Raw genomic sequence first — 144,179 nt, 5'->3', positions numbered from 1 at the left:
CATACAATGTATAATGATCAAATCAGGGTCACTGAATTATCCACAACCTCAAATAGGTATCATTTCTTTGTTTAGGAACATTCCAATTCCACTCTTTTACTTATTTTGAAATATATTGTAAATTATTGTGAACCATAGTAGCCATGTTGTGCTACTGAACACTAGATCTTATTCTTTCTAACTGTATTTTTGTATCCGTTAACCAACCCCTTTTTATCTCCTCCTCCCCACTATCCTTTCAAGCCTCTGTAATCATCATTCTATTTTCTATCTCAATGAGTTCAATATTTTTTAGCTCCCACATATAAGTGAGAACATGTGATATTTGCCTTTCTGTGCCAGGCTTATTTCACTCAACATAATCCTTTCTATTTCCAACCACACTGTTGCAAATGACAAGATTTTACTCTTTTTATGTGCAGCACATTTTCTTTATCCATTCATTCACCAATGGACACCTAGGTTGATTCCATATCTTGGCTATTGTGAATATTGCTGTGAAAGTGCAGAAATCTTTTCAATAATTTTTTTTTGTTTTGGATGTATACCCAGCAGTGGGATTGCTGGATCATATGGGAATTCTATTTTTAGTTATTTAAGGAACCTCCATACTGTTCTTCATAGTGTCTGCACTAATATACAATCCTACCAACAGTGTACAAGGGCTCCCTTTTCTCTGTATCATCGCCAGCATCCTTTATTTCCTGATTTTTTGATAAAAACCATTTTAAAAGGTGTGAGATGATGTCACAATGTCGTTTCAATTTGCAGTTGCCTGATGGTTAGTGATACTGAACATTTTTTATATGCTTCTTGATCATTTTTATGTTTTTTGAGAAACGTCTATTTAGATATCTTGCTTATTTTTAATTTGCATTATTTTTATGGTTATTGAGTTGTTTGAGCTCTTTATATGATCTGGTTATTAATTCCTTGTCATCACATGGGTAATTTGCAAATATTTTCTCCCATTCTGTGAGTTGTCTCATTATTGTGTTGATTGTTTCCTTTGCTGTGCAGAAGCTTTTTTGCTTGAAATGATCCCATTTGTCCATTTTTACTCTGGTTGCCGTCTTACTCAAGAAATATTTAGCAGTCTTAAAAAATCTTTGCCTAGACCAATGTCCTGGGTTTTTCCTCATTGTTTTCCTGAAGTAGTTTAATATTTTCAAGTCTTAGATTTAAGTATTTAATCCATTTTGACGTTTTTGTATGGTGAAAGATAGGGATATAATTTCATTCTTCTGTATATGGAGCTCCAATTTTCTCAGCACCATTTATTGAAGAGACAGTCCTTTTCCCAATCTATGTTCTTGGCACCTTTGATAAAAATGAGTAGACTGTAAATGTGTGGATTTATTTTTGGGTTTCCTGTTCTGTCTCACTGCTCTATGTGTTTGTTTTTAAGCCAGTACCATGCTGTCTTGGTTACTATTGGTTTGTAGTATAATTTGAAGTCAGTAATGTGATTGCTTCACATTACAGTTTTGTTTTTTCTGCTCAAGACAGCTTTGGTTATTCTGGGTCTTTTGTGGTTCCATGTAAATATTAGCATTCTTGTTTTCTCTTTCTGTGAAAAATATCATTGGTATTTTGATAGAAATTCTACTGAATCTTTAGATTGCTTTGTATAGTATGAGAATTTTGACAATATTGATTCATCTAATCCATGAACATGGAATATCTTTCCATTTTTTATATGTCTGCTTCTTTCTCAATTTCTTTCATCAGTGTTTCACGGTGTTCATTATAGAGATCTTTCATTTTTTCAGTTAAGTTTATTTTTAGGCATTTTATTTTATTTGTAGCTATTGTAAGTGGGATTACATTCTTGGTTTCTTTTTCAGACTGTTGGCTGTTTTAAGATATAAATGCTACTGATTTTCATATGTTTATTTTGTATCCTAAAACTTTACAGAATTTGTCAGTTCTAATAGTTTTTGGTGGAGTCTTTAGGTTTTCCAATATTTAAGATTGTATCTGTGCAAACAAAAAAATATGTGTTTCTTCCTTTTCAATTTTGCTGTCCTGTATTTCTTTCTCTTGCTTTGCTCTGGCTAGAACTTCTAGAACTATGTTGAATAAAGATGGTGAAAGTAAGTAGCATCCTTGTCTTTCTTGTTTCAGAACTTACAGAAAGGCTTTCCATTTTTCTCTGTTCAATGTACTAGGTGTGGGTTTGTCATATATGGTTATATTGATTTTAGGTATAGCCCGTTCCAATCTCTTTATTTTATAGATAAAGGCAACAAATCTTTGAGAGAGTAATTCACTCCCTGAAGCCCTAGAACTAAAATATAATAAAATGAAGTCTAGAAGCCAGATCAATCTGTCATTTTGTGCTATTACTGTCACACTTCTCAACATGGAACATTTGTAATTATCCTTTTTGAGAAATATTAGGCATTTTATCTTCATTGAGAACTAGATAAATCCTTTATTTTGATATGACTAAGTAGAATATTTTTGTTTTCTGACTTCTGATATTGCTTGGAACTAGGTTGATTAGATGTCTTTCATTTTCAAAAGACTGTCAACTTCTTTTGTTCCATTTGATGTTATTTATTTTTGATTTTGCCAGAGTCCAATATCATCTCTGGCATATAGTAAGTGAGCAAGATGTCTGAGGTATATTATGAATTTGTTTGCTTAGTGATTGGTTGAATTTCCTCTTAGCAGGAGAAAAACAAACACTGAATTGTGAAGTGCTAACACTAGATTCTGGTTTCTTAAGTTTACTCTCTCTGAAGCTATTTGCTTCCATGTGGCATTTACTTTTGAAAATTGGAGTAGAGATCTAGGATTAGATAAAGATGTCTAAATTGCTACATCTGTAATTATTTAAATTAACTTATGTATTAGACTCATTTCATTAACCATTCAAGATCTGCTCAACCCATTTGCTTCATCAGCCCTAGAGGCTTCTTCCTTGGAGACCTGGGGCCACTGTCTTTAATGTCTTACCTCCTCTTGCTGTTGACACTCAGTCCTCTCCAAGTCAGATGCGGGCAACTGCAGGAAGTCTAACCACACTTGACTCACTGGCTTATTATTTTTTAACCACTTTTGAGACCTAATGAATGGTCCCAATATGGGGAATAAAAAATGGGATTCTGCAATATGTGTCCAAAGATACCAGATAATATCAACTGCAAATGTATTTGAAGGATAAGACTACTGCCTCTCAGAGTAAAATATGATGATGGGAAGGAACTGACAGATACACTTTCCTTCCTTCTCTGTGATGGACTGTTCCAAAAAACAGCAATTTCATATAAACTGACTGGAAGAAGCCATATATGCTTGAGGAGGCAGCTGCCTTTTCTTAGATACTCTGGCCAGCTTAGGAATTCAGCAACTTGTATTTGCTTTCGATCCTTCTCTACCTCCCTTCTCTTTTCCCCTCACTCTAGTTGTCCTGGGTTTATGCCTCCCTATTAAACCTTAGCATGTATGTTTTTCACAGATTATATTTCCCAGAGAACCTATTCTTAAAAAATTTCAATATGTTTCTTTCTTATCAGTTGAACTTCTTGATTTTTTTTTTTTTTTTTGAGAGGGAGTCTCTCTCTGTCACCCACGCTGGAGTGGAGCTTCATGAAATTCATAAAGAAGCTAGTGAGAAGTCGTAATTCAGACATTCTTTTGTATTTCCTTATAATATATAAAGTGAATTTTTTTTTTTTTTTTTTTTTTTTTGAGAAGGAGTTTCGCTCTTGTTACCCAGGCTGGAGTGCAATGGCGCAATCTCGGCTCACTGTAACCTCCGCCTCCTGGGTTCAAGCAATTCTCCTGCCTCAGCCTCCTGAGTAGCTGGGACTACAGGCATGCGTCACCATGCCCAGCTAATTTTTTGTATTTTTAGTAGAGACGGGGTTTCACCATGTTGACCAGGATGGTCTGGATTTCTTGACCTCGTGATCCACCCGCCTCGGCCTCCCAAAGTGCTGAGATTACAGGCGTGAGCCACCGCACCCGGCCCTAAAGTGAATTTTACATATGAAGCTTGCTTAAAATAAAGGTGAACATATTCTTAACAAGTGTTTTCTGTATTCCATTTGGGCCTCAGTTTCTTTTTATTTAACTGAGTATAAATAGCTAAGCATTTTTAATTCATAACTGAATTATGAAGTTTATCTCAGATATCTCTACCTAAAATGAGTAATCCATGGCATCACTATTTTAATTCTCTTGAAAATTTTAAAACATTGCTTGAAGCTTGAAGCATGAATGACAACACCTATTGAAATAGGTTATCTCTTGTGAATCATACTGTTTTTGTTTTCAACATATAACCCCTCAGTTCATAACTTATTCATATGAGGATCTTGCAAAACAGCTAATAGCTGTTCTAAGGGAGATGGGAATAGGACTATCTTATTACATCTTGTACAATCTCTAACACTTTCCATTTGTTTGATACTTTTCACATTTTATTCCAGCTTCAGTGCTTACCTTCTAACCAGAATACTTCTAGTTCAATCCCCTGCAGAAATTCTTGGGGAATTTCTCCTGCATAATATCCTGAAGAGCATTTTCCAACTTGCTTCATTCTCCCCATCACTTTCAGGTACACTGATCAAACATAGATTTGGTCTTTTAACATCATCCCATATTTCTTGGAGGCTTTGTTCATTTCTTTTCACTCTTTTTTCTCTAATCTTGCCTTCTCCCTTTATTTCATTGAGCTGATCTTCAATCACTGATATCCTTTCTTCTGTTTGATGGATTTGGCTATTGAAACTTGTGTATGTTTCACAAAGTTCTCATGCCGTGTTTTTCAGCTCCAAGTCGTTTATGTTCTTCTTGACATTGGTTATTCTAGTTAGCATTTTGTTTAACCTTTTTTCAAGGTTCTTATTTTCCTTGCGTTGGGTTAGAACATGCTCCTTTAGCTCAGAGAAGTTTGTTATTACCCACCTTCTGAAGCCTGCTTCTGTCAATTCATCAAACTCATTCTCCATCCAGCTTTGTTCCCTTGCTGGTGAGAGATTGTGATCCTTGGAGAAGAGGCCTTTTGGCTTTTGGTGATTTCAGCCTTTTTGCACTGGTTTCTTCCCATCTTCATGGATTTATCTACTTTTGGTCTTTGAAGTTGGTGACTTTTGGATGGGGTTTCTGAGTGCACATCATTTCTGTTGATGTTGAACTATTTCTTTCTCTTTGTTAATTTTTCTTCTAACAGGCCGTTCTGCTGCAGTTTGCTGGAGGTCCACTCCAGAATGTGCTTGCCTGGGAATCACCTGCAGGGGCTGCAGAACCGCAAAGATTGCTGCCTGTTCCTCCCTCTGGTAGCTTCATCCCAAAAGGGTACCTGCCAGATGTCAGCCAGAGCTCTCCTGTATAACATGTCTCCCAGTTAGGCTACATGGGGGGTCAGGAAGCCACTTGAGGAGGCAGCCTGTCCCTTAAGGGACCTCTCAAGCACTGTGCTGGGGGATTCGTAGCTCCCTTCAGGGCTGCCAAGCAGCGACCTTTAAGTATGCTGAAGTGGAACCCACAACTGCCCCTTTTCCCAGGTGCTCTATCCCAGGAAGTTGGGGGCTTTGTAAGTCCCTGACCGGCTGCTGTCTCTTTTTTCCTGAGAAGGCCTGCTGAGCAAGAAGGGAATCTACTTTACAGTCTGCCTGCAGAGGCCTTGCTGAGGTGCCATGCTGGGATATGCCCAGCTGCTATGTAAACTTCCCCTGGTGGCTTTGTTTACATAGGCAATGTTGCCTCAGCAATGGTGGGTGCCCCTACCCCTGTCAAGCTTGAAGGTCCCAAGTCGAACTCAGACTGCTGTGCTGGCTGTGAGAACTTCAAGCTGATAGATCTTAGCTTGCCAGTCATCATGGAAGTGGGACCTGACCAAGCTAGCCCACTGGGCTCCCTGGCTTCAGCCCCCTTTTTCAGGGGGAATGAGCAGCTCTGTCCCGCTGGTGTTCCAGCTGCCACTCAACTAAAATAGCTGCCCAGTTTTGTGCTGAAAACCCAGGGCACAGGAATTTAGGTGCTGGAGGGAATCTCCTGGTCTGTGGGTTACGTAGACCGTGGAAAAAGCATAGTGGCCATAGTGTCTGGCCCCTTGCACCTCTTGGGTGAGACGATGCCCATCCTGCTTTGGCTTGCCTACCTTGGGCTGCTCCCACTGTCTAACCAGTCCCAATGAGATGAACCTGGTACCTCCATGGGAAATGCCGAGATCACCTGTCTTCTGGTGTGCTCTCACTGGGAACTGCAGACCAGAGCTGTTTCTATTCTGCCATCTTGGTGGAAGTCCAAGCACAACTTTTTGATTGTTATTATATTATGTATTAAGGTTAAAAATGGGGCTGGATAGATATATTCCATTATGTTTACATATATGTGTGTGTGTGTGTGTGTGTCTGTGTATATATCTCTAATATATGTTTAAATTGGTTAGAAGTACAGGTATGAATGCAAGTAACCAAAGTTATTAATTGTGCTTTTGTACTGTCCTTTTGCACTCTGAAATGCTAAAGCTGTGAGCCTGCAAGCTACATTTCCCAGACCTTCTTGCACACTTGCTTTCTGTTATGTTCAGACAATGTGAGGTCCTGGAAGGTAATTTGTTTATGATTTTTCTTTTACATTTCCATAATGCTAATTAAAAATAAAATAATTAAAACACCTTTTTGGGAGGCTGAGGTGGGCGGATTACAAGGTCAAGAGATCGAGACCATGTTGAAACCCTGTCTCTACTAAAAAACATAAAAATTATCTGGGCGTGGTGGCATGCGCCTGTAGTCCCAGCTACTCGGGAGGCTGAGGCAGGAGAAACGCTTGAACCCAGGAGGAGGAGGTTGCAGTGAGCCGAGATCACGCCACTGCACTCCAGCCTACAGTGAGACTCTGTCTCAAAAAAGACAAACAAACAAACAACAACAACAAAAAACACCTTTTCTTGTCAGTATTAGAGTAACTTTAATTCTTAAAACGAGATCTAGAAGTATCAGCATGTTCATGGTTGTTTCCTCTAGAGAAAGCAATAATATTTATGACCAAAAAGTGACAAAGAACTTTAGTGTACATAACTTTGTGTTGTTTGCACACTTCAAGACTGAGAATTTATTCACGTATTACTTCAGTAAAAAAGTAAAACTGAAAGCACTACATGAAATGCATTTTAGAAGAAGGTCTGCTAGTCTTCATATAACTGGCTGCAGTTATTACTAGAATAGGAATAAATGGGGAAAGGGAGTGTGAGTATTTCACTTGTGTCTCCATGTTTTTATCAATTGCCAATTATTTGAATAATTAAAAATTTTAATGAAAAATTTATGAGCAGTAATTTGTTTAAGATTTCAGATGGGACCAATATGGGGGAGGGGACCTCATAAGCCCAGAAACAGACATTTCATAAAATTTTATGCCTGATTTTTTTTTTTTTTTTTTTTGAGACAAGATTGTGCTCTCTTGTCCAGGATGGAGTGCGATCATGTATTACTGCAGCTTCACTTCCTGGCCTCAAGCAGTTTTCCTGCCTCAGCCTCCTGAGTAGCTGGGATTATAGGAACAGCACACCCAGCTGATTTTTTAATTTTTTATTTGTAGAGAAGAGGTCTTGATATGCTGCTCAGGCTGCTCTTGAACTCCTGGCCTCAAGCAATCCTCCTGCTTTAGCCTCCCAAAATGTTGGGATTACAAGCATGAGTGACCCTATCAGATCTTATGCATGATTTTTGATGTCTATGAATAATTTCATCCTGTGAATGTGCTATAATTTATTTAACAAATCCCCAAAGGCATACTTAGGCTGCTTCCAGTTTTTCACTATTATAAACAACATATTTATATATTATTAGAAAAGATGATGCACCCATTTATGGGTTTTGATATTCGCCAACAGCAAGTTTGTAAGGAGACACCCTAATTTTGCACATCCGGTTGACAAAGGTGAACGCATTTGAAAACAGCTGGTCTATAAATGTGAAAAACTGGGCATCTTGTACACATCAACAGAGGTCAATTTGGTAATACCAACCAAAAGTGAAACAAATTTTTTTTTTTTGAGATGGAGTTTCGCTCTTGTTACCCAGGCTGGAGTGCAATGGCGCGATCTTGGCTCACTGCAACCTCCGCCTCCTGGGCTCAGGCAATTCTCCTGCCTCAGCCTCCCGAGTAGCTGGGATTAGAGGCACGCGCCACCATGCCCAGCTAATTTTTATATTTTTAGTAGAGACGGGGTTTCACCATGTTGACCAGGATGGTCTCAATCTCTTGACCTCGTGATCCACCTGCTTCAGCCTCCCAAAGTGAAACAAATTTTGATCAGTGTCCTCTGAGCCTTTTTTTCAACTAAGCCTTGACCTTGGCCTGTGATATGGTTTGGATCTCTGTTCCCACCTAAATCTCATGTGGAACTATAATCTCCAGTGTTGGAGGTGTGGCACGGTGGGAGGTGATTGGATTATGGGAGGTGGTTTCTCATGAATAGTTTAGTATCATCCTGTTGGTACTGTCCTTGTGATAGTGAGATCTGCTTGTTTAAAAATATGTGGCTCTTCTCCCCTCTCTCTTGCTCTTGCTTTCTCCAGGCTCCCTCCTTGCCTCCAGAAGGTAATTTGAAGGCTGTTAGAACTGAGAAACTTTTAGTATACACAGCAGTGACAATTGCTGGTAGTTGCTGGAAATCACTGATGTTGCTATAGCTCAGGTGACATTAGGTGACTAACAATTCCAGCAGTTCCATCAGTGGCTAAACTTCCTTAGTGTTTGTTTGGTAAGCAAGCACCAGCATAGCTCTGATATCCATGCTAACATTTTAGCAATTTCAGCACCTGAATAGCTGCCCTACTGCAGACCAGCAGTAGACACAGTAGGTTCCTGGATTCTAGTCCAGCGGCATTTGTAGTTTTCTGGAAAATATACTTATTCTTTTCTGTTCTGCCAACATCTCTCCCTTTTGCTATGTCAGTCCTTCTAACACTTTTTAACCAATTCCCTGTTTGATATCCCCTTTGAAATAGGTAGCATATTTCTATTTTCTAGACTGTACTCTGAAGATACAATTTCTCAACCGTAAAGCCATGCTTACTTCTATGAAAGAAAAGAACAGTTTTATAATCAGTACATTTGTAGCTGACAAAATCAACATATTTTGTAATTTTAAGAATGCAAACAAATACCCACAGAAAGAATGGAATTAATAACCAAATTTTTGAGTCATACGTAAGAAACTTGCATGTCCCCAACTTCCCATAAGTAAGCATTCTTTATTCTTAGGTGAAAAATGAGTAAATTTATATTTATTTCTATAGGCACAGGCAATATTAAGTTTTTTCTCAGGTATATGGGTTTAAAGAGAGAAATAAAATTCTCTATACAGTGCTATAGACCTCAAAATGGAGTCTGTGAACCAGTGCCAGTCTACAGACTGTTACCAGTGTTTTAGGTGATAGATTATTCTAGAATGGAAATAAGCACACTGTATCTTTCATAGAAAATGTCTTTCTACCAAAAAAAATGACACAATTTGTAGGGAGCCAGCCCTACATCACCCGTGGGTACCCCAAGTTCCGTGGCAACAAAGGAATGAGAGAAAGATTAAGAGAAAAAGTGGGACCAGGGGGCCATCACTTTATTACTCTGGAGGTAACAGAACAGTGAAGGCCCCAAGCTTTGTTCATCCACTCTATTTATTGTTTACAATCACTTTGATCTACAGCATAGGGGTGGAATGATGGTGGGGAGAGGGTGATGGTGGAGTGAATCAGTGAGCTGGAACTGAACCAGTGAACAAGAACTGGTGTGTCATTCTAAGGATTGATAACAGTGGCAGTTTGGAGATTTCACAAAACAGGAACATGTGGTTATCTTTAGCTTATTATCTATGTACAGCTGATGGAACTCGGGCCTTACAAGGAGCCTACAAGTCTGGCTACCTCATAGTGCTACGTAAGGGGTTTTACATCCTTGAGCACAATGTTTATGATAACAGAGCCGAGGTCACCTTGCACCGGAACATGAGGCATGGAGAGGCCTTCCTCCTCAGAGGCCTCCTGCGGCCTTCCGCATTTTGTTGTTCCTTGTTTATGTGTTACTCATAACCAATTAATGTAGGCACTCTGTAAATCCTTTATCTTTTGCAGCTTTTCTCAACAATTAATTTACATTTTTTGTGAGCTTCTTACCTCCTATACCAGTTACAATCAGTTCACAAACTAGTGCATAGGTCACTATATATCAGAATTACAGATTATCAGAATTACACTAAAAGTAATTCCTCTGAAATATAAAAATATAGCACATTAGGCAGGTTTTCTTTTAGATGAAATTTCTTTTAGGTCAATATGTATCCTCTTTCTGGAAAATGTATGTTCACAATGATATATGAAATAACAATCACATGGAAGTAAGCTAATACCTAAAGTTATAATGCTGATGTAAAGGGACCCATCAGTACACTAACAACAGTCACATTCACTATCCTATAAGGAAGATAATGACTTGGTAAAGAAGTTAGATTTTAAGGAATGATTGAAAAAATGGCATCTCCTTTTAAGGATAATGAAAAACTGATTCCACAGAAAAGGAAACAAAAAGATACGAGCATTAAAAACAGAGAACAGCATTGTATATTTCCACCTTTCTCTGCTCAACATAGAATGGTGTACATTTAATAAGTAGGAAAAAAGAATAAAACACCCAATTTATGGGAGAGGAAAGCAGAAGAAAAGCAGAAAATTTTAATTATTAGGATCAGAGCAGATCTTTACAGTGGATTGTGAAGGAATTAAAAGAAATCAGAATGACTTAAATAGATGATCATTTTTACATTCTATTTGAGTGGAAGTCTTGTTTTCCAACATCCTATCATTTTTCATGATAGGATGATAAAGATTTATACTAATTTAACATTCGCCAATAATTTCAATATTTATAGTATCCACAATTTCAACCAATTTTCTTGAGCTCATATTGGAATAATTTTTTGGAAAAAATACAAATGTTATACTTCATATAAGCTAAATTGTTAGAAACTTCATATGAAGGTAGTGAATAAGCCAAATTTACTATCATATTTGATGTTTGTGTTGTCCCTTTGTACTCACAAGTTCTTCTGAAAATCTGTACCAGCTGCTGAGTACAGAAGAAGCTGGTGATTCTTATCAATTACAGCACATTCTATAAGCTCAAACAAATAAAGCTTTGATTTAAGATTGTTTAATCTCAAAAAGATCAGTATAGAAAACAGATTAGAAATGTGGATGAAGTAGAATTCAAAAAGAATCTCTATTCAGCTCCAAAGCTAAGCAATGGCATTTCTCAAAAGATGGCTTCATGATGTGAACCGGAATCAAAGAAATTACTATGCTTCTTTGAATTTAAGTGAGCTTTTAAATCAGAGGGTGAGAGTATCAAAAACTGTTCTTTGTGAAAGATTGAATATGATCCAATGCTAATTTTACATCCCTACACTCTCAAGAAACTAACTAATGTTTAGTGTAAAAAGAAAATGAAATTTTCCTTATACTTTTAAATCAAAATTTATTCTGGGAAAAATGTTTCATTGTTAAACCTATGTTTTACCACCAAGCCATCTTTGTTCACAAGAATAACAACTACAATAATCACAGCAACAATTATCAACATTTACTGGGTACATACTATGTGCCAGGTACTCTTTTTAACTATTTTGCATATATTAGTTTAATCCTCAAAACAACACTGAACAATTATCTCCACTTTACACAAAAAGAAATAGAGCAATGGACATTTATTCTAGAAATGTCTGAGCTATACTCCTTTGGTAATTCACTGCCAAAATTCTGTTCTTCAGAATTAGAATGTTATGATATGCAATGGGGCAGTTAAATAAAAAAATGAAAAAAATCTAAATCATAAAAAGGAAATATATATACTTTTGAAATAATACCAGAAAACATTTTCTTCATATAATCTAGCCTTCCACAGATAGATTTGTTATTTGCCTGAAAAAATAAAAAAGGCTTTCAATGACACTGTTAGACTAGAAATAGAAATTTAAAATACGTCATCAATGGTAATTTAACCTATTCCCAGTGCAAAACCATTAACTGGTGAAAATTACTTAAAAAACACAAACATTCGAAGTCCCTGAAAATTGCCACAGGGAATAGAGCAAACCAAGAAACATTTAGTCAGGGAAATTTACTGAATCTCTGTAAGAACAGCTAATCTGTCAGACTTGAGTTACAGCCTGATCCTTCTGCCCCCACCACTCCACCTGAGCATGACAGCATCTCCACTGTAGTCAGGTGTGGACAAAAAGACAGGCATTCTTTTTGTCCCAGCTCCCTGTCAATGGCTACTGTATCTCACCAGAAAAAGCAGATTGCCATCGTTTTTATCTCTTTGAGCTCTGTTTTGCAGAGGCTAAATTCCAGATGACTTCAGCAAAGATGTCTCAGGCTCCAGTCTTCCACCTGGCACCCAATCTTAGAGCAGAGGCTCTAATTCAGGTACCACAGTTCAAGACAACTAATACCCCAATAGCCTTGACCCAACTTTCTCATAATATGGAAGTTCAGTAGAGGGGAGGCAAACTGGGAAGACCAGATAATACCACTAATGCTCAAAACTCTGCTCATAAAGCAGGTATGTAACTACAAGAAAATCTGGCCATTGTCTTGATCATAAAACTCTGAAGCAATAAATCAGAATTTTTCCTTGGGGTAAGAATACAGGAACAGAATGCACTGAAGCTCACCCCAAAGGAACTGACTTTATTTAGGACAGAGCATGAGGAAGTTCAAGCCTAACTGTATGCTCGAACAAAATGGAGATTTGGGTGATTAGCAGTAAGAGAAGGCTGGTAGCTCTATAACAGCAATAAACTAAGGTACAGGCCAGCTAGTTTGTCAGAGAGAACCATTTCCAGTGAATAAGACTGCTAAGAGTTACCCTCTAGGGTCTGAGCATACGTCAAAGAATGGGCTCAAATATTACTCATACAATGGAGTTAAAATAAAATTGGACCAAAGCATGGAGCAATTTATGCTCCAGAGAAATGCTGGAATAAAAAAGAGAAATCAGCTGGAAATTCGGGAAATTCACAAATATGTAGAACTTGAACAGCATACTCTGAAAAATATTCAAAGGTTAAACTCCCAAGGACAAAGAGATGGAGGGAGGAGAAAAAGTAGACAACCTTAGAACCCCAAAAGAGAAAGTGCAGTGATTAACTTAGCAAACTGGATAAAGCTGAAAGTCTTATCCCCAGATCAGCAGCAGTATCTTCACCAGATAACATGTTAAAATGCAACTTTTTGGGCCCCACTCTAAATACACCGAATCATTGTATTTGAGGAGGCCCTGTTATGTTTTAACAAGCTCTTCTGGTGATTCTGATACACATCAAAGTTGGAGAACCATTGTTCTAAACAATTAAAAGCACCAGGTGAAATAAGACATTGTTGAAAACAGAAGGATTAATTGGAAGGTTTAATAAAGTGTCACATTCACCCTACTAATTATGGTGACTGGTCCCTTTTTCCCTTGAAAACAAACTTAGAGGGTGATACTGAGGTCTAATAATATCCTAAGTCAATTAGAGATTGAACTCATGAACATTAAGAAAGGTGAGACAAGGAGAACATTCCACACTGCCTACAGAGGAGCCAGAGAAAACCTAGTGGCCTCCTTCTTATTCATGGCTTCTGGAATTCTACCATTAACTTTATAACATGCAGACACAAAGAAACTGTATCAGCTCCTGCTATGGACTGAGTATTTCTGCTGAACTAAAATTTTTATGTTAAAACCTAATCACCAATGTGATGGTATTAGAAAGTGAGGCCATCGGGAGGTGATTAGGTTATGAGGGCTCTGTCACATGAAAGGGATTAGTGCTCTTACAAAGGAGGCCCAAGATAACTTATTTGCCTTTTTTCACCCCGTGAGGAAACAGCTAGAAGGTGCCATCTTTGAATCAGAAAATGGGCTCTCACCAAACACTGAATCTGCCAGCATTTTGATTTTGGATCAGTCTCCAGAATTATGAGAAATAAACTTCTGTTGCATATAAACCACCAGTCCATGGCATTTTGTTAGAGTAGCCCAAACAGACTAAGATTGCCCCTCAGCTGAAAGTTCTGCAGATACTCTGAAGGTCCTCCCACATGGCGATTCCTCTCTGTCAGCTTAGAGCAAGGTAATATAATATCCGTGGTGATTATTTACTTGGCTAAACATGCTTTATCATATACAGTAAGAATGAGGAGCAACAATTATGAATACATGGAAAGAATTTTGTGTAAGAGAACTTAATGTTCTTTTTTCAGAGTAAGATTTAAATATATAAAATTGAAAACTAAAACCAAGATTTGGCAATAATCCACAGCTGCTAGCATAGAGCACCACTGGTGGACACCACACTGTTTAGGCCAGCCACTGTGAGTGCATTATTGCTGTTATTCTTTCCTCTACTCAGGCCAGATTCAGTATCTCAGCTCCCATGCTTATGCTCCGGGTGTCTTGTGGTGGGAACAAGGCATAGTAGTGGTTCCTCTCAGTGGGTGTACTTGGAGTCATGTCCTAAACCATGACTCACAGATATAGAAAGCAGAGGTGGTCGCTGAGTAGGCAAATATGGTACAAACATCCACGGCAGATTCAAATGGTTAGATGGTAACATGCCTTACCTGGTTGTAATCATGATTGAGAGATAATGCACAGTAGCATCTATTCCTTCAATGTTTAACTAATGGGAGAATTTTCTGTGAGTTTGAATCCAGTCAAAAACTATCTCCAGCCTAGGATCACTTAAAGTCACTAAAAAACAGAATGTTCATATTTGAAGAAGATGTATTTGATTATGAAAGTGAAGTTCTCAAATTAGAGAGAAAGATCAAGAGAGAGGAGCTGAAAGATTATACAGCCGTTCTTGTGCTAACAGTGAAAGCAGACAGTATTTTGAATATTATGCTGGATGGGACAGTCTGCTTAGCAAGACAGTACTAAGGTTCTAATTAAAAGTACAGGCTGGGCATAAAGATATGTTGGCAAATGTGAGCACTGGGCCAAAACCTGTGAGACAAAGGATAGGAATAATAAAAGTGGAAGAAGAGGAATGTAGAGTGAACCATGAACGATACTGGTTTCTAAACATCTTTACTAAACTAAATACTGTCACCTGTCACTTACTGACAAATAATTGAAAATTCATTTACCTCATGTAGTCTTTATATTTTATTATATAACATTTATGATTCGATTAAATTTATAGAGGACAAAAATAAGGGGAACAGTATTTTGTATCTTCAAATGAATTAATTTATTTGACATTCTCATCTACCGTCTACCTGTTGTAGCTACTGCCCTTTCCTGGTTTCAGTCATAACCAGAAAATAAAAAATTGGGCATGGAGGATTCCAAGAACAGTGGGCTAGTGGCCTGTTTCCTCTGGTCTTGCCTGAGGAAGACCAGGATGCTAAGATGAGGCTGCATCCACATGGGTGTCCCATTCATCATTGAGGGCAGAGGATAGCACAACATTAGCAGAAGGAATGTCCCAGTTATATTAACCCAAGAGAGACTCCCATGAGTAGTGAGTTATCCAGAGTGTATCCAAAAATTCGTGTGTGTCTTATGAGTGCTGCAAAGAAGAGGAACTAACAGAAACTGGTCTTCAATGACATTTAGATACTTTTTAACAGAAAGAAAGGACCAAGACTACACTGTTGTGTGCCAGTACAGTGATTCAAAATGCCAATTGAGTCTGTTCACACCCCGGGTATTATCAATTTGATGATTGAACAACATCTGCGACTGCCATAAAAATCACCTATACATCCAGACAAATTTTTGGAAAGGAATGAAGAAGTAAAGGAGAGATGAAGGGTAAGGTTGTAAAAAAGAACATGACTAGGAATTATCTAAAATAAAGAGCCATTTAAATTAGATTTTTACACTCCAGACTCTGATACCACCAATTGGCACATTTAAAATATTTTTCTCTTATTTGTCCTAGTAATTAAAATGGAATACTTGAAGGAAAAGTTTACTTCCATTGTAGAAAATAAAAAGAAAGTATATTTTATTTGTACTTACAAGTATAGACGTAGTAAATATGCCATGTCATTACATTTAAATGTTTTGTATTTTTTAATGCAGATTAAAACATAATAAATCCTACTGTATCTTTAGATGGAGTTAGATAAGCCCTGTGGTTATTTCCAGATACCTGGAGTGGGGATAGCCTATCTGATTATTGAAACCCTTAGCAGTGCTGAGCTAAATTTTCATATTTGCCAAGCCAACTTGTTTCTTTCTCCCATTCTCAAGAATCATTTTTTTTCAACTTCACAATATCTAGCACCTGCAATAGCCTGATAATTCTCAGAGAAAAGATCCATTCATAAGGAACATCAGAATTCCAGATTTACAGAATTTATCGTATTTACATAAATGCTTGTCTTCTTCTCAAATACTAAAATGGCAACAGTATTTATCCTAACATTATACATATAATCATATTGCATCGCATTCACTTGGAATCTCATTATATCAAATTTCTACTATTTCCTCTCAAAAAATGACCTTGCCATTAACTTTCTCATTAATGTTGCAACATGCTCAAATATCTGTCATTTGCAAAGTAAAATCACTTCCAAAAATTTAAATAAACAAAAAATAACATGTATACTATAATGACTGTCTTTTCCCTTCACAGTAAAATTATTTAAGGAAAATTCTCCAGAAACAAAATACAATAAAACTGATTATATTTTCACTCATTCACCTCATGTACTCCTCAACAATGATAATCAACTCTTTGTTCTCACCACAATAAACTGAAATTGCTTTCAACTAAACCACTGACAGTTTACATGTTCGTAAATAAAATAGAAACTTTGACCTCTTTACAGTATCTGACATTATTTATACTGACTCTGGAAAGCTCTTCTCCCCCTTTTTTTCTCCCCCTTTTATGACTTTTCAAGTTTTGAATATCTCCGTTCTTTTGGCTCCTGCCTTGCATTTTATTTTAAGGTTTTCATTGATCATCTCGCTCCACAAAGAAATTGTAACTCTTTAGTATTAATGATGATGCAGAGGGGGAAATGGGCAGTCACAAACATTTCTTGTCAGACTTTAAAATTAGTTTAACTGTTTGGAAGGGCTATTTGGCAGTATTTATCAAGATATAAAATGAGTAAAGGACATTAATGAAGTATTTGGATGTCTAGGGCATGTAGCAGTTTGAAATTTGTGGGCTACAAACATCAAACAGTATTATTTTTCTTTGCTCCTTCTAATCACACTGTGCTAAATTTCTTTTGCCAACTGAGTAGCAGTCCCTTTCATTACAACCAGGACATATCCAGAACTTTCCAGTTAATTACAGTTTAAATTTTATCTCAAATCTACATTTTATATTACTTGATTGAACTATATTTTATGTACAATGAACTATATATGGAAAGTACATAATTAGTTAAGTTTTGGAATATGTGATACACTTGTGAAATAACTGCAATCAAGACAGTGTACACTTCTCTCACTCCCCCAAATTTTCCATGTTCTTCTTTGCAATCTGATCTTCCATCACTCCTGTCCCTAGCCAACTACTGATCTACATAGATTGTGCTAACCAACCCTGTGTTAGCCTGACAGACTCCATCTTGCTGAGAGCCAGACAGACTCCATCTTAACCTCTGCCTCACCCCTCACGCCATTTCTCCCTTAAGTGCATACCTGGGTCATGATACTGTGCTGGGTCATGCTGTGCTTAGAACTATAGAGGCATATAACCATTGCAACCATATCCTGCTTGGCAAGCCCACTTGCTATTGTGAATACCCCCTTGACTGATTGTATGACAAGTACTGAAAACCCCCTGAGTAACCAGCAATCATGGGAACCACTTGTATATACCCGCCTTAGTAATCAACAATCATGGGAACCTCCTGCCTCCTGGTTACCAGCCTCATCTAACTTGCTTGTTCTGCTTCTATAAATTCTGCTTCAGCTAGGCTCCCCCTCCCCTTTCTTAAGCAAGGTATAAAAAGGGAGGGATAACATCGAGAGAAATGCCAGATATAGGTGATGGGGATGGAGGCAGCAAACCACATTGCCATGTGTGTACCTATGCAACAATCCTACATGTTCTTTACATGTACCCCAGAACCTAAAATGCAATTATATATATATATATATATATGTACACACACATATATATATATGTACACACACACACACACATATATATATATATATATATATATGTACACATATATATATATTTAAAGGAATCAAGCCTCTTCCTTGGTCGGAGAGATTTTGAGCATGAGCTGACTCTCAGTCACTGACAATAAAGGACTTTCCATTGGAACTCAGAGTGTGGCGCTTTCCTTCTAACTCGCTCGGGTATAACATTTGGAGGCCCCAGTGAGATACTGTCACCAGGTGCAGATCAGACTCACTCCGAAATCCCCTGGGTTAAGAGGTGGACTACAGGGGAGGCGCTCCCTGAGATGTTCCAGAGCCCTGTAGGCCAGCACTTTCCAGAGGAGAGCGGATTGACTCCTGGTGCGCACAACCAAGTTTTATCCCTCCGAGTCCTCAGTCCTGCTCTGTGAAGAAGGTAAGTCAGGACTGACCAGGTTATTTCTGGAGGCAAACCCTAGCAAGGGTCATTCCTTAAAGAGTCAGTCATTCAGTTGCCCAGGATGCCGGAATTGACTCCTGTATTCTGTTTTCCAAAGTAGCTGGGCTCTTTTACATTCCCACCAGCAGTATACAAGAGTTCCAGTTGCCCTACATCTTTATCAGCACTTGGCATAGTCAGACTTTTTCGGCATTCTATTGAACACATTTTGATTTTATGTTCATATGTTGATATATGTTTGGGTTATTTCCAATTTTTTGGTCTTGCAAATGAAAGGGCAATAACCACTTGTTTCCAAATCTTTGTCATGATCTATACTTTCATTTTGTTTTAATGTTAATGATTTTGGACTATGGCACTATGGATAGTATGTTGTGTTCACTCCAGGATCTTTTATATTCATCTATGTTGATACTTCTGTTTTAGCTAATAATTCATATTTTTAAGTTAGACTGTTAGCTCAGTCTTATCTTCTATGAATGCTTGTTCAAATCTCCATCCTATAATTTGCTGAAGTGATTTGAGTTCATTCTCACTTACATAGTTTATAGATCAATCTGAGATTGTGTGCGTATGCAGAATCATGGATCTCATCCTCCGTTTTTTTTAACTCCTGCAAGAATTCCCCTCATTTTCTGACAGCTGGCCATGGTTGTCCAGGATCCTTTTCCTTTTTCTATATCCAGAAAGTAAGCTATGTTTTTAACAGAATTTAGCTGCCTGTGAGGGGCTGCTCTGTGCCTGTGGTCAGAATGCAGGGAAAAACTGCAAGAAAATGGGAAACTGACTACTTTTATTGTCATTTCTCCAAGTTTGACTCCACTGAATTACTGAATACTTAGGTAGTTGTTTTTGTTTTGTTTTGTCTGGATTTTGTAGCTGTTATCAGTGGGAAGGATGGTCTGAATGAGAGGTTATATTATCACAATGAATGCCAGTATGTCCTTTCCTCTCTCAGAACAGATTAAAGTATGGCTTGAGGTACTCAGATGGTGGAGAGGCATGATCTATTCTTTAGGTCCCTTTACATTCTTCTTTTCTGGTAATGGAGCAGGGTAGCGTATTGAGGAAGACAAAAAATTGATAAAATATTGGTATCTTACTGGCATTTACTCATTCCTCTTTGTTGGTTACTTTCTTTCTTATTCTGGATGGCCATTTTTATCTTTAATCAACCACTGTTGACAAGTATGTTTGTCAGGGCAAACTCTATTTACTGTCCTGGTTTATAAAGGAGTCAGGTACTGGCAAGGAGTGTGCTTGAGGACCTGAATGTTTGCAGATGTACACCTGTAAATGGGATGCTGATTTTCCCTTCCTCAGGCATCTTCAAATTCAGAGAATCATTATGGACTTTTGGACTTTTTTCTCCCTCAATGTGGATTAAATGTTGGATTTTTCTCACTCAACTTGGGACTGAATGTTGACACAGAGATCTAACAGCAAGTGAAACTAATGCTGATTCAAAGAAACCAAGAGATGGGGCAAAATGGAAGCAGTGAAATCACCGAAACCATGGGTAAGCAAAAGCTTATGAACATACTCCCAATTTATGAGGAAAAATTTCTGTATTCTTTGGCAGGCTAACAACTCACAATTACAAGGTTCTTTCTTTCTCCTCCTATTTAGTACTTATTCTAAGGAAGGATTAGGCCACCTCTAAATCATTTTTACTTAGCTCTGTTGTCCTCAGATTTGTACCTAGGCATGAGAAAAGTTTCACTTGATATCATGCTACATTTCCAGGAATGAAAAACTGGAAATAAATAAGCTATCACCTGATACCCTGCTACATTTTCAGAAATGAAAAACTGGAAATAAATAAATCATAAGTAGAGAAATGGTTAAACAAATTTCAGTGTTTCAATTCTATGAAATACTACTCAACAGTTAAGATTGAGGAAGAAATGTGTATACTTATATGGAAGAATAACTATATAACATAATTGGTAAAATAGCAATTTATAGAACAAATTGTGGAGGATTTCTCATTTTTTGCAAAAATCATGTACACTTATATTCATGCATCTGTCCTTTTTCTCTATTTACTTGCCAGAGATATTTGGGCAAGGTATTCGACCTCTCTATCTCTATTATCTCATCTATGAAAGAAATATAAAAACTTTCACAAGACAGAATAATAATAAAACAATTGAAACAACACAAATGTTCTGATTTGTTATAATCAAGAATGTAAGACTATAATTAAAATTCTTTATCATGAAATAAAAAATGACTACTCAAAAGCATTCTAGCCATTTGTGTTAGAATTGTCAGATGAGTTCTGAGTAAAAGAGATATGTGTACATAATTGCAGTTAATAAGACATTGTTTTAAAGCCACCTCCGCATCACCACCAGAGAAGTAAGAAAGAACTATAGAGTCCCAATAGCTGCATGGCTTCATGTGTAATGAAGTTATATAATTCTTTTCAGGTTGTATTCAGTTCTAACCACCTAGTAATCATGTTCTCACCTCACCAGCAAGTATCCAATGCTTAGAGGTCTATAGTTTCCATTACAGTGATTCAATTATTTTGTTTCTGCTTTTATGTCTACTGACATTTTCAGTGATCACCTACTCTCTTTCCCTTATTGCTCCCCTTTGTGGCTTTCGTTTACTCGTGGTTTCTGTGGTTTCACAGCTTCTACTTTTACCCTCTTGGTTTCTTTAAGTCTGTGTCAGTTAACTTCTGGTTAAATCTCTATGTCAACATTCAATCCCTGACCCCCAAAAGAGACAATTTAGTTCAATCAGTGACTAGGTAGTATAGAATCTTTCTTCACCTGTCAGAGCATTCTTGGCTGCCCATACCAATGAGATGTGGCAATGTCACATTGTGAAATATCAGGTAATTTATATACAAGAACTCCTTCAGACAGAAAGTGAAAGTGACAGAGATCATGAGGTTTCTAAGGAGAACCCCCTTACCTGAATTTTTTCTTGCATTACGCGGTAAGAGGTGTCTTGTATGCCAGAAACTCATTCTTGTGACTGATGAGGAAAATTCACCCCAACAGTTCTTTAATTTTTATCACCAAGACAATAAGAATTTTGAAAAATATAAATTGTTAATATTTAACTTTGCTTTAAATTATTGATAAAGTTAAGTTCACTTCTTGTTAAAACTCTGTATGTGATTCAACCCTCAACCAAGAGTTATATTTGTTCAGTCAGTATGTCAGTAGTATAAAATCTCTATTTTAATCCAAGAACTCTCCCATCACTCACAAATGTATTCCTACAATGAACTAAATGACAATCTACTAGGCTAAATTTGGATTCAAATAAAACTTCTTGTAGTTTCCACATAAAAACAAAATAAATCCTTTTTAGGTAAATTTTGTGATGTCTAAAAACTAGTTTACTTGCAAAATCATCATTCAAAGATTGGCTGAAGTTCAAATCTTACTAAAATACCTATTTTTAAGTGTCACATTCAAATTTGTAGCTATTATTCCAAAATTATATTTTATGCCACCCTTGGTTTTTTAACATAGGTAAAACTCTTAAACAAATGTCTTATTTTTTTTACTTTAGTTAAAAAAACCCTACGTTTATTTTCAAATACAAAAAAAAGTCATCATTTAACAAGACAGAGCCAAAAACTGTCATGTAGCCTGGGCATGCACAACAGCAAAAGCTTTGACTTCTAGCAACCTGGAATAAGTGATTCTTCCCCTCAGAGACTGAGACATGACTGGAGCCTGAATGGTAGAACTTTTTCACAAGTGCAGAGTCTGTTGGCCCAGAAGATCCGAGGTAAAATCTGCCTCAACATATCTTACTGTAAGTGGTCAAATTTGAAGCCCTCTAATCAGACCCTGCTAAGCCAACATCCCTAAATCCGTTCTCTTGCCCACTGATCCACTAAAATGTGTCCCATACTTCAAATTGGGTAGATATATATTGAAGCCTAACAATAGCCTTTCAAGTGGCTGTTTTTGCAATACAGCTTTTCTTTTCTCAAAAACTGGAACCATAGGTGTTGACTGCTGCGTACATTGGGCTATGAGCCTATTTTCTCCATAACAGGAGCCTGCTATACAAAGGTTAAAAAAGAAGTTCTACTATCCTCAACACAAAATCATTTAATATGGCCTTAAGCTTGGAACTCTAAAATGAGTGGAGAAAACAAGAGAGTAGAGATCATTCAGGAGGTTTTAATGGGACAGAATGCCTACATTCTTTTACCCACACTTTACTCTCATGGCTGAACCTACCTATAAAAGAGGCTCAAAAATGTAAGTTTGTTCCTGCTCAGAAGAAAAAAGAAATAGCCTACACTTCCATTTCATTCTCTCAATTACACTTAAAAACCACTCATTTCCTTCCCAAGTGAGCCAATGCAGAGAACCAGCAGTCACCGGACCAGCTCAATCAATCCTCAGGAACTTCAGATCAGAGACATATCCTATTTAACAGGTCAAGGCATGGCTCCATATGGCCCAGCAATTATGAACTAGAAAGAAAAGTTATCTGTTCCCCATATACCATAACCCAATAATACTGTTCAATTATTTAAATATTTCCATTTTGGATGAATATTTAGCAATGTGGAGAAATGCTCATGACCTCTCAAGCAACAATGAGTAAGAACAAGTGATATATAACTCTACCTAAAATATAAACTCAATTTTGTTTGTATTAAAGGAGAGAAAAAGAATGAAAAATAAGTAACATTTGTACTTGGATAGTAATTTTTGTGTTATTCTTTATGTGATTGGATACTAAATGTGAAATTTCTTCTTTGTTCAGTGTTTTAAAAGAGACTCTAGAGTCTATAATGAACAACTAATTAATTCTACAAACCTTGCATCTTGATGAGTTGCTGCACCTCTTTTCGAGGATTTGCAAAAGTTGTAGTCCAAATCAAGTTCTGCTAGAACTGGCCTGTCATCAAGATAGGGCTCATGAAAGAGACTGGTATTTAGGAGGCTGGGAAATATTTTGAGACTTCATGTGCTCAGCACATGGAAGTGGCTTCCCCTTGCCTCAGGTGAAGGGAGCCTCAACAAGATCACTCAGAGAGTTTGATAGGTGATCCTAGAATTTGCAGGACATAGGGACTGCCATTTGACTTAACCCTTTAGAAGCCAAGAGGCAAGGTTATGTGGCTGGCACTTCTCATGTCCGGTAAGGAACCACTGTGAAGTGCTGACCTTGATGAATGATGCACTTCCACTGATGAGTAGGCAATAGCCAATGCTTTCCAGGGTCCAAACGTGGACCCTGCAACAGACTGTCTGTAATCACTTTATAAGAGACACTAACAATAACAACTTAACAACTACAGGGACTAAAGGGAGCACAAAAGAAGTAGCTCTGTCAGAAGGGCTGAGGAGAGGGCTGAGAAACCACCCTCAGGGGATGCAGGCCCACATCAAAGACATCACAGCAGTCCCTTTCCCATGAAACAAAGAGCTAGGAATTGTCCATTTGACACACAGACAAACCAGATCCCAGATGGCAATTGATTCAGCTAATGAAAACCTTGATCTTTTCACTTCTTGTTCTAGCCTAACTGTGTAGGTGTCAGAAGCAGTTGCAAGCTAGCAGAGAAGTAGGAGCAAAACAGAAGCCAGTTCTGTCCTTGCTTCAGGACCCGCTGTCGGCTCAGGCAGGCTGGCACAAGGGGATGAGAATATTTCAAGAAAGATGTGAATTTGAAATTTTCATTTATGTGGTAGATGGGGATTTACTTACTGAAAGGAAGACGTTTTTGCAACTAATAGTGATCAAAAGAATTTGTACTTACTAAAAATAATCTTAAAAGCATGGGATCACCATAGCATTTTGTTTCAGAAAACTGAAATTAACAGAAAGCTATAAAATTACTTTCTGCCTGCAACCTAAGAAGCCCAACTCATGCCATAAACCAGTTATATTCATAATTACCTGGATTTTGTAATTTCCTACAATGAATAAAACTTCCAAAGCAGAAAAGTCATCACTGTGTATGTGCATGTGTGTGTGCGTGCACATGCATATGTGTATCTGAGGTGTATCAATGTAACCACCTGATGTCAAGACAAATGATCAATTCTAACAATTCAGTACAAAATGTCAAACTAGATGTTTGGCATGAGGTAGGCATAAACAACTTCAGCATTGACTGAATTTTTAACATTTCAACCAGTTATCTGAATGTCATGGAGATCAAAATATGGAATGTGGTGACCTAAAATCTTTAGCCAAAAGGTTGAGCTTTGCAGAAGCTTGCATTTTATGCATTATAGATTAATTTGCTAACTAAACAGTTTTGCCCTGCTTAGCCTTTTAATAATTCATAGGCAGCTCATCGAGTGCAGATAAAAAGTTCACAACAATTAGTTTCCGACAAATATTTTAGCACACTATAGCACAATGATTATTTTGCAATAATCAGTATCAAGATTAGAGTACATAATTTATCCAGAGAAAGCTACAAATTATCTAACATTTTATTCTCCCCACAAACTATACAGTAATCCTGAATTCCCAGTTGAACTACTTAAAAGGCCTGCAATTTTATCAACAGAGGTGGAGGAAAAAGTAGCAGCACGTATACATACTTTTGCTGTGCAGTAGGAGCTGTTGTTATTCTCTAACTTTTGTCTCATACTGCACAGCAATTATGTGAAAATATTATGATTAACAAGCTTCTTGGATCTTTACTTATTTGCTTTTACTGATTTCTTTTATCTCTCACTTTCAATACACATTTTTTTGAACATCTGCTAAATGTGTGGCATTTTTTAGGTGATAAGGATACACAAAGAAACACAAAGTTATGAAGAATGCTGGACATCACTAATTATTAGAGAATTGCAAATCAAAACTATAATGAGATACTATCTCATAACAGTTAGAATGGCTGCTATTAAAAAGTCAAAAAAATAGCAGATGCTGGCAAGTTTGCAGAGAAAAGAGAACCCTGATACATTGCTGGTGGGACTGTAAATTAGTCCAGCTACTGTGAAAAGCAGTGTGACAATTCCTTAAAGAACCTGTAACAGAATTACCATTTGATCCAGCAATCACATTATTGGATATACATCCAAAAAATTATAAACTGTTTTGCCATAAAGACACAGGCATGCATATGTTCATTGCAGCACTATTCACAATAGCAAAGAGAATCAACCTAAATACCCATCGATGGTAGATTAGATTTTTAAAAAGTGGTACATATACATGATGGAATACTACATCAACAGAAAACAGAATGAGATCATGTTCTTTGCAGTAACATGGATGGGACTGGAGGCCATTATCTCAAGCAAACTAATGTAGAAACAGAAAATCAAATACCGCATGTTCTCACTTATCAGTGGGAGCCAAACAACAAGAAAACATGAACACAAAGAGCAGAACAACAGACAACAATGCCTACCTCAGGGTGGAGGTGGGTAGGAGGGAGAGGGTTAGAAAAATAACTATTGGATACCATGCTTACCACCTGAGAGAGGAAATAATCTGTACATCAAACCCCTATGATATACAGTTTACCTATATGAAAAACCTGCACATATATCTCTGAACCTAAAATAAAAGTTATAATGAAAAACAAAAGAAATGCAAAGTTGGCTCTACTCACAAAATATCCATAGCCTTAGGAGGAAAAAAAAAAGACTTGAAAACAGTTATAATTCAAGCTACTATATGCTAAAATGGGGGTACATGTAAGTTTGTATGTATCAAAATAAAAGCAAGCTCTTCATGTTTTCTAGGAAACTAGGAAGGCTTTATAAGGTAGGTTATGTACTGACCCCATATCTTACCCCTTTTGAATAAGTATAATCAAATTGCTCCCAATTGTGGGAAAAGCCAGACTTTTTTTATTTTTATTTTCTCATTAATGTATTTACATATTCAAATATTTATTTAGTTGTCTACTCCACATGTATTCATTCTGAATAATATTCTGAATATTATTTAGTTGTCTGATAAGGGGTTGCCCAGAGTTTACTTCTAACCCTAGGCTAGATTAAGATAATAATCTGCATTTGTATAGTCAGTGTCAATATTAATAGGTTCTTGACATTTTCCTTGAAAGAATAGTTAACACTGAGCAACTGAATTGGAAGCTATGAACTTGGTTTTGTTTTAAAAGAGCTTAAAATATGACAACCTCCCAAATTAAACTGAATTTTAGACAAAATCATTGATAATAGTTCTTTAGTATAATACTTCACATACATTTAACAATTAGTTTCTTTTCCTTCACAGATGGAGGAATTAAATCCCAAGGACCTTCTAAGTAGGGCTAGCCATTTTGGTAAGTATAGCGTTTTTATTTTTGTTTAATTTGCATTCCATTTATGAGATATACTTCTTGTCAGTACTGTTAATCATTTTTATTAAAAAAATGCAGCAAAATGCACAAATAATTATACCGATACTGTTTTTTGGATAAACATGTTGACAGATTGGAACTAAACTTTTTGCTGGTAGGCAGTGTTGCTATATGTGAAGAAATCAGTTTGCCCCCTCTGGATGGGTGCTATATTTAGACTGGTGTAAAATTATTTCTACTAGCCAGTAGAAAACTTTCATTATCTTACATTTATTAGTTATAGTAAGACATAGAAAGTTGAATTTAGAGTAGAATTTATCCCCAAAAAACAAAGAAAAGAGTATATACATTCAAATGATTTTTACTGCATAAAATCAGGAATAATGAGGTTAACAAAAAGTCCATTTGTTAGAAACTATTTTGATCACTCCATGAATAACATCCTATGATCTTAGAATATTTCTTATTAATATAATAGCAGATAATAAAAAAAGTAAACAGAAAAGTTCTGTAATTTTATAACCCACTTAACGGACATTAATTCAGTGAATGCTACATAGGAATTGGGCTGAACAGCAAGAACATTTCCAAGTCCCGGTTTTCAAAGAAATTTCAGAGTATTGAGAGACACAGGTAAGTGCTAGGATTATGCATTCTTTGCCATAAGCACAAATGGAGAAACTTCTCATGGTGGCTGAGATGAAAAGGGGCAGAGGTTTTCACAGAGGCCTACTTAAATGATATTTATTTAACTAAACTAAATTTACTGCCCACAAGCAGTATATGAGAGTGACAATTTGCCCACATCATTGTATTTTATTGAGAAATAATTTTCTGTTTTGGGAAAACTTCCCAAGACATTAAATATTCATTGAGCTCTTACTGGAGGAAATAAAAATAAATGTATTTATATAAAGGAATATGGGTCCCAGTATTTGCTTTCAATTTCAAATTCTATTAAGAAATTAGAGATAATTACTCCAAAAGTTAAATAATTATATAAAAGGATGCTAATGTGATGTAAGTAATGAGAAAGAGTGTAGAAGCTTTTAGTTGCCAAAACTTTACAGAAAATGAAGATCCTATGAACAAATAGATGACAAAACTTCAGAAAGAAAAGCCATGTCTGCGTATCTGCAAAAGTATAATGGGTGGAGCTTTAATATATGGGACATATATTGATAAGGTCATGGGAACGAAGGAGGAAAGCCAGTAAGACACCATGGTATTTACTGTATATGAAGAATATTAAGATATCTAAAGTACATGTGCCCCTTCAAAATACTGCATTCATTTTGAAATACAATCCATAAATATCGATAGAGCACGTACTATGTGCCAGGCACTTGGGTCAGAAAGAGCACAGAGTAAATGGTTGCAGTCCTTGATATTTAGAACCTAAATATTTTTCAACAAAGAAAAGAGACACAGAAAATATATATGCAACAGAATTATTCAGTGACCTTTCAAATCACAGGTTCAAATAAAAAAAATCTACATATGTGTGTCTACACACAAACATATATAGGTATATATTTACATTATATATGCTTTGTATATTATATATATCTAAATTGTGTGTAGATAAGTAGATGAATGAATACAACGCGACTAATATTAAACAACAGATTTATTGACCAATCATTACGCTGTACCAAGTACTGTACCAGGTGATTTACATATGATACTTTATTTGATGTTTCTATAACTTTAAAAAATAAGATTATTAAAGTGATTGTATTAATAAGGCTATCATTATCCTCCTGCTAGCAAAAATAATGAAAAAAATTACTTGAATAATATTGTCTACATTTTTGTTAACTTTGTTAATTTTTTCACAAAAAATGCTTCTAGAATATACTCAGAAAAATTTAAATTTCATAAAGACGTAGCTGAGTTCTCACAATATTGAAGTTTATCATACTGCCATATTTCATTTGCATCTGAGCTGGAATTTAGAAATTATAACATCAAATTTAATTCTTTAATTAATTAGGATATAAAATTATTTTAGGAATTAAAATACTTAAAAATCAACAAAGTCAAGTAATATAACCTATTTTGATTCTTTTTATTAAAATTTGGTCCGGTTTCAAATAACTTGTGATAAATATTCCTAATGGACATTCTGTGATTTAGTTAAATATTCGCTGAACTTTCATAGTTTACAGTTTGTTGCTAGGCCTGCGTCACGGCCATTGCTATTGCTATTGGGCAGAAATATGGTGAAATTGATTATTTAACAACAGCACCAGCAGAAACAGTTATGAGAAGATTCCTGAAGTCATCTCCCCTTTATTTTCACTCCTATAAATGTATTTTTATGAATTGATATTAAAACCATTGAATTTACATTTTTGCCTTCTTTTTTACTCTTCCCTCTTCTCTCCTTTTCTGAGACAATAATTCTTGTACATTTGATTATGCCCATCATTCTTACTGACCCGTTCTTTTACCTTCATATCAAATTAGGTTGTATTACAATCACTTCCAAACATGTCTACCTCTCAATATTTTCCAACAAACAGAAATAAAACAGCAGCAGTGACTACACATTTTTTTCCTATCTAAACTTTGTCCTATCTGTCATCATAATGACACTTTCAAATCCCTCCTATGCTACCCTTTTGCATTCTCTCCTTGATTCTTTCCTGAAAAGATCCTTTCCTGGAAAGATAATTCTCTTATGTAATGATGTTTTTATTCTAATGCTTTATTCAATAAACAATTCTGAAGGAAGATAAATTGTCTGAAAAAATTGTTTTCAATTATTTAAAATCTAATGCCTTTCTCTTCAGAAGCACTTTAAATATTCTATTCCTGAAGACAGGAGTTATTTTACATGACTGATTTTTCATCAAAACTGTTCAATGCTGTGAAATTTAGTATAAAAATAAAATTAGCTAGCTCTCTGCTATTCATTAGTCAGAATTGAATTTATTCTTTGAGAAAGATAGAAGTTTTTTTCTAAATTTGGGCTGGCTGTATACCTGACTGCTTTAAAAAGATTTTAAATAAATGAAACCTGTAACTTCAATGGGAAGTAATATCCATACAAACCTTGCTCTGTCATAGTTAGCATTTAGCTTTGTTCTGTAATGCTACAAACCTTCATTATCACTCCAGCTCCCATTTTTCCTATCCCTCTCTCTCCTCTCTTCCCCTCCCCTCTTACCACTTTCTTAATTCCCATTAACATTTTTTTCTGACAGCAAAAGCAAAGGATCTCAATTTAGGAGTAAGGTATTTTCTATTCAAGTCAATAAAAAGTTTTGTAAATATCTGTATGGGACACTGGCAACACTTTCAGAATTCATGGTAAGCATTTTATTGAATTTAATAATCTTAGAGTGCTAGGGGTTGCCTTTTAAAGTCTCTGACTAGGAAAGTTGGAGATTCAGCGAGAGAATATTCACAGCAACTTAAGTGCATACATTTTCCATCTGGAAAGAATTTTAGAGAACTGCTATAATGATCACGTTAGAGATGAGATACTGGAGGGGCAGGAGTGAGGAGTGACTCTTTCCTTGATATCCTACTCACCAGTGTCAACATCTACTGGCAAACAACACTTGGTTTGTATCCATACACAGAAAGGAAAGGTTTACACAGCCTCTCTCTATCACAGACACTCCTGTTCTTCAGGTCCTAGTTCTTCCATGCACAGAAGCTGCTCAGTGAAGAATTTACAGAAACACACTCTGAGCACTTTGATCTTCAAACTTGTGCTATATTCTGGGTTAAGTATACATAAAAGAGGGTGCGCACTCACAACTCTTTGCCTTCTATAAAATCTCCAGAATAAGGCAACTAAAGGAAATTAAATTATTCATGGAATCTATGAAGATTTTAAAATAGTGATTTGTCAACTGTTCTTATAATTAACCAGTTGATAGTTTAAATTTTACAAAATCTTTGCTTACAAATAAATGCTAAATTATCTGTATTTGGATAGATGTGCACATACCTTCATTGTAACGAAGTAAGAGATCAGTATATTAAGCATAGTATCTTGAATTTGAATCCCTGCTCTGTCACTTAAGATCTGAGTGAATTTGGGCAAGCAAAACTCTCTATAACTCAATCTGCTTAGCTTTAAAATAATGATACTATATTTATCTTTATCTTTGCGGCATTGTGAGGATAATATAAGTCAATACGTATTGAACTCTTTGAATACATTCTGAAACTTATTAAGGCTTCAAAGATGGAAATCTTAATAATTGTCTGTGATATTAAAAGTATCTTTATTGTATATGACTTGTTCCACATGGTCTCACAGTCATTCCAGTCAATGCTCTGCTTACTCCATTTCTCTTGCAGTCCCAGAATAGAGAACAATATATAAGGAACTAAGCATCTGTGCATTTTGCTATCTTCAAGCAGTCCCGAAACCAATCCTCTCAAGGATCCCAAAGGATGATTTTATGCTAATATATCTAAATTCTTATATAAACATGTACGATATTTCTTCTTTTGGAACATGAAACCCTTAAGGAATGAGGAATCCACATGTTCAAGGAATGCCCACAGAGAGGCCTAACACTTGATATGAGACGGCTTGTATTAACCATGTAAATATTTCATGTGGCATAAAAGTTACTAGTTACTGCTACAGTCATCTAAAGTTAAATCTGCTGCCTTATTTCATGCTCCCATAGGCATGCCCTTCCCAAACACCACAATTATAGTAATTCCAAAAGAGATAATGTCTAAGGAAGAATTATAATACAGTGTGTTAAGACTCTAAACACTTTAATTTCTCTTGCTAAAATCATGTTTGATATTTGGTGTGAGAATGTGCTACCTGCTACAATGAATTGATTAGAACAGAAGAAGGGAGAAACAGGCTAACAGAGCAAGAATAAGACAAGTCATTAAGAAAAGTAATTACTCTCTACAGCACACTCTCAAGAACCTAGACATTAAGACGTGGCCTACAATTGTCCCAAAGAATCCAAATTGCAGTGTTTATGTGTGTGTGTGCGTGCGTGTGCGTGCACCCTCGCACACGGACATGCGCATGTGTGTGTATTCTACTTAGAGAATTAGTTCCTTATTTCTCATTCATCACTATCACCACCAAAGACAGAGAGAGAGAAGGAGAGGGAGAATGGGTGAGATTTGTCTCCAGACTTGTTCTGAAAGTAGCTTGGAGATAACTTCAGAGGTAGCAGTACCACCAAAATGTTAGCAATAAAAATTTGTATGTTTAATATTGCTCTTTATTTTCTGTATCTTTTGGAATGACTGCCTGAGATTGCAACCTTTTTTCCTGCAGGACATAGATTTCACTTTTCTTTTTCTTTTAAAGAATAGATCAACAGACTTAAGCAAATATCAACAAATTGCTTCTTAAAAAGTTTGTTATTTTACTTTCCAAATAGTAGTATAAGAGTATACCTGACTCATTCGATCTGTAAATATTAATATTGTTGTTAACTATTTCTAATGAAATTAAAGATTTCATCACCACCAGGCCTGCTTTACAAGAGCTTCTGAAAGAAGCGCTACACATATAAAGGAACAATCAGTACCAGCCTTTCCAAAAATATATCAAAAAGTAAAGAGCATCAACATAATGAAGAATTTACATCAATTAATGGGCAAAACAGCCAGCTAGCATCAAAGCATCAAAGGGCAGTATTAAACTCACATATATTATTATTAATCCTAAATTTAAATCGACTACATCCCCCAATCAAAAGACACAGACAGGCAAACTGGATAAAAAGCCAAAACCCATCGGTATGCTGCATCCAGACTCATCTCACATGCAACGATATACAAAGACTCAAAACAAAGGGATGGAGGAAGATTTACCAACCAAATGGAGAGCAAAAATAAATAAATAAATAAAAAGCAGGAGTTGCAATTCTCGCCTCCGATAAAATAGACTTTAAAGCAACAAAGATCAAAAGAGGCAAAGAAGGACATTACATAATGGTAAAAGGATTAATGCAACAAGAAGAGCTAACGATCCTAAATATATACACACTCAATACAGGAGCACCCAGATACATAAGACAAGTTCTTAATGACTTATAAAGACACTTAGACTCCCACACAATAATAGTGGGAGACTGTAATATCACATTGTCAATATTAGACAGAACAATGAGATAGAAAATTAACAAGGACATCCAGGATTTGAACTCAGACCCGGAACAAGCAAACTTAATAAACATTTATAGAACTCTCCACTTCAAATACACAAAACACACATTCTTATCAGTACCACATCACACCTATTCCAAAAGTGACTACATAATTGGAAGTAAATCACTCCTCAGTAATTGCATAGCATTTCATAGGTTTAAATGAAATATTGGTTGGCTGCTTGTTTGTTATTTTCTTCCCTTATTCCTTCCTGTCTCCATTGTTAAGCACAATTATTGGCATAAAAGAGGTTTTCAATACCTATTTTTAGACTGCATCCTAGCCTGGGCAATAAAGCAATACACCTGTTCTCTCAAAAAAAAAATTATTACTAATTTTACAGTTAAGATGTAGATTTCATTTCTGTGTTGTGTTTATTTTACTACTACATTGGGCACATTTTCATAATTTTATTAATCCTATATATTTCCTCCTTTGTGAATTGTCTCTTTATAGTCTTTGTCTATTAACAATGGGTTTTGACTTTTTATTTTTTTGGAGACAGGATCTTGCTCTGTTGCCCAGGCTGGAGTGCTGTGGCACAGTCTTGGCTCACTGCAATCTCTCTCAGGTTTAAACAATTCTCATGCCTCTGCCTCCTAATTAGCTGGCATTACAGGGCACCCACCACCACACCTGGCTAATTTTTGTATTTTTATTAGAGACGGGGCTTCACTATGTTTACCAGGCTGATCTTGAACACCCCCCGACCTCAAGTGATCCTCCCGAGTCGGCCTCCCAAAGTGCTGGGATTATAGCCTAAGCCACAGTGCCCACCCTGACATTTTTTTTTAATGTTTCTTTGCTATAGATACTATCTTATTATTTTTCAATAATGTTTGTTTCTCAACTGTAGTTTTAACTTTTTAATATTTAGATACAATTGTAATGTGTTGAGGTAAATCCATTAATTTTTAAAAAATATTTTTATTATTATTTTTGAGACAGGGTCTCACTTTTGTCACCCAGACTGGAGTGCAGTGGCATGACGTCAGCATACTGCAACCTCTGCCTCCCCAGGCTCAGGTGATTCTTCCACCTCAGCCTCCTGAGTAGCTGGGACTACAGCCATGCACCACCATGCCTGGCTAATTTCTTGTATTTTTAGTAGAGACACAGTTTTGCTGTGTTGCCCAGGCTGTCTCAAACTCCTGGGCTCAAGCGATCTGCCTGCCTTGCCCTCCTTAAAGTGCTGGAATTACAGGGGTGAGCCACCGCGCCCAACCCTATTTTAATACTTTTATGACCAGAAAGTGATTTTTATCCAGAGATGAATTTTCATCCAGAGATGATTTTCATCCAGAGGCAAATTTTCACCTTCATTTTCATCTGGCTTATTTATTTTCACATTTAAGCACTACAGAGCAATTAAATTTTTTTGAATGTGGGAGAAATAGACATATTAATTTATTGCTGAATACTATAATTTCTCAATATATTTTATTGTACAAAGTAAAATGTCACCATTTTGTCATAATATTTATTAAATATCAAATGTGAAATCACAGAAAAAGTCACGTGCACCCAGTGAAGTCAGATATCACCAGGAGAAAGCTATCACGTTACCTCCCAAGACTTTTCCTAGAAAGGCGATTCCATGAATTTACTATAATACAGGGACTGGCTTTCTGACTGCCATAGTCTGAATCATGATTTGTCAATAAATCAAAAATAGACTTCTCTAGTTTACACTCTCACTAACAGTGTTGTTTCTTCACAACCTTACCAGAATCTTTCATTTTTTTGACTTTTTAATAATAGGCATTCTGACTGGAGTTAGATGGTATCTCATTGTGTGATTGATTTATATTTCTCTAATGATCAGTGATATTGCTCTTTTTTTTCATATGATTTTTGGCCACATAAATGTCTTCTTCAGTCATTGTGGAAGACAGTGTGGTTATTCTTCAGTGACCTAAAGACAAGAATACCATTTGATCCAGTAATCCCATTAGGGGTATATACCCAAAGGAATATAAATCATTCTATTATAAAGACACATGCATGCACATGTTTATTGCAGCACTATTCACAATAGCAAAGACATGGAATCAACCTAAATGCCCATCAATGGTAGGCTGAAAAAGAAACCATGGTACACATATACCATGGAATACTATGCAGTCATAAACAAAGAATGAGACCATGTCCTTTCAGGAATATGGATAGAGCTGGAGGCCATTATCCTTAGCAAACTAATGTGGGAACACAAAGCCAAATACCACATGTTCTCACTTATTAGTGGGAACTATTACTTTTAATGCAGAAACTGCAATTGATTTTGCACCAACCTAATAAATGATGAGAACTCATGGACATATAGAGGGAAACAACAAACTCCTAGAAGGTATCAGGAGGGAAATGATCAGAAAAATAACTAATGGGCACTAGGTTTAATACTTCAGTGATGAAATAATCTGTACAACAAACCCCCATGATACTTATGTAACAAATCTACATTTGTATGCTTGAACTTAAAATAAAAGTTTTTTTAAAAAGAAAGATTCCAGAAATAAAAAACTCACAAGTTTCTAAAACAAAAGAGAAAATAATATATGTATATTGTATAGATATGCAAACACTAAATATTGTACACAATAAAAAGAAATTTCCAATATACCCTTCTCTCTTACCAATCTCTGTATATTCTAGAGCTAGCTAGGTTTTGGTTATTTCTCTCTCTCTTATTTATTTTTTCTGTTACATACACAGAGACCGACAAATATATGTGTATGCACATACAGACATGCATAGGCACAGAGACACAAAAGCATATCTACTTTGGAAATTAAAAATCAATATTATAATTTTTAAAATACATAAATTAGTTTAAAAGAAAACAGTAAGTACAAATATACAAAATATATAAAAATACATTTACTACAATTTTTCAGCCGATAATATACCTCATCTATACCTAACTTGCCAAGTTTTTTGTTTTGCTTGTCTTTTATTTTTTAATTAAGAAGAGATGTTGCATTTGGTAAAATAATTTTTATGTTCATGAGGTGAGTTACATTGGTAAATTTATGTAATGGTGAATGACATTATATTCAAGGCGTTTGTATTACTTTTTCCTGATACATACATTCTAGTACTCTGCTTCATTTTGTCTGAAAATATTTTGCATTCAAATTTATAACTGAAAAAATGTTTGCAAATTTCTTGTATTCTTTCCAATTTTGGCATAAAAACAAGTTGGATACCTTTCCCACTTTATGTGAAATATTTTGTGTAAAATAGGAACTAACTGCCCCTTGGATTGGTAAACACGCCAATAAAAAGTATCCTTTATGAAATTTTTTACTACAAATTCAATTTCTTTAATGGTTATATTTTATTAAGTTTGCCACAAATTCATGAGTTAAAATTGTCAACGAATACATTCCTCTAAAAGTATCAGTTACATTTAAGTCTTTGAATGTATTGGCAGGCAATTTGTCCTGGTTATTGTTTTACATATATTTCAGTTTCTACTATACTATAATTTTGCTTTTTTATTCCTAATTTTATTTATCTATGATTACTTTTTTAAAAACTCCCTGTGCTTATTATTACTAGACATTTGTGTAATGTTTTATTTTTTTTTTTTTGGAAAGAACAAGCACCAAAATTAACTTCTGTTTTTGGATCAATTTTTATCAATATTAATTGCTTTTTAAAATTTTCTTTTAATTCCTTTTACTGTTCATTAATATTTTTAAGTTAACTGCTATTAATTTTCAAAATTTATTTTTTGATAGTGTTTGTTGCTGTACATTTCCCTATAATTTCTATCAGTTTGATTTCTCCTAAATAGGAATTAAATTGGTATTACTGTTGCTGAACTTAATAAATTTTGATATATATTTTTCTGAAATTGCTTATTTTCAGTTCTTCTGGGCCCTTTTTACTTACAGGACTGTCTCTTTAAGTGAAGGGTAAATAATAACAACTTTATTAGTAATAAAGTTTAGTCAAAACAAGAAGGCAGAAGACAAGTAAAAATTGAGTGACAAATGAATAGGTGAATAATGGTGATACCTTAGTAAGGCAAACTGATATATTTTTTAGATACTTTAAAAAGTTAGTGAATATAAAATCACATTTAGAGTTCAACTTTAACTTTAAAAATATAAATACTTCAACAACAAAAAGAACACAGAGTCTTAGATGCTCCTGAAGTACCTATGATGTGCCAACCATTTTCAATTATTCTTGAAATTCTCCACAAGGAATATGGAATTATCATAAATTATCAGGCCACCACCTTACCATTCTCCTAATTTCTATCCAAATTCTTAAATCAAAGCAGATCACTGAAAAGAAAATTCAATAAGAAAACAAATCTAGTAAGGGAAGTATCATAATTACACAAGAACACTATAGGTAGAAAATGCAAAATTCAACTGAAAGAAAAAATAGCTTTAAACAAGAATCTCAGAAATTGCCCATTCATTTACAGACATTGTAAATATAGGACTAATGTGGTTCTTAATAACATCCACCAAACAAAAGAATGTAAGCCTATATTATAAAGAATAATGAACAGATATTCCACATTCAGAAAGAAAATAGACTAGTTTCATGTGAAGCAAAAAACATTTATTATGTTGCATAATAACGATCTTCACTTAGGACATTTTAAGGTGTTAGAATAAGTTACAAGAGAATTCATAATGAAAAATTGGAAGAAAATAAAAATTATAGTTTAATATGAGACATTGCTGTTTGCAAATATCTATTCAGGATAGCATTCAAAATGCAATGTTTATAGAAACATTCTTTATAATCTAGTATAAGAATTCTAAATACTCAATATAATCCCTTTTGTAAGTATGAATAAAACATAAATGCTATATGACTTAAAGCTCATGGAATCCTTTCTCTTTATGTTATTAAAAGTCAAGAATCTCCCTGTAGAACAGTTTTTAGGTGGCAGAAATGGTTTTCCTATGGTTGTATTCCTATTATGTGTGCATGTGTTTCACAGTATTTTTATGAAGATATACACTGTGATGACCACAGAGAACCAGCCTAGTTGATTGACAAGCATTATGGGTATCTGTGGCTAAGCTAGTAGGCAAAATAAATATAGACTTCAATAAACTTATTTATTCTTCATTAAATGAAATACCTTAAAAGTGAAATATTTAACATTATAATTCACATGCTGCTCAGATGTCTTTCTAATTTGTGTTTTTGCCCTAGGACTGGGATTTATAGTAACACTGCAATTGAATCTGTTTCCATTACATGTGGGGTTAACCTAGTTAGCCAAGTGGAGTCCGTCTTTCAGACATTGTCATTGAATCAATCCTACAATCAACAAAAACCTATCACCCACTGTTCCAAGCACCATGCTAGATGTCTTATTAGTCTTAACATTCTATTTCTGTTTCAAAAATGCATTTGCTCTCCAATTGTGCTAGTCTCCTGTACCTTGTCTCGATTTGTTGTCAGTTGCTTTGCTAGATAATTAAGGAGTTGCATAAAGTATTTGGATGTCAAATCCAGAAGATCATGGAAGTCATTGTTTTGTTAAAATGTAAACATGATTAGATTTTTAGCAAATGTGTTTGGAACTTCTAATTAGTTACTTTAATGTTTTAATATTAAATAAAATGAGGTTGGAGCTTTGACTAGAGAAGATTCTATTTGCCTGATCTAAATCAAGTATTTTCTTTGGTTTTCATTTAATAATTCCATCAAAACTAACCTCAAATATCTTGTAATTACTTTTCTGTAATCATTCTGTATGTGGTCTTAATTTTTTATATCAATAATACTATATTTGATGGTAAGCTAGTGTGATAATTTTCCTAAATACACATCAGATAATACAGAGACTGTTAGGAAAAGGACTATTTCTTTGAAGTATGAGATAATCTTGTTGGCTGATTCATAATTAAATTGCCAGTCAAAAAATCATCAATCATGGCCAAGTCTTGTTAAGTAGTAACAGAAAGAATAATATACACAATACTTCAAATACTTTCAACATTAAAAAATGAAGTATAAATTATTGTTGTTGATATGGGTCTCCTCATTCAGCTCCCAGCTTATTGCCTAATCTTTAGCTTTTCAAATAATTTGGGATTGCACTGTATAATCACATATAGAAAGGTCATTGCAAGGTCTTTATTTCTTTACAATATTTACTTGAATTCTGCCCTATGAAAGAGTTATCATCAACTTGGATTTTAAAAAAATGGAAAACACTTTGGAAAGAGTAAGCACAGGATAGGTACTTACTGGGCTAAAGAGGATCGTTTAGATATGCTAATGTAAGGGGATGCAGACTGAACAGCATTTACAGCTTGCAGCACTTTTCCTTTTATACATGTCATCACCAGCTTGAAATTTTACATAAAAACAAGATTGTTCCGGACAAGATCAATTGTTTCTGCATTAAGAAAATAGAAACATTTAAAAAGGAGAATAGAGCAACTTAAAATACTATAATAAAAATTAAAAAATAGAAGGAAAAGTAAGACTTGAAATCAGCTTGTCTTACAAAGCAATAACAATGCATACTTATAAAGCTAGAATGACAGTAATTATTTTGAGGGAAAGAATAAGCTCATTTCTAGAGGTGAAAATCATTATGGATTTACTTATTAGTTTAGTTCGACCTCTAAGAATCTGTTTTTATATAGCTGACTTTGTAAATTTACTCAGGTTCATGTATTCTTCATTTACCGTATGTTCACAATTATACTTAAAGTTTAAGTATAATTAGAGCTCCAGGGTCAATTCAGGGTCAGATGAAAACCGAGCTAACAAAAATGATTACTTCAGCAGGGTTTGGTTTGTATACTGTTTATTCTTTTCTAAATCAGGAGGTACTGTGGCAGAGTTCTAGTCAGCAAAATTTGGACTCTGCAATGGTAAAACTTTCTCTTACATCTTACCACACATTCCAAAGTTTGATTCAAATGGGACTGAGCTAATTTTCTGAGAAGGCAATTTCTACAAGTAAAAAAACCCTATGAATTCAAACATCAGTCTTTGGTTACATTCACCTTACCATGAGAAAAATCTCTTTAGAGTCTATGTTTCCACTATTATGATTAATTCATAAATTAATCATAATTCATGAGATTACATAAACATAGAAAATAAAATGAAAGTAGAAGAGCAAAAATAATTCCTTTCAACAATCTTAAAATTCTATTTGAACTCAGATCCTTATATAAGTCCAAGGACGATTTTCATCATGGTAAATGTAACAATCACCATTTCACTTCTATAATTCTTGTTCTACAATATCCAATAGTCATTAAACATGGCTATGTGACAATATCAAAATATTTTTGTACTGATTATTTAGTCCAATCATTTTGTTTGGTAAAGGAAGAACTTGAAAACCAGAAGAACTGACTTTCCTAGTGTCACACATGTAATTCTAATGTTAAAATGTGATAAGAACCTGTGCCTCTTGATTTCTACATGAAAATTCATTTCCCTATTGTCTCTCAACAGTGTTTTGAGTTCTTAGTTTGCTTGTAGATTTGACATATGAATTCCTCCCGGGGTAACACAAAGAAGTAATTCTTTGAAAACAATAAAGTGAATTCTTGGTCTGGGAGCTAGTCAAGTCTATGCCAGATAGCCAGATAGTTGGTCACAAAAAAACCTCTGTAAGGCTAACATTGCTCCAAAATATGATGCTTGGTTGAAGGCCCATTAGGTTTTGTGCCTATGATTTCAGTTCCCAGTTAAAAATGTTATTTGATAATTGATAAACTCCAAAAATGTATCTGTGTGTAATTTACCAAAATTTTATATTTTCTCATATAATTCATATACAAACACATTCCTAGAATTTTTAAAACAGAATAGTAAATAAGTGTATAGGATGTTCCTCTTTGCCAGAAAATTTAAAAATATGTATTAGCCATATATCCAAAAGCTGCTCCCATGACATCATTCCCTTTGCTTTTCAAATTAGAAGCATAACAACTCCAATAACATAGTGAAGAAGTACAACCCCAGCAAGTCAGAGGCTGTAATTTTACTACTGGTTCTGTGATACCCCAGAAATACTTCCCCATGTCTTTCTGGAATTTTTCCTGTATTTTCATGCAATCGTGATTTGTTGCTAAAATAAGGGAGCAAAAGGACAAACAATACTGCTCTGTTACCGCATCAGATACGTATTGCCATACTGCTTACCCCAGACTAGAAAGAAATATGAAACAGAAAGCTGAATATACATTATTTAGAGATTCTAACTTATAGTAAGTGTGTGTGTATATATATATATATCTCCTTTTATATGTTCATGTTCATGCACAGGTTCTTATCACATTTTAACATTAGGATTACAAGTGACTCTAGGTAAGTCAGTTCTTCTGGTTTTCAAGTTCTTCCTTCACCAAACAAAATGATTGGACTAAATAATCAGTACAAAAATATTTTGATATTGTCACATAGCCATGTTTAATGGTTATTAGATATTGTAGAACAAGAATTATAGAAGTGAAATGGTGATTGCTACATTTACCATGATGAATAATCATATCCTTGGACTTACATAAGGATTTGAGTTTAAATAAAATTTTAAGATTGTTGAAAGAAATTATTTTTGCTCTTCTACTTTTATATGTTCATGCATATATATATATTTATATGTTCATGCATATATATGTTCATGCATATATATGCTATATATGTGTTCATGCATATATATATATGTATATGCATATATATATATATGCATGAACATATAAAAGGAGATATTGCAGACAAGAAGTGCAATGAAGCCTGAAAATTTCCTGGGCTTGGGATTAAAAAAAGTGAATATCAATTAAATCAAAAGATTCTGGCATTATTTTATTTGGAAGAGATCACTCTCTCTGTCTTCAAAACAGGTACATTCTGTATTGAAATAGCATTAACTCTGTTTAGATAAATACCAGTATTTTTAGCCCCTGGATATAAAAAAATTATTTTTACTATCCATCAAAATTTTGGAGTTCACAGCTCATGGTTTCCCAGGGCATGTATTACTTTCTTATATTATACATTTTCAACACCCTTACTCCAAAATAATCAATCATCACTTGGAATTTTCTGAAAGTAGAAAGGATATTATACTACCATATTTCAAATTAGTATCTAGGATTCTTATAGGATCTATCTGTATTTACAGATTGATTCTTTGACCCAAAATGAAAAAAATCTTTGAATAGTGATGCCTAGAGACAAGTCTTTTTGGCATGATAATTTTTAAGAATAATATAGTATCTGTTGAAAAGTAGTAATGCAAGACTTTATTATATATACTGGCTGGAAAGGGTAAGGGGACAGGGAGAGGTTGGTTAATATATACAAAATTACAGCTAGATTGGAGGAATATGTTCTAGCATTCAATACCATTGTAGAGTGACCATGGTTAACAATAATTTAGTGTGTATTTTCAAATAGCTAGAAAAGGATTTTGAATTTTTTCAACACAAAGAAATAATAAATGTGTAAGTTACCATTACCTTACCTTATACTAATTACCCTGATTTGATCATTACACATTGTATATATATATTGAAATATCACACTGTAACCCATTAATATGCATAATGTAGCAATTAAACATCTTTAGGAAGTTCAAGACTTTATGAATCAAATGAGATAGAGCAGTTTCACATATTAGCAAGGAAGCACACAGTGAAGAACAAATCTGTAATTTAAGAAAAGCAAAGTGGTTTGACGCAAGTCTATAAAGCATTGCATGGTAATGTGCTGACTCTCTAGGCTGGATATCTGTCCTTTTTTTTCAATGCCACCTTTCTCATCACCTTTTTTTTTTTTCATCCTTTCCCATTCACTAGAACAAGTTGCCTTCATGCACTGATTATAAAAGTTCTTTATCTCTCTGTCTTCACAGGTTCACACACTGTCTGCTATGTGATCATAAATCTTCCCTCAATGAATGAAAGCATTGGACGAAACTGGATCTGGTGGGTAGAAATGGGTAAGAATAATGAGATAGTTCAACAAATGGCCTGGATACAAGACCAATTCAAATGAAGATAAAGAACTTAGAAAAAAAAAAAGAACTTTTCCAATATTCCAGTTCTCCAATAAAAAATTTTCTGAATACCAGCAATAAAACATTATAATAAAAAAATCTTGTCCATAATTCTACATCAATATAAAATAGAAGAACATTATGTAAGGCCTGAATGAAGAAAATAAAATAAAATAAAATTCTGTTAATATAAAAATCTTGAGTCAGTGAAGAAGCAAGTAGTGTTTGTGAATAATATGACTTGAAGATGTAAAAATTTCTGTTATTCTAATATTTATGTAATTCATTTAACTACAATAATAATCTCAAAATGTTCCTTTTAGAAAACTAAAAACAGGTACTTCTAAAATTTTTGTTGAATAAGAAAGAGGTAAAAATAACTAAATAGTTTTGAATAGAAGAGTAAAAATTAAAATTTTCTCTAGATATTAAAATATATTCAACCGCTGCCATAGTTAAAGGAGAGTGGAACTTACATAAGAATTGACAGGCAGATTAAAACAAATAAAAAGAGTAAAGAGAAACACTGTTATCTTTATCTCAATGGTAAAGTGAGATATAGTCCTAAGAATTTAGGAATATGAATGTTGCTCTCAGAGACTGAATTGTGATATCAACACATTAACGCATTATGCATTAAAAACCACCATAAAGAAATCATACAATTTTGTACATTTTAAAGCAGCAATAGCCTAATTTAAAAAAAATCATTTTTTAAACTAACTCAGCAAGTCATACGGTCCCCACCAATCTTCATTTGTTATTCTGAACTATGTGCCAGTCTGTCTTACAGAAACAGTATGCATTGCCCCTAGACACTGAGTGTGTGGTCATCATGGCAGTATTGATTCTCATTGTAAATGAATCCACTGGCTTAGATACATCAATGCTAAGAGAAAACTCTATTTTTTTAACTTTTATTTTAAGTTCAAAGTACAAGTGCAGGTTAGTTACACAGGTAAACATGTGTCATTGGGGTTTACTGTACCTGTACAGATTATTTCATTACCCAGGTATTAAGCCTAGTATCCATTAGTTATTTTTTCTGATCCTCTTCCACTTCCCAGTTTCCAGCTACCACTTTTCCAATAGACCCCAGTGTGTGTTGTTCCCCTCTATGTGTCTATGTGTTCTCATCATTTAGCTCCCACTTATGACTGAGAACATGTGGGTTTTAGCTTTATGTTCCTGCATTAGTTTGCTAAGGATTATGGCCTCCACCTCCATTTATGTGCCTATATGGACATAATGTCATTCTTTTTTATGGATGTATAGTATTCCATGGTATATATATACCACATTTTATTTATTCAGTCTATAATTGATAAGTATTTAGGTTGATTCTACGTCTTTACTACTGTGACTAGTGTTGCAATGAACATACACATGCATGTGTCTCTATAACAGAATGATTTATATTCCTTATAACATACATACATTATTTTTATTTAAAAAATAAGGTCTTAATGTTTAAATATGTCAAGAATACACTGAATTCAATTTTTACTTATTTATCATATCTAATTGATTGTAAGACTTTTAATATCTTTATGCATTTGTAAAATTAAAATTTCTAAGGTCAAATTATTAAAATGCAGGGGAGACATTTAAACATTATTTAAGTATTTAAGGAACATTCATCCATTGTATCTTCTAGAGAGTCTGGTAAGTAGTTTTTATTCTATGAGTTGTGTGAGTTTTTTTTGGCAACTACATGAACCATTATAACTTAAGAGAATAAGAAAATTGATATCATGAGAGTGTGAAATTAATGTTTTAAGTAACTATGAATAATATCTTTACATAGAGCTTTGATAATCTAAAAATGGTGGAAAAATGTTGAAGTAAAAAAAAAAAAAGCAAAAAATATGTTAAGCCCTTAGTATTTAAGATTGATAGAATGTATTTATAATTATCAATTTATTGTTAAAAATAATTTTGCTAAAATATATAAAATTAAATATATTTCTATATAATATATGGAACATATAAACAAAGTTTAGTAAAAATTCAGAATCAAAAAATTTAAAATAGCTGATTATTAAATCAATTTTTAGATTACCTTATATCATGACAGTAAATGTTTAATAAATGTTTATTTAAAAATAAAAATAATGACTAGTATTTACTAAGTGCCCATTCTATGCCTACAACTATGATAATTATAATACATGTATTATCTTATTGTCCCATCACAAACCTAGGAATTAACAATATGGACCAATAATCCCTGACTAGGCCACCATCTAGTAATGATCAATTTAAATTTTAATCGGAATTGTCATCCTATCACTCCGAGAAAGTTTTGGGAATTCTGTTACAAAGACAAAAGTTATATTGATCAACGCTTGTTTAGAAAAGGGCATTAAATCCTAAATTTTAATGGTATTTTAACCTACTTCTGCACATTTAATATTTTGCCTTGTAAGTAGTTGTGTTAATGAAATTGACCACTATGAAAATATATCAAATTTTGTGAAGAACAAGAGAAGTACTTTGCAAATGTTGCTTGCTATTTTTGAAAGGTAACATTATTTTTATTAAATTATTATATAATTCTCACCTAGAATTAAACATGGTTCAATGCTCATTATTTTATAGAAGATTGAAATAATTTTCTTTTATAGATAGGTGAGAGTAAGTAGAAGAGAAAAATCTGAAATATCTATTTGGATGAACAAGCAAAGAAAGAAGTTAAAACCGCCTGTTTAAACAGAAAACTCTCAGTGTTCTCAAACCATCATTCCTGAGTGCAAATCTGTTGGCATTTGGAATTTTGGGCAATACACTATGCAACTTGTTTATAAATGGTTTCTATGGCACAACCTACATACCATCCAAAACCTCCATACACTTGGAATTGAGCAAGAGATCTCATGAGACTTCACACTCAATTACAGAATACTCTGAAGGGTGCATTGATGCTGGTTTTCTCAATTAATTATAGCAAGTGTCAACATGGACAGCTTACAGCAGTTAATTAAATTTGACAGGTTAACTTGAGAGCCCTTTTCACTGAATGCAACAGGGAGCTGGACAAGCAAAAGGGCTATCCAAAACAGAAATAGAAGACTCTAAAACAACAACAACTACAACAACAACAAAATAGCAATGAAATCAGCATTAGGTAGTTTGGAAATCTTTATTTCCAAAAAAGAGAACGATTGGACAATTAGTGAGATACCATTTCATTATTTTTATATTCTATTAGACTGTCCAATTTGCTTCTATTTTATAAATTTCTGTACAAAGACTTGTAATTTTGAGACTATCAAGTTATTTTAATAACTGCACAAAATTAAAATATATTGCTCTTCCATCCTTCCTACTGGACACATGCAAAAGCCATAGGCACACAATTTTAAGTTCAAAGTTAATTTCATTTTTTTATTCACCCCACTTTAAAATTGTCTCCTTCTGTATTCCTGATGCTCATAAAACATTAACAAAAGAATAGTCAATCTAATTCCAAATTTCATCTTTGACATTTTTTTTCTTTCACAAGCCTTTCACTAACACCATTCAGTAATTCCCATTGCTTCTATTGCTCAAGTATCTCTAGAATCCATTCTAAACTCATTGCCATTTCTCTAATTCAGACCCTCATTATATTACCTTATTTAATAATAATTCATTTTTCTAAAATCCTCTTGTTCTATATTCCTGTTTTCGTTTTCTGATCCTCTGTGTGTACCTGCCTTGAATCCATCCTCTCTAACAGTCTTAATGTGAATTACTTTCTGAAATGCAAATTTGACTGTTATTTCCACTGCTAGGAGAGTGACAGTCCAATTACTACATTGTTTAATTAATTAAATTTGAAATTTAAAGAGATACATATGGGTACATATAGACTACTGTATCGAATAGTACAGTTCAAGGAGGATCCCCTAAAAATGCAAAATAAAATATAAAAATTAAACTCGAATTTTAAAGAAACATACCACTTACTATGGTAAAGCAGAAAAAAAAGAGAGAAACACAAAATATACGGAGATAAATACTAAACAAATAACAAAATGGTAGATGCAAATTCAACCAGATCAACAACTATATATCTACAATGTTAGACATTTTGAGATCAGATTTTTTTAAAAGAGCTCAACAGTTATATGGTGTCTATAATATATGTACACTTCAGCGAGGAGGAGGCGGGTGGAGCCCGGCTCAAGGATCCAAGATGTCCAAATAGGAACAGCTCTGGAGTGCAGTTCCCAGTGAAAACAATGCATTTCCAAACAAGTTTTTACTGACCACAGACCAGGAGATTCCCAGGCTGAAAAGTGCCACAAAAAGTTTTAAGTTGAAAGCAAAATTATGAATAAAAGATATACAGTGTAAATAATAAGCATATGAAAGCTGGACTTCTTCAACAAAAACAAGTGAATTTTCAAGACTGGAAGATCATTAGGGATAAAGAAAACAATTTTACAAAGATAAAGAGAAATTTTTACAAATGAAGACATAACCATAAATGTGCATACTTTCAATAGCAAAGCTTCAAAATACATCAAGAGAACACCAACAGAACAAATAAGAGAAAGAGACGATCTGTAATCATACTTAGATATTTTAATACCTATGTTTTAGTAATAGGATAGAAAATAAAATTAATAAGGATATAGGAGTTTTGACCAATACCCTCACCCACCTTGACATAATAAATATTTTTTAAAATTTTTATATGCATATTTTCAAAGTGACACATAATTGTACATATTGATGGGGGTATAATGTGATATTTTGATACATGTATACAATGAGTAATGATCAAATTAGTGTAATTAGCATATCTATCACCTCAAAACTTTATCATTTTTTGTGGTAAGAACATTCAAAATCCTCTCTTCTAGCTATTTGAAAGAAATAAAATAATTATTGTATACTATATTCACTCTACAGTTCTATAGAACACTCGAACTATTCCTCCAACTAAGCTATAATTTTGTATCCATAACCAACTTTCCTACACACTCTTCTCAGCCATTGGTAACCACTATTCCACTATCTACTTCTATGAGATCAACTTTAAGTTTCTACATAGGACTGAGAACATATGGTATTGATCTTTCCATGCCTGACTTATTGCACTTAACATAATGGCCTCCAGGTCCATCCATTTTGCTACAAATGACAAGACTTCATTATTTTTATGGCTGAATAGTGTATATATACCACATTTTCTTTATCCATTCATGTTTTGATGGACATTAGGCTGACTGCATATCTTGGCTATTGTTAATAGTTCTGTAATAATCATGGGCGTGCAGGTATCTCTTTGACAAATTTCTTTTCCTTTGCATGCATACCCAATAATAGAATTGAAGGATCATGCGGCAATTCTATTTTTTTTTTTTTTGAGAGGGAGTCTCGCTCTGTTGACCGGCTGGAGTGCAGTGATGATTTGGCTCACTGCAACCACCACCTCCCAGGTTCAAGCGATTACTCCTGCCTTAGCCTCCCAAATAGCTGGGACTACAGGCTTACACCACCATGACCTGCTAATTTTTGTATTTTTGGTAGAGGCAGGGATTTACCATATTGGCCAGGTGATCTCTTGACCTCATGATCCCCCTGCCTTGGCTTCCCAAAGTACCAGGATTACAGGCCTAAGCCACTGCTCCCGGCCTATTTTTATCTTCTTAATGAATATCCACAGGAATTTATGTTCCCAAAAATCACGTATAAGAGTTCCTTTTTCTCTGCATCCTCACCACCATTTTTTAAAAATAACAGTCATTCTAACCAGGGTGAGATGATATCTCATTGATTTGCTTTTTCTCCCATTGATTATTGATGTTGAACATGTTTTCATGTAGTTGACATTTGTATGTTTTCCTCTGAGAAGTGTCTATTCATATCATTTGAGCATTTTGATCAATTTTTATTCTTATTTTTTTGCTGTCGAGTTGTTTAACTTTCATGCTTGGACATAATAATTAATAGATGCATAAGCTCACTTTTAAGTACCTACGTTACTTTTAAGAACAACGTCTGATTGAATCCACACCACAAACCCTCCTATCCCATCTCTGACTTTTTTCTATCAACCCAGATAAACGTACTCTCACCAAACCCCAAAAACAAGAGACTAAATGCAACCTAGTCAGAACCCAGAGATCATATTTTAACCGTGAGTATACCAACAGCCACCCCTTGATTGATGCTATTTTCCTAAAAATCATTAATCCCTCCTACTAAATTAGAACTCCATTTTGAATAAACACAACAACTAAAATTTCACCCTAATACTATAATAATACCTTGAATATGTCCCTCTAAAAGTACTACCCCATGCCTCACATTCTAAATCAATCATATCCTAGTTTTAAATAACCCTCTCAACCAAACCTCTGTCAGTTCAACATTTATGGCCCTGAGTTCCCAGATCCATAGATAGTTCTTTATATTTATTTCTCTTCTTCTCATATTTTAACTTTATACTTGCATAGTTACATAGTTGATGTAGCTTAACTGTTCAAAGCAAGACACTGAAAATGTCTAGATGGGAATGCACAACCCCATAAACAAATAGGTTTGGTCCTGGCCTTTCTATTACATTTTAGTGGAATTATCCAGGCAAGCATCCCCACCCTAGTGAAAATGTCCTCTAGATCACCCAGATCAAAAGGAGCAGGTATCAAGCATACACAAATGCAAGTCAAACACTGTGCTCAGCCACACCCACAGGAAACAGCAGTGATAAACCTTTAACAATAAAGGAAAGTTTAAGCTATACTAATTCATAGAGTTGGTCAATTTCCTGCTAGCCACTGCAGCCATACAATTAACCCAAGTAATAGAACTCGGCATAAAGAGTGTTTAAGGTCTGCCCTCAATAAAGCTAGCCTCCATATAAGTTGTAAAAAACTCCAGCTGAAATAAAGTACACCACAAAAGTGGCTTTAATATACTGAAGACACAATAGCTAAGACCCAAACTGGGATTAGATATCCCACTATGCTTAGCCCTAAACTCTAATTGTTATATTAACAAAATCATTCATCAGGATACTATAAGCAACAGCTTAAAACTCAAAGGATTTGGTGGTGCTTTATATCCCTCTAGAGGAGCCCGTTCTATAATCAATAAACCCCGATACACCTCACCACCTCTTGCCCCAGCCTATATACCGCCATCTTCAGCAAACCCTAAAAAGGTCATAAGTAAACATAAGTACATACATAAAAATGTTAGGTCAAGGTGCAGTTCATGAGCTGGCAAGAAATGGGCTACATTTTCTATCCCTAGAAAATCTCAAAACAGGCTTTATGAAATTTAAAGGCCCAAGGAGGATTTAGCAGTAAACCCAGAGCAGTGTGCTTGGTTGAATAAGGCCGTGAAGCACGCACACACCGCCTTTCACTCTCCTCAAATATTCTTCTAGAAATTATTATTCTGAAAACTCTCTACGTACATATAGAGGAGATAAGTCATAACATGGTAAGCGTACTGGAAAGTGTGCTTGGACAAACCAAAGCGTAGCTTAACCTAAACCATCGGCTTACACCTGGAAGATTTCATCACAACTTGATCACTTTGAGCTAACTCTAGCCCTAAATTTCACTAAAAAATGATATTAAATTATCTTAAACCATATACCTTAAACAAAAGTATAGATGATAGAATTTTCACCCTGACACAATAGACATAGTACCGTAAGGGAAAGATGAAAGAACTAAATCAAGCATTAAGAAGCAAAGACAAACCCTTTTACCTTCTGCATAATGTATTAACTAGAAATACTTTACATAGAGAACCATAGCCAAATCCGCCAAAACCAGACAAGCTATTCAAGGATAGCTGAAAGAGCATACCCATCTATGTGGCAAAATACTGGGAAGATTCACGAGTAGCAGTGACAAACCTACTGAGCCTGGTGACAGCTGGTTGTCCAAGACAGAATCTTAGTTCAATTGTAAACTTACCTACAGAATTACTTAATCTCCCTGTAAGTTTAACTGTAAGTCTAAACAGGGACAGCTCTTTAGACCCTAGGAAACAACCTTTCTACAGTGATTAAAAAATATTATTATCATAGTTGGCCCCAAAGCAGCCACCAATTAAGAAAGCATTCAAGCTCAACATATAACTATTTTTAATCCTACTCACTTTACTGAACTCCTAACATCACATCGGACTAATCTCTCACTTGATAGAAGCAATAATGTTAATATGAGTAACATGAAAATATTCTCCATTGCATAAGCTTACATCAGACTGGAATATACACTGACAGTTAAAAGACTAATATTAATATACTATATAGTAAGCACCCTATTATTTATACTGTTAATCCAACACAGGCATGTTCTAAAAAAAGATTACAAAAAGTAAAGGGAATTCGGCAAATCTTACCCCACCTGTTTACCAAAAACATCACCTCTAGCATTACTAGTATTAAAGGCACTGCCTGCCCAGTGATGTATGCTCAACAGCCACAGTATCCTGGCAGTGCAAAGGTAGCATAATCACTTGTTCCATAAATAGGGACTTGTATGAATGGCCACACGAGTGTTCAGCTGTCTCTTACTTTTAATCAGTAAAATTAACCTATCTGTGAAGAGGCAGATATAAACAAGTAAGACGAGAAGACCCTATGGAACTTCAATTCATTAATGCAAATAAAAACTCAAAAAGCCTCCAGGCTCTAGCCCACTATCTCTGCATTAAAAATTTTGGTTGGGTTAACCTCGGAGCATAATTCAACCTCCAAACAACCTAAACTAAGACTGCACTAGTCTAAGTGAATTAACATACATTGACTCAATAATTTAATCAAGGGAACAAGTTACCCTAGGGATAACAGTGCAATCCTATTCTAGAGTCCATATTGACAATAGAGTTTATGACCTTGATGTTGGATTAGGACATCATAATGGTGTAACCACTATTAAGGGTTCATTTGTTCAACAATTAAAGTCCTACGTGATCTGAGTTCAGACTGAAGTCATCCACTTCAGTTTCTATTTAATATTTCTCCCAGTTAGAAAGGATAAGAGGAATAGGGCCCACTTCATAAAGGACGCTTGCCTCATAGATGACATCATCTCAATCTAACAAACCATTATTTACCTTATCCAAGAACAGGGTTTGTTAAGATGGCAGAGCCCAGCAATTGCATAAAACTTTATAATCAGAGGTTCAACTCGTCTTCTAAACATGCCTATAATTAACCACCTCCTACTTATAATTCCCGCTCTAATTGCTATAGCATTTCTTATACTCACTGAACAAAAACTCTTAGGTTATATACAGCCACGCAAAGGACCTAACATTGTAGGCCCCTACGGAATGCTTCAATCATTTGCTGACGCAATAAAATGTTTCACCAAAGAACGCTTATGACCCTTAACATCTACTATAACCCTTTGTGTTATCACTCCAACCCTGGCCCTTTCTATTGCTCTCCTCTTGTGAATCCCCCACCCTATACCAGATCCCCTAATTAATTTTAATACAGGCCTCCTGTTTATACTAGTTACATCAAGCCTAGCCAGCAAATACTTAGAGGATGATGGATATTATGGATGCTAGAGTGAAATGTATGTTTAAAGTCATAAGAGTAACTATAATAAATATTGATAGTATTATGCCTTCTAGGCATAATGGGGATGATATTAGGTGAGATAGATGGCCTAATACTCCCAGTAGTGACATGGTGTATGGTAATTAATAGTAATCTAAATAGAGGGCATTTGGTAAATATGGTCTATCATAATCTAATGAGTCAAAATCATTTGAGTTAAACTATTTACCAATTCAACTCAGTCTAATCCTTTTTGGGTTCATTCATAAGCCAAGCCTAGGATCAAAATGATACTTAGCATATTACTTGTAGTGATTATTAGTGTCAGGTTATTTGTTTGAATGGTCCATGGCAGAAGTAGTAGCAAAGCAATTTTTAAGTCAAAAAAGAAGAATGTGATGGCAACTAGAAAAATTTTTATGGAAAAGGGAAGGTGAGCAGAAGTTACTGGGTCAGATCCACATTCATAGGGGTTATATTTTTCTGTGTAAATATTAAGTTGTGGAAGTCAAAATGTAATATTGATTAATAATAGGGCCAATAAAGCATCAGTTATTAGGGCTAATGTCAGGTTAATTACTCTCTTTTGGATGTATGGAAACTAATTGAATGGAAGTCAATGGTACTATCTATACTAAAAGTAGAATCCTCATCAGTAGTTAGAGATGTATAAGAATAGTCATCCTACATCTATGAAGTGTCAATATCTACCAATTCTGGATATTAACCAATTATCAGATGAATAGTTTGTAAATATTTTCTCCCATTCTTCAGGTTGTCTCTTAGCTGAATTGACTGCTTTTTTTGTTGTGTAGAACATTTTTAGTTTAATATAATCCCACTATTTTTGCCTTTGTCACCCATGGTTTTCAGGTCTTAACCATAAAATCCTTGCTATGATCAGTATTTTAAAGCATTTCACTTATGTTTTATTCCAGTAGTTCCATAGTTTCCAAGTATTTCATTTAGGTATTTAATGTATTTTGATTGGTTTTGTGTATGGTAAGAGATGGAGGGCTAGATTCGTTCTTCTGCATATGGATATCCAAGTTTCCCAGCACCATTTATTCAAGAGATTGTCCTTTACCCAATTTGTTTTTGACACCTTTATTGAAAAGCAGTTGGCTATAATATGTGGAAGTATTTCTGGGTTCTCTATTCTGTTCCATTGTTCTATATGTCTGTTTTTATGCCAATGTCATGCTGTTTTGACTACCATAGATGTGTAGCATAATTTGAAGTCAGGTAATGTGATGCCTCTAACAATGTTCTTTTTGCTCAAGATTGCTTTGGCTACTTAAGGCATTTTCCGGTTCCATATAAATTTTAGGATTTTTTTTCTATTTCTGTGAAGAATGTCTTTGGTATTTTTACAGGAATTGCATTGAATCTGTAGGTCATCTTGGTAGTATGGTCATTTTAACAAAATTTATGCTTCCAATCCATAAACATAGGATGTCTTTCTATTTGTGTGTGTGTGTGCTCTTCAACTTTTAAAACCAATATTTATAGTTTTCATTGTAAAGATCTCTCACCTCTTTGGAAAATTTCTTCCTGCATTATTTTATTTATTTTGTTTATAAATGGCAATGCTTTCCTGATATTTTTATCTACTAGTTCATTGTTGGTATATAGAAATGCTATAGTTTTTTGTATATTGATATCACATCCTGCAAATTTACTGAACTCATTTGTCAGATATAAGATATTTTTGATGGATCCTTTAGGTTTTTCTATTATACGATCATGTCAACTGCAAACAGAGACAATTTACTTCCTTTTTTCCAATTTCAATGTGTTGGAGTTCTTTCTCTTTCCTAGCTGCTCTGGTTGGTACTTTCAGTATTATGTTGACTAAGAGTGATAAATTTCTAGTTCTTAGAGTGAAAGCTTTCAACTTTTCTTCATTTATTCTGATGCTGGCTGTGAGCTTGTCATATATGGCCTTTATTGCATTTAGGTATGTTTCTTCTAAAGCTAATTTGTTGAGAGTTTTTATCATGAAGAAAGGTTGGATTTTATCAAATGCTTTTCCTGCATCTATTGAAATGATTAAATAATTTTTATTCTTTATTCTGTTGATATGATGTATCAATTTATTGATTTGTATATGCTGGGCCATTCCTGTATCCCTAGGATAAGTCCAACTTGATCATGGTGTATAATCTTTTTTTTATGTGCTATGGATTTGGTTTGCTGTTATTTTCTTTAGGATATTTGCACCTATCTATATTCACCAGAAATACTGACCTCTAGGTTTTATGCTGTTGTTGCTATTGGAGTGTCCTTTTCTGGTTTTGGTATCAGGGTAATGCTTGCCACATAGAATGAGTTAGGAAGAATTCTCTACCCTTCAATATTTTGAAATAATTTCCAAAAAATGTTGTTGGTTTTTTTCTAAATGTTAGGTAGAATTTGCCAGTAATGCCATCTTGTCCCAGGCTTTCCTTTGTTAGAATGCTTTTTCTTTTCCTTTTTACTGGTTCAATCTTATTAGTAATTATTGGTCTGTTCAAGTTGTCTATTTCTTCCAGGTTCAATCTTGGTAGGATGTATGTGTTCAGAAATTTATAAAATCCATCTAGGGTTTCCATTTTTATTTGGCATATAGTTGCTCATAATAGTCTATAACAATCCCTTGCAGTTCTGTGGTATCTGCTGTAATGTCTCACTTTTCATTTTAGATTTATTTGGTTCTTCTCTCTTTTTTCTTCCTTAGGTAGTCTAACTAACAGCTTGTTGATTTTATTTATCTTTTCAAAAAACAAATTTATTTTATTGATTGTATTATTTTTGTCTTTATCTTACTTTATCTTACTTCTGCTCTGACTTTTTCTTTCTTTCTTTTACTAATTTGGAGTCGGGTTTGTTTTCACTTTCCTAGTGTCTTGAGGTGCATCATTAAATTGTTTAAAACCTCTCTACATTATTGATGTAGGTCTTTATTAGTATAAACTTCCCTCTTAGTATGGCTTTTGTTGTATTTCATAGGTTTTAGTATGATGTGTTTCTGTTTTTATTAGTTTCAATAAATTTATTTACTTCCTTCTTAATTTCTTCCTTAACACACTGGTCGTTCAGGGGATTTTTTTAATTTTTATATATTTGTGCAGCATTCAAAAGTTTTGTTATTGATTTCCAGGTTTATTTTATTGTGGCCACAAAAATACTTGATAAAATTTTAATTTTTCTTAAATTTATTAATACTCTATTTTTTGGCCTAGTATGTGGTTTATCCTAAGAGATGTTCCATGTAGCAATGAGAAGAATGTGTCTTCTGTTGTTGCTGAATGGAATGTTCTGTAAATGTTTGTTAGGTCCCTTTTTTGTACTGCAGATTAAATCTTATGTTTCTTTGTTGCTTTTCTGCATAGATGATCTGTCAAATCCTGAGAGCAATCTTCTGTGAAAAGATTCTTCTAATGGGCATACCCTTGTATGCAACTTGATCCTTTTCTACTATTGTTAGAATTTCCTGTCCTTGACTTTTCACAGTTTAACTATAATGTGCCTCAGCAAGGATCATCTTAGGTTGAAACTATTTGGAATCTTTGAGCTTCCTGAATTTAGATGTCCTTGTATCTTCCAAGACTTGTGAAGTCTTCAGCTATTATTTCATTAGATAGGTTTTCCAAGCTTTTTCCCATCTCTTGTCTTGAAACTCTCCTAAAGGAAAAATTTGTTCACTTAATGGTGTCCCATAGTCCAATAGGCTTTCTTTATTCTATTGTATTCTTTTGCTTTTGATACGACTGGATTATTTTATAGAATTTTATTCATTGAATTCTTCAGCTTCAAAAATTTTACTTTGTTTTTTTGTATCTATCTCATTGTTGAATTGCTTATTTAGATGGTAAGTTGTTTTCCAGAATATGTTAAATTTTCCATCTGCATACTCTTATATTTTTCTGAGTTTTCGTAATATTTATTTTGAATTCCTTTTCAGGTAACTCATAAATTTCTATTTTTTCTCAAAGAATAACTGGGATAATTCTCAGTTAATAGAGAATTATTGTGCTTCTTTAGTGGTGTCACGCTTTCTTGCATTTTTATGTTTCTTGTATTCATATATTTGCCAGAATAGTTATATCTTCCAATTTTGTAGAGTAGTTTTTTTTGGGAAAAGACTTTTACCTGCAGATGTGTCCTAAGTTGTTGATTGGGTAGAGTAAAACCAATGGTTGACTTCATTTTGGGTGGGTGTCAGAGTGCAGTTTTGTGCAGTTTCTTCAGCTATAGTTACTGTCTGTGATACATGTGTATACTTCAGTGGCTTAGGCTGCTGAGGTTTGTGTGGTTGGTCTATCTATTTAGGTTATACTCTTCTGGGGGTGGAATGGCAGGCCAGTCCATGCTTTAGAGAAGCATGAGGCTTGTCAGCATGTTGCTTGGCTAAGGTACTCCCAATGTGGTAGGTGGGCACCAGGCTTTTATGTGCTCAGTGGAATCATGAGTTGGTTGGTTGGTAGCTTGTCTTAGGTGCTCTAATAGACATATAGAATACTTTATCAAACATGAAGAATACACATATTTTTCATGTGCATACGAAAAATGTTAATCCAGATAGAGCCATAAAATTTTTCTGAACAATTTCAAAACATTGAAATATTATAGTATATATTTTCTAGCCAGAGTAAAATTAAATTAAAAATAAATTACTACATCTATGGATACAAAATTCACTAAATATAAAAATTAATAACAGAATTTATAAAAAATAAAATGAACTCATTAAAAGATACAGTCAAAAAATGAAGTCACAAATTCATAGAAATTTATTTGTGAGACACATCTGATAAAAGATGAACCAAGAATAAACTGTTATTATGAATGTATTTAAAATTAAAAACAGGCAAAAAGTTTGAACAAATATTTTGTAAAGAAGATATATAAATTTTCATAAATAAATATACTTAATCATTGTTAGATATGAAAATCTGCTCCATATCATTACATCATTACTGAATAGGAATATATAATTTAAAGTTGGAAAGCATCATTCTCAGCAAACTAACACAAGAACAGAAAACCGAACGCTTCATGTTCTCACTTATAAGTGTAAGTTGAACAATGAGAACACATAGACACAGGGAGAGGAACCTCATACATGGGGGCCTGTTGGGAGGTGGGAGGCCAGAGGAGGGATAGCATTAGGAGAAATACGTACTGTAGCTGAAAAGATGATGGTTGCAGCCAACCACGATGGTACATGTATACCTATGTAACAAACCTGCATGTTCTACACATGTACCCCAAACTTAAAAGTACAAAAAAAAAGGCAAAAAAAAAAAAAAAAATCACAGTGAGACACCAGAACATCTAAAATGATTAACATAAAAACAATAGCATTAAATGTTGGCAAGAATGTGTAAGAACATCTCTTACATTGCTAATAGCATTGTACAGCATACAATCAATTTGAAAAAGAGTTTTCAATTTCTAATCAACTAAGACCCAGCAATATGAATGCTCAGTGTTTATCCAATGAAAGCAAAATGTATATATTCACAAAGGTGTATAAAAATGTTTGTATACTTTTTTCAAAACAGAATAAAACCAGAATCAGCACAATTATTACCAACAAGAGATAAACTAACACTTTAGTCATACAATTAAATATTAATAACAGAAATTAATAAATAAAAATGAATCACTGATACATGCAGCATTTACATCATAAAAAGACTCAAAAATATTTTGTTGGATAAAGAAAGCCAGACACTAAAAATAGATATAAACCCATTTATATAAAGTTTGAGGGGAGGCTAAACAAATCTGTTATGATATAAATTAAAAGAGTTGTTTCTGTGGTTGTTGGAAAGGAGACACAAGAGAACTTTCTGAGGTAATGGAAACACTTTATGCCTTGATTTTGATGATGTTTATTTGAATACACATGTATCAAATTCAGTATTTTATGCATTTCATTCTATGTAGATTTTGCCTCAATTCCAAAAAAATGAATTCTTAACACTATAATATTAAAGAAAATATTGGAATTAGCCCATAAAAACTTTCACATTTACTTGGAATAAAAGAAATGTATGCAATATCTGAAGAAATATATCATTTTAACCTACTTAATAGACAAATTTACATTAAATTAATGGTATAGTACATGTACATACTCTTTCTGAAAAACATGTACTCTGATTCAGTAATTCAACCTTTAAAAATAATAAATTATTCAGGAAAATTTTGATATTCATGTATATCAGTGTGGCATTTTTTTGTAATACTAAATTGTAAGCAACTGATATTTTCCAAAATAGAATTACTGCATCAATTAAATGGGTGGCAAATCATTTGTCTAGTCTTTAAAGACTAGGTTTTTAAAAGCTACATTTTATTATTATAATAAAATGCTCCTAGTACAATGTAAAACAGAAAAAAGTTCATAGTTTAAAAATATATTCAGTAATGTTACTACTTTTAAAAAATACACATTTAGATATGTTAAAAATTAAAAGCAACTGTAGTAAAACATTCGTCATGTGTCTTGGGTAATGGAATTACAGATTTTATATAATTTTCTATATGCTTTTGTGTTTTATGATTTTTTCAATAAATATTATCTTAATAAATGCTTATATGTATAGGCTATCTTAAATTATTACATTTTAAAAATGCTTTAGTTTATTATCTCTTGCTGAGATTCTCTTTAGAGCAAATACACTTTAGGAATTCATCACTGACAATTTTTTAGACAACCTGCTGTGATAATACATTGAATTAGAGCTTCCTGGGAGTCAGAAAGATATACGTAAATACACAAACAAATATTTTTTTATATATATATATATATGTATGTGGGTATGTGTATATATATGTGTGTGGGTGATGATATATATATACAGATGAATAGATATGATTCAGAAAGAGATACTAAGGTTTAAGAAAAAAAGTACCAAATTAAAAAGAATTAAATTAAAAGTAAAATGCCTATGAGTAAGTAATATATTTTGGATACTAACCCTTTATCAAATATATGTTTTGAAAATATTTTACCCCATTCCTTGGCTTGCCTGTTGTTGATTGCTTCCTTTGCTGTGCAGATGCTTTTCATTTTCAAACCCCTTCTGTTATTTTTGCTTTTAATATTCAAAATATATACAGAACTCATACAACTCAATAACAAAAAAGCCCACAAAAAACAAAAAACTCAAACAACCTGATTTTAGAATGGCAAATGACCTGAATACACATCTTTTCAACGAAGTAATTAAAATGGTCAACAAGTATGTGAAAAATTGCTAATACACTAAAGGGAAATGCAAATCTAACCACAATGAGATGTTGTCTCACACCTGCTAGGATAGCTATTATCAAAAAGACAAGAAAACAAATGTTGGTAAAGACATGGAAAAAAGGGACTCCTCACACACCACCGGTGGAATTGTAGATTGGTAAAGTCATTGTGTAAAACATTATTGAGGTACCTCAAAAAATTAAAAATAGAACTATTATATCTAGCAATTTCAATTCTGAATATATGTTTAAAGGTCATGAAATCAATATCTCAAAGACATATTTGCACCCCTATTTTGTTGTAGCATTATTCACAATAGCCAAGACTGGGAATAACCTAAGTGTCTGCTAACAAATAAATGGAAAAAGAAAATGTGGTATGTATATACAGTGGAATATTGTTAAACCATAAAAGGAAGGAAATTCTGTCATTTGCAACAACCTGGATCATTATACTAAGTAAAATAAGCCAGATACAAAAAGATAAATACCATATGATGTCACTTACATGTGAAAAGTAAAAAAATTAAACATAGAAACAGATTAGAATGGTGGCTGTCAGAGGTTGGGGGTTAGGGAAAAATGGAAAGATATTGGTCAAAGGGGTACAAAAATTCAGTTATAAGATGAATAAAATATAAGATTCTACTGTATAGTATGGTGACTTTAGCTAATAATAACATATTCTTTAATTGAAATTTCTGAGATAGTAAATTTTCAGGAAAGTTTCTTGCTATACACAGACACACACATATACATACACAAGGGTAACTGGGTGGTAATATAATGTGTTAACTAATTTTATTGTGATAATCACTTCAAAATGTATACATATATCAAATCATGTTGTATAACATGAATATATACAATTTTTATTTGTCAGTTATACCCCAATAAAACTGGAAAATAGTCAAATGTCTACGTTGACATATAAAGCAATAAGCACTCAATGAAAAATTTTCCTAACGATTACTTATAATTTAAATTTTCCTATTATGAAGTTGGCCTCCTTTTGTCATCTGAATATTCTGTGTATGGATATAAAATATTTTATTTTTAATGCAGAATTTAGTTTTGTATTCAAGAGGAATTATTTATAACAAATAACCTCCAGTTATTATTTAGAATTTTTTTTCTACTCACAGTAACATTTCTAGGTAGAACACAGAAAATAGTTTACCTTGAGCTGGTTTTTCCATTAGTGAATTAGTTACTTAGCATTCATTCTACTTGAACTGACAGCAAGAACCTTTTTTCTGGAATTATAAGAAAACTATTTTTTAAAAAACTTTCTATAACATACATAGGATCCATAAAACTTATTCACTGCCATGAACAACAAATATTTATATGATGTTCTAAGAAAGGAATGTGAAAAGGCAGATATTACTTATTTGTTATGAACTACAGATGGAGAGAGTTGTAAATTAGAATAATTAGGTGTAGAAATTGTATAAACAAATAATAGTTTACATTTAATGATCTTTGTGAAGACATTGTATAATCATAGTAACCTACGGTATTTAATAGAATTATTTGCATTAATTTGGAATGTGCTTTCAAAAATAAAACCTCAGTATTGATTGATTTACAAAATATTTAAGTGAACTTATAAATGAGAAATCCTAAGATGCATTTTCAACATAAAATTATCTGTTAGTAAAAACAGATAAAGACAACAGATCACTAGCGCTAAAATACAACAACTAATTTAATAGTGGAAAAAGCAATCAACAGGAATTGATTTTACTTAATATAAACTGGAAAATGTTATTTGTATTCGTTTATGCCAAATTTTTATGGCAGATTGGACAAACTGAAATTCTTCTCACTAAAAATTCTGATAAAATACATCATTTATTGTATTAGCACATGACTGAGCTCGTAAAGAAATAAATGGACGTTTCCAAGATCAGAAGTAAAAAAATTTCTAAGTCTGAGGCTACCATGGACCTTCGGTCAATCTGCAATTCTTCTGTATTAATGACTTCATACAGCACAGAAGGTAAATACTAGGCCTTGAAAAGCACTGGGAATTTGAACAAAAACTCGCATACAAGCTCTGGTAGATTGCATGTTGAACCTAAATTTTATACATTAGGCCATAAATATTTAAACAAATCACTCATGGGGATGAATGTGCTTCAAATGAAGCAGGACATTTAAAAATCTTAAGACCCTTTTTACATCTAAGTGCAACACAAATTAAACAAAATGGAAAAAAATGGCGAGAAATACAATCTACCAAAATTGACCCATAGCGATGAAAAGTTTAGAGAGGTAAACTTTCAGAGAAGTAAATTATTAATAAATGGACTTTCTCTCTCTCTCTCTCTCTCAAACACACACACACACACACACACACACACACACACACACAAACACATACACTTCACCAATTCACCAGGTCCAGATGTTTTTATAATCCTAAACTTCAAACGCCAGTCAATCCCGATGTTATATACATTCTTCCAGAAAATAAAAATGGTGAAAATCCTCAGATTTACATATTGAAGCAAATGTAGCGCTGATACCCATACTTGATAAATTTATAAAAAATGATATGAGAAAGTGGATAGGAAGCTAACCCATTTCACTTATAAATATCTCTATAAAAACCATAAATAAAATATTAGCATATATATTAGAGCAGTACATTGAGAATTTCTTACAGCAAAACCATGCATGTAGGATTTTACCCTAAGAATGCAAGAGTGAAAGGACAATTCTATATTAGGATATAAATTAATATAATTAATCATATTCATTGAAATAAAGATAATCATAAAATGCAACTCTCATCCTTGATTGAAAAAAAACAATAAAAGGAATTTACAGATACTTTATATGTGTATATTCAATTTATCCAATTTAATTAGAAAAGACATAAGAATTTGATACAGAAATTAGGGGAAAAAAGTAAAACTGCCCCTATTTCCATAAGAACTAATAATATATCTGAAGAATATTTGATAATCATAGAACTAACTCAAGGCAAATAATTCCCAAAGGAACCAGATATGCAATTAGCATAGTAGTGTTCATATACTCAAACAAAAACTAGTTAGGAGATAAAACAGAAGGGAAAACTCTTCTAACACTAGCAATATTCCAAAAATAAAAGAAAGAATAAACACTCAGGAATGAAATTAGCAAAAAAAAAAAAAAAAAAATGCAAAATCTATATAAGAAAAATCATAAAAAACCTCAAATGATATAAAAATAGTCTTAAGCAACTGAAAACACATTCTTTAGATGAAATGCATCGTCATATTGTGAGGTTAGAAAACAGCCCACAAGATCACTCTAACTCAGACACCGACTGAAGAGTTAGGGGTCCTCAAGACCACCTTTACTTTGCACATCAATTGCAAGTTTTGGGGTACTCAAGACCACCTTCAGCTTTGATAATTGACTAGAAGGACTCACAAAACTCACTGAAAGCTTTCAATACTCATAGTTATCATTTATTACAGAGAAAGGGCATGCATTAAATCAGCTAAGGGAAAAGACCCATGAAGCAGGGTCCAGAAAAGCTCCAAATACAGAGTTTTTAGTTGTCCCTTTACAGTAAAGTCATGTACAATATTACCACTGTGTTAATATTGCCAGGCATTAAATACTGCCAGCCAATGAAGTTCACCTGAGTCTTGGTGTCTATAATTTTTGTTGGAGGCTGACCTCGCACTTCAATCTTATATTGCATGACCCAATGTCCCCACCCTAAGTCACATCCTAAATCTGAAGGCAAAGGTCAGACCTGTTTTCAGACAAGGATGAATTGTTTACTATGCAAACGTATATGCCAATTTTTTCTAAATTAATTTATATATTTTGATATAATTCCAATAAAATATCAACATTCTTTATCTGGGATTAGGGAACAGTCAATTCTAAATTCTATGTGGAAAAATGGACATTCAAAAAATTCTAGAAAAATAAAAATGAAAGCAATGAGCACAGTTGACCTCTGACAAACATATAACACCCTTGATAGTACACTCTATGGTACAGTAGCCACCAGCCACAATTGTCTATGTAAGTTAAAATTTAAATTAACTAAAAGGAAATAAAATAAAATTTCAGTTTATCAACCATATTGGCCATATTTCAAGTGGCTGTCATTTTGCACAATACAGCTATTTAACATTTCCGTTATCTCAGCAAGTCTACTGGAGTATATCGCCCAAAGCTTCTATATTAAGCAATATTGCTTCAACACTAGAGAGAGGCAGGCACAAAATAGAAAGTCAAAGTAGACTGACCCACCCAGTAATATAGATATTTAATTTGTGTTAAAGATGAAATATCAATCCAACGCTGTAATAATATGTAATGAATGGTATAAATCAGTTGAGTAGCCATTTAGGACATTATAAAATTTGATCTGTACCTCAAATCATAGAGAATCAAAAGAATATATATACATACTATATACACACAGCATGGATAAATTCACCTGGGACCTGGATATGGGTTTTGACTTTCTTGCTGTGATGAAAAATCAAGATGTACTAAAAAATGATGGAATCAGACACCACTTAAACCAAATGATGAAAGTTAGCATAATCAATTTTGTACCAATTTCAGCACAAACTGAAATCATGTGCTTTTTAATGTAATGCACTGGGAAGTAGATGGCATCCTATAGGTCTTATCTATCAAAAATGCTTTATGTACATCCAAATATAACTAAATAATTTGAAAAATTTATATTGAGAAATATTCTACAAAATATTGGCAAAGATTCTAAAAAATGTAAACACCATAAAAATAAGGCTATACTTTTAGATTAAAGGAGATTAAAGAGACATGACTACTAAATATATTTTTGATCTTTGATTATACCAAATAAAAAGTGAAAATGATATAATAAACACTACTGAACTAAGAAAACTTCAGTGCATATACTAAATAATATTAATGAGTTAACTTACTTGAGTACTATAATTACACTGAAATTATATATTCTTAGGAGTTATATGCTGAAGTACTTAACAGTGAAAAATTTTTAGGTCTGTTCACTGAGTAATGGCTAAAGTAGTCATTTATCCATTGTATCGTTTAGACGTTTCTGTTCCAAATGGCCCCAAACTTAATGGCTTAGTGTAACAATCAATTAACTCACAAATTTCTAGTTGCCAATCAGGAAAAGGCTCAGATGAATGACTCTGCTTATCTTCCTGGGCTCAATCGTGATGGAGTCAGTCACCTGACAGTTCTTCTGGGAGTGGATGATCTGGGATCACTCACTGTATTCACATGCCTAGTGGTTTGTAGGCTATTGGTTTAAGGACCTTAATTATGCCCTACTTGGACTTTGTGAAGGTTAGCTAGAGCATATTCCTATCATAGCAGATTTCCAATAGGAAGAGAGACGTAGCTTCTAGGAGTTCACGATCTAGATTGAGGACCCACATGATGTCGCTTCTGCTGCATTCCATAGATCAAACAAGACCAAATACCATCCTAGATTCAAGCGGTTGGGAAACCAACCTTGCCATTGATATAAAGAGCTAGAAAGTATTTTGAATACACTTTATCTATATCTATCTATCTATCTATCTATCTATCTATCTATCTATCTATCTGTCTATCTATCTATCTATCAACCTATCTATCCATCTACATATTCATCCATTTATCTATTTATAGATACCTATATTGCACACTCTTAGCAATTTGCCAATCTGAGTAAAAAGTGTATGGTGGTTTACTATAAAGTTCTGTAGAATTAAAATAAAAAAATATTATTGGGAAAAATTAAAGATAAAAATATTTTGCCATCTTTTTTTTTCTGCTTACCTTCTTTTACTCCCTGTTCCTACATAAGACAAAACTATCCTGAAGTTTTGATTTTGAGGTTCCAGTGAATTCCTGTATAGAAGGGCCTACCCATGTACAAGATGTGATTTGCATGGATGAAATCTTCATATTACTTTCATTATTTTCCATGAAGAATGACCTCACTAATCTATTTATGTAAGATGTTTTTGGAGAGATTTCTATAATAATTTTGCTAATAATTTAAAATATTTCTATTTTCTATTGTAATATTTTTCCATATCAAAAAGATTCAGACAATCAATGAACTTGTTCTTTTTATCCTCAAAGTAAAATTAAATGTCTTCATGTTTACCTACAATTATCTGAGTTTTTTTCGGATGCTACTAAATTTAGTCCAAAAGTTTCTGAAATTTTAATTTATTACCATTATATACATTTCTATCTTCTATAAACTTGCATTTTCTATAATGGCAAAAGCAGAATTGATGTGGTTGTTACTAGATTAGTTACTATGCACTTGTCTCAGTTATTTATCTTAGCCATTACTTGGAAGTGTTTATATAATTTATATTCAACTATGTAGCAGTAGGTACTCTGTCTACTTAGTTATGTTAAAACTGTTGCCTGAATTTCATATCCTATATGCTCCAGCCTAGTGATGCAGGATTTTTCTCAGCCACTATGCCAACCAGGGACTTCCACAGCCAAAACTGCCCCCCTGCCACCCAGGCCTAACTCGGCCCCAGGCCTGTCACTGAAGGCACCCTGCCCACTTGGCCCACTTGTGGTATGGCCTGTACCTGCACTGGGTTGTTCCCAGCTCTTGCCTGCATTCAAGCAGAATGAGGATACAATTTCAAAAGTGAGGAGCCCAAGGAACAATTTTATTTAGTGACAGAACTGCTCTCAGTGGAGAGGGGACACGGAGGTGGTTCCTCACCCCCATAGTCAGGTGGGTTTCTCCTCCAGTGTGGCTGTATCCAAAATTTTTATGGACTCAGAACAGGGAATGCATGTTGATTGGTTTTGAGTATGCAAAAAAGGTTAAAACAATAATATCATACAAAGGTGGGCACAACTGTAGAAAACCAATTAGGAAAGGGTAGGTATATGTAAAATAGGTGAAGGGTGAGGATCAATCAGAGGAAAGCTTGCCAAATGGGAAGACAGGTTCTTAATTCATCTGTGGATTTGACTTGTAGCTTGGCTTTCAAGCTTTAACCTGTCTTGGTCTTGGAGCTGGGGTTTCATCAGAGACTGTCCCTATCTTCCTAGGCATTTGGCTGCTTCCAGTCACTGTCACTAGAGTTAGCCAAAATAAGAAATTGTTTCACATTTAGAAGACAGAAGTTAAGCAGCTACCATAACTCTTTGAAGGTGATTAAATTAAATGCTGTGACAGAAAGAGTGGGCTCTGTCTTGTGTTACTCTGTGTTCAGCTCTTCTCACTGCCAGCCCTGCGACTGAAAAGAAACTGAAGTCCACAATCAGATGTGTTTTGCTGAAGACTTTTAAAAGCAGGATTTATGCAATGTGGACAATTTGCCTAATCTTTTCCCTTCACTTCTGGGATGTTTCCATTTTATTTAGCAGCTGTATATTACCAGCTTCCCAGAATCCCCTGCAACTCCGGACTTTTTGCATAAATCATTATTTTAGTAGGACTGATTTGTGACTTTTCCCTGATCTCTCGAATCTCCCTTAGATTTTTTTTCTCCCTAGTTTCTCCCACAATTACATAAGATTTTATTCTTATAATAAATCTCTAATTTGTAATTCTCATGGCAGATCTAGCTTCTTATTTAAACTCTATTATTGCAATTCTTTTATAAACAATAATTAATGTCTCAGAGTCTTACACATTGGTTTGCAAGATTCTGTGCAATATAAAATTAAGGCAGTTCTAATTTTACATTTACCAGATTCCTTTAAAGTATGCTTATTCACACTGTATGCTATTTATATATGGCAAGAGTTGTAAAATTTTCCTTTCCATAAATCTAAGATGCAGTTTCAGCATAAAATTATGTAATTTAATGAATCTTATTCCAAGTACAATATGGGTTTGGAAACTTGCCTTTGTAAAACAAACAATTAATTAGAGAAATTTTCACTTGATAGTTAGAAAAGGAGTCAAAGTTCATTTTACAAAGGCTTAATAATTCTTTTTACTTTAGATAATTTAAACAAAAAAAGTCTTTTAGTGTTAAACCTAATTAATTTTTCCTCTTCTGCAGTATACATTCCTTGTAATTTTTCAAGGTCATAGTTAAAACACATTGAATAATACCGTTATCTCAACAGAGAACATAATAAATGGTAGATTTACACTTAAAAGCAAAAGCTCTGTTTTCAGTAAGGTAAGATTCAGCTCCCTTCTTTGTTTTTCAATTCCCAGTTCTTTGCAGTTTCCTCTCCTATAGGAGTATTCATTATCACAGGGAGGAAGTCTTGTCACATGCAGTGACAAATTGTTTCATTTATTTAAGATAGAATCTTTGTATTTCACTCCATATGCTAATACAAACACATCTTTACTGATTAGGAAAAGATAAAATCCTTACCCACTGGGAGCAGAAATTTCTGTGTTCACAGGCTTATAAGCAAACCACATACTGAGTTGCCAGTCCTGCTGCCTGAACAACAGTCTCTTTTTAATCAGTAAATCATTATGCCAATAACAGCATCAACAACAAAAACTTGTATGCTATTTTGAGGTTAGTTTCAAATCTTGCTCTGCACATTCACAAAGATTATCCCAGAGAAAAGCCCAACACCCAACTGACTCAAAAAAGAAGACTTTAAGAAGTCAAAGAAAAAGTATCATTTTTTCTCTAAACCAAGACTCAAGCCACTTGGCTTATGAATTTGCCAAACTAAGACTGTCAACTATTCTCCCACCAGTTGGTTACTAGTGGAAGGTATTTGAGTTACTGGTGGTGAATCCATCTGGGTTTACAGCAATCTCAATTCTTATCTGCTTCAGAAGAAAGAATTCGACTGAGGGGAGTAAGACAGAAAAAGAGGCTGAGGCAAGTTTCAGAGCAGAAGTGAAAGTTTATTAAAAAGTTTTAGTGCAGGAAAGAAAAGAAAGTGCACTTGGGAGAGAGCCAAATGGTCCACTTGAAGAGCAAGTGCTCTGTTTAACCTGGATCCTACAACTTTATAGGCTGGACCAACTCAGGTGTCTTGCCTGCCTTTCCCATGATTCTTACCTTAGGATGGGCTCCCTGTAAGTGCAGTGCCCTCCTTATCCTTGGGAAGTGAGCATGAGCAGTGTGTTTAGGAAGTAGTATGCATGCCCAGGCTTTCTTCCCTGTTCTGGTGCAGTGCCCCTGGAAGCTTGTACTCCACCATTCTCTCTCTTACTGCACATGCTTGAGCTTACTCACCCAATACCTGATATTTCACTGGAGGCCCTTCTTGCTTCTCCCTGGCATCTACATTCAGTTAACACCTTAATGTTAACAGCTGTGGATCAGCAGGAGATTGTCCTTCCATGGTGCCGGCTGCCAAATTACAATTTTTAGAGAGGCAATGTGAATCATATCATCACCTGATTGCCTGATATTTCTGATGGGTGGGTGGGGAGAGCCCTCTCCCGCCTTGATCATGTCTATCTAACTACCTATAACAAGCTTAATCTTGTCAAAATGTTGTTTCTCAAATATCACAAATGCAACCTATTAATATGACAAAGCTAAGTTTATTGCTTACCCTGGTAAGGCAGAAAACCACCTGACGAAGTTGGGGCAGTGTCTTGAAGAGTGATGTATAAGGCAAGATGTGGAACAGAATGGAAAAGAAGCAAAAATGATCATAATCAGTTTTGATATATCTGAGTTTATAAGTTACCTACTTCAGTCTAAGTTACACTCACATAAACATCACTTGAGATTTTTTTAAAAAATGAAACTATGGGAATAATGGCCTTCACATACCAAGATATGTGATAAAAGATGTAAAACCTTGCTGAGGTGTCTTTTTACTTACCCTTAACTATCTTCTTTATATGTCCTGGCAACTCCTTTATTAGCTTCTGGAGCTACCCATGCTGTTCTATGTCTATTCCAAAGTCCATAGCAGATCTTACTAGAAAGAGCTGCATGCCAATGTTATCTCTTTTTTATCAAACATAATAACCATTCCTTTAGAGTGATAGTGGCTAAGGAGAATTCAGCAGTGAATGGATTCCTAATTTCTCTTCCACACCTACCTCAAGTAGTCACCTGCCCTAGGAAATATTGGATCTTTCATTTGAATTAGATATCTCTCCTATGTTCTCTTATGACATTTATAATTATCCAGCATCAAATTTTACTATAACTATGTGTGTGTGTGTGTGTGTGTGTGTGTGTGTGTATGTCCATTATCAGTCTGTTACTTCTTAAGAGTAAATATGCCTAAGGAGGCTCTGTATCTATAATGTCGAGAAATGCTGGCTAAATGAATGAATGAATGAATGAATGAATGAATTCCTACTGAAATGTGAAATACAAACCTTTTCCTGAAAAACCTATTAATGAAAAATATCTCCAATATTTGAAAGGGAATGCAAAGTTCTCTGAACACATATACCTTCAGATGGCCTCCCGGAGCCAGAAAGTCTGAGGTAACAGAAAAACCATAAAAGGAGAAGAATAGCTCATGCAGTGCCCGATTAACCATCTTGCAACATTCTACTGAGGGACGGTGTTAAAGGAACTTCTCTGCCTGGATCCACTAGGCGAGGGGTTTTGTAGCTAGGGGGAGGCAGTGGGGGCAGGGGAGGCCTTAAGAAAGTATACTCCCCTGTCAGCAGACTCCGTCAAGGGTCAGCTAATACTAAAAGACAAATTTATTATGCAATCAGCAGCGGACATTAGAAGGAAGCTCCAGAAGCTGGCCCTGGGGCCAGAACAGAGTCTAGAATCATAACTAAATCTAGCAACCTTGGTGTTCAATAATAGAGACCAGGAGGAACAGGCTGAAAGGAACAGGAGGGACAAGAAAAAGGCCGCAACCCTACTCGTGGCCTTCAGGCAAGCAGATCCAAGGGGCTCAGAAAAGGGAAAGGCTTGGGTTAGCTGTCAGTCTGGCAGAGCTTGCTACCATTGCAGCCTACTGGGACACTTTAAGAAAGATTGTCCCCAGAAGAACAGACCACCTCCTCATCCCTACCCACTGTGCCAAGGGGATCACTGGAAGGCACACTGTCCCAGGGGACAAAGGTTCCCAGGGCCTGAGGTGACTAACCAGATGATCCAACAGTAGGACTGAGAATGCCCGGGGCAAGCACCAACAGAAGCCATCACCCTCACTGAGCCCTGGGTAAAGCTAACCACAGAGGGCCAGGAGGTCAATCTTCTCCTGGACACTGGTGCGGCCTTCTCAGTTTGGCTTTCCTGTCCTGGGTGGTTATCCTCCAAGTCAGTAACTATCCGAGGAATCCTAGGACAAGCAGTCTCCCGATACTTATTCCAGCCCCTAAGCTGTAACTGGGGAGATGTGCTCTTCCCCCATGCCTTCCTCATCATCCCAGAAAGTCCCACTCTCTTACTAGGGCAAGACCTGTTAGCCAGAGCAGGAACCATTATGTATATGAATGTCAGAGAGAAAATCCCTCTCTGCTGCCCATTATTTGAAGAAGAGATTAATCCTGAGGTTTGAGCAATGGGGGGACAATTTGGGTGGGCAAAGAATGCTTGCCCAATTCAAATAAGGCTAAAGGATCTTACCTCTTTTCCTTACCAAAGACAGTACCCCCTAAGACTGGAAGTCAAAAAAGGGCTACAGGATATTGTAAGAAACTTAAAAGCTCAGGGTCTAGTGAGGTCCTGTAACAGCCCTTGTAATATTCCAATTTTAGTAGTACAAAAACCGAATGGACAATGGAGGCTGGTGCAAGATCTCAGGGTTATTAGTGAAGCTGTGATCCCTTTATACTCAGCTGTACCCAACCCATACACCTTGTTCTCTCAAATACCAAGAGAGGCACAATGGTCTCGGACCTTAGGGATGCCTTTTACTGTGTTCCATTACATCCTGACTCCCAGTTTCTGTTCTCCTTTGAAGACCCTTTAGACCAGAATTCTCAGCTCACCTGGACAATGTTACCCCAGGACTTTCAAGATAGCCCCCACCTGTTTAGCCAGGCTCTAGCTCAGGACGTTAGTCATTTTTCACATCCAGGTACCCTGATTCCTTGATATTTGTATGACTTGCTTTTAACTGCTAACTCAGAAACCCAGTGTTAGCAGGCCATACAGGACCTCCTAAACTTTCTAGCCACCTGTGGATATAAGGTTTCCAAATCAAAAGCCCAACTTGGTAGGCCACAGATAAAATACCTAGGACTTGTCTTGTCTAAGGGTACTCAGGCCCTTGATGGAGAACGTCTCCAACCCATACTTGCCTTCCCCCATCCAAAACCTTTAAAACAGTTGCAGGGATTCTTAGGAATAACTGGTTTCTGCTGACTGTGGATTCCCAGATATGGTGAACTAGCCAAACCCCTATACACTCTGATTAAGGAAACCCAAAAAGCTAACACCCATCTAATACAATGGGACCACATAGCTGAGGCAGCCTTTCAGACCCTGAAGCAGGCACTACTGCAGGCTCCAGCTCTAAGCCTTCCTACAGGGAAGGATTTACACTGAATCTCAGATGCAGAGAGTTTCTTCTCCCTATATGTTATGGAAAAATCAGGAGTGGCACTGGGGGTTCTCACCCAGACTCAGGGTGAGACCATGCCACAAACAGTGGCATACCTAAGTAAGGAAACTGATGCAGTAACAAAAGGCTGGCCACACTGCTTGCGGGTGGTAGCCACGGTGGCTATATTGGTCTCAGAAGCTGTTAAAATAGTGCAAGGGAAATATCTGACTGTTGCAAGGGAAAGATCTAACTGTATGGGCTTCCCATGATGTAGCTGGAATTCTGGCCTCTAAAAGAGGCTTATGGTTGTCCGACAACCGCTTACTCAAATATCACGACTTAATGCTCGAAGGGTCTGTACTTCAGCTGTGCACATGTGGAGCCCTCAATCCAGCTACTTTTCTTCCTGAGGAAGAGGCAGACAGAGAACATAACTCTCAGCAGGTTCCCTTGGTATCTGGGTACAAGACCTCAGCGCCCCCAAAACACTTTCTCACCTTTTCAGTTTACACTTCCAGTTCTGCCTCAGCCAAGGAATTTTTTCCTCTGTGGCTCTTCCACCTAAATCTGTCTGCTTACCAACTGGACAGGCATCTGTACCTTAATTTTTCTTACTCCCAAAATTTAGTTTGCCAATGGAAATGAACACCTCCCTGTCCCCCTTGTAACTCCTACAGGACAAAAAAGAGTCATTCCATTAATCCCCTTGCTTCTAGGATTAAAAATTTCCACTGCTGCAATCAGGAGAGGTATAGCAGGCCTTACTCCTTCCATCACCACATTCCACAGTCTCTCTAATGATTTTTCCACCAGCATTTCAGACATAACTGAAATGCTGTCTGTTCTCCAAGCCCATGTTAATTCCGTAGCTGCAGTTGTCCTCCCAAATCGCTGAGGCCTTGATCTATTAACTGCTGAAAAAGGAGGACTCTGCCTATTCCTAAATGAAGATTGCTGCTTTTATCTAAACCAATCCGGCCTTGTATATGATGTCATCAAAAGACTTGAAGACAGGGCCCAAAAGCTCAATCATCAGGCAACTGATTATTCTGGACCTAGCTGGCCACTCTCTGTGTATCATGGCTCCTTCCATTAGCAGGCCCCTTAATATCTATCCTTCTCCTTCTCTTATTTGGACCTTGTCTTTTCCAACTAATCTCTCAATTCCTACAAAAACATATTCAAGCTACAAACAATCAGTCGACATGGCAAATGCTCCTTCTAACAACCCCACAATACACTCCTTGCCCCCAAATCTCTTGGCAATCTAAAATCTCTCCCATTTTCAGGTTTCCATGCCACCCCCATTCCTGCTCCAAGAATCCCTGAGAAAGGCCCCCTACCCCTCTGTACTGGCCCCAAAATTTCACTGTCCCCCGACTTTTTCTAGTTTTTACTTTTTTCCTTTATATTATTAATATAAAAAGGCAGGAATGCAAGGTTCTTTGAACTGGCTGCACCCTGGACTATACCATAGTCAAGCCATGGTGACTGCTGTGACCCACACGTACACCTCCAAATGGCCTCTCAGAGCCAGAAAGTAACAGAAAAACTGCAAAAGGAGAAGAATAGCTAGCTCCTGCAGTAACTGATTAACTGACCTTATGACACTCCATCATTATTCTGCCTCAATTGATGTCAACCTTGTAACACTGGACCCTGTGGCCTGATTAACTGACCTTACAACATTCTACCACTGTTCCTGCCTCAATTGATAGGTCAACCTTGTGACACTGTGACACCCCCCACAGGGCTTGCAAAAACCACCCTAAATTGTAACTTTCCATTGCCTACCCTCAACCTATAAAACCAGCTCGTATCCCACCAGGCTTTGCTGACTCTCTTTTTCGACTCAGCCCACTTGCACCAGAGTGAATAAACAGCCTTGTTACTCACACAAAGCCTGTTTAGGTGGTCTCTTCATTCAGAGAGTGCTTAACAAGGGGGAGCTTATAGCCAATGTTGCCAGATAATCTTAGATAATTTTATTTATATTAAAAGGAACATAAAAGGCATGATTTTCAAATTGTTAAAAGTAATTGTAATAAAAATAATAATCACATGTTAAAATTTTAATTATTATTTGAGAACAGAAAGACAAGATGGGAGTTGAAGATTTAAGATGACAAATTCAAAGGGGAAAGGAACCCTGAATTTAAAATTTCAAGTTAGGTATAACTGATCAACATTTAAAAAATGTTAATTACCGTAAAATGGTAAAACCAAAGCCTTTAGTGTATACATGTTCCCAACAAGTAAAAAAAAAAAATCACAATTTATAATTTTTCTACAAATTAACCTCAAAAGTCAAATGACTATAAAAGATGTGGACTTTTAAACACCTTTACTCAAAATCAAGTTGCAATCTCTCAGAGAACAGGAAAACTAGAAAGAAGTCTAATTTGAAAACTCTCTAGAACAAAGATATACAAACTTCTGCTCTATTATTACTAGCCTGCTAAAAGGTAGTAAACTCATTACAGAATGTAAATTACTTAATCTCTAAACATTCTATGTTGTTTGGCTGACATTTTCTTCCCAGAAAGACTTTGCCAATAAAGGTTTACTTCCTGCTGCGAGTTTCTTGTCTCATTTGAAACTAAATTCATCATGTACCAGGAGACCAGAGGACAGAGGTAGTAGTGTTTCTCAAGCATCTTTTGCCTACTCCATGTACGAGCATGCTATCATAAGTAGAATCAAACCAAAACCAAACTGTATCATAATCTTTCTTGTCCCTAAGAGCCACCTCAGATCTTTCAGGAGAAATCCAGGATAATTCTGTAGTGAGTTGACTGGTACCTCTAATAAAGATATGATCTAATCCCCTAATGTAACCTGCAAATATTACCTTACTTGAAAAAAAAGAGTCTTGGCAGATGCAGCAAAGTAAGAATTTGAGACAAAGGTATCATTCTGGATTGTCTTGGTAGGCCCTAAATCTAATGACAATTGTCCTTACAATTAGCCACAAAGTGTGTGCTAATTTGATATGGTAGCCTCAGGGAACTAATCCATCTATTCTTATATATTTTGTGGAATCTGAAAATCTGTGAAAATCATCAAAACAACTCTTAAGACTAGCCATGATAGACAACTATCACCAGTAGTATAAAAGACATGCTGATTTTGTGATGAATGTTCTGTTATGATTGATTAAATAAACCTTGACTTTACAGATTTGTTTTGTTTATTTCTTTGTGACATTGATCTCTGACTGCTACCCAAAGAACATTTCCATTATTACTGAATTCTCATACTGAATTCAAACACTAAGAACTATTATCAGAATTGGCCACACTGAAATCTGATGAATTAGGCTGAAACATATACTTACATTTTTTTTAAAAAATTATACTTTTAAGTTCTGGGATACATATGCAGAACATGTAGGTTTGTTACATAGGTAAACATATGCCATGGTGGTTTGCAGCACCCATTGACCCATCATCTACATTATATATTTCTCCTAATGCTATCTCTCCCCTAAACTCCCACCCCCTGACATGTCCCAGTTTGGGTGATATTCCCCTACCAGTGTCCATGTGCTCTCATTGTTCAACTCCACTTATGAGTGAGAACATGTGGTGTTTGGTTTTCTGTTCCTGTAATAGTTTGCTGAGAATGATGGTTTCAAGCTTCATCCATGTCCCTGTAAAGGACATGAACTCATTCTTTTTTATGGCTGCATAGTATTCCACAGTGTATATGTGCCACGTTTTCTTTATCTAATCTATCATTGCTGGGCATTTGGGTTGGTTCCAAGTCTCTGTTATTATGAACAGTGCTGCAATATATATACATGTGCATGTATATTTATAGTAGAATGATTTATAAACCTTTGGGTATATAACAGGTAATAGGATTGTTGGGTCAAATGATATTTCTGGTTCTAGATCCCTGAGGAATTGATACACTGTCTTCTACAATGGTTGAACTAATTTACAGTCCCACCAACAGTGTAATAGTGTTTCTATTTCTCCAATTCCTCTCCAGCATCTGTTGTTTCCTGGCTTTTTAATGATTGTCATTCTAACTGGCATGAGATGGTATCTCAATGTGGTTTTTGTTTGCATTTCTCTAATGAGCAGTGATGATGAGCTTCTTAAAATATATTTGTTGGCCACATAAATGTCTTCTTTTGAGAAGTGTCTGTTCACATCCTTTACCCACTTTTTGATGGGGTTGTTTTTTTCTTGTAAACTTGCTTAAGTTTCTTGTAGATTCTGGATGTTAGCTCCTTGCCAGATGGATAGATTGCAAAAATTTTCTTCCCTTCTGTAGGTTGCCTGTTCACTCTGATGATAGCTTCTTTCACTGTGCAGAAATTCTTTAGTTTAATTAGATCCCATTTGTCAATTTTGGTATTTGCTGCCATTGCTTTTCGTGTTTTAGTCACAGAGTCTCTGCCCATGTCTATGTCCTGAATGGTATTTTCTAGGTTTTCTTCTAGGGTTTTATAGGTTTATGTCTTAAGTTTAAATCTTTAATCTATCTTGAGTTAATTTTTGTATAAGGTGTAAGGAAGAGGTCCAGTTTCAGTTTTCTGCATATGGCTAGCCAGTTTTCCCAACAGTATTTGTTAAATAGGGAATCTATTCCCCATTGTTTTTGTCAGGTTTGTCAAAGGTCATATGGCTGTTGATTTGTGGCATTTTTTCTGAAACCTCTTTTCTGTTCCATTGGTCTGTATATCTGTTTTGGTTACTGTAGCCTTATAGTTTGAATTCAGGTAGTGTGATGCCTCCAGCTTTGTTCTGTTTGCTTAGGATTGTTTTGGCTATATGGCCTTTTGTTTGTTTGTTTACTTCCATATGAAATTTAAAGTAGTTTTTTCTAATTCTGTGAAGAGAGTCAGTGGTAGCTTGATGGGGACATCATTGAATCTATAAATTACTTTGGGCAGTATGGCCATTTTCATGATATTGATTCTTCCTAACCATGAGCATGGAATCTTTCTCCATCTGTTTGTGTCCTCTCTTATTTCCTTGAGCAGTGGTTTGTAGTTCTCCTTGAAGAGGTCCTTCACATCCTGTGTAAGTTGTTTTCCTAGATATTTTATTATTTTTGTAGCAATTTTGAATGGGAGTTCACTCATGATTTGGCTCTCCATTTGTCTATTACAGGTGTATAGGAATGTTTGTGATTTTTGCACGTTGATTTTGTATCTGAGATTTTGCTGAAGTTGCTTATCGGCTTAAGGAGATTTGGGGCTGAGACAATGTGCCATCATTTCATCTGCAGAGACTTGTCCATTTCACTTCCTCTTTTCCTATTTGAATACCCATTATTTCTTTCTCTTGCCTTATTGCCCTGGCCAGAACTTCCAATACTATGTTGAATAGGAGTGGTGAGAGAAGGCATCCTCTTCTTGTGCCAGTTTTCAAAGGGAATGCTTCTAGCTTTTGCTCATTCAGTATGATATTGGCTGTGGGTTTTTTATAGAGCTAAAAACACAGCACAAGAACTTCATGAAGCATATACAAGTATCAATACCTGAATCAATCAAACGGAAGAAAGGACATCAAACATTGAAGATAAACTTAATGAATTAAATTTGTTTGCTCTTGCTTCTCTAGTTCTTTTAATTGTGATGTTCATATGTTAATTTTAGATCTTTCCCACTTTCTCTTGTGGGCATTTAATACTATACATTTCGCTCTAAACACTGCTTTTAGCTGTGTCCCAGAGATTTTGATACACTGTGTCTTCGTTTTCACTGGTTTCAGAGAACTTATTTATTTCTGCCTTAATTTTGTAATTTCCTCGTAGTCATTGAGGAGCAGTTTGTTCAGTTTCCATGTAGCTGTGTGGTTTTGAGTAAGTTTCTGAATCCTGAGTTCTAATTTGATTGCACTGTGGTCTCAGAGACTGTTCTGATTTCTGTTCTTTTGCATTTGCTCAGGAGTGTTTTACTTTCAGTTATGTGGTCAATTTTAGAATAAGAGTGACGTGGTATTGAGAAGAATGTATATTGTTGATTTGGGGTGGAGAGCTCTGTAAATGTCTATTAAGTCCTTTTGGTCCAGAGCTGAGTTCAAGTCCTACATATCCTTGTTAATTTTCTATCTTGTTGATCTGTCTAATATTGACAGTGGGGTATTAAAGTCTCCCACTATTATTGTGTGGGAGTCTAAGTCTCTTCATAGGTCTCTAAGAACTTGCTTTATGAATGTGGGTGCTCCTGTATTGGGTGCATATATATTTAGAATATGTGGCTCTTCTTGTTGCATTGATCCCTTTACCATTATGCAATGTGCTCGTCTTTTTTGATCTTTGTTGGTTTAAAGTCTGTTTTATTAGAGACTAGGATTGTAACCCCTGCTTTTATTTGCTTTCCATTTGTTTGGTAAATATTCCTTCATACCTTTATTTTGAGCCAAAGTGTGTCTTTGCCTGTAAGATGGGTCTCCTGAATAAAGCACACTGATAGATCTTGACTATTTATCCAATTTGACAGTCTGTACCTTTGAATTGGGACATTTAGGACATTTGCATTTACGGTTAATATTGTTATGTGTGAATTTGATCCTGTCATTATGATGCTAGCTGGTTATTTTGTCCATTAGTTGATGCAGTTTCTTCACAGTGTCAATGGTCTTTACAATTTGGTATGTTTTTGCAATGGCTGGTACCAGTTTTTCCTTTCCATATTTAGTCTAACCTGTCCCAATGAGATGAGCCGGGTACCTCAGTTGCAAATGCAGAAATCACCCACCTTCTGCATTGATATAGCTGGGAGCTGCAGACTGGAGCTGTTAACTATTTGGCCATTTTGCCAGCCACCCCCTGAAATAGTAGTTTAATAAAATGCTACATTAATTACTTTCTTTCTATTTTGCTTTATCTTTTCTTTGTTTATACTAGTTTCCACTTATTTTGCTTTGCCATTGCTTTCCTGTCTTTAATCAGATTAGTCAAATTATTACAGTCTTCTTTTTCTTGGTCTTTAATTGCTTTTAAATTTCTATTTCTACTCTTTTTTTTTGTTACTCTTGATGTATTTACATGTGTACTTGTTTCCAAAAGGTCTACACTTAATCCTTCCATTCTTTTTTTTTTTTTTTTTGATACAGGGTCTCACTCTGTCACCCAGACTGGAGTTCAGTGGTGTGATCACTGTTCACTGTAGCCTTGAACCCCTGGGCTCAATTCATCCTCCTACCTCAGCCTCCTGGGTATCTGGGACCACAGATGCATGCCATCATGCTTAGCTAATTTTTGTGCGTGTGTGTATTTTTTTTTTTTTTTTTTTTGTAGAGATGGTGTTTACCCCTGTTGCCCAGGATGGTCCATTCTTTTTAAAGAGAACTAGAACCCAGCATCTTAAGCCTCATTCTGATCTCTTTTCCCTGGCATATTATTTAGAAATTTGTTCTCATTTTTTTTTATGTTTCAAACTAGTCATAATTACTTCTGTTTTGTTTACAAAGAGTCAATGTTCCTTTAACTACACCTAGATACGTGGCAAGTTTTCCCCACTATTCCTGAAACTTCAGTACTACTTTCTAGGTATTTTCTTCTTTATGAAGTATAGCATTTCAAAATTCCCTTGGTGAAAGTAACTAGGTGATATATTCTATTAAGTTTGTGTTGTCTGTAAAATTATTTAGCTTTTAGTTTTGAATGATAGCTTAGTTTAAAATTCAGGGTTTACAGTTATTTTTTCATTGTATTTAAAAGAAACTAAGATAAAAGTTGAAATTATTTTTTTAAAAGACTATTCCAGTGTCTTACATTTTTTCTCTTTTTTTGAGACAGTGGCTCACTGTGTTGCCCAGGCTAGAGCACCTTGGTGCGATTTTGGATCATTGAACCCTGGACCTCCCAGGCTCAAATGATCCTCCCACTTCAGCCTTCCAGGTAGCTTGGACTATAGGGATTACATCATCATGCTTGGCTAATTATTTTAACTTTTTGTAGAGATGAGCCCTCACTATATCGCCCAGGCTTGTCTCTAAATCCTGGGCTTAAGTGGTCCTCCTAGTCCTTCCAAAGAGCTGGGATTGCAAGTGTGAGCCACCACACCCAGCTACTTTTTTTCTTTATTCTGAATGTTGAGAATTCTAATCATTATGCCCTTGTTGATAAACTCTCTTTCCCTGGACAGATTTTAAGAGTCTCATCTTGTCTTAAATATTCAATATTTGGCCACAAAATATCACGATATATATTATTATCATTATTCATTCTACTTGCAAATCATTTTTTCATCAGTACTTAGAATTTCTTAACCATTATCTCTTCAAATATTAACTCTTTCCAGCTTTATCTATTTTCTCCACCTTGAAATCTAGTTAGGTGCATGTTAAATCTTATTTTATTTTCCATGTATTTTCAACTCTCATTTTTATTTCTTGTCTCTATGCCTCTATGTATTAAGTTTGCTTAATTATTTAAGACTATCTTCCAGTTAGTTTCCTCACAACCTTTTCAAATCTGTCTAATCTATAACATAAGTCATAAACCATGTTTTGATTTTTATTAAACATTTAAAGTGTTTTTTGTCTTTTTTTAAAAAAAATTATCCTCCCTTTATTATATCTTTTTCTATTCTTGAGAGGTTGTTTGGAGGTTCTAGCAGGGAAGCACAGCTACTCATATACCCTTCACCGAAGACAGGTCCTCCTCTATCAGGGATGGTCATTCTCTTTGACCAAGTGCAGAGCTTCAGGAGGGATGCACATGGAGTGGTGAGGAGGAAGGGGACACCTGCCTAGCCAGCCAGATCAGCCAAATCAACCCTGAATGGGGTGACGGATGTCGCAGCCAGATCACCCTCATATCCTATCTTTCTCAATGCTTAAGCTTCTTAAATATCTTACCTTTTGTTAAATTTCAAGGATAATTGTTTGGGTGTTCACTCCTTTAATTCCATTATGTGAATTACTTGTAAGTCTAATTTCAATGTTTGTTGTTTAATTTGAATTGTGGCAAAACAGCAAAATTATCACAAAATATTTGGTGTTGAATTGCATATAGAGACTTAATTTGACCCTAGCATAGAATTTCCCTTGAAGATAAAATTTCAATAATATGAAAAAAAGAAATCAGCATGAAGTTAATTAATGTGGTATTATGTTTTCAGAGCAAGACAAAATGAAAACAAATGTCAACAGATAATATTGCTTGAATAACCTGTTGTATATCCATGCAATATGGACACATATATGTATGTATGAATGTATGTATATACACACACATGCAAACACACAGAGACGTCTACACACATATTCGTTCTACTGCATGCATCTGCTTACTTAAAAAAATAAAGACAGAGGACACAGGAAGGATGAATGATAATGTAATGGTTATTTATGGGAGAAATGTTTGACCACAATTTTTCTCCTTTGCTATTTTGAGCATCACTTGTAGATAAAGAACCACCAAGTATGACGTAAAACTCTTCAAGTTTCTCAATAAAACACGAATTTTTAGAAAAATTTCATGCAGAGATAATCAAAAGGAAGATCACATGCACTCATCTATATTGAAGTAATCTCTTTAATTATATATACAGCTCTAGTGCATAATTTTATGTAAACACTGTATAATCTCTGTTCGTTCTTCACATACTTGACTAATTTGCATAACTGAGTTAGTCTGCCACTCTTTGATTTTCTGTAAGACTGATTCTCTCTCTGCTCTAGTTTAACCCTAGAAAATGCCCAATTATTAAGAGGAGTAAGAAATATGTGTTTACTGTAACTTCATAAACAGTACATATATAAAGTAATTAAAATTGTTCTCTTTTCAGTAGAAACATCCTTCAGTGTTTTTCCACAATGAATGTTAGAGCACTATTAATGGCACAAATAAATATAAAATAAATATCTGGGCCTTAAGGCTTTCAGGAAGTTTCTGAATCCAGTAATAATCAAGAAAACATTACATATTAGTATAAAGAAACACACATAATTAACAATAGTTTTCCACAACAGCAGCAGAAAATTCAAAGAAGCATTTCCCTTGAGCATGTATTAATAAACTTAAAAATAATGCCCAAAAGACTAAATTGCATTATATCATTTTACATTTCTTTTGCCATTGGAAAGTTAAAGATTGATGAAAAGACCCACTGAATACCATGGCCTAAGTTGTTAGAAATTCTCCCTTTCAACAATTATTTCTTTCTCCTCAATATTTAGCTCCTTCTATCTTCTCAATGTTAGTCTCAGAAAGGTATCCTACATATGTTTTCTATACTTTTCCTCTACCCTTCAGCTCACTGTAAGCTGAGTCCTCTGATACTATACTGAAAAAAATGCCCCCAAAATTTACAGATGGCTTGATAATTGAATATGATCTGGTTTCGGAAAAAAACAAATGGAGATTACACATGTTCAAATTACTATGACTGGGTAAAAGTAGACATGCACTAGAGAGAAATTTTTATTTTGTGGATGCTCACTGCAAAACCTGTAAATTTTCATTTCCCTCTAAATTATCATTAGAAATTTAAAGCAATATAGCTTTCTATCCCTATGTTAATCAATAGTGAAAACAGTAACAAATGCCTTAGTTGCTTGCTTCAGGAAATAGGTGTACCAGAAAAATAGAACTAAGAACCAACTGAACTGGCTCACATATCAAGCCTAACAGCTTGCTTTTCCTGACTGTTGTGATGAACAGCTTTCTCATCAAGACATACTTTAAGACACTTACGTTAATGTTACCACCAATTCAAAGCTTTAAGGTCATAAACTCTGACAGATCCCTACACATTGACTCTGAAACCAGGGTCAAATACATAATGTGCAGAGCTCAGTGTAAAATGAAATTTGGGGCCCCTTCTTCAAAAAGTGAGGACAATACGACATTAAAGGTACTAAATACAAAATTTTTCTATTTCTTTCATGGCCTAACTCTTGACATGTCATGTTTTTTATTTGTTATTAAACATTTTTTATTAAAACATTACAATTTTAAATCATTAGCATGATTTTTTTCCATTCACCTTTATATTGTGAAATGCCAAACTGTTATGTGGAGTCACCAAAATGCACAATTTATATTTTGCAGCTCAAATATTGATATGTACGTTGTTCTTACTAGAATAGTAAAAATACTGCACAAATCTAACCATTTTTATTTCATTTTTTCATAAGCAAACATTCTACCAATACCGTCTACCTTTAGCTTACTGATGAGTAAGGAAAACAGAAAAAAAAGGAACTATGTGCTGCCCTATCTGTACCTTTTAGCATAAGAGGTTGTTTGATACTTAGAAATAATAGGAGTAAGAATGAATATGGATTTGACAGATATATAGATGTGATGGATCTATAGATATAATTGTGTATATGGAACCTATGTGGACATATGTGTATATAAATGGATATAGGTTTCTTTGTTCATGTTTTTTGAAACACAATTTCCTTCTTTTTCTGCATTTTAAACAAGTTCTGGTTGAAGTATGGCCTTATTGAAGCTGTCAATATCCCTACTTACCCAGTTGTAGGTCTAACCCCCTATGTGCTTGCTTTGTCTTGTTTTTTGCTGAACTCCAGGAATTGTGAATTTACAGGTAATTGAATCATGGGGGCTGGTCTTTCCTTTGCTATTCTCATAATAGTGAATAAGTCTCACGAGCTCTGATGGATTTATCAGGAATGTCTGCTTTTGCTTTTTCCTCATTCTTCTCTTGCCTCCACCATGTAGGAAGTGCCTTTTGCCTCCCACCATGATTCTGAGGCCTCCCCAACCATGTGGAAATGTAAGTCCAAATAAACTTCTTTTTGTTCCCAGTTTCCGGTATGTCTTTATCAGCAGCATGAGAACAAACTAATACAGTAAATTGGTACCAGTAGAATGGGGTGTTGCTAAAAAGATAACCAAAAATATAGAAGCAACTTTGGAACTGGGTGAAAGATACCCAAAAATGTAGAAGCAACTGTTGGAACAGTTTGGAGGCTCAGAAGAAGACAGGAAAATGTGGGAGAGTTTCGAACCTTATAGAGACTTGTTTAATGGCTTTGACAAAAATGCTGATAGTGATATGAACAATAAGGTCCAGGCTGAGGTAGTCTCTGATGGAATAGAGGAACTTGCTGAGAATTGGAACAAAGTTGACTCTTGTTATGCTTTAGCAAAGAGACTAGCAGTGTTTTCCCCTGCCCTAGAGATTTGTGGAACTTTGAACTTGAGAGAGATGATTTTGGGTATCTAGTGGAAGAAATTTTGAAGCAGCAAGGCATTCAAAAGGTGAGTTGGGTGCTGTTAAAAGCATTCCATTTTAAAAGGGAAACAGAGCATAAAAGTTCAGAAAATTTGCAGCCTGATGGTGCAGTAGAAATTTAAGCTGGATGCAGAAATTTGCATAAGTAGTGAGGAGCCTAATATTAGTTCTCAAGACAATGGGAAATGTTTCCAGACCATGTCAGAGACCTTCACAGAAGCCCCTCCCATCACATGTCCAGAAGTCCAGCAGAGAAAAGTGGTTTCATGTGCTAGGCCCAGGGTTCCTGTGCTGCGTGCAGCCTAGGGACTTGGTGCCCTGTTTCCCCGCTGCTCCAGCCATGACTGAAAGGGGCCAAGGTATAGCTTGGACTGTGGCTTCAGAGAGTGGAAGCTCCAAGCCTTGGCAGCTTTACGTAGTGTTGAGCCTGTGGGTGCACAGAACTCAAGAACTGAGATTTGCAACCCTCTGACTAGATTTCAGAAGATGTATGGAAATGCCTGGAAGTCCACGCCAAAGTTTGCTGCAGGGGTGGGGACTTCATGGGGAACCCCTGCTAGGGCAGTGTGGAAGAGAAATGTGGAGTCAAAGCTCCCACACAGAGTCTTTGCTGGGGCACTGCACTACCTAGTGGAACTGTGAGAAAAGGGTCACTGTCCTCCAGAACCCAGAAGGTAGCTCAACAGACAGCTTGCACTGTGCACCGGGAAAAGCTGAAGACACTCAACACCAGCCTTTGAAAGCAGCCAGGAGGGAGGCTGTACCTTGCAAAGTCGCAGGAGCGGAGCTGCCCAAGACCATAGGAATGTACCCCTTGCATTAGCGAGACCTGGAGGTGAACCTGGAGTCAAAGGAGATCATTTTGGAGCTTTAAGATTTGACTGTACCACTGGATTTCAGACTTGTACGGGTCCTGTAACCTCTTTGTTTTGTCTGGTTTGTCCCATTTGGAATGGCTGTATTTACCCAATACCTGCCCCATTGTATCTAGGAAGTAACTAGCTTGCTTTTGATTTTACAGGCTCATAAGTGGAAGGGACCTGCCTTGTCTTAGATGAGACTTTGAACTATGGACTTTTGGGTTAATGCTGAGACGAGTTAAGACTTTGGGGGACTGTTGGAAAGGCATGATTGGAATTGAAACATGAGGACATGAGATTTGGAGGGGCCAGGGAGAGAATGATATGGTTTGGCTGTGTCCCCACCCAAATCTCAACTTGAATTGTATCTCTCAGAATTCCTACATGTTGTGGGAGAGACAGGGGGGCGGGGGGGGGGTTAACTGAATCATAGGGCCCAGTCTTTCCTTGCTATTCTGCTGGTAGTGAATAAGTCTCACAATATCTGTTGGGTTTGTCAGGGGTTTCTGCTTTTGCTTCCTCATTTTTCTCTTACCACTGCCATGTAAGAAGTGCCTTTCGATATGAACAGACAACTCTCAAAAGAAGACATTTATGCAGCCAACAAACATGAAAAAAAGCTCATCACTGGTAATTAGAGAAATGCAAATCAAAACCACATTGAGAGACCCTGTCACACCAATTAGAATGGCAATCATTAAAAAATCAGGAGACAACAGATGCTGGAGAGGATGTGGAGAAATATCAATGCTTTAATACTGTTGGTGGGAGTGTAAATTAGTTCAACCATTGTAGAAGACAGTGTGGCATTCCTCAAGGATCTAGAACTAGAAATACCATTTGACCCAGCAATCCCATTACTGGGTATATACCCAAAAGATTATAAATCATTCTATTATAAAGACTAGGCACATGTATGTTTACTATGGCACTGTTCACAGTAGCAAAGACTGTGAACCAACCCAAATGCCCATCAATGACAGACCGGATAAAGAAAAGGTGGCACATATATACCATGGAATACTATGCAGCCATAAAAAAGGATGAGTTCATGTCCTTTGCAGGGACATGGATAAAGCTGGAAACCCTCATTTTCAGCAAACTGACACAAGAACAGAAAACCAAACACCACATGTTTTCACTCACAAGTGGGTGTTGAACAATGAGAACATATGGACACAGGGAGGGGGACATCACACACCAGGGCCTGTCAAGGGATGGGGGCTAGGGGAGGAATAGCAGGATGGGAAGAGTGGGGAGGAGAGCATTAGGAGAAATACCTAATGTAGATGACAGGGTAATGGATGCAGCAAACCACTGCCATGGCACGTGTATACCTATGTAACAAACCTGCACATTCTGCACATGTACCCCAGAACTTAAAGTATAATAAAGAAAAAAATAAATAACAAATATAAAAAATTTAAAAAAAGAAGTATCTTTCACCTCCCACCATGATTCTGAGGCCTCCCCACCCATGTAGAACTGTAAGTCCAATTAAATCTCTTTTTCTTTCCAGTTTCAGGTATGTCCTTAATCAGCATGAAAACGAACTAATACAACAGGAATTCTTTACTCACAGGGCGTCATGAACATCTCTGCAAGTGAACTGGCAACGAAGATAGATATACGCACTGTGTATACGTTTTCTGCTCACAAATGTGCTCATCTCTCATTACACTTCACTTAGAAAGCACAAGTTCAAAGATAAATCAAGAATTTAAAAATGGCAACAAGAGAGTGCTAAACCAAGTACAAGGCAGGCTCACATGCAATACCCATCTTAAAAATCTCCTGTCCCCATTTTCAGAAGCTCTATACATACCTGTCCCTAATGTTTTCCTTTTGAGATACTACTAAGGATCTATTAAGGTGGTGTTCTTTCTTACTGCAGTAAGATTAATAAACTCAGCTATACTTGATCAACAAGGCTTCCCTCACAGCTCTCATGGGGAAGTTTGATGCCAGAGATTTTAGATTCAAATTTATGACTCAACATTAAGAAGCATTAAAAGATCTCATAGTGTGCATGTTATCCACTAATCTCACCCATAATCCATTTTTCCTCATATTTTCCACTATCTTACTGCTACTACATTTTTATGTTAAATCATCATGCTTTATTATATATCTTTTTTGGAGACAGAATCTCGCTCTGTCACCAGATTGAAGTGCAGTGATGCAATCTCAGCTCACTGCAACCTTCATTTCCCTCCTCCCAATTTCAAGCGATTCTCCTGCCTCAACCTCCCTCCTGGAGTAGCTGGGACTACAGGCATATGCCACCATACTCGGCGAATTTTTGTATTTTCAGTAGAGATGATGTTTCATAATGTTGGTCAGGATGGTCTCGATCTCTTGACCGTGTGCTCCACCTGCCTTGGCGTCCCAAAGTGCTGGGATTACAGGCGTGAGCCACGGCACCCAGCCTATTATGATAAATTTTTGATAAAGCCTATTTTTGATAAATCACTTTAAATCTTTTAAGAATAAGACTATTAATCCCAGCACTTTGGGAGGCCGAGGCGGGTGGATCACGAGGTCAAGAGATCGAGACCATCCTGGTCAACATGGTGAAACCCCGTCTCTACTAAATATACAAAAAATTAGCTGGGCATGGTGGCGTGTGCCTGTAATCCCAGCTACTCAGGAGGCTAAGGCAGGAGAATTGCCTGAACCCAGGAGGCGGAGGTTGCGGTGAGCCGAGATCGCGCCATTGCACTCCAGCCTGGGTAACAAGAGCGAAACTCCATCTCAAAAAAAAAAAAAAAAAAAAAAGAATAAGACTATTAGTAAACTTTAAAATTGTACAGATTATCTCACATATTTATATGCAGATATAAGGATTATACAATATCTCCTGTTATCAGACTGTTTCCTCTCATGAGGAAATGATGATTTCTCTTTGCAAGTGACGCTAAAGGAATAGTTCTACCATCATATAGTATCAGGTTTCTCTGTTGCGTGCTCCAACCTGGGTTTGTTTCACCCACTATGAATAAAAAACAAATGGAAAAACACACTTATGATTTTCTTTTGGTTTTATTTCTTACAACGAACAAACAATGCTCATTATATACTTTGTTTGTATTTTGCTTTTCAATACACATTCTGAAAATTCTTTCTCAACTAGTCGATTGTAGATCCAGCTGACGTTTAGCAGGCATCAACATGTTTTCCTTTGTACCCTATCTTCTTCATGATGAATAAACTCACACTCTCTACAGGGTTAGGGAAAGCTTGGAAAACTAGTTGCTTGATATAATAATTTAAAAATATTAAGTCACATTTTTATAGCACTAAATCTTAAGTTTTTGAAGTATTCCTTATGATACCTGTCAATGGGCCGAATAGTGTTCCTCTAAAATTCATATGGTGAAGTTTTAGCCACTAATGTGATAATTGTTGAAAACAGGACCTTTTGGGGAGATACGAGGTTTAGATGAGGTCATGAAGATGGGGCCTTCCTGATGGGATTAGTGCTTTTATAAGAAGAGACATAAGAAATCTCTCTCTCTTTCTCTCTCTCTTTTCACCATGTGAGGGCACAGCAAGAAGATGAGCCCAGAAGAGAGGCCTCACCAGAAGACAGTATCCTGGTACTCTGATTTCAGACTTTCCAGCCACAGGAACTGTGAGAAATAAATGTCTACTGTTTAAGCTACCCAGTCTATGTTAGGACAAGTTAAAATAGTTTGAACGCTTAATACAGCCCATGTCCAAAAATATTAAAGTGAACTAGGAAAAATGGGTGCATATGGCTAAGAGGTTACCATTAGTTCATTATAAAATAATGAACACCTAAAAGGTGTTAAGGTTAGGAATACCATTCATAGCTATCTGCACCAAAATCTGAAGGAATTCGTAAGTACGGAATACATTAGAACTCATTCAATCCTGATCGATGTGTTTGAAGGAATTGCACACTTGGCAGCATCAAGAAATCCATTCAAAATTTGCTGTTTCTGCTTCCATTATAATCCCAACAAGAGGACCACAAGTCTGGATTCTCATTTTTCATCTCTTTGGTCACACAGCTGATACAGTTTGCACACACACTTAGACACACGCATACAAACACACACTCACACACTAAATTTTTTTTCACAATATGTCTGGGGGACCAGGATGTCTGAAAGTTTAACTAGTTTCTTAGTCTTACACTTCTGATCCTGACAACAGCCTTAAGAATGGAGGATATCAAACCCAGTGTAGTAGCTAATGCCTGTCATCTCAACACTTTGGGAGGCTGACATGGGCAGACTGCTTGAGCTCACAAGTTCGAGACCAGCCTGGGCAACATGGTGAAGCTACATCTCTACTAAAAATACAAAAATTAGACAGGTGTGGTGGCTCATGCTTGTAATCTCAGCTACTCTAAAGGATGAAACATGAGAATTGCTTGAACTTGGGAGGTGAAGGTTACAGTGAGCTGAGATCACGCCACTGCACTCCAGCCTGGGCAACTGAGACTCTATCTCAAAAAAAAAAAAAAAAAAAAAAATAGAATGGCGATGGAAGACAGGGGTATTCATATCAAAGTTTTTCCTGACATATTGTTCTTAAGATAATGTCAATTACTTTCTGAGATTACACTACCTTGTATGTATGTGTGTAACCTATCCTACAAAACACAAAGAGATTGAAGACATGAGGGACTTATATGCTTAACTAACACCAAATAACGTTCGGTATGGTAATGCAGCAATCAGAGTTAATATTCCTAATGGGTGTAAAATGAAAGTAAATAAATGCTTCTTTGAAGAGGAGTGAGAAACTTATTTATGAAAAAGATGCTTACATTTGTAAAGTTAACAGAAGGCATACACAATAATTGTCAACACTTATATAACTCTAACAATACAACACACATGTAATACTCAGAACCATACCTTGAGGTAAATGCCATTATCATAACTATTACATTTAAGGCAAAAATCCACACTGAAAGGATCAATAACTTTCCAAAGCTCCACAATTATAAAACCTTAGAATCAAAACCAGGCAGTGTGGTGCCAAGGCTTGAGCTCTTGACCATTAGAGTTTAATATCTCTTGCTATATCATCTTGGTTACGTTTAACTCTAAAGGTATGCAAAAGTGCACGTGGTGATAAAATAGGATCATTAAGAACTGATACAAGAAATAATTTAAACTATTTGAAAATGCATCTCAATTATCCACTATAAGATACTATACTGACTGATGTTCAAAATACAATTCTGTCACTTAAGAAAGCTTATAGCATGTTCTGTTTAGTTTAAAAATAATTCAACTAAATTTGTTACAATAAAAGTTTCTCTACTAAAATGTAAAGTCTTCTACTATGTAAAAATTGGAGCCTAAAACTTATAATTGCTGTTTAACTTTACTACAACATTATTCTCTTTGACTTTGCAAGCTTCCATTCTCTGAAATATGTTCCTTTATATTTTTCAGACTCTGAAATGCGTTCCTTTATGTGCACATTTTAATAGCAACTTTAATTTAGCTAAATCTTTGGTAAATATCCCAATGTCATTGATTGACATCATGGAAAGAACAGTGGCTAATAGTGTCAATCTGTAACTACTTTCTTCATGGTTACAGATTACAAAGTTTTATTGTGCTCTGAAACAGCCTTTCCATTCTGGTCACTGACCCAGTCAATTAAGATTAATGATCAAAGTGCAGACACCCCTAGGGAACAATTTCACCATTTAAATATCACTCTTTTCATTTTCATCTTTTATCTTACAGTTGTTGGATGTTCAATCACAACTTTGATTGAACTGGTTATTTCATTTTCCAACGGCTTATAAATTATGAAAAAGAAATCAAAGTAAATTAGAGGTTGTACCAAAGAAAACTTAAATAGATTATTTGCCAATTTCATTTTTCTTTATTCTTAATAGTATTTATTTAAGCTATTTTGTATTTTTCAAACTCAAGGAAGCAGATTTTTAAAAAGTTTTTCAGATGACAGAACGGGGTTAGTCTTCTTTAAATGTTTCAAACTGAAGACTGCAAAACTGCATTATCCTTTTTTTACTCTGTCCTCTCTAACCTCTCAGGAAATTTCTAGACTGGAAAAACTCCAGCCCTGTGCTAACCACGGCGGAAAATGACAACTTACTAAATATATGAGTACTTTTTAAAGGAAATGGGCTTACTTTTCTTTCCCCTGCCATGTTCTCTTCTTACCCAAGTTTTAGCGATTTCAGAGTGACCACTTACCTTCATTATAAAGAGGTGTATCTTTACAATGCATTACAATGACTTGACAGTCTGCTAAAATCATAGACTGCTGGACTCTAACCTCAGAGTTTATGATTTTACAGATCTGGAATGGAAATAGAAATTTTTCATTTCTAACAAGTTCCCAGGTAATGCTGCCACTACTTGCCTGTGGACTGCACTTTATAGAAGTTTGTTTCATTTCTGCACTCTGGAAATTCTACCAACAAACATGCTAGCTTTACTCTCATAATAACTGGTATTTTAAAAAACATCTAACCAGAACATGATAGACATACTCTGTATTTGGGTAGTTACTGTATAGCATGGTATTTTATCTATGACCAGGGAAGCCAGGGATTCCTGTAATTCAGGTAGAATCTGGGGATCCACCTGTCCATGATCCTTCTCTGAGATTTAATCTAAAGAGGCATGTTAGCAGAAGATAAGCTACTAACACATTTTCTAGCAAATAGAAATGCCTCAAATCAAAACTGTAAGCATAAAAGCATTTTTATAATTTCAAATTAGTGCTAATTTTTAGTGAATGGACTGTAGCATGTGGTGGGTGGGCAGGAGGAGATAAAGTAGGATAAGTTAGCAAACATTTTGTCACATGTGCAAGAATAATTTATTATATTTTAGCATAGTAATGAAATACTAATGTAGTTTTCAAATAGTATGATATTTAGTGTACTAGGTGTGATAAACAGAATCATCATGAAATAAAATTAATTTACAACTATATTGAAAATTAGTGCATCATTTGTTTTAATGCTAATACATTTTTAAAATAAAAGAAACATTTGGCTATTGATCTAACATAATTATTTTAGCAAATAAGATAATTGTCAGAGCCACCAATTCATTTTTAACTAGAACTTCAGAAGATGGCAACATAAATCTGTAGCTTGTATCTTTTATGTTTATTTAAGAAGAAAATATTTCCACACTCTGAATATTGCAAAATCAGCAGATATTTTTATACTTTGCTAAGTGTTCATTTGCAGATTTACCTGAAGCAATTATAGTAATTTTTTGAAGTTACTAATGAGTTCTTCAAAATGATTTTTTTATAAATGATACATCAGGAAAATATTCTTTAATAACTCTCCTGCTGCATATAAGCAAAGATTAAAAATTAGGAAAAAATTAACTCATAAATTAATTGCTTTTACTTTTTAATCAATGTAAGTAATATTTATCTTGTTTTGACATAGATACTAAATACAAACTTTTAAGAATTCCTGTAAGTATTTATTTGAAACAATGGCTTTCTGTAAAGCGTTTTCCTTGATTAAATCCAGAAGAAGAAAAAATAAAGCTATAAAAATTGAGACAACTAGCAAAATTTGAATATGAACTGTGTTCTAGATGACATTCTATCAGTGATAAGTTTTCATTAAACAATAACTATATTACGTTATATAAGAAAATGCTCTAGCTCTTAAAAACAAATGATGAACTACTTAGGGAAGAATTGTCATTAAGTCTGTAACTAAATTCTAAGTAATTCAGAAGAGAGACAGAAAGAGAGAATGTACTAAATATTAACAATTAGTGGATCTAGAAGAGAATGTAGATGTCTATTGTACTATTTTTTCAGTTTTTCTGTATGTTTGAAAATTTTCAAAAGATAAAAAAGTTATAAAGGAAAAAAAGAAGAAAAAATAAAAGAATAAGATGTTCATGTGTTAAATGTGGTCAAGAATAGAGGATGTTATTCTGATGATCCAGATATTAAACAATGGCATCTTTCTTTGAGCTGGATACTCAGGAATTAACTCCAGGATTCAGTTTGACATATTCCCTGGCTTCCAAATCCTTTGGATTATTTTTTACTCTTATGATTTGCTGAAAGCAAAAGTTACTTAAGGGGAGATATATTACCTTTGAACTAAAAGATACTTCTTACAACTAAATAACTGTGTCCCCAGCAGACGAGTACCAGCTCAAAGTGACTCTATTAGCCTGTCATTTCACTTTATACTGCTATCTTTCCACAGTAGCTATATAGTTATAAAAGATCAAGTTTTTATATTCTCTGGAATATAAGAAAAATATATGTGGGTCTGGCATGGAGATTGTATAGATTTATTACTGCTGACTCTATTGCATGAGTTTTCTGGAAGGGGTCATGGTTTGTTTCATTATTTCAGTAGAACAGGAAGGTTGTCATTTGTGATATTGACAACACAATCAATTGATCAGTCTTAACATGACAAAATTGTTCCTATGCTGCTGGCAAGTAAGCAGCACTTAGTGAATAAACTTTAGGCATTCAAGAAAATTTGACATGTATCCCAAACTTGATATAAAGTCATGTTTAAAGTACCAACAAATTGAGTTTATCGATTTTGTTAATATGCTCTTCACTATATATTTGAATAAGAAATTAATCCATTAATAAGCTTAAAAAATCCCTTATTACTAGTAGAAAGATGATACACATGCCACACCAGACTGAAAATTGCCACGGCTAACCTTTTGTGCATATGCACGCCATGCATGTCCAAAGCACTTGTCATCTGAAACAATCTTTATAAAATCTACAAGTTTAAACCAAAGTGCTGCAAATGAGAAAAATAATAATGAACTCTTACAATCCATTTTCTACCTGCCAGGTGTACTTCTAAGAGCTTTACTTGAATGAATTAACTTAATACTTACCACTAACCTATGATATTGATACCATTATTATCATCATTATTTTATAGAGAATGAAATTGAGTATAGAGAGCTTAATGTTGCATAGTAAGTGTTGAAATCTGACTACAAACCCAGACAATCTAGCTGCAGATCGACATTAGGAAGAGGCAGGTAGATTTGAGAGAGATTCAGGGGTCATAAGGGAAAGATTTTGGCAATTACATTTCCAAAAACTGTTCCACATATATAAGCGTTACATTTTAAATTTATCTAAATGCAGAACTGTATAATAATAACAATCAATACAGTAATAATACTCCACAGTGATAGTCCCAACTGTTAAAGATATTCCTATTATCTACTAACTTGCTTGATGTCTCTTTGATATATGCAATATGCTTTGTTCTTATAAGCAAAAGACTGTGTGATGGGTGACCTTTTAATCCCTAACATTATATCAGAAACATACATATCCTTCATTCCATGCTTGTCTTGAGCCAGTCAACTTACTCACTTACTGCTGTAAACCTTTAATGTCAGATCTGAGATCTCTAGCATCTCTTCACAGAGCTTTATTTTGTTGAAGATTCAGACATTTCTAATATAGGTTTACATACTTATCATTCTGAATAGTTTTCCACATTGGTTTTGGTCTTTGGATGTGCATACCTTAGGACCATTTGCCACTCTTGAACTTAGGGGTCATCAAATTTCTGTTTTATTTTTTAATTTTATAATAATTATTATTTTTGAGATGAAGCTTGCTGGAGTGCAATGGCATGATCTTGGCTCACTGCAAACTCTCCCTCCTGCCTCAGTTTCCAGGGTAGCTAGGATTACAGGTGCCTGGCACCACACCTGGCTAATTTTTGTATTTTTAGTAGAGACGGGGTTTCACCATGTTGGTCAGGCTGATCTCAAACTCTTGCTCTCAGGTGATGTACCTGCCTCAGCCTCCCAAAGTAAATTTCTATGTCTTAAATATTAATCTATCAATGTCTGTGTTATATATATGAGTAACACATAAGAGAATACAAACTGAAGACTGCTACATTTGCAGGATACTTCTTTTATTTCAGCATCCTCATCATTTTTATTGATGTTTATGTTGAACTTAAAGTATGCAAATATTAATGTTTTTATAATTAAGTTCAACTTAACTAGCATTACAATATTTTAAACTTACATTCATTTCTAAATTAAACTATTTTATCACAAATAATCAGAAGAATCTCACAATTCAATGTACTAGTTACTATAACTTATAAACTAAGAAATAAAAGCATAATACTGTTATAATGATTATCACTTTTATACTAAAAAGTGCAAGAGATTCAGCTACAAACATTATGTGTATGTTCTGTGTCATAATAGAGCATAAAATAAAACATAAGTAGTACTAAAAAATAAGCACAGGACACAAGAGAAGAACCTCCAAGATTTATCCATGTGGAATCAGGGAAGAAGTGAAAATTATAACTTGACACCCAAAGCAGCTATGCTTTGGACCAAGGATCCAAGAATAGACAGCATTTTTCCATTTGAGTTTTCAAAGAATTGTAAAGAAATAGCTTGCTCAGTGTCTGTAGAACAGGAAATAGAATCTTCCAATTTAATTGTTAAACCCTTCAACTTAATTAAATTGAATATATTTACAGGTTAGGTCTAAATATTTTAATTGCTAAAAATCTAAGATTCAAAAAGCAAAATTAATGCAAATAATTGCATGCACTATCCCAGCAAAAAATAAATTTTCTTTCATACTGAGCAAGCAGCTTATAAAATAATTATTTATTTTGTCCAATTGAAACTAGATTAAGAGTTTGTTTTCATAAATTCTCTGTACAGAATAAGTGTCAGCAATTCTACAGAAACTACAGAAAGGAAAAATTCACTGATTAGAAGCTCAACTATTATAGAAGATCTCCTTATCAAAAAGTTTTATATTCCCCTTTCATAGTCATAGTGAGCTCATATATAATAAGCAGCCATAACTGTATAAACACATACAAGTATTATAAATAAAACATATAAAATTTTAATTTATAGATAGTCACTTCATTAGGAAAATAATATTTCCAGGGAATCAGTGGTAATCAACGTTTTCTAAAAAAGGGCCCTTATTCCTTTAAATCTATTATTAACAATAATCTTGAGGGCCAGATGAACTACTCCTTTTCAGAGCCCCTGTACCAGTATATCACCTAATAAAGAAAAAATGGAATGAATTCAACAATTATATTAATTCAAAATAAGTTTTCAATGATGCTTTTTTTGAAAGGGGCACTAGATTTGCAACCTTACTAATTTTAAAGCAGTATCGAAAAAAAGCAACATTTAGAAAATACTATGTAAATTTGCATAGCCGAGACCATCCTAAGCCAAAAAACAAACTAAAACAAAACTGGCGGCATCACACTACCTGACTTCAAACTATATTACAAGGCTACAGTAATCAAAACAGCATGATACTGGTCCCAAAACACAGATATAGACCAATGAAACAGAAAAGAGGCCTCAGAAATAATGCCACACATCTACAGCCATCTGATCTTCGACAAACCTGATAAAAACAAGCAATGGGGAAAGGATTCCCTATTTAATAAATGGTGTTGGGAAAACTGGCTAGCCATATGCAGAAAGCTGAAACTGGATCCTTTCCTTACACTTTATACAAAAATTAACTCAAGATGGATTAAAGATTTAAATGTAAGACCTAATTCATAAAAACCCTAAAAGAAAACTTAGGCAATATCATTCAGAACATAGGCATGGGCAAGGACTTCATGACTAAAACACCAAAAGCAATGGCAACAAAAGCCAAAATTGACAAATGGTATCTAATTAAACTTAAGAGCTTCTGCACAGCAAAAGAAACTTTCATCAGAGTGAACCAGCAACCAACAAAATGAGAAAAAATTTTTGCAATCTACCCATCTGACAAAGGGATAATATCCACAATCTACAAATAACTTAAATAAATGTACAAGAAAAAACAACCCCATCAAAAAGTGGCCAAAGGATATGAACAGATACTTCTCAAAGAACACATTTAGGCAGCCAACAAACATATGAAAAAAAAACTCATCATCACTGGTCATTAGAGAAATGCAAATCGAAACCACATTGAGACACCATCTCACACCAGTTAGAATGGTGATCATTAAAATCAGGAGACAACAGATGCTAGAGACGTTGTGGAGAGATAGGAACACTTTTACACGGTTAGTGGGAGTGCAAATTAGTTCAACCATGGTGGAAGACAGTGTGGCAATTCCTCGAGGATCTAGAAATAGAAATACCATTTGACACAGCAATCCCTTTACTGGAGATATACCCAAAGGTTTATAAATTATTCTGTTATAAAGACATATGCATACGTATGTTTATTGCGGCACTGTTCACCATAGCAAAGACTGGGAACCAACCCAAATGCCCATCAATGATAGACTGGATAAGGAAAATGTGGCACATATACACTATGGAATACTAAGTAGCCATAAAAAAGGATGAGTTAGTGTCTTTTGCAGAGACACGGATAAAGCTAGAAACCATCATTCTCAGCAAACTGACACAAGAACAGAAAACTAAACACCGCATGTTCTCACTCACAAGTGGGTGTAGAACAATGAGAACACACGGACACAGGGAGGGGAATATCACACACCAGGGCCTATCAAGGGGTGGGGGGCTAGGGGATGGATAGCAGGGGATGGGGGTTAGGGAAGGGATAGCATTGGGAGAAATTCCTAATGTAGATGACAGGGTGATGGAAGCAGCAAACCCATGGCACGTGTATACCTATGTAACAAACTTGCACATGGTACGCATGTACCCCAAAACTTAAAGTATAATTTTTTTTTTTTTGAGACGGAGTTTCGCTCTTGTTACCCAGGCTGGAGTGCAATGGCGCGATCTCGGCTCACTGCAACTTCCGCCTCCTGGGTTCAGGCAATTCTGCCTCAGCTTCCTGAGTAGCTGGGACTACAGGCACGCGCCACCATGCCCAGCTAATTTTTTTGTATTTTTAGTAGAGACGGGGTTTCACCATGTTGACCAGGATGGTCTCGATCTCTTGACCTCGTGATCCACCCTCCTCGGCCTTCCAAAGTGCTGGGATTACAGGCGTGAGCCACCGCATCCGGCCAAAGTATAATAATTTTTAAAAATTAAAAACAAAAAAATTTAAAAAATGAATTCTACTCCTTCCTTAAAAAACAAACAAACAAACAACAACATACTTCTTACTACAAAATAAAAAATGAAAATACTATGTAAATTTAAATTCTATAAGCTGATAACTGTATTTTTCATTCTGGTACAATAATTCATCTGTCATCTAATTATTTCTACATTTTTGTTAAAGCAATGCTTTTTGAAAATATATTTTTACATTAGATTCATACTATAAATTTGTATGCACATACACACATGCGTTTAACAGTATAACACATTCTTCAGTAAATCTATTTAAAGACTGCTGTAACAAAACAATTTTATTTAAAATAATGCTTTAGTTACAATAAACATCCTATAGAAATACTCCCTTCTCACTACTGCATGTACTAGTCTTAAAAAGAAAAAAAGAAGTGTATATTATAACTAGATACCTTAAGACTGAACATGTTTTCTAAACTCCTTTGCTTTTAATTCAATTATCCTTACTTTTTCATCATCCTTTTATAAAAATGTTCTTTCTTAAAGAAGAATTGATGAGAAATGAGTAAGAGCAGAATGTGAAAAAGAACATAGTTAAAATAAGGAAAATAACAGAAATGCTAAGAATAAAAACATACAAAAAAAATTGTAAGCATATCCTTGTTTTTACTATCAAGACTTCCACAAAGGCAAAAAAATAAAAATAAAAATTGGTTGGATGCAGTGGCTGACGCCTGTAATCCCAGCACTTTCGGAGGCCAAGGCAGGCGGATCACGAGGTCAAGACTGAGACCATCCTGGTCAACATGGTGAAACCTCATCTCTACTAAAAATACAAAAATTAGCTGGGTGTGGTGGCGCACACTTGTAGTCCCAGCTACTAGGGAGGCTGAGGCAGGAGAATCACTTGAACCGGGAGGCAGAGGTCACACTGAGCCGAGATCATGCCACTGCACTCCACCCTGGCAACAGAGTAAGACTTCATCTCTAAAAAAGAAAAAAACTAAAACTAAAACGAAACAAAACAAAAAGCTATTTTGAATATGTATTCTTTGATTGATGCCAGGGAAAAAGTATCTAGTGATCTTGATATGACCGAAACCTACCCGCTTGCAATTTTATGACTTGTTGAAAGGTACATCCTTTCTAAATTTTCAAAAAATCAATAGCACTATTAAATTATCAACATTTGAAACGTCTGCACTACTGAAGTAAATATAAAGAATTAGAAATTATTATAAATGCAAAAGACACTCATGAAGTCAGTGAATACTATTTGAACATGATTATTTAAAAAGTCAAATCAATAGGCTCCTATAGATAAAATTTGTGTCAGCCTAAGTTTGTTATAGCGTTACCATGAGTATTAAAACAGTTTTTTTTTTCCCTTACATTTCATACCAAAGAATGTCAGGTAAAATAATGGTAGTCATTTTCAATACATGTTGTATTATTACCCATCATTAATAAAAACTTTCAGCCTGTGTATTTGGATATGTCTGAATAAGTAAAGAGTTTGCATTATTAACTGCCCCTGGAAAAAAATTATCTATAAGGAATTTAAAACAACTACTATGATTAAATTTTGTTATGTCATTCATTCAACTATATTTTAAAAATATTTGTGAGACTAAATATATATTTTAAACTGTTTCTACTTAGTAAAAGTAAAAAATACTAAATCATCAAGGAAAAAAGCAGTTTATCAAAAGTGTAGTTAGTGTGATTTAAATACTGTGAAGAAAACATACGTAATTTTTTATAACTTTCCATACTTTCAAAGATTGGGTAGCACTTGTATCTTAAGAAAAATATAGTTCAGTGATAAGAAGGATAAATTGTTTAAAGATTTTAAACAAGATTCAATCTAGATATACTAAGAATTTGCAGTACTATTTTGTACACGAAACAAAAAATGTGTAGACAAAATAGTTACATAAAATAAAAGCAATTTAAAGTAAATTTAATAATATAAAATACTTTAAAATGAGTAACAGTCTAAATAAAATACACTCAACTTACTTTTACTGACTGAGATTTTTCATTTTCAAGTATGCAATTTTCTTAGACTCTCTTTTTTTCTCACCTTATCCATTTCTACTTTTTCTCATAAGCTCACAGAGCTTCTGGACATTCTTTTGAATGATAGACTTTAATTCAACAACAAATAAATTTTTCAAAAAAGTGAATACACGCATCCACAAGAAAATTACAAACTCCAAAGGCCATTTAAATACCCCAATTTGTCTAATATACCTGTAACTTCAAAAAAACATATTGTCACAACCTGTTAGAAAGCATGCTTTTGTTTGTAGAATTGACTATATCTTCAGTAAAAACTTTGATGAATCTGAGAATTCACACTTGAGAATAAATAATAGAATATGGAGTGGTTCCAAGTGATTTATAATTAAAATGTTTTAAGGGTAGGGATTATACCTTTCTTTTGTACATGAGAAATCATGCCTGATTAAGTTTATTTTCTGTTCATAATTAAGAGAAAATAAAAAGTTACAGAAGAAAAATAAGACAGAAAACATTTAATATATGACTTCAGGCAAATAGAAAGTAATAAATACTCATTGTATATGGGTTTCGAAAAAGAAATGTAGACACAGTTCAAACCAGAAACAGAACATCAGTTGCTAATCATATGAAACCCTATAATTCTGTGTGTTTATGTGTGTGTGTGTGTGTGTATGTGTTTCACATATAACCTGAGTTATTAAGATTAACAATAAGTTAAAATAAGTATTTTTCTAAAACATATATCCTAAAGTAACCTCAAACTAAAAAAATACAACATGACTTTCACCATAACAGTCTAGCTGTTAGCATAAGGGAAATTCAGAAAAAATGTCCAAAAATATAGTATAACAAAAAATGTTACCAGCACCTAGACTCATTCTGTATATCTTCTTTCCTTCTGTCATGTATCTTATTCTCTTAGTTATGTCAAAAAATAAAATTATTTTTGCATTATTTTCTTTGAATAAAGTTCTAACCACTAACTCAAAAATGCTTGTTTAATGAATAATTATTTCTCACTATTCATAAAGAGCTTTACAAAGGCAACTGTAGTATAATTTTATTTCATAATATCGTCTTAGTTATCTTTAAGCATGAATTCTATTTCTTTTCTATCTGGTATTGGGAAAAAATAATTTTTTGTGAATTGTGAAGGAGGACATTTTTAGAATAGCTGAAATATTGCTGTGCAAAGAGAACATCAAATCAAACAGAAGTAATGTCACTAAAATATGTAGCACATGTGCATCAATATATTGCCCTGGTTTACATGACTGAATCTTCCAAAGCACACCCCAGTAACCATGGATTTTTGAATATTCAGTCTGCGAAAACTAATTGCAATTTATTGAGTATGTCAGTGAAGCAGAACTTCAGTAAATCAAGTCCAAGTCACAGATAGGTTACAGCATTTTTCTCTTCTCTTAAGCAACTGACAGTTTCTTCTTTCAATCAGTGAAAGTTACAAACAGTCCAGGAACTAGCTGCAGTAGAAGAGTAATGGTTGAAAGACCAGATGATTCTGTTTTACGACCCTTGGCACAAAGATTAAACCCTTGTTTCCAGCAATGCACAATTTCATTCTATTTCAGGGAGCGTGACCCTGAACTGAACTTCTTCAGACTGTTCAGTTCAATCTGAATTTATAAGAGCTAGCGACAGTCTGTAGCACGTAATGAAAAAAAATAATGGAGGGACAGCTGTTTGCTTTCACAACTCTGCCATTGATGTTAAGAGAGAGGAAAAGCTGTGGGGCTGGTGGATTCAGAAGGAAATGAGTTAGGATTTTACATTTGCAAAGAGAAATCCTTTTGTTACACATTGATTTGAAGTAAATCTCTGGCAGCATTATCAAGGGTCAGATTTGGGAGTGTTTTACTTGCAATGCGGAAAGGAACATAACCAATTTTCTAGTAGCTGATTGCATTCTGCTTATTCAGGCATTTGATTAAATGTTATGTGTTATTTATCTTTTCTAAATCTATATTATGTGAAACATAGAGGAACATTTCTTGAAAGTTAACAAATTTGTAAAAGTACCAAATTAGGATAGGATTTTAAAAATTACATATTAAAATATTCTTTATTTAAATCATTACAATACAAAATACGTTGAGTACTTCGTATTTTGAATTTAAATATCATGGGTTAAAAATTTATAAATGCATTTTTGTAGGTATGTATACAAAATCTCACTCCAAAATAAACAAAAGGAAAATATGTCTTTTGTGAGGAAAAGTTTCAATTTTCCTTACATATGCAACAAAATGTGACACAGATTTCCTTAAAACTTTCACAAAGTCCAATTTCACAATGACTATTATTATTGAACTTTGTAACTGTGAACTCTATGAACTATGGCATTTAAAATTTTGCAGAGAAATTTAGAATGCAAATCTACTTATACAGTTCTGCATTAGAACATGAAATTCTTGAAAAATGTTAACAAACACGGTAATTACAACGATTACCTTTTAGACACAGAGGTCTCCTCCCACAATTTTTCCAACAAGTACTTGGTACCTAAGGAAGATGATGTTTAGCCATTCTTAAATATGAAGAGGGAAAAGTCTGGTAAAAGATATTAAGATTATTAAATGAATATTCCATAGTATTAAAGACGAATTCCAAAGTGTCCTGCCTAAGGAATGATTGTCTGTTTAGTGAACTGTATTATTCAAGAATATCTTTGTGACATCTTCCAAAAATAAGTGCTTTTGTAATTATTCTTCTCTATTAATAACCAATATTAAGATAAGCTGTGGACTGCCTTTGGAATCATAATAATTTCCTATGGAAAAAATACGGCAACTTTCATGAACATATCCAGGGACTAACAGATGACATCTCATCATGGAGTAGACCAGGGTCATGACACTGAATTATGCTTGTAGATCTGTGGCAATATACTCCATATAAAGGGCCTGAAATGCCAGTAGAAATCAGCAGTGTTAGACCAACGTATGTTAGACCCTACCATGGCCAGTGCTTAACAAACACACACATTCTTTTATTGTTGTTTTCTTTGTTTCTTCCTTACTTCCTTTCCTTCCTTCCTTCTTCCCTCCCCTCCTTTCCCTTCCCTTTTTCTTTTTTCAAAGTTTACAATATAAAGCAGGCTACTAAATTTGACTCCACATAATTAATTATAAAATTATTAATGTTAAGAAGTAGGCTGGGTATGGTGGCTCAAGATTGTAATCCCAGCACTTTGGGAGGTCGAGGTGGGTGGATCACAAGGCCAGGAGTTTGAGACCAGCCTGACCAACATGGTGAAACTGAGGAATTTCTCTTCCTGCGTCCGTCAGGGGTGTGGTTTCAAAGGCAGAAGTTTCCCGGCTCTACATCTCCATCTGGGAACCAGAGGGGTTGTAAAGTTCTTTGTCTGGGTATCCCTGGCAAGGACTAGGTAGAGAAAGCCAGGTAAGGTTCCTTTGTCCCAAAAAACTGGATGAAAGCTCTGGGAAGATAGGGCTGTATAACTCAGAGTTGTGGACCAAGCAGCCAATACAGTATCAGAGTCAAAGATCGAGCACTCCAGGGGAAGTTTAAAAAATCTCCTCTTATTGGCCGAGAACATGAACGGGGGAAATAAGGGTTAAAACTCCAGCTGCTCCTATCTATAGGATTCCTTCTCTGGGTCCCCTCCTATGACAGCATGGGAGCTGTCTTTCTTTCTCTCTTTCTAATAAATTGCTTTTCCGCAAAACTCTTTGGGTCCACAATATTTATTCCAACAGTAAGCCCACCACACCTCCCTTGCCTCTTTCCCTATTCTTTGGGGTAAGAAAGGCCAAGAACCCCTTTGGAATGGGGAGCTGGGGACGTTGGCGCTTCCCAGTTACAAAACCCCCTCTCTACTGAAAATACAAAAATTAGCCAGGTCGTGGTGCCATCCGCCTGTAATCCCAGCTACTAGGGAGGCTGAGATAGAATCGCTTGTACGGGGGAGGCGCAGATTGTGGTGAGCTGAGAGTGCGCCATTGCACTCTAACCTGGACAAGAAGAGCGAAACTCTATCTCAAGAAAAAAAACATCACCACTGGGATTAAGGCATGAGCCACTACACCCAGCAAGGTAATGATTAAACTAAAAGGAATTGGAAAAAAAAAAAAGAAAGAAAAAAAATCACCAAATCGTCACTTTTTAATATGGGCATGTCTGAACTTGTCAAATATATTGTTTTTCAGGAACTGAGGCAAACTGATATTTTCCCTTCCTGTCTGAATGAATGCCACAGTTTTACTCCCCAGTCTACTTTATTGTGTTTGGTTTTGTTCTTTCTTACACAAACACACAGACACACAAAAATAAACACACACACACACACACTCCCTTGAAGGGACTCGGATTTCTTTAAAGCAATGTTAATAGTCGATAAATATATATACAATTCAGAAGATAAGGTATTTATTTCAGCTACTCTGATTCAAAAACATCCCAGAGATTGCATGTAACACCTGGATATTCCAATAGGTTACTTGATAAAGTTCAGATGCAACTATCCATAAAATAACACTTTGATAAAGTGTTAAAATATGAATTGTTCATGTGAAAAAAAAAAAACTGTTATAAATAACAAGTCCAAATAGGGCAACTGGCTCAGACAAGGTAAATATTCTTCCAGTATAAAATTTAAAAGAGCCATGAAAATTATCTGTGCCTTTTATAATGTTTTCAGTAGAAAGTTATTTTATAAAACTATTTTAATTTAACGCCTACTTCATATATTGTATGTGATTATTTATTTCTTTAGGCATAAGAAAAGCTAAAAGAAAACTTTTCAACTGAATAATTACTCAATTATTGTACAGAAAATGTAAAACAAAAAAATATAAAAACATATATTAATGCTAATGGAAAAAGGGAAACTGAGACATTAAAAAATGAATCATATAGTAAACCAAAAGTTAACACATATATGGATACTGACAATGGAATGTGGAAAGAAATATCATTATTAAAATCTTCAGCTGCATATTATGTAGTCATATACAACATGGCAAAAATAATCTGTTTTGCTTCCACTCAGTATTGCATCTTTTTGTTAACTAACTAAAGGTCACAAAGTTAGTCTGAGTTGTCATATAAAATCTACATAATCAGTTTTAGCTTGTCATTTAGAATTTCATAAAGTGATAAATGAAGTTAGTATTTAAAATACTTTAGTGAAAGGAATTTGTGATTATCTCATATCATTTAGGATGTAGTGAGGAATTCAGAAAGAACTGAATTTTTAACAGATATTTAATACAGGGAACTAGTCAAACAGGTATTAGAATATCAAAAATCAAAAATAAAACACACAAGAAACAGGCCACCTCTAGGACTGGGTGAAATAATATGACAGTGTGAGGGGCAGCAGATAGAAGCACAGATGAAAGACTCCACAGGACAGGTACTTAGCATTCTAAGGAGGGAGTTTTTTGTTTTGTTTTGTTTTTTTAGTGCCTTAGCTGATAAAAGGAGAGGCCCATAGAACAAGCGTTCAGACTTCTGGGGAGGTCAGGGCTGGTTGACTGGCCTTCACAAGGGGTTTTAGAAACAGGCTTTAGAATTAACTAAATCTGGCTACTATAACCATATAACCAACTGTTCCTGCCAGAGCAGAGCCATCGCTAGGGAGGCTCTAACAAGAATAGCAAACAAATGGGAAAAAGCAAATCCTCTCTCTTATTCATGTACTAGTCTCCCTTTATGCTCCTAATTTGTAGAACCCAATAGGATTCCAGCCAATGAAGGAGAGAACTGTAGGACTCTAACTCCAGAATCACAAAGAAGGCTAGATTTGAAGCTAAGAAACGACAGCTTAATTATTGGTATCTTTTAGTTGTCTGAAATCTTTAAATAAGGATGCCAAGAAATAGATTGCTACAAATGTAAATCATTTTAAAAGATTTTTGTGGACCTTGTTTTTACTTCCTACATTGTTAGATGAAATTTTATTTTATTTTTGTGTTGCTTTTCTGATTTACAAATTATTTCTGATGGTATTAATGGCTGTGTCAGGGTTCAACCAGAAAAACAAAGACACTAGCCATCACAGATGTTGGCTGAACACTATACAACTGCTATCTTTGCTTCCATTGCTAGAACTTGAAGTACACATGGTGGCCATTAAGAAAGAAAGACAAATGTAATGTGCATAGAGCAAGAATAAATTTAAATACACAACCATGATCTGGAATCTGTGAGTATAAGCTGGCTGGATATCATAAAGATGGACTAGAACCCTTAGGTGTCCTGCAAGGAAAGCTCTCACATTTCATCACAGTGTTAAGCACATTTCAAACCCCAGCCAGCAAAGATCCACCAGGTTAAGATGGAGTAATTGCAGGCCTGGCTTCTGCCTCAGACCAAATTAGCCAGCAGATAAATGCCACACGTTAAGAGTTGCAGAAGTAACTGTTTCAACCTGCTAAGCATAAAGCCAATAACTACAGCTTTACTTCCACTCTCCAAATCTCCGCACAAAAGTATCTCTTGTACTTAATAGGTCATTAAAGAGTTCAAAGGCAGCAAAGACATACAAAAGTGGATTTCTTCTGAGGAGGCAGAAAATACTTTTTGTATAGAAAAAGTGTTCTAAATTGACAGTGCTGTAAGATAACCTACAAATTTTGACTGGAAAAAAATAAACTTCTAATTGCTTTAGTAACAGTAGGTATAGAAAATATTTGAGATATATTGTTTTAACTTTTTAAAAATATTATTTTGATCAATTATTAGCCTGATTCACTAAATACAAAAAGGATTCAATGCAGTTGTAAAAATATATATTTTATAACTTATTTGTATAATTTCTGTATAGTTTAATGTTAAAATAAAATTGTATATAATTCACTTTTTAACTTTATGTGCATTTCTAACAGGTAAATATATTTCTGTAGTACATATTAAAGAAAACACAAGTATTTCTATAAAATGTTTCTCCCAGATGATAAAATGCAGATGATTTTTCAAGGTACAATATACAAAAGCTACATATTTTATTTTTATTTTATTACTTACTATTTTTAGAGATCTATTTTAAGTAGCTCTTCAAACTGGAGCGTTTTGAGGAAGCCACAAAAATACTTTTAAAGAATACAATACAATAATAGTTTTTTCTTCATGCAAGACTCTACATTTATCTGTATTTTAAAATGTTAAGCTCTAGTGACTGCATGGTCTCAGTATTATCTTGTTAAACACTTTTGCTATGCAGTTTTCTTCTTTTACATGTATCCTGTATTCCATTTCTACTGTACTTCAGGGTAAGCCTTCTGAGACTACAGAATGCTCTAAATTGAACATAACCCATATTATTTTTGCACTCCTGTTCTCAGGAATCTCATACAGTTTCCAGATTTCTCACCATCTCATTAAAAATAAGTAGAGGGATGTCAGTAGGCACACAACCTTACAAATGCAGGTCTGACTTCGTAAATTAAACATGCTTTGTGTGCATACATTATTAATTCCTGTCTGCTTTTAGGTGTCAGCATGTGCACATTCACTGGTACCATCTTTGCATTTGGAAGTTCTCTGGATTCAGAGAAGGCAAATGAATGACTTATATATGAAGCAAGATTATGAATTATGTAAATCAAGCCACCAAGTCAGGGCAAAGAGAAAATTAAAGTTACCCTAAGGGCCTACTCCAAGAATTTCTCAGGAAAGACAAGAAAAGAAAGTATCAGTATTTAACAGGTAATTCCACTTACCTACAAAGATTTTTTGCAACAAATATGACAATCCTTATTTTGTTGAATTTTCTCTCTTTGGGTCTTAAGGAAATTAGATATGAAACTATGGTTTGTATCTGTATTCTAGGGTAAATTATTCTAGAACTTTTTTTAATGTGCGTTTTCAAAAGTGTTAAGCTCTAGAAAAACAAGCAACAGTAACAGAAGGGGCAGTAAATACATTTTCCTAAGTGAGGTGCCAGCATTCTGAGCCATAGTTTTTGTGACTTCATATGAGGTTATGTTTTATACAAACCAAACTTATTTTTAAAGGTAAAAAGGAAGAGCAGGTTGAAATGGGGAACAGCTCAGAAAGTAGCAGAAAGTGCTAGCTATGGAATCTTTGCCCATGTCCAGCCTCTGGACCAAATGTTTTACTATGTACCATGTGCACAATAAGCTATTTGTGAATAGTTTGGCAGATGTCTTTAACAGGAGTCATGTGGCAGATGTGTGGGGACAAGTATGTAGGTACAATATGAACCTTAAACAGTAAGTCTGAGAAGGCAAAGGGAATGCAATAGTCAGAGATTCCTAAGATAAGCAAAGGAAGGTAGGAATAGCTTTTATGCAAAGTCTGACAGTAAGATAAGAAGCCATAGTAATGTGAATTTCATAGCAGAAACAAAGGCAGACATAATGAAATGCTTGCATTCTGCTTTGTGACACGCACTTAGGATCAAGTTCTAAATTCTACATATCTTTGTTGTCTATGACCTTGAACCAGTTATTAAAACTCAGTTTCAGATTTTTATCAGTGAGGTTACTTAATAATATTGACCTTCATATTCTTGAGAGGATTAATTGAGATGACATATAAAAATAATTATCTAAATGTCTGGTATTCTACCATATTCTAAGTGGTAGGTCCTAGAGCAGATCCAGGTTGTCATTTGAAATCACTGATGTAAGGTTTTTATTTTTCATTGATATGTGAACCTTAAAATTTATTTATATTTGGTCAATTTATTTTGAACCTGTCAGTTCAAATTCCTTTTAATAACATTTGAAGACTAGATGAGTTTTATTTAGGGTGGAAAGAGAGGAATGTATTCCATCACTAAAATTATTAGAGTGAACATCTAATACAGGAATAGCATTTCTGGAAGTCTTAAAATTACCCAGAAACAAATGAATATTTATGGTTATATACAGGCAGACCTCAGAGATACTGCAGGTGGTTCTAGACCACTGCGATAAAGTGAGTATCACAATAAAGCAAGTCACACGCATTTTTGTGGCTTCCCAGTGCATATAAAAGTATACTTACATTTTTAGCATTGTCTAAAAAATGCATACACCTTAATTAAAACACTTTACAGCTAAAAAAAAAATGCAAACTATCATCTGAGACTTCAGTGAATTCACACCATGGTTTGGGTGGTTGACGGTCTTGCTTCAGTGCTGATAGCTGCTGAATGATCAGGTTAGTGATTACTGAAGCTTGGGGTGGCTGTGGCAATTTCCTAAAATAAGACAATAATGAAGTTTGCTGCATCAATTAACTCTTCCTTTAATATAAGATATTTATGTAGCATGTGATGTTGTTTGATAGAATTTAACCCACAGTAGAATTTCCTTCAAATTTGAATCAATGCTCTCAAACCCTGCTGCTACTTTATCAAATAAGTCTGTGTAATATTCTAAATCCTCACCAAATATAAAACCAAATAAATAAGTCTTCATTCAAGTTTTATCATCAGATTGTGGCCATTCAGTCACATCTTCAGCCTTCACTTTTAATGTTAGTTTTCTTTCTCTTTCCACCTCATCTGCCATTATTTTCTCCACTGAAGTCTTTAACCCCTCAAATACATTCATGGGATTGAAATCAAATTTTTCCAAACTCTTTTTTTAATGTTGATATTTTCAACTCTTCTCATAAATCACAAATGTTCTTAATGACATCTAGGATGGTAAATACTTTTCAGAAGGTTTTCAGTTGAGTTGACTTTGCTTAGATCATCAGAGGAATCACTATCTATATGGTAGCTACAGCCTTATGAAATTTATTTCTTAAATAATGACTTGAAAGTCAAAATTATGCCAGATACAATGGTTCACACCTGTAATACCAACACTTAGGGAAATGAGGAGTGAGTATCAAAGGATCACTTGAGCCCAGAAGTTTGAGACCAGACTGGGCAAAATAGTGAGACCCCATTTCTATAACAAATTTTTTTTTTTTTTTTTTTGAGACGGAGTTTCGCTCTTGATACCCAGGCTGGAGCGCAATGGCGCGATCTCGGCTCACCGCAATCTCCGCCTCCTGGGTTCAGGCAATTCTCCTGCCTCAGCCTCCTGAGTAGCTGGGATTACAGGCACGCGCCACTGTGCCCAGCTAATTTTTTGTATTAGTAGAGACGGGGTTTCACCATGTTGACCAGGATGGTCTCGATCTCTTGACCTCGTGATCCACCCGCCTCGGCCTCCCAAAGTGCTGGGATTACAGGCTTGAGCCACCGCGCCCGGCCTCTATAACAAATTTTTAAAAATTGTTATAGAAATCAATGGAGTCCCAGCTACATGGGAGTCTGAGACAAAAGGATCACTTGAGCCCAGGAGTTTGAGGCAACAGCGAGCTATGATGACAGTACCATACTCCAGCCTGGGTAACAGACCAAGATCCTGTCTCTTAAAACAAGGAAAAAAAAAGAAAGTCAAAATTGCTTTTTGATTAATGGGCTGCAGAATGAATGTTGTGTTTGCCAGCATAAACGTATTCATCTTTTTTAACATCTCCATCAGGGTATTTGGTGACTAGGTACATTGTTAATGAGCAATACAATTTTGAAAGTATCTTTTTTTTCTGAGAAGTAAGTTTCAAAGATGGCTTAAACTACTCAGTAAATTATACTGTGAGCAGATGTGCTATCATCTATCTAGCCTTTATTGTTCCATTTGTAGATCACAGCAGAGCAGCTTTAGCATAATTCTTAAGGGCCCTAGGATTGTTGAATGGTACATGAGCATTGGCTTCATCTTAAAGTCATCAGCATTAGCCCCTAATAAGACATCTTGCTTTTTGAAGCTTTGAGGCTAAGCATTGAATTCTTCTCTCTAGCTATGAAAGTCCTAGATGGCATCTTCTTCCAACATAAGGCTGTTTTGTCTACATTGAAATCTAACTGTTTAGTGTAGCTACCTTCACCAATGATCTCAGCTAGATTTTCTGGATAACTTACTGCAGCTTCTACATTAGCACCTGCTGCTTTATCTTGTACTTTTTTTTTGTTATAGAAATGGCTTCTCACCTTAATCCTCATGAACCGACATGTGTTAGCTTCAAACTTTTCTTCTGCAAGTTTGTCACCTCTCTGAGCCCTCAAAGAATTGAATATAGTTAGAGTCTTGCTCTGGATTAGGCTCTGGCTTAAGGGAATGTTGTGGCTGGTTTGATCTTCTATCCAGACTACTAAACCTTTCTCCATATCACAATAAGCCTATTCATTTTCTTGTCATTCATGTATTCACTGAAGTAGCACATTTCATTTCCTTCAAGAACTTTTCCTTTGCATTCATGAAATGGCTATTTGGCATACAAGGCCTAGCTTTTGGCCTGTTTTGACTTTCAACATGCCTTCTTCACTAAGCTTAATCATTTCCTGCTTTTGAGTTAAACTGAGAGACGTTTGTTTGACTCTTTCTTTCCCTTGAACACATAGAGGCCATTTTAGCCCATTAATTGGCCTATGCAATATGTTGTATCTCATGGAATAGGGAGGCCAGAGGAGAGAGAGTGAACCAAGAACAGCTAGTTGGTGAAGCAGTCAAAACACACACTTGTGTCTATTAAGTTAGCCATCTTATGGTACCCTAAAACAATTATAAGAGTAATATCAAAGATCACTGATACAGTTCACCATAATAGATACAATAATAATGAATAAGCTTAAAATACCATGAGAATTACCAAAAGATGACATAGAGACATTAAGTGAGCATATGATATTGAAAAAAATGGCGTGAATAGACTTGCTCTACACAGATAGCCAAAATACTCAATTGTAAAACACGCAGTGTCTGTGAAGTACAATAAAGCAATGTGTGATATTACAAGGTATGCTTGTAAAGCGTTGTTTTGAAAATACTGCTAAGAAATTTTTGAGTAAATTATGTATATTGAATAAGAATATAAAATGTTAATAATCTGATTTTGATCCTTGTTCTCTGCTTGCGTATAAGAATCTTGTTATTAGCAGATCTACACTAAAGTATTTAGAGGTAAAGAACATAAAGTAACTGTATGAGTTGCTCATACATTTAGGGAAATTGTGTGTGTGTGTGTGTGTGTGTGTGTGTGTGTGTGTTCACCTGTTTGTGTATAGAGAGAGACAAAGAAACAGGAAAAAAGGGAGAGAATATTAATAATAAAGCAAATGTATTAAAATGTTAATGCTTAGGGTAACTGGATGAAGGGTGTACATGAATTATTTGTACTATTTTTATAGATTTTCTGTTCTTACATTATTTTAAAACAAAAAATTAAAAAAATATTGCTCTATACTAGTTTCACAATGTTATGTTGACTTTATGGGAAATGATAAGAAAATAGATGCAAGACTTAGTGAATGTCATGTCAGTCACCACATTAGCTATTTATGCATGCTTACTTTAGTGTAGAAACCTGTACAATTACCTTCTAAGATTTTAATGGCAGTATGCTATATGTGAGTTGAAGCTATTTTTGAATCCTCATCAACTTTGTATTTGACTTTAATTGATTTTTCTTCTATTAATGATACTTACATTACATGTCAGCAAAAGGGCTTGTTAATTTAACAGAAAGAAAATTAATAATATTCTCAGATATTTTCCTCATTAAATTCACATTATAGGAGTAATGGTTGTTTTAAATGGGTATAATTATTAATAGGAAAAATGCACACATTAATTTTAAACATGAACAACTGTGGCACTACTTACTTTTCTAGAAATAATTTAGACACAGTTGCATGAGTTTCAATTCCCTTTTAACCATACTTATTCGTGATTTTATGGCAAACATGAGACAATGTACAGCAAAGGTCACTGGAATGGAGCACATATAGACCTTTTACATTTCTGTACTAATATGGCATTATTATCTGTGGCACGCTGCTATTTGATGTTACCTCACCGAGAATATATCTTAACAACATAATGTCATTCATAAAAGTGACTATCCACAGAAAAGTTTTCTTAGCATACTTTTCTTTGGAGAGCCCTTCTATTTATTTTTCTTCCCCATCCTTTCATTTTATTTTTATTTTAAATCCTTATGCTGCTGCATGGACATCATCTAGATTTTTTAAATTATGTATATAATTTTACACATTATATATAAAATGAATCCAAATACTAAATAGATCTATTACCTTATTTTTCAGCACCTGTTGGTTTCTTAACATTTTTCAGTCTCCCTTAAGTTCCCAATATTCTATGAAATCAAAAGTTCTTTTCTTTGTCTCCATTAATTTTGATCTCTCAAATACCTCAGCAAAGTAATGAAAATAAAAAAATTTCACAATTAGTACACCTCCATCATTTGAATCCTGGTCTTGCCATATAAAGAAACTTGACTTATTTTGAAACATCTTTATGCTTAGGTTTCTGTCTGAAAGATGTAGATGAAATACCCATTTTCCAAGTTTTTTTTTCAAGGTATTGAATGAAATCATGAATATAATTCAAATAACAAGTTTCTAAAATATACATACTAAACTTTCAAAAATCTAAATGTTAAATAAAAAGAAATATATTTGGCAAAAGTTACTCCAAGTATATGGAGGGTGCTGCCTATAATGCTTCATTGGAAATGTAAAACTTGAGGTAGTTGTTGAAAGGGTAGGCTTTAGTTAAGTAAATAAGTAAAAGTAATATATTCTATGTATAGACAAGCAAGTTATATCTTGGAAATGGTGAAGAGACCACTTCAGCTGAAGCAGAGATTTTCAGGGGCAAAAGTTGGAGGCTGATTTAGAGAGATTTGATTCTATGAATGCTATATAAAGGAGTTTTAACTTTATTTTGAAGACAAAATGGAACTATTGAAGTTTCCTTTTTGGCAGGAGAGTGCCTTTATGAAAGCGGTGAATAACGCAGATTGGTTTAGAAAAGCACTGGGCAGTGTGATTTGGAGATTAGAAAAGAGCATCCAAACGGTAACCAGTTAATGGCTTATCACAAGTGCCCACACATGAGGTTCTAAGAGTTTGCCTTTGCTTGCAGTGAGAAGAAAAACTAAAGAAAAATTTGATTTTTAAAAAAATAAAAGCTGATAAAATGTATTATTTGGCTAATTTTCTTGCATTACAGAAAAGAACATTTCACATAAAATTTAAAGTTTTTTGTCTTAAGTTATAGAGGAAAAACTGGCAAAGACAAAAATTACAGAACTTACAGTGAAGAAAGATACTTTTGGTTAGATAAAAAATTAGCTTTAAAAATAGAGATTAGGCTGAAATAACTGCATACCAATACTCTTGAGATACTTTGCTACATGAGCCTGGAAACTTGAAAGAAATGGCCTCTAAAATATGAATATATATGTATATATTATATTACAATAATGGTGAAATTTTGGTGCTTACCTCCCAGTTGTTGACAGCTAGAGGAACCAGTAAGTGGTAAAACTGAGACAGGATAATCTTAATAGGATACTGTGACTAAGGCCAGTGTAAGAAAGAATTTCAAGATGGAAAGGAGAAACATAATTATGGTAACTTTCACTGTGTGTCCGGAATATTCTAAGCACTGATGCTAACACACAGTATTTCATGTATTGCCTTTAACAATCCTATGAGAAAATATTATATATACAACCATGGGATTGCATATAAAAAATCCTATGGGAATTTTTCCTGTTCAAGTATGTATCATAAACCCTGGACTGAGGTCAAAGGCACTGCCTTCTTTTCACAACAAGTATACAAAATTATCATAAATCAGAATAAACCACAGTCCAGGAGGACTATTCAAAATAGCCATTTAGAAGTCTAGCCTATTCTACTTAGCCCAATTGTAGTCAATACAAGAAGAGGGCAAAAAATTAAGGATGTTATTGGCTTACTGAGAAGTTTAATCATTCTGAACTATAACCTTGCTTCCTTGAGCCAAGGAAATGAGCTCCAAGAGACTCACTTTTAAAGATAAAAGATCCCTAACAACACAGAGTAGCAGTTTTTCCCCTTTTTGGATATCTTTTGAGATTCTCAACTTGATGATCTGTTCCTGTGCTAACTAGGCAAGGCAAAAGAGAGAACAGGACAGTAATAAATGGTTTCTGGGGGAACTGCCAAGCAGAGAGAAAGCAAGAATCTTCTCTGTTCGGGTTTTGTTTTCTAAAAGGTGTAGAAGCTAGATAAAGAGTTCCAGTGCAATCTGGATTGTTGGCCAGAGAGGCTAAATAAATTTGAGGCTCTAGCTTTATTGAGGCATTCAAAGCATTGGAACAAAGATCACATGTCAGAGGGAGAAATTGTGAATGTCACAGGTGAAGATCAGCAGGAGGATGTGGATGGACAGATACCACAGGCCTCAGGGAGGTGCAGGGAAGAAGTGACTCTCTAATAGACATAGTGAAGCCTGTTGGAATAGTAATCTGTCTCCTTTTAGTTGATAGACAAAAGGATAACCAGAAGGTGCTTAAGTCTAATAAAAAGACAACTACAACCTTCCCAGTTGGATATTTTACACATTTCATTCTTCTTGCCACTCCACCACTACCCCAAAAATGCACCTTTGACTGAAGAGGAGTATAAAAAGAGTAGACCATGCCTTCCCTTTATACTCTAAGTCCTTAAAGCCACTGAGACCTAGTCAGCATAGGCAGAGACAATGAGAAGAGATGGGGATTCAAGTTTTGTAACAAACAGGACTTTATCTCTATAGCAAAGTGAAACTGTTCTGATAGCAGAGAGGAACTGGAAAGTCATTGAATCTAGCCAAGATACCAAAATGGACTCTCTAACAATTGGTGAAGGTGAAGTTCAACGTGCTACATGTGTAAGGCAGTTGTTCCAAACATACCTCTAATATTTAATTGTATTTAACAGAGAAGCATTTCTTATATTTAATTAAACTAACAAGTGCTATTAAACATTAACCCATTTTAATTTTCTCTGTTAGTGGAGAATTTTTTTTCCATATAGCAATTATGTCACCATTTATATTTTCATTCGACTAAGTTAAAGCTCTAGAACTCTTTCTATTCACTTTTTATCAATTTAAATTTCATGTTTTTCAAAAGTCTAAAAATTTAAAAAGTATGTTTGACTAAATATTCTTAGGTTACTTAAATGAAGAAACAGTAATAAATTATTTAAATGCCAAAGACTTAACATTCTGAATTTTACAAAAATCCTGCTAAGTCTTTTTTTAATCACATTTACTAGCACCAGATATTTTTCTCTGCTGCTCAAGATGGCCTTAATGTTTCCTTCAACTTCACTAAACTTCATACAGTCTTCTTCTTGTCTCTAGGCCTCTGACCTCCCTTTCACACCGATCCTTGCAGAATCCAGATGGCCTAAGCACAGAGTTCTCTCTCCTCACTTTTCTCAGTGCATTTACTCTAGAAAATTTGTAATTGTAGATAATTTTTCTGACCCTTTGAAATGTAAATTTCTTTAAAAAAACTTATTCCGATTTTTTAATTTTTAATTACTATGAGTAATAGTTGTCTCTGTTGCTAATAGTTATTTAATTACTATGAGTAATAGTTGTTTATGAGATCCAAGATGGCTGATGATTAGCAGCTCGGGCACGTACCTCCCAGTGAAAGCGCAAAGAACGAGAGGACGCCACACTTTCAGACGAATATTAGTTGCTCACGGACCACGAGATTCCCAGTGGAGGAGCTCCACGGGTCGCCAGGGCGACTCTTGTGGCCGGCGTGGCGGTTTTGCTGGTGCCTTAGCACGCCAGTTCTTGGTGCAGAGTCCGGATATTCCCGGGCAGAAAAGCACCATCAATCTTAACACCGCTGTTTTGGCCGGCTCAGTGGATTGCTCAGATTTCGGCGCAGGGAATCAACAAGTTGGACGTCAGAGACCCAGTTAGAAAGTCGGTAATTATAAAGACGACAGACGGACAAATATATAATGAAGGGAAGAAACCAGCGTAAAAAGGTAGAGAATACTCAAAATCAGAATGCCTCTCCCTCTACAGGGGATTGCAATTCCTCATCAGCAACGGAACAAGGCTTAATAGATTACACGGGTGTTCCAATAACAGAAGCAGGTTTCCAAACGTGGGTGATAAGAAACTTCTGTGAATTAAAAGAACTTATTCTAACCCAATGCAAAGAAACTAAGAACCTTGAAAAAAGGTTTGACGAAATGTTAATGAGAATGGACAATTTAGAGAAGAATATAAGTGAATTGATGGAGCTGAAAAACACAACACGAGAACTTCGCGAAGCATGCACAAGTTTAAACAGTCGAATTGATCAAGCAGAAGGAAGGATATCAGAAGTCGAGGACCAGCTCAGTGAAATGAAACGAGAAGACAAGAATGCAGAAAAAAGGATGAAAAGGAATGAGCAAAGTCTCCATGAAATATGGGACTATGTGAAAAGACCTAATTTACGTTTGATAGGTGTACCTGAATGTGATGAAGAGAATGAATCCAAGTTGGAAAATACTCTTCAGTATATCATTCAGGAAAATTTTCCCAACCTGGCAAGGCAGGGTAATATTCAACTCCAGGTAATACAGAGAACACCACAAAGATATTCTTCAAGAAGACCAACCCCAAGGCACATAATTGCCAGATTTATTAGGGTTGAAATGAAGGAGAAAATACTAAGGACAGCTAGAGAGAAAGTTCAGGTTACCCATAAAGGGAAACCTATCAGACTTACAGCAGATCTCTCAGCAGAAACCCTACAAGCCAGAAAAGAGTGGGGACCAATATTTAACATCCTTAAAGAAAAGAACTTTCAACCCAGAATTTCCTATCCAGCCAAATTAAGCTTTATGTGCGAAGGAAAAATTAAATCTTTTGCGAACAAACAAGTACTTAGAGAGTTCACCACCACCAGGCCTGCTTTACAAGAGCTTCTGAAAGAAGCACTATACATATAAAGGAACAACCAATATCAGCCTTTCCAAAAATATATCAAAAAGCAAAGAACTTTAACACAATAAAAAATTCACATCAACTAATGGGCAAAACAGCCAGCTAGCATCAAATGCTGGTATTAAACTTATATATATTTTAATTGGATAAAAAGCCAAAACCCATCGGTATGCTGCATCCGGGCCCATCTTACATGAAACAATACACAAAGACTCAGAGAGAAGGAGGAAGACTTACCAATTGTACAGAGAGTAAAAATAAACTAATAAACAAAAAGCAGGAGATGCAATTCTCACCTCTGATAAAGTAGACTTTAAAGCAACAAAGATCAAAAGAGGCGAGGAATGACATTACATAATGGCAAAAGGATCAATGCAACAAGAAGAGCTAACGATTCTATAGATCAACGAGATAGAAAATTAACAAGGATATTCAGAACTTGAACTCAGACCCAGAACAAGTAAACTTAATAAATATTTATAGTACTCTCCACTTCAAATACACAAAACATACATTACCACCTCACACCTATTCCAAAGGTGACTATATAATTGGAAGTAAATCACTCCTCAGTAATCGCATAGCATTTCATAGGTTTAAATTAAATATTGGTTGGCTGTTTGTTTGTTATTTTCTTCCCTTATTCCTTCCTGACTACATCATTAAGTATAATTATCAGTATAAAAGAGGTTTTCAATACCCATTACTAAATTGCATTCTAGCCTGGGCAAGAAAGCAATACTCCCATTCTCTCTCCCTCTTTCTTTTCCTTCTCCCTCCTCCCCATTCTCTCTCTCTCTCTTTCTCTTCCTTTTTTCTCCTTCCTATTCTCTCTCTCTCTTTCTCAAAAAAAAAAAAAAAAAAAAAAAAAAAAAAAAAAAAAAAAGTCAGTGAGTCAAATGGAAAAAAAAAAAAAATAGTTGTTTATATTTATAAGTTACATGTTATGTTTTGATATAGGTATACAATTTGTAATGATCAGACTAATCAGAGTATCTGTCATCTTAAGAATTTATCATTTTGTGTTGAGAACATTTTAATTTTACCCTTTTAGTTGTTTAAAATGTATAATGCATTGTTTTAAACTATAGTTATCCTATTGTATCACAATATTAGGTCCATTATACTAGTTCTAATTTTCTCTAACTGTATTTTTGTACCCTTTAACCATGCCCACTTTATGTCTCTCTCCCCACTATCTTCCCAGCCTCTGGTAATCATCATTCTACTCTGTTCTCTGGGTTCAAATTTTCTTTTAGTTCCGTATTTAAGTGAGAACCTGTGATATTTGTCTTTCCATGTCTGGCTTATTTCACTCAACAAAATATCCTCCAGTTCCATCCTTGTTTTTACAAATGACAGGATTTTATTCATTTTATGTCTGACTAATAGTTCAGTGTGCATATGTACCACATTTTATTTATACATTCATCCAGTGATGGGCCCTTGGGTTGATATCTTGGCTATTTTAAATAGTGTTGCTGATACTCCCAAATATGAAAAAGTGCAGATATTCCTTCATAAAGCTTTTTCAGGACCCTCCAAACTGTTCTCCAAAGTGGTTATACTAATTTACCTTTCCACCAAAAGTGTACAGGGTTCCTTTTTCTCCATAGCCTCTCTAGCATTTGTTATTGCCTGTTTTTTTTAAATAAAAGACATTTTAACTGAGAAGAGATAATATCTCGTAGTTTTGGTTTGCTTTTCTCTGATAATTAGTGATATTAACTTTTTTCATATACCTCTTGGCTATTTCTCTTCTTTTATGAAATGCCTGTTCAAATATTTTGCTCATTTTAAACTTAATTATTTTATTTTTTTAATTGAGTTGTTCAATTTCCTTTTATATTCTGATTATTAATCCCTTGTCAGATAAGTAGTTTGTAAATATTTTCTTCCAGTGTATGGGTTGTCTCTTCACTTTTACTTTATTTACAAAAACCTAAACATTCCACCAAATACTGTTAAAACTGATACATTCTTACAGGATTCTAGAACAACATACAAAAATCTGCAGTATTTTCATATGCCAATGGCAACAATCTGAAAAAGAAACCAAGAAAGTAATCCTATTCTACAACAACTACAAATAATATAAAATACATAAGAATAAATTTAACCAAAAAAGTGAAAGATATCTACAATAAAAACTGTAAAACACTGAAGGAAGAAATCGAAGGGGACACACAAAAAATGGAAACATATTCTGTGCTAATGAATTGAAAAACTCAATACTGTTAAAATTTTTATACCACCCAAAGCAATCTACAGATTCAATGCAATTTCTATCAAAATACCAATGATATTCTTCACAGAAATAGAAAAAAAATCCTAAAATTTATACAAAATTACAAAAGACCAAAAATTGCTAAATTCATCCTAAGAAAAGAAAAAAAGTAGAGGAATTATTACCTGACTTCAAATTATACTACAGAGCTATAGTAACCAATACAGCATGGTACTGGCACAAGAACAGACATGTAGACTAATGAATTAAAACACAGAATCCATATATAAATCCATACACTTATAGTCAAGTCATTTTGACAAAGGTGCCAGTAGCATACATTGGAAAAAGGACAATCTCTTCAATAAATGGTGTTGGGAAAACTGGATATCTATATTCAGAAGAATGAAATTAGACCACTATCTTTCACTATATACAAAAATCTAATCACAATGGATGAAAGACTAGACCTGAAACTATAAAACTACAGAAGAAAACATTGGGGAAAAACTCCAGAACATTGGTCTGGGCAAAGGTTTCTTGAGTAAGACTTCAAAAGCATGGGCATCCAAATACAAAAATGGACAAACAGTATCACATCAAGCCAAAAAGCTTCTGCACAGCAAAGGAACCAATCAACAAAAAGAAGAGACAACCCTCTTCCCATTTTTATAACTCAAGACTGTCTTTCTCAAAGACCTCGGAGTCGTTCTTTGAAATATAATCATCAGTCTTTGTGTGGACTGTAGAAGCCTATCTTCAGTGATACCTCTTCAAGTTGTAAAACTACTTCCTGTCAGGATGATACCAGGAATTTATTTTGTGTAAAGTCAATTAGCAAACACAGATGGCCTATGTTCTTCCCAATCCCAGTTCTTAAAATGTCTTTACCTTTTAAGTTCAAACTGCATCTTGGTCTCTCTCTTTTATTGCAAGATCCTTCTACAATGTCTTTCTTACCTGTTTAACATTGCTTGGTGCAATTTTTGCTTTGACACTACCATCTTCTTTCTACTGTTTTGTAAAGTATGAAACAAGGAAAACATTAGCATCTGTAAGTTTGTATATAAATAATATAGTCTGCCCCTTCCAGACTTCTTCCAATGAAAGCTTCTTAAAAATGCTAACAATAAGAAATGGCTATTCTATTACAAATCTGGTGCTAATGTTAGTATATACATTTGGAGAAAAGGCATTTTTTAGGAGAAGATAATTATGAGCCAATTTTATGTACCAAAAGTTTAATATTGGATGCTTTATTCCAACAGCAACACAAGTATTTTCTTTCCCACAACATATGCTGATTTAAGCATTTATGTAGCGGCCTAAATATACAGTTGCTAGCTCTAGAGTTTCATCTCTTCAGGAATGCTCCAGGATTCACAGTACTGCTAGAAAGTCTTTTTTTTCCCCATCCCTTCCCTTCTCTTTCCTGTCCTTTCCTTTCCTCCTTTCCCTGCTTTCTTTGTTGTTGTTGTTGCTGTTATGGAAGTTCAGTCACTAAACTTAGTAATCTTTTGTTAGCATATTCAAGTTCCAGTTCCTCATCTCACCTTGACATGCTCTTGACTTAGTTCCTCCAATGCACCTAACTGTCACACTAGTCCTGACTGCTCTAAGAGGAGACAGTACCCCTGAGAAGAATCCTATGTCCATTGACTGGAAACTAGGGGAAGAGAGAAAAAATAATGCACATATTTGGGAAGTTCACATAAGAATTTTCATTTTGGAACACAGTAGTATTGAATTTATAACAGCTAGCATTTACTAACTGCTCACTAAGTGCTAGGCATTGTTGTAAATGTTTTGCATGAATTATCTCCGTTAATTCCCATAGTTATCCTACAAAATAATTACTATTATTAGGCCCACTTTACAGATGGGAATATTGAGACACAAAGAAGTCACAAAATTAGCAGTGAATCCTAGATTCAAAAACAGTGCTGATTTCCAAGGCTATCAAAGTACCATATCTGCAGTCTTTTCTTTTCTGGAATATTTCATACGGATTTATTTTTCAGCATTACACTTGAAGGGAGTTGTTCATGAAGAAACAAAGACTGAGGTTATCCCTTAGAGAGTATTCTTCCTGTCACTTGGACAAGTACAAGCATATGTTTATATTTCTCTGTGGGGAAAAAAAAACTTTAAGTACTTTTGCTTCCCTTTCTTCCAACTCATCACATATAATGATTCTACTAATAGGCATATAGAAGAGTTCAGAATATGTATCTGTTCTAAGTTTTGCATGAAAGCCTACCTCTTTTTCAGCTCTTTCCTATTTTATTAGAGAAAAGATTTTAAAAGTCTCACTGGGCCAAGCATGTTATTTCTTCATTTAAAAGCTTATGTAGACCCTTATGTATTATTTCATCAGTGCTGTAGATGGACACGTAGAAACAGTGTTGATAACATCCAATCCTATTGAAATGCCTGCAAATTCCTATAATATGATTCTGTTTTCTCCTGAATGAGGCTTTAAACTTGTTTGATAAATTTAAACTATATTCTGTGACCAATTATTTGGTTTCTTGAGGTATATCATGCAGTCATTCACCTCTACCAAAAGAAAGAAAAAAAAATGAATTTTTTTTTAGTGTAATGAAAATTTTTTAGTATAATGAAAAATTATTTTCAGTGTAATGAAAATAATTATAAACATGGCCCAATCACGTAAAAGCCAGCAACAATAAAAAGTATACAATTGTACTATAACATTTTCTTACATCTTCTTAAAAAGAAAATTATTCAAAATAATCTTTTTGACAATTGCATACACATTTCAGGCTAGAACTAACAAGGTGAATGTACAATTGAGAAAAGAGCAGAAGAGAAATTTCACACACAAATGATCTCAGAGGTCACCTTCAGGTAAAGTTGACCAACTTTTCAAAGCAGAGAAAAGAGCTAAACTTATTCAAAAATCTTCATTCACTAACAATGGTTCTTTAGATTACATTGTCTTTGTCTTATCTGTTGTACTGGCCCGAGCATAGAAAGTCAACACCAAGACAAAAGTATGCCAAATTGCAAGGTCTTTATTGCCAGCAGCCACGGAGGACTCATGTCTCTCCAACCCGTGGCCCCAAAAGGAGGGTGTCAAGACTTTTTATACCCGTAAAATCACCTCGGGAGTGAGGGTGAGGGGCAGGGGTGGGGGTGAGGGGCTTCAGATGTTCTGAGGGCTAGTAGATTCTGTAAATCACCTCCTGGGCGGAGATGAGGGTGAGGGGCTCTGGACATTCCAGTGGATTCCTGGGCGAAGATGAGGGTGAGGGGCTCCGGACATTCCGAGGGCCAGGGGACTTTTGACATTCTGATTGTTACTTAAGTGGTTCACAAAAGTCAAGATAAGCATTTGTTTACACATTGTCTGGGTAGGGTAGAAATTACAGTCCTTAATTACTTATTCACATTTGGGTTATAGAGAGCAGTTTCAACAGAAAGCTGTGGTATGTTTGAGGTATGCAGTTTTATGGAGCTTTTACCATGTCACAATCTAATTTGAATTTTCAAAGTGGATTACATCAATTAATTTATAGCATTTGCTCATCCTTTGTTTTCATAAGCCCTGGTACTCAGTTATTTTAAATTCAGTATTTTTAAAAGTTAGCTTGCTTGTGCATGCTGCTCTTTTCCTGCCACATATCAATTTATATATTAAAAATAATTGTTAAACTAGAGGCACCACCTCAGAAGTTTCCTCCAGCAGCTGACAAAAACATGTTTTCACCAGTAATTTAACAAGGGCAACACCTGGCACATAGATTTTGCACTTGAGCTAACACAAAAAAAGCTATTTATATTGACAGGGTTTTCGGAGACTTAGATAGAAAATAACTCTGAAAAATTATGTGTACATGGCTAAATGACTAAAATTTCATTTTAGACTTGTCTATAAAAATGTAGTATTTGACTATTAATATGGGCTAATAGTGAATGATAGCATGTAATCCCAGATAAAATCTAGTAATAGGAATACTTGAAAATGATTATTGGGGTAAATACTACAAGGAGATATTGAGTCAAACATCTGGTCTAAGCATATGAAAAATTGTTAAAGCTCAAAAGTGGATTCAAATTCCTGCTCTCTACTTATTTAAGATCTTTGGAAAATTAGCAAATTTCTCTACACCCAGATCTTCTTATTTGTAAAACTGAGATAATAGCTCCCCTTCTCATAGAACTGTCATGAGAGTTTATCTAAAAAACTGTGCAAATCGATTAACATGATGTTTTACACACACAAGATTAATAAATACTAGCTAAAATTATTATGTCTATTTTCCTATCATTATCATTTTACATAATTGAAATCCATGACTAATTGTTTATAGCCTTGGAACTTTAGTCAATAATATCATATATCTTTATCCTTAATAAATTGCCTTTATTCCTTTCCTTCTTCTTAAAGTATCTGAACCAACACATACATAACAAACACATTCCTTTTTTTTTTTTTTTTATTAAATTTTTTGTTTTGTTTTGTTTTGTTTTTAAAGATGGGGTTTCACAACGATGGCCAGGCTGGTCTTTAACTCCTGACCTCAGGTGATGCACCCACTTCAGCCTCCCAAAGTGATAGGATTACAGGGGTGAGCCACCGCGCCCAGCCAACAAACACATTCCATACACATCATGACACAGAGTTGAATTAGAACTCCCAAGACTACCTTTAAATCCATTTAACTACTCATCTTAGAAACATTTTGAAAGATCATAGCACTTATATATGATTTTCAGATGTATTTAATACGGTGCCCTCTACATTTTCAATACTGAGAAGCAGACACTGTTTTTCAATCTCATATTTTATTTTGTTATTTTCCAGAAATTTATTATTAGTTTGAAAACTCAAATGCTAAGTAACACTAGCATTTCTGCTTCCCGTATGGCAAAGTATGTCTCTAAGAAAACTCTACTACAGAGAACAAATATAACTCAGATTTGAACATACACACAAAAACTGGCCAAGGCTCCAGAGAGTGGAATATATTAAAACTCATTTTGGATAGGGGTCCAAACATGATGGAAAAAATCCGAATAATTGGGTTTCTATTTTTTTGTTTTTTTGGATTGCCTTGAAGATGTGCCATAATTATGGCATGATACAAGGTGGATGAAATTTATTATAAAATCCTCTCTATTTCCAGCATAATTAACCAGGTAACAGAGTCTGAAGTGACATCTGCTGGTAATTGAGGGGGCCAGGGATGCTGGAAAGGAATGAGCCAAAGAAAGAGTGCCCTAGGTTATATGTGTAAACTGCTGAAGTTGCTGGTTGACTCTTTGTCATGTTTGAAGCTCTCTGGGTGGTCCAAGTTAACTAGCTTGCCCAAGGGACAGCTCAACTCACATCAAAGATGAACTTTAGACACCATATGATGTTCCAGCGGTTTATTCTAGCAGTGCTATTAAAAGATAAATAGCAGGTGCAGGCCAGTGACATGAATCAAATATAGGGGCCATATGACTGCCTAACCAGAAGGTCTCTGTCTGGAGACTATTCTTAGAGTCTGGGGGATTCTTCTCTCTTTTTTTATACCTGTATTCAGTCTGGATCAGTTACCAGGTGATTCTTTCATAAAGGGAGTTTAAGCTATTCCTGTAAGGATAAGCTTTGCTTTTAGGTTCATGAAAGTTGCAAGGTGTTTTTCTCTCTTGGAAATCCTCAGACCAGAGTTGAAAATTCCTGGGTCAGCTTCCATCATACTATAAAGTAACATGTTGTATCTATTCTGCAAGATGCTTGAGTGGGCGTTATGTCTATCATTAACCTTAGATGTACAATATGTCTCATAGTATACTACAGCCCCGAACAATGAATACGCAGACATATCTTAAAGCAGTTTGCAAATAAGACACAAATGTGATAAAGCAGGTGGGACAGTATTTGTATTGTGAATCTAACCAACTGCCTGTTAAAAAAAAAAAAAAAAAAGCTACTGCTCTTTGAAGCAATGTAACAGAATCCACATTTGACATTCAACATTTCCATGATAAAATCTAAAACAACTTCTTGAAACAACCAATGCATGTCATCTTTTCTTAAGGGAAAATGTAATTAACAAAGGCCAACTCCAAGATGACCCAGATATTGGAATTATTAAACTAGAACTTTAGAGCAGCTATCACAAATATGCTCAATGAAATAAAGAAAAATACATTCATAATGAATGAACAGAATCAGAGGAATCTATAGGAAAATATAAAAATGTGAACATTTGTAAAAGTGGAGTCTCAGAAGGAAATATTTTTTTAAATGACAAAAATCTTAAATTTGGTGAAAAATATCAATTTATAGTTTAAATAACTTAGCAAACTTCAAATAAGAGAAATAGGAAGAACAAATCTCACTTATAAATATCATAGTCTAAGTGATGAAAACCAAAGATCAAATAAAAACTTGAAAGCAGTAAAAAAAAAAAGAAAAAAAGATAAAATCAGGAAAAATTATGGAATAATAGCCTTTGTGAGTATAGATGTAACAATCTTTAAAATTTATAGCAAATGAAATCTACCAATACATAAAGCATCATAATCCAGTAGTAGTCTTCCAAAGAATTCAATGTAATTCACAAAATAACAAAATAAAAGCGAACAATCATATAATCAATTCAACAGAGGCAGAAAAAATTATTTGACAAGATTCATCACCAATTCATGGTGAAAGTGACCAGCAAACTATGAATAGAAAGGAACTATCTCTGTCTTATAAAAGTCATCAATAAAATTTCGACAGTTAATATAATATATAGTAGAGCAATGCTTAATACTAATGCCATCTTCCTCTCTCACACACATAGAAGATCTAAAATAACTTCTAATTTACAGGGTATAAAATGTTTAGCCATTGGAACAAGGCAAGATAAGAAATAACAGTAATAAGAATAAAAATGGAAGAAATAAAATTGCTTCTATTTATATATGAAATGATTGTTTTCATACAAAAAATCCTCAGGGTCTTAAAAAATTATTATAATTAATAAGTAAATGTAGAAGTATTAAGGTATAAAACATGAGAGAAATGCAACCTTACACTATAATATGACACCATTATATAGACATTAGAATGGTTTGATTTAAGAAAACTAAAATACTACACGACGTCAAGGGTGTAAAACAATTGGCACTCTAATATAGTACTTAACATGGTATAGCACTTTGGAAAAGTTTGGCAGTTTCTTAAAAAATTAACCACCTACTTACCACAGGACCCAGTCATTCCATTCCTAGGTCTTTATCCAAAGAAATAAAGTCATATGTTCACATAAAATGTGTGATAGTCAGGGGGAAATAGGGGAGGGACAGCGAGGGGTGGGGAGTTGGGGAGAGATAGCATGGGGAGAAATGCCAGATATAGGTGATGGGGAAGAAGGCAGCAAATCACACTGCCATGTGTGTACCTGTGCAATGATCTTGCATGTTCTTCACGTGTACCCCAAAACCTAAAATGCAATAAAAAAATGTGTGACAGGCACAGATACTTATAGAAACTTTCTTCATAATATAAAAATCTGGTAAAAAATCAAATACCAAAGAGCAAGTAAATAGATAAATACAATGTGTAAGATTTGCACAGTGAAACTCTTACAGCAATAAAAAAGAAAAAAATGACTAATAGACTTCAATATAGATAAATTTCAAAATTATGCTGAGTGACAGAAGCCACACACAAAAGGATACATATTCATTCACTGAAAATGCTAAAAAGTCCAAAGTAGTTTATAGTGATAAAAAGCAAATCAGTGGTTCCATGCAGTCAGGGGCAGAGGAGCACACAGATTGCAAAAGTTTATGTGGTAGTCAGCCTCCAATTTTGTCTACAAAAATTCCTGTTTCATGTATTTACACTTTTATGTAATCCAGTCTCACACTTTCAGGGTTTGTCTGTATGACTCACAGGGCATAGCACAAGTGATGCTATGTCATTTCCTAGATTCTCTCACTTGGATCACTCGCTCTATGGGTAGTCAGCTGCCATGCCATGAGGAAACTCGAGCAACCTATTGGGCCTATAATAGGATCTGAGCCCACCTGCCAACAGCAATGTAGCTGAGCCAATTTGGACAAAGGTCATTCTGCACCACTCAACTTTCAGGTAACTGCAGCCTAAACAGTATCTTGATAGCAAGTTCATAAGAGACATCCAACTAAAGTATTCCTAAAATCCTCGCCCATGGAAAACATGCAATAGGAAGTATTTGTTGTTTAAAGCCACTAATTTTTGGAGTGATTTGTTACACAACAAAAAAGAATGAATACAGATTTTGATAACAAAAGAGGATGCTACCATATCAAAAACTTAAAACAAAGAAATTGCTTTGGAACAGGGCAGTGGACTTTGATAGTAATATTAGCAAATACTTAAAGAGTCTTGAACAAATTATTCATGAAATTTGGACTTTGAGGCAACTATCAATAAAGACTTAAAGGGAAGTGAAGAAAGTCTTACTGGAAACTAGAGGTAAGGTATAATTACTAAACAATGGCTGAAAGTTTAGCAGGACTGTCATTTATAATAATGTAGAAGGTAGAAAGTGTATATAACCATGTGATCTAGCTTAAGGTTATTATAAAGCTATTAAAATCTATGGACTATTTTGTCCTTTAATGGATTTCTTACCAGTATATAAATTTGAATTAGTGAATCCCTGAAATGTTCTTGGAATTCTCTTGGTTCCTCAATCATCAAACAAACAGTTTTTTCACTGACAACACATTTTTTTAAATGGTTGTAGGTATGTTACAGAAAATCAATTGAAGGAGCATTGGCTGGGGCTACCTGCTGTCGAAGCTGTTTGAGCTCCTTGGGGGAGGGGCAGCAGCCAGCCCTGTGACTGACAACTGCCTAACATACTAAGCTCCTTGGGTGAGGGAAGAGTGACACTCATTTCTATAGCTCCAGGCTGTGCTTTTTCCCTGCAGGAGCCAGGAAGGCTGGATAGCTTTGTCCCAAGACTTGTCCCTAGAGCCCAGCACACCCGCTGTGGTAATCTGGGGCCAGAGTGCCTCATCAGGCCTAACTCTAACCCATCTTTCCTCAGTGGGTGGGGCTTCCCCACAGAAAACTCCAATCACTCCTGCTTGAGGCTCAGGGACAGAATCTGAATCTCCCAGGATCTGAGCCCATAGAGGGAGGGATGGCCACAGTCTCTGCAGACCAGCAGACTTACCCTCTCCTCCTGGTAGTTCTGAGGAATCTGGGCAGCCCAGGTGAGGTTTTGCCAGAGCAAAACACACCCTCTCCATCCAGGGACAAAGTGTGCTTTGTTACACGGGTCCTGCTCCCTCTGCCACCAAACTGAGTGAGACCCTCCAATAGGGGTTGCCAGACACCCTATACAGGAGTGTACTACTGGCATCAGGTTGGTGCCCCTTGAGGTCAAAGGTTCCAGAAGAAGAAGCAGGCACCCATCTTTGCTTCTCTCCAGTCTCCTTGAGTGACACTCCAGGCACAAGGACAAATCAGTTAAATAGGGCCTGAAGTGAACTCCCAGCAAACTGCAAGCCTACAAAAGAGGGACCTGAATATTGAAAGAAAAACAAGCAGAAAGCAACAACAACAGCATCAATAACAACAACAAAGAGGCCCTTACAAAAGCCCTATTAAAGGGTCAGTAGCTTCAAAGACTAAAACTGGAAAAACTCATGAAAATGAGAAAGAATCAATGAAAAAAAATGATGAAAACCCAAAAGGCCAGAGCACCTCCTCTCTAAATGAGCACAATGTCTCTCCATCAAGGGTGCAGAACTGAATGGAGCATCAGATGAATGAAATCACAGCAGCAGGCTTCAGAAAATGGGTAATAAAAAACTACGATGAGCTATGGAGTATGTTCTATTCCAATGCAGAGAAGCTAAGAACCTTGGAAAAAGGTTAGAGGAATTCCATTTGTTTGTGTCCTCTCTTATTTCCTTGAACAGTGGTTTGTAGTTCTCTTTGAAGAGGTCCTTCACATACCTTGTTAGCTGTATTCCTAGGTATGTTATTCTCTTTGTAGCAATTGATTGTGAATGGGAGTTGATTCATGATTTGGTTCCCTCCTTGCCTATTGTTGGTGTAAAAAAAAAATGCATGTGATTTTTGCTCATTGCTTTTGTATCCTGAGACTTTGCTGAAGTTGTTTATCAACCAAAGAGTTTTTGGGCTGAGACAATGGGGTTTTATAAATATAAAATCATGTCATCTGCAAACAGAGACAATTTGACTTCCTCTCTTCCTACTTAAATACACTTCATTTCTTTCTCTTGCCTGAATGTCCTGGCCAGAACTTCCAATACTATGTTGAATAGGATTGCTGACACAGGGCATTATTGTTTGTACAGGTTTTCAAAGGGAATGCTTCTGGCTTTTCCCATTCAATATGATATTGGCAGTGGGTTAGTCATAAATAGCTCTTATTATTTTGAGATATGTTTAATCAATTCCTAGTTTTTTGAGAGTTTTTAACATGAAGGGACATTGAATTTTATCAAAGGACTTTTCTGCATTTATTGAGGTGTATTTTTTATGGAATCAAAGAAGACCCTGTATAGCCAAGACAATCCTAAGCAAAAAGAACAAAGCTAGAGGCATCATGCTATCTGACTTCAAACCAAACTACAAGGCTACGATAACTGAAACAGCATGGTACTGGTATCAAAACAGACATACAGACCAATGGAGCAGAACAGGAGACCTCAGAAATAACACCGTAAATTTACAACCATCTGGTCTTTGATGAACTTGACAAAAACAAGCAATGGGGAAAGAATCTCCTATTCAGTAAATGGTGCTGGGAAAATTGGTTAGCCATATGCAGAAAACTGAAACTGGACCCCTTCCTTATACCTTACACAAAAATTAACTCAAGATGGATTAAAGACTTAAATGTAAAACCCAAAACCATAAAAACCCTGGAAGAAAACCTTGGAACCACCATTCAGGACATAGGCATGGGCAAAGACTTCATGACAAAATCACCAAAAGCAATTGCAACAAAAGCCAAAACTGACAAATGAGATCTAATTAAACTAATTCTGCACAGCAAAAAACCAAACAAAACAAAAAAACCAACCAAACAAACAAAACTACTGAAAAAACTATCATAAGAATGAATAGGCAAATGTACAGAATGGGAGAGAATTTTTTGCAATCTATCCATATGACAAAGGTCTAATATCCAGAATATACAAGGAACTTAAACATATTTACAAGAAAAAAACAACCCCATCAAAAAGTGGGCAAAGGATATAAATAGATACTCCTCAAAAGAAAACATTTATGTGGCCAAGAAACACATGAAAAGGAGTTCAACATCACTGATCATCAGGAGAATGTAAACAAAACCACAATGAGATCCATCTCATGCCAGTCAGAATGGCCATTATTAAAAAGTCAGGAAACAATAGATACTTGCAAGGCTATAGAGAAATAGGAAGGCTTTTACACTGTTGGTGGGAATGTAAATTAGTTCAACCATTGTGGAATACAGTATGGGCAATTCCTCAAGGATCTGGAACCAGAAACACCATTTGACCCAGCAATTCCATTACTGGGTATATACCCAAAGGAATATAAATCATTCTGTTATAAAGACACATGCACACATATGTTTATTGTGGCACTATTTACAACAGCAAAGACCAAATAACCATTAATAATAAACTGGATAATGGAAATTTGGTACGTATACACCATGGAATACTATGCAGCCATAAAAAGGAATGAGATCATGTCTTTGCAGGGAAAGATGAAGCTGGAAGCAATCATCCTCAGCAAATTAACACAGGAACAGAAAACCAAACACCGCATGTTCTGGCTCATAAGTGGGAGTTGAATGATGAGAACACATGGACACAGAGAGGGGAATGACACACACTAGGGCCTGTTGAGGGCAGTGAGGAAAGGGAACTTAGAGGACGGGTCAATAGGTGCAGCAAACCACCATGGCACGTGTATACCTATGTAACAAACCTGTACATTCTGCACATGTATTCCATTTGTTTCTTTTTAGAAGAAATAAAGAAAGAAAGAAAAAAGAAAATCCATGGAAGGCTTCAATATACCAGTATTTAAATAGTAAATATCCCATAAAAACGCATCAGATTCCGACTTATAAAAACAACTCAGTATTTCCTACAGATACTATTTAGTGAAAAAGACAAAGAATAATCAGGGACCAATGAAAGACATTGAGCCTGTCACTATTTTCATCGTGATATATGAAAAGAACCATGCAGTAACTCTACATAATAAAAGTGAGCTGTAACTTTGTAGAAAAGAAAAAAAAAGTAAAGAGGACAATAAGCACCTTTTATTTCTTACCTGATTTATTTCAAAGAAATGAAACAATTAAAAAGGTAAATCACAAAATAATATCTCACATTTAATATTTTTTACATTTATACACTTGTATATTTTAATTAAAAACAAACTTGAATTCTCTAATATTGTCATGTTTATTTTGGTTCCTGGTGAAAAGACTGTTAGGCTATTAGCCTTACTTAGAAAAAGAGATGTTATAAAATCATTTTCTTGAACTAAGATGTCAAAGTGATTTGAGAAAACATAAATGTTTTTCATTACATTTTAATTATCACATGGAATCAGAATGAAAAGATATTCATAAACACTTATAGCAATTTTTATTTTTAACTATGCAGTAATGAGAAGTCACTAAGGTTGACTTGCAAATAACTATAGAACCATATCATACAGGGAATAATTTGAAGAAAGGCAAGAGTCAGGATGTTATAAGTTAAAATATATTTAAGTTTTCTATCACCTAATATTACACTGGAATTAAGAGTCATGACCATTCATAGATATTATGGAAGGAAAATAGCCTATCATTGTATTTGCCATGTGCTTTGCATTTATTGAAGCTGTCGTATTTATAGAGAGGTCTGATATTCCACACAATGAAATTTAATACAAAGTAATCTGGAGATTATTTCAGACAGAAAGCTTTACATTTACTACTCTTCTTCCAGTATTCTTAAGACAAGAATGGTTATATGTGTCTGGTCTGCATAAATGACTTCTTCCCCAAACCCCTATTCTCCACTAATTGAGGAATGGAAGAGAATTCTAAGCAGAAGTCTAAGAATTATGCTGTGATGGCACACTTTCTTCTCAAATAAGGTTTCTTAACCTTTACAACATTAACATTTAGGGTTTGATAATTTTTTTGTTTTGAGAGACTGTCCTGTGCATCACAGAATGTTTAGCAGCATTTCTAATCTCTACCTACTAGATGCTAGCAGCATTAACTTTCTCACCTCCCCTCAAGTTATGACAATCCAGAATGTCTTCAGGCTTTTTCTAATGTGGAAAACTGTACTCCCCTCCCCTTGAGAACTTTTGCACTAAAGTAGAAGAAAAAAAAAAAGAGAGAGAGAAAAAGAGAGACATTATGGAGGAAAAAAATGTGCCTACTTTCCCAGTGATAAACACAACATAGGTCACGGAGGGTTTCGTAGTTGAATGTTAAAGAGTTCCTTAAAATCTACATCTGAGTATCAATTGCAAGTAAATTATTTGCACAGAGATATATCATCCATACTTTCCTTTTGTACCTTCTTTGCTGTGAGGACTAATATCAACATAGAAAGAATTACCCACCTTCTGAAGCTGCAGAAAGCTGAGACTGGATTCCTTCCTTATACCTTATATAAAAATTAGCTTCAGATGAATTAAAGATTTAAACATAAGACCTGACACATAAAAACCCTAGAAGAAAGCCTAGGCAATACCATTCAGGACATAGGCATGGGCTAGGACTTCATGACTAAAACACCAAAAGAAATGGCAACAAAACCCAAAATAGACAAATGGGATCTAATTAAACTAATAAGCTTCTGCACAGCAAAATAAACTATTATTAGAGTGAACCAGCAACGAACAGAATGAGAAAAAAATTTTACAATCTACCTGATAGAAGGATAATATCCAGAATCTACAAAGAACTTAAATTTACAGGAAGAAAAACAACCCCATCAAAAAGTGGGCAAAGGATATGAACAGACGCTTCTCAAAAAAAGACATTTATGCAGCAAAAAAAAATATGAAAAAAAGCCCATCATCAGTGTTCATTAGAGAAATGCAAATCAAAACCACATTGAGATACCATCTCACATCAGTTAGAATGGCAATTGTTAAAAAATCTGGAGACAACAGATGCTGGAGAGGATGTGGAGAAATAGGAACACTTTTACACTATTGGTGGGAGTGTAAATTAGTTCAACCATTGTGGAAGACAGCATGGTGATTCCTCAATGATCTAGAAATGGAAATTCCATTTGACCTAGCAATCCCATTACTGGGTATATACCCAAAGGATTATAAATCATTCTATTATAAAGACACATGCATATGTATGTCTATTATGGCACTGTCCACAGTAGCAAAGACTTGGAACCAACCCAAATGCCGATCGATAACAGACTGGATAAAGAAAATGTGGCACATATACACCATGGAATACTATGCAACTATTAAAAAAGGATAAGTTCATGTCCTATGTAGAGGCATGGATAAAGCTGGAAATCATCATTCTCAGCAAACTGACAAAAGATCAGAAAAACAAACACTGCATGTTCACACTCCTAAGTAGGTGTTGAGCAATGAGAACACATAGACACAGGGAGGGGAACATCACACACCAGGGCCTGTTGCGGGGATGGGGGTGGGGTTGGGAGGGATAGCAGGGATTGGGGGAATAGGGGAGGGATAGCATTAGGAGAAATACTTAATGTAGATGATAAGGTGATGGTTACAGCAAACCCCCACGGCTCATGTATACGTATGTAACAAGCCTGCACATTCTGCACATGTATCCCAGAACCTAAAGTATAAAAAAATCACCACATGTTCTCATTCATAAGTGGGTGCTGAACAATGAGAACACACGGACACAGGGAGGGGAACATCACACACTGGGACCTTGGGGGTGGGGGGCTAGGGGAGGAGTAGCAGGGGGTGGGGGGATGGGGAGGGATAGCATTAGGAGAAATACCTAATGTAGATGACGGGACGATGGATGCAGCAAACCACTACTATGGCACGTGTATACCTATGTAACAAACCTGCACCATCTGTACATGTACCCTAGAACTTGAAGTATAATAAATAAATATAAATAAATAAATAAGAAAGATAGGAAGAATTTCCTGAGAGAGGATAGTTGTGATATTTCAATGTATAAGCCTTGGGAAACTGAATTTGAATTGGGCCATGACTTGTCCTGAATTACCTGGACAGGAACTTATGATTTAGAGACAATAAAGTCTTTTAAAGATTTTCTTTGGTAACAGACTGGTTTACTACCATATCCTTGCTAGTTACTAAGATATTCCCCAGAGTAATCTAGGACACTTTGTTGGTAGCATATGTCACTCTCACCATGCCATTAGGATTGCCAGGACCCTTCTTCCTTCTTCCTTGCTGTTACATTATCCTTGCTAGTTACTAAGATATTCCCCAGAGTAACACAGGACACTGATGGTAGCATATGCCACTCTCATCATGCTATTCAGATTGACAGGAACTTTCTTCGCCCTTCTTGGTTGCTTCTGTGTGTTAGATAGCACTAATCAATAATGGCACTGTTTCCTCCTGATCCCTTCTCTGCCGCAGAATCCTCACCAGAGCTCTCTGAGAAATGTATGTAACCCACCTATAAGATAAACAGTCTTAGTAATTTCATGTTGAAAGATAAGAATGGGTGACATTTGCACTGTTCTTTAAAAATAGAAAAATATTTAAAATTATTTTTATTTAAATTTCAGTACAGCTTTGTGATATTTAAGCAGAAAATCTTAAATTAGTTATGAGTGCAGTTAAGGGAGTTTGTTCAAGTTCTTGTGACTAGAAAGTTACAAGGTCAGTCTACAGTATCTTTACTTTGGAAAAATACCTCTTTACTTCCACTCTCAGAATAATATCCAATTTAAGGAAGACTAAAACTGTGACATATTCTGTATATTTTATTTATGATATTAACTATATCTTAAATATTTTATTAATATGTTTAATGATTGGATGTTTGTCTCAAAACAGCCCTAAGGGCAAGGTCCTTATTAAGATGAAAAATATTTATAAATTTTACAAGGGCATTTCAGTGGATTTCAGTGCATCACAAATACACTCTCTTTCTGTTTTGACCAAATCAGACAGTTTTATATAGCAGGAATCTTAACTTGAAACCAAGCAGTCATTAGCTCAAGATTCATCATTGTCTTGTGCTTAAGAAATTGATAATGTCAGAGTTCTAGGATGGGTATGACTGCCTGGGTCTAGTTGGATGAAAGTCAAAGGAAGGAAAATAAACCACCACCAAATGTAGCTTAGAGACAGAGAGGAGACAGGATTCTAAGAATAACATGATATCTCCCTCAAGTTATTGTAACATCTGGCACAGCCTTCACAGGTTTATGTCTGATTCATTCAGAGACACTGACTACAACCAAAAACTAAAAGAGCTAACAAATTTTAGAATTCACATCATTATAATATTGAAAACAAGTCCCATAATAAAAGAAAATCCCGTGAGATGCTGAGAGCCTAAGCAGCTCTGTCTGGGAAGCTGGCAACAGAAGTTACCTTCCCCAAGGAAGGGGTGAGGGCTTTCTCCTATTCTTCATGCTCTGGCTCACATAGAGGGCTACAGAATGTGGTGGTGACTCTTTAGACATGCACAACTGTGACTTAGCACAGAGCAGTTTGTGCCTGCAGAGCTGGGAGTCAGTGACTTGGCAGGAGCAGTGACAGAAGCCTCTGTACAAATAGGAGTTGCAGAGCTGCTTGAAGGACAACACAGTTCAGGAGCCCCAACACCACAGAAGGAAAATAACTCATTAGGGCACCCAGAAGAATGTGTTCATTTCTATGGGCAACATGACTGAAAGACCACTTTTCTTTTAATGTGGATTCGGAAACCTAGGCTGGGCATTACTGATTTGGTTTAATTTTTCCTTATATTACCATAAAATCCTGAGAAAAACACATGCAACTATTTAACAATTTTGATTGCATTGACCAAAGGAGCCTAGTGAGAATCACATTAAAAGGGAATGGAGCTAGTGGTTTCACTTAACTCATTGATCCCCAGTCCAAATGTTCACTCTAGTTATATATCTTTTCTTAAGCTCCAGATTACAGAGAACTAAGATATCTCAATGGCTTTGCAGTTACTAATTCATATTAATTGAAAACTTACTATCTGCCCTTCCTAGATACTGAGAATACAGTGGCAATGAGAGAAATGGTGCTTGTTCTCATGAAAGGCATATCCTTGTGAGAACCAAGTAAACAAGTAAATGAATTAGATAATTTCAGGTAAGGGCAAGCACAAAGCAAAAATAAAATCAGGTAACATTTGAGTGACTGTGAGGTGAGGGGTCTGCTTTACACTGGGCTTGGGTTGAGGGGATATTTCAATTGGACCTAGATAATAAGAACCAGACAAAAACAATTCTGGGGGAGACACTTTGGGAAAAGAAATGTCCAGTGCAATGGTTGAAAGAGGGGAGAAGTTTGGGATGTTCAAGAAAGAAAAGAGAAGTCAGCATGGCTGGAACTTAGTAAGACAGAGACAGGAAGAGGTGAGGTTGAAGAGAGTCAGAGGGAAATTCTACTCAGCTTTGGAGTCCATGATAAAAACTATAGATTTCATTCTAAGTGTGATGGAAAGGCATGAAAGTATGAAGCAGGAGAAGGTCTGATGTTATTAGCTGTGTGGAGACTAGTTTTAGGGAGTCTGTGTAGTACTTCAGTTAAAAATTAAAAAGAAAACTTTCTCTCTAGAGTCCAACACTTAGGACTGCATAACTCACACTGTTTTTTTCTTCTAATGAAGATGATTTTATTCACTAATGTCAAGAGTTTAATGACAATATTACTGACTTAACAGTAATATGTGGAAAAGAAAATCACTGTTAAGACTATAATTTTTAATATAAAATTAGTGTCATTTATAATAAAGTTAGGATGCTACACTGTATAAAATTCAGTCATAACCAGAATATTTGTTATAATTTTTAAAGTAATTATTGTGCCACTTTTAAGCTCACTAAGACAATTGCCTTTTGAATTGAAGATACATATAAAATCAGCCATTTATCAGTTTATTAACAATTATGAACAGGAGAAAGCCAATAGTGCCTTTAGTAAATACATATTTTAATAAATTCAAGTGAAGAAAATTAAGGTTTCAATTGATGTGTCTTTACAAATAATTGGGTTCCCTATATTTTAGACACTTAAATGATTTAATTCATCAATTACTGAATATTCAAATTTATTACTGCAACATGAAGTAAATAGATGGGTTTGAACCCATTAGTTGATGGATTTTACAAATGTAGACACTTGGATGACCATTTGTAATACAGAGAATCTTTCCGTTTCATTGTCTATCCTAGTAGAAACAAGCATGGTTCCTTGTTCACAGTTATAACTCAAGAAATGCATGGTTATTATTCTAAATAAATCTATTAGATGTTAATTTTCTTTTCTATACACAGAATACAGAAATAAATTTTACTCTTTAGGTGATAGCACAATTTCTGGAGAGCTGTTTTCATAAGACTAAAATTCTAGAATTAAAAAGAAATGTTGAAAGGCTAATATTTCTTCTTACTCTTTCAAATATAGAAAAATAACTTTATAAATTTTGCTAATATTTCCTTGAATTATTATTGTATTTGAATAATAGTCTTTTGAGATATCCTGGGGCCCAAAAGTGTTAAGAAAATAAAATGGGTGTCATACATGATAATGTAACTATTTCACAAAATATTTTTAAGTAAAATCATATGATCCATAAGCCATTTAAGTCAACTTCCTGCCTTCGAGTAGGAGAAACTATTTTAAAAATTGAACTTGAGTGTTTGTCATATCAAAGTATTATTTCATGATCTATAGCCACAAACAGAGAAATATCTGAGCTAGGATAAAAAGATGTATTTTGTTGTCTAGTATCTCAAACAATACAAAGAATCACACACTATTATACCCATTTTATAGATAAGAAAAATAAGACTCAAAAGAACTGAAACCCAAATTGAGAAGATCAGGCTGATTTAGTTCTAAAACTTTTATGATGCTTCCTGTCCTTGTGTTATTTGCATAATTATTAAAATAAATTTTCATCTATATTTAAATAGCATTAACATTTTGTTTCATATTTAAAATTTTATTATAAAAGTTATGCACAAAAGTTACACACCACATAGGCTAGATACATGGGAAATGTACTACTTAATTAGCTGGTTTATTTTTTTAGTAGTCCTCTGCCTATAGAATTTAGGTTATATAAAACTGATATTCAGACATTATTAATGTTCCTTTAACTCAAGCTGAAACAGAGGCACAGACACTTGCTAGTATGTTGAGAGAAGTTGAGAAAAAATGAAGAGCTTAGTGTGTTGTTGAAGGCACAACCATTTGAATCAGAAAGAGCATCTTAATAAGAGCATAATAGGAAGTTAGAGTCTGTGGCTGAAGAGCATGAAATACTGACAAAATCTTACATGGAACTTCTTCAGAGAAATGAAAGTACAGAAAAGAAGAATAAAGACTTATAGATCACATATGATTCTCTGAACAAACAGAGACAGTGAAAAAGGTGAATAAGTCACTCAAGGAACAAAATGAAAAGAGTATTACCCAATTAATAGAGAAAGAAGAACAGAGAAAAGAAGTACAGAATAGCTAGCAGACAGAGAATATAAACTAGCAAATTTACACCAAAAAAAAAAAAAAGAACAAGAAGAAAAGATGAAAACTTTACAAAAGGAAAGGGAAGGTAAGGAAGAAACCATTGATATCCTTAGAAAAGAATTAAGCAGAACAGAACAGATAAGAAAAGAATTGAGCATTAAGGCTTCCTCCCTAGAGGTTCAAAAGGCGAAATTAGAAGAGAAAGAGTCCTTGGTGACACGTCAGCAAGAGGAAGTGAACAAACACTCCCACACACGATAGCAATGATCCACAGTTTAAGTGGTGGAAAAATAAATCCAGAAACTGAATCTCAGTATATAGACATAGTGGCATTTTGGAATTTGTAATCTATTGATATTTTTGATGTATTTATCTATTGGAGCGGGGTGGGTAGGGGAGTTAATTTGTGACTTCACAACAATAAGAAATTATTATCTAATTTAGAAAAGAACCTGATCTAATGCATGTTTATTTAATTTGTTTGAATAGAAATTTAATTTTTAAGTTAAAAACAAAATAGTAAAATAATTTTAGTGCAGCTTGCTAATGAAATTTTATCAGACATTGAAAAAAATGAATAATTTTATTCAACCACACATCATGTTAATGTTATAACCTATTTAACTAGCATTTTAAGTAAATCATCTAAAAAGATACAGAAAAAAATATATATGTATATCCAAACTATGGGAAACGATGAGGATCCAGAACCCCATCATTCAATTCACATTGAGATCTTTTCAAATCACATTTAACCTGGTTTTTCAGGTAAATTCCCTTCATGAATCCTCTGCGCCAGTGAAATTACCTGCTTTGAACTCTTGTGTCTGCCCCTTGTGTCTGCCTTACTGACCAGATGCCTCTCCTCTCTCTTCTTTGCCCAACTAAATCCCATCTGACCTTCAGATACAAATAAATAATTACTGCCCTAACTATGATGTATTTTGTCAGAAGTCCTTTCTCCTCTATAATACAATAGCATTGAAAATTACATCAATACTTTCATGCATTTTGAATTCTTAGTGTATGTTAACTTTACAAAATGAAAGTTTGCATAAATATAATTTTTATAGACATAAATGTAATGTATATTTTCTTTATATTTCGACTAAAACCACAATCACTAAATATTTCTCTAAATATACAAATTCGTAAGTATCTATCTTATGTATTATTTGTATTTCTACATATTTTCTTAATTTCAAGGACTATAATAATTTTTGTTTGCTTTCTTCACAGATGTCTCCCCAGTGACTAAAAAGTGTCAGGCACGTATCTTGGGCTCATGTAGTATTTGTTGTATCTCTATTAGGAGACTCTGTTAGGCCAAAAGGCAGATTACAAAATCGTAGTCAATTCTAAGCAAACCCAGCAATTTGAAGCTTACCCCTCACTCATTCAAAATTCCCAGCAATTCTCTCATTCTTTCCCCCTAATTTGTTGGGCTCCATGTAGAGAAAATGGTGTTGGAAGAAGTCATCTATTTATAATTACTAATCATTGTCTTCTCATTGATTACTCTCAATGGCATCTGCCCCTCTGGGGCAGTCTGTCTCCATGATCCTTTGAGATAATCTCCAGCGTTGGTCTGAGCACTCTGTACCTACTCATCTTTACTCATGGCATCTTTAAGTTTCCCAGCTTTCTTATAGTCACTCAAGTACCTAACTCTGATACTTGAGTCTTATGAAGACTCAGTCACATGACCCTTATCTAATCAGTGACAGTACCTAAGAATTACATATGTTTCCTGTACTGTTAACCTCCCATCTTTTCTAATGCTTCTGCTTTTTCATCTTGTAAAATTACCTCTCTGCCTCTACTATCTTTAACCTATAGTTTAGCAACTAATCTGTAAGAAGAACCCAAATGAATAGCTTCTACATCAGTGTTCTTCATCACACCATTAAGCAGGCTTCTCTACACCCTAATGCCATTTGTACCCATAACTCAAACTGGTAGGGACAGAAAATGAAATATTTGCATGGATGTGAGGGTCTACTGAGTTAAATGACACTTTAACTGTTTTGTTCTTAATATGTGAATTACCACAGGCCCAATGTAGTTACCTCAAGAGAGAGGATGTCACTGTTTTTCATTAAAAGTTATAGATAGAATATAAAAATCCATACAATGAAAAATACCTGCTCTGTATAGAATACGATAATCCATCTTAATCTAATGGTTGTGAAGAAAAACAGACAAACGAAGAAACAAATAAACAAAATGTAGAATTGAGAATTTGGCCTGGTTAGCATTCTGCAAACTTAGCCAAAGAAGATAGTGAGGAAATCACATGCCTTTAACCTTAGATTCAACCACTGAAACACAACTAAACTTCCTTCATTCCCACCATGCCTGAGATCTGGTGCCCTTGTGCTAAACCCAGAGAAAACTCACACTACCTCATTTTAAAATTTGTCATGTTCTGCATGTTCTCATTCTTTAATTCCTTTTTAGGCAAACTAGTTTCCTATTAAAATAGGAACACAATGAAAAATGCCTACTATGCACTGGATTCTTAGTGTGTGTCAGAAACTTCTAAGTGCTTTAAAAAAAGCATTTTTTTTTGTGCTCAGAGCAACTTTATCAAGCCATTCTTATTCCCATTTTACACATGATAGATCCAGATATTGAACAAATGAGTGAGTGGTTCAATGTTTTGCCCAGGATCATAGAGCTAGTATGTGGAAGAGAAAGGATTAAAACCTCCTCACACCTAAATATATGCTTCTAACTTTTAAACCAAACAGCTTCCAACAAAAGATCCTTATCCAATGACTCTTGAGGTTCCTCTGCTTCATGAACCATTACGTCCCATGCAGTTCTGTCATATTTACTGGGCCCTGGTTCTAAGGAAACATCTTGCGAAACAGCTCAAGAGGTCCCTGACTATTCAATTACCACAGTGCATCCAGTATTTAAGTACCAACCAGAATTAAAGTGGATACAATTGCACCTTCTCAGACAAGGCTCCTCTCCAGAGAGACTTTCAGTAGTAGCTCAGAAAATTTCACTAGCTCCGATTCTGCAGCGGTTCTTTCTGTGGTGGCTTCGTACTCTACCAACTTAACCAAGTTGGAACTAGGTTTCCCAGAATCCCTTTTCCCCACAGTTCTTGGGTATGATTGGCTGCATTAGATGGTTCCATAAGTTTTTGGAACGAAGAAGTAAAGCCATGTTTATTCTCCAAAGATTAATGTAGGATCAGAACACATTGCAATTCATAGACATTCTCTTAGACCTCATAGCCTACCTTGTTGGCATGAAGCAGCAGCAGATCAGCAGCCCTTTCAACTCTTGCCTGTTTTTCAGCTTCCCTGACTCCTAGGCCATTGTGTATTTAACAACATAATGAAGGGTCGCTGCTTCTCCTACAAGTCAATCTCATCACTAAAATGAGAGGCCAATAGAGATTCCCACTCATACGGGCTCTGCTTAACTCTGCCTCTCCCCTGCTTCACGTTCATCTTTTCTTTCCAAGTGACTGCCCTGTGGACTTTGGGTCAGGCTCCAGAAGCAGAAACAACACTTACATATAAAGTACAATATAGATTGCATCTAGGGATTCAGCTTTTAAACCATCCTCCTCCTCTTTGACAATTTCCTGGTATGCCAGCTGGCCCTCTTTTTTTGTGTATAGAAATAATTGAAGGAGAATCTTGAGGAAATTATTTGTACCTAATAAGCACTTGTTTTATTAAACTGACCTAAAAACCTGAAAGGGGTATACACATCAATGTACTATACAGTCTATACAGTCATAAAAGCTTTGGTAAATGTGGTCAAGAAAGAATAGAAAAGTGAAGGGGCATTTGAGTTGACTTTTCATGTATAACCAAAATATGGCTATTAAAGAGAATCCTCCAGAAAGCATTCTGGAGTCTGGGGTCCATTCATAATGGTATCAGTCTTGCAGATGAGTATTTCCCCAAATTTTGACATTCACTGGACATTTAATGAGCACTTGGCATTCATATAAAACACAAACTTTAGGAGCATAGATCTTTATATGTTAAGTAATAAAGTATAATGATATTGATAGTAGTCCCTAGTAATGGTAATAACAAAAGTAGTTTCATATAAATGATAGGTTAAAATTGTGTTCCCTAATTCATAA

At 35.0% G+C, this 144,179-nt stretch overlaps 1 pseudogene; it reads left to right on the top strand.

The window, feature by feature from the left end:
* The first annotated feature begins 71,586 nt into the window (after window positions 1-71,586).
* On the top strand, window positions 71,587-140,406 carry LOC105719915 (protein CIP2A-like; annotated as a pseudogene).
* The last annotated feature ends 3,773 nt before the right edge of the window (window positions 140,407-144,179 follow it).

Source organism: Aotus nancymaae, unplaced genomic scaffold (assembly GCF_030222135.1).
Source record: "Aotus nancymaae isolate 86718 unplaced genomic scaffold, 86718_ANA_hifiasm-v0.15.2.pri h1tg000062l, whole genome shotgun sequence".
NCBI classification, from domain to species: domain Eukaryota; kingdom Metazoa; phylum Chordata; class Mammalia; order Primates; family Aotidae; genus Aotus; species Aotus nancymaae.
The sequence above is the reverse complement of the archived record's forward strand: the minus strand, read 5'-3'. Positions and strand labels throughout refer to the sequence as shown.